Source organism: Podarcis muralis, chromosome 4 (genome assembly GCF_964188315.1).
Source record: "Podarcis muralis chromosome 4, rPodMur119.hap1.1, whole genome shotgun sequence".
Lineage (NCBI taxonomy): Eukaryota > Metazoa > Chordata > Lepidosauria > Squamata > Lacertidae > Podarcis > Podarcis muralis.
In genome coordinates this window covers 54,933,636-55,077,814 of record NC_135658.1, presented here as the reverse complement: position 1 = coordinate 55,077,814, position 144,179 = coordinate 54,933,636, and the positions used below count along the sequence as shown (strand labels likewise).

The 144,179-nt window shown below is 42.3% G+C and overlaps 1 protein-coding gene and 1 non-coding gene across 3 annotated transcripts; both read left to right on the top strand.

The window, feature by feature from the left end:
* The first annotated feature begins 36,675 nt into the window (after positions 1–36,675).
* KCNJ6 (potassium inwardly rectifying channel subfamily J member 6) lies at positions 36,676–138,778 on the top strand. Of its 2 annotated transcripts, XM_028727163.2 has the most exons (4): positions 36,877–36,998; positions 77,952–78,022; positions 119,162–120,079; positions 137,968–138,778. In XM_028727163.2, the coding sequence occupies exons 2-4, from the start codon at positions 77,998–78,000 to the stop codon at positions 138,291–138,293; spliced, it is 1,269 nt and encodes a 422-aa protein (XP_028582996.1). In that variant the 5' UTR covers positions 36,877–36,998; positions 77,952–77,997; the 3' UTR covers positions 138,294–138,778. The 2 variants fall into 2 exon arrangements, with proteins under 2 accessions (XP_028582997.1, XP_028582996.1); XM_028727164.2 differs by lacking the exon at positions 77,952–78,022 and having other exon boundaries at positions 36,676–36,998.
* Positions 83,968–84,043, top strand: TRNAI-GAU (transfer RNA isoleucine (anticodon GAU)). Its single transcript has one exon. It is a non-coding gene; the product is annotated as a tRNA-Ile (tRNA).
* Positions 138,779–144,179: the final 5,401 nt, after the last annotated feature.

Sequence of the window (144,179 nt, the reverse complement as noted above, 5' to 3'; positions counted from 1 at the left end):
CGAAGTGTGAGGACCCTGTGGTCCTCCAGATGTTGCACTCCAACTCCCATCATCCCTGACCACTATGCTGACTGGCGAATCAGATCTCTCCCACGGTGGCAGCCAAGAAGCAGAGAAATGATCAAAGTTCTTACCAAGCAATTTATTCAATAATTCACAGAGAGTGACAAAGGAATGCAGTCTTCCCTAAATAATGGCATTGCTGCAAGTAAAGTCCCACCCCACCTACCGGTATGTCTCTCTTATTCTATGCCATCCCTGCATTGGCTAATCTGAGATTTCTGCCTCTGAGCTCTCTGTTCTATTACCCTGAATGCACGTCTGGTCCTGGGAGAGGGGAGCAGTCAGGAGCAGTGGCGTAGCGTGGGGGGTGCAGGGGGGGGCCGGCCGCACCGGGCGCAACATCTGGGGTTAGGGCAAATCCACAGGTTAGGGGGCGCAAATCCACGGGTTAGGGGGCGCAAATTACTTGCCTTGCCCCGGGTGCTGACAACCCACACTACGCCACTGGTCAGGAGTGCTTTCCCAAGACACTGCGTCTGTCAGCTGTGTCTCCCCTGGTGCTGCTTCTTCCTGCTGTTCCTCTTCCAATATTTCCCAGCTTCTGCCCTCTGCAGCCTCTGAGCTATGCCCTTCTGCAAACCACTGTTCGAAATCTTTACTGTGCTCCTCTTCTTGGGAAGCTTCAGGAGAAGGGGGGGTGGTCCCCACCAGTCCTCCTCAGTCCAACTCCTGACACTGGGGCTGATGGAAGTCAACAACATCTGGAGGCCCATAAATTGCTCATTCCTGCCTTAAATACTACTACTTATATCTACTATATAAGTTCAATGCAAGTATCTACAAATAAATAAAATAACAAGTAAAGGTTTAAGTATGCTCCCCAAAGTATTCAGCTGGGCAGGGCTCAGGTCCTCCAGGCAGTGGCGTAGCGTGGGGGGTGCAGGGGGGGCCGGCCGCACCGGGCGCAACATCTGGGGTTAGGGCAAATCCACGGGTTAGGGGGCCCAAATTACTTGCCTTGCCCCGGGTGCTGACAACCCACGCTACGCCACTGCCTCCAGGCTTCAACGTTTTGTGTATTCTAACTGAACACTTGAAAAGCTTTTAACAAACTTCAGTTCCTTGGGCTCTTTGAGGAAAGCTATGGCTATTTAAGCTGATGTGATACTGCTACAAATATACCGGTACATATGATGCAGTTGGAGCTGCAGAGGCAGGTTGTGGGCCCAGTATGAACCACAGCTCTCTTTTGTTTCTAGTGTCCCTGGTTATATTGATAAATTGGGTATACCTCAAAGTCTGAAAGGCAGTGGTCATCTAATGTCAACCAAGCAGTAGTTCAGTCTCTCCCCCCAACCCCCCAAATTGCTGACTTGGGAGTCTGACATGCCTACAAAAGTTAGAATAGAAATGTTAATGGTGATTACTTAATTAATTAGTATTACACTGAGAATTTGCAGGTGATATGTCTTGCCAGTCATTCTGATTTTGACCCTGATGATTTCCATGTGTACTGATAATATAACAACTAGATAGATGATAGATAGTTTTTGTTCAGCTCTCAAAATTGGGAGGCAGGCAAAAAGTAATGAAGCATAGCAGTTTATTGTTGGTGTTTTATGTGCTGCCTTCTACCCAAAGGTTTTAAGGCAAAATAAATATTTAAAAACAAGCAATAACTCAATGCAAAAATCCCACATGGAGGAAAAATGGACAGAGCCATGTCAGATTTAGTATCGCAATGGGAAATGGTGAGGTTACTTACTTTTAAATTGATAGTGTGTCCCCAATGATGTACACTATAAAATTGATTAGTTGTTAAAGTACTTGATAGATGTGAACTTAATAATGTTTTCCTTCCAGAATTCATTACTGCACAGTGGTCTGCTCCCACTTTATTTCCTTGTATGGAACAGTCACTAAATGAATACCTGACAACTTATCCCATGTTATCATTAGTGGTGAGTCCTGTGAGGGACTTGGGGTCACAGCAGCTGCCTGAAGGTTCTGGGTACTGATGGCTTGCCTGATATTTTCAATGTTTTTTAGCTGCTAATAACTATGGTTTATCAAATGCCATTGCTTTAGAGATCACAGCAAGCAAGCAAGCATCATTCAACATTATGTCTGAACCATATTCATGCCTGTGATCAGCCAGAAATTTTGCATGTATTTGATTTCTAATTAAATGGGGGTGGGAAATGTTAATTGGAGGTGAATTCTCTGACTGCTTAATTATTTCAAAGACTGCCCCTCCCACTCTTTGGCAAGAGAGAAGTGAAACATTCAAGACAAGCCATTGCAATAGATCCATAATCCAACCTTTTCTTTGGGATTCTGCTTGTGTACAAAGACTTGGTTTTATATTGCTTGAATAAGAAAAATGAATATCACAAAAAGTATGATAACCACATTGCATAAATAAATAATACCTGTAAAGGTTGCTACAATATGCCAAGTTCATCTATAGACATCTAGAATAAACTTCACATCCAAAGCACTCCTAAAAGACCCAATTCACCCCTTTCCTCGTAAATAGAACCACACTGCTCTATTCAGAAACATAATTTTACATCTCTGGTTATGTCCACTGGTTCCATAAAATATTTCCTTCCTTTTCTATAATTCATAAGAACATTTGGAGTCAGACATTATAAATGAGCTCAAGCCTACATTTATTCAACGTGTGTAAATGATGGAACCAACTCTTTATGCTACTTTAATAGGAAAATCCTAACCTAACAGCAGTTTTCATAGAACATTAACTTTGCCTATGTATTCATTAATTCTGCCTTCTGTATAGGAAACTGACGTCGGCATCACAGAAAGACCTTCATCAATGCTATGTTAAATCTGGCAAGCTGATATTTTCCTAACTTTCTGGGTTTCTCAAGCTCGGCACTTTATACTACTCTTTCACTCCACCCCCACCTGCTTAATAGAAAACGTTATTCAGGCTAAAAAAAAATGCATTTTGCAGTTGTTCCAACAGCCACATCCCAACACATACATTAACTTGTGCTTCACTAAGTGTAGCTGTGGCTTGGACTGCAGATGCAGCAGAATGAAACTGTAGAGTCCTTTGTTGGAAAAGTGGTCAGTACTGCTACAGATGACAAGTGGAGAATACCATTCTCAATGCTTCCCCCATTTTTTTTCTTGTTTAAATCTATCTCTTCCATTAACAGCAACAAAAACTAGCACACTAGGAAGAAAAGCTCTCATCCTGTTCTTTCCATGTTGTGCTTGTCTTCTACATGCAGGGAGGCTTTTCATTGGAGCTAATTTAGCTAGAGCTCAATTGAGGAGGGCAGTCATAGCTGAGAGGCAGAACTTCTGCTTTGCATGAAGGAAGTCCCCATTTCAATCCCTAACGTATACAAGTTGGGCTGGGAGAGGTGCTTGTCTGAAGCTGGAAGAGCCTGTCAGTGAAAACAATACTGGGTTAGCTGGTCTGACTCATTATGGGGGGGGGGGGAGAAATTTGATTCACATTTAAAGGCAAGCCGATTTAATTCGCACTTTCCAAAACAAGAGGAGAACCAAAACACAGCCATCATTCCAAATCCCCACTTCTCCAAATTGTGCAGTTCTCTAGCCAAGTACTGTGTGCCAAAACACCTCTACTAGGGTGAAGACTGCCCACAAATGCATATATTAATGAAAACTGCTTTGTCAAAATTAAGGGAAATTCCCTACAAACATGCAAAATAGGAGAAATTTGCACTAAAATATTGGTGAATTTCCATGAGGATCCTCCCTCTCTCTCTCTCTCTATATATATATATATATCAAAGTGACATGGAACTGTGGAGAACTGAACTTAAGATTGGGAAATGAGAAACAGGCATTGACAGATTCACCCATTCCTACTTAGTACAATAATACAGCTTCCTGTGTTCCTAAATGCAATCCTACCTACAGTCTGAAATCGATTGTAATCCCAATGGCCTTTCCCTGCAACCCTCCACACTTCCAAGCTGACTGTCTGCAGCAGGAATCCAACTCTTGACTTCTTGTGTGATGTAGAAGATCATGCAGGGTTCTAAATGGTGTGAACCATCAATGCAAGAAGGAGGGGCCATCCGGTGCAGAAGCTCCACTCAAACACGTGGATGGTTACCAGGATGGGCTGTCAGGAGAGCAGTGAGAGTGAGGGGCCAAGGGGTGCACCCTGCTCTCCTCCCTCACATGATTAGAACGGTGTCAGAGGGAACGACCGAATGGGGCTTCATCCTGCTGCTTGTGTCGACCAGGTCTGAATAACTGGTTTTAAATTTTATCATATTGATATCAGTTGTGTGGCCTAGCATGCAAACAACAAGCTTAAGAGCTAAACAAGCCATGAAGAGGTTCTTGTTCTTCTTAAAATGAGGGTTGTAGTTGCAGGTTGATAGGGCAGGATTTAAAAATGTGATGCTGTGGTGCAGGGGGTCAATTTTTCCTCCATACCATGTTCCAGGTTGAAATTACACATGTACAAATCACTATTCCCCTGCTCAGGGAAAAGATGCAGGTATGATACCTGTGGTAAAAAGTGAGCAGTCCATATCACCAGGCAGCTCTTTTATGTGATAGACCAAGGGCACTCAATGTGGTGCCCTGCTGGACTACAGCTCCCATCATTCCTGACTTTTGGTCACATTGGCTGGGGCTGATGGGAGTTGGAGTCCAACAACTTTCGGATGATGGCATGAACACAAAATAAGCAGAAGAAAATTATGTAGCCACTACTGGCATAGAAGATAAAGTTTCACAATATAATAACCGTAAAAATGTGTCTGTGCCTGTTTACAAATCCGATCATCTTTCAGTAAACCAAATTACTTCTCATTCTGCTAGTGGATGACTTATTCATTTCCTTCTTTCATAACCCATGGTTCATTTTTAATAGAATATGATGCAGAAACAGCATGAAAAATCTATATTGGCCTGGACCAACTTTCACAGAAATCCATGGAAAGATGTCCACAGTCTTCATTGATAATTGGATCAGGATATAATTTCTCAAGCCGTATTTGGCCTCGCTATCTGAGCCCCAAATGAAAAGAAATAGCATTCAGAATGCCACACCACAGGATGACTTTACAACGATAACTTGACACAATGTTATTAAAGCAACTGAAGCATACCAGGAATAATCTGTGCTGTTCACGCACAATCCGGACACTGAGGTGATGCACACTCTTCTGACATTAAAGCTCTGGATTGCACACAAAGCTGAGAAGTAGAAAAGCAAACATTCTCTTTTGCTGCTCTTCAAGAAATCTGTGATCCTGCAATGGCTGTGTAAATGATGACAAGCACTTCTAATCTCCCACCTCAGATCTCACCCATCTTCCTTATCACATACATGCCTCAATAGATTTAGCTGCCTGGTCCCAGCTCCTTGAAGCAAACCAAGATACGGCTTACGTCTTGCACAGTGTCTTTCACAAGGGCAAAAGATCCATTGGAGTTGGCTGCTGTGCTATGCTAAGAATGAGGCTCCTTCTAGTTACTCACAAGTTAAAGCTAACTGAGATGGGAAGCAACATGCAGTGGCGTAGCGTGGGTTGTCAGCACCCGGGGCAAGGCAAGTAATTTGCGCCCCCTAACCCGTGGATTTGCGCCCCCTAACCCGTGGATTTGCGCCCCCTAACCTGTGGATTTGCCCTAACCCCAGATGTTGCGCCCGGTGCGGCCGGGCCCCCCTGCACCCCCCACGCTACGCCACTGGCAACATGGGATGCATTTTCCAGGTTAGTTTGTAGAGGATTGCAACCTACAAATATTTATATTTGAGAGCTCTAATTCTCAGAGTTTTTTTAACAGTCAAACTCTCTTCTCAGACAGCTCTGGGAATTGCAGCTCTGGGAGGGGAATAGGGAATCTCCTAACAACTCTCAGCACCCATAACAGACTAGGATTCTTTGGGGGAAACCATATCTATTTAAATCATCCTATTTAAATGAATAGTGCAGATGGGGCCTGAGTAAACATGCACAAAGCTCTGTCACATGTTTCCTTTTACTTGCTCCTCTGCCCTGCAGGAAGGGTTCATTGGAATCAGCTACACAGCTGCAAATAAAACATTTTAAATGTGTTGTAAAGTGCAATATACAAATGTGACACTAGATGTGACACTAAATTCAATGTATTTTTCAAAATATTTTTTAAAGCATTTTCAAGCATTTTTTATATGTATGTAGATTCCACCATTGTCTTGTGCTCTTGCCATTTGAATAATCTGTGTAGAGGGATGCCGTTAAATAAGCAGATATAAAATCCTAGCTATAAAGGGGTGTTAAGAATCTTGAGCTCGCTGTTAAGTGGTCAAAGCCATTCCTTTGTTTTGTCTATTGTAGAATTAATATTCTGCTTAATATGAGATTGTGTTCAGAGAATGGGGAAAGGATTAGTGATAGCAATAACAAAAACAGAACGTGGACATTTAATTTACAGATGAGATCCCATTGCAATAAAGCCCATTCAAAGGAAAAGACAAACAATTATGAGATTAATTTCATTGGGAAGAAGTTGCTGTGTGGTTAAAAAAGATAAGAAGCCAGAATCCAAATCATTCTCTGAGTAAATGGGATTGCAAAGCTGTTTTTATATAGACATCACTTCCAAAACCATATCTGACAGCTTCTTTACCAGGAGAAATAGGTGAGAGGGGTTGCCTTTCTAGGGCAAATATATTCCCTGTCCAACAAATGTTCATCTTTGTGCACAATAAATTCTTGTTTTTGAATGCTTCAATGATATATAGTGGAATATAGCAACATTTTCTGAATAATCATAGCCTAGAGCAGTGTTTCCCAACCTTGTGCCTCCAGCTGTTTTTGGACTACAATTCCCATCATCCCTTGCCACTGGTCTTGCTAGTCAGGGATGATGGGAGTTGTAGTTCAAAAACAGCTGGAGGCACAAGGTTGGGAAACACTGGCCTAGAGGCATTTATATACTCCTGGAATCATGGACAAATTCCTCCTGAACTCATTATTTTGGCTGCTGGGCCCACACAAATAGCATAATGAGGCAGTAGAATAGGCTCAGCCACTTCAGACGACAGGTGGGGTGTACCATTTTTGAATGGTTAGGTTAGGAACTCTAGAACTTTGGGGGTGGGGAGTTCTAGCCCAGCACTTTGCCTGTTTGTTTTCTTTTTTGCAGAGTGTGTATAACATGCAGGAGCCATCAAAACTGTCACACATGCACATCCATTTACAGTCTGAAGCAGCAACTTCATCCGTTTTTAGGAACCCACTCCTGAAATTTTGGATTTTTTTTCTCATGGACCAGCACAATTTCCTTTGCTTTCTGTGTTTTCTGGAGCAATGAGTTGCTTAACCATTCATATCTTAGCTGAGTTCTCACACATGAGTAAGACTTCAATCCAAGACTTGCCTAGGAATAAGTACCTCTGATATCTTAGTTTAGTTCTCCACATGCCCACATCAGTTTGTTATTCTCAAGAAAATTCATCAGTGTTTTAATATGAATTTCTCCTAATATGCATATTTTTGCAAAACAATTTTATCTAACAGGCATGCATTCTTGCATGCTCTTTTCACTAAGGTATTCACTGATAGTCAAACTCTACACTAGCATATACATTTCTGTTTACATTACTTGGCTGAAGAACTGCAAATTTCAAAGTATGGCTGTGTTTTGGTTCACGTCTTGTTTTTGAAAGTGTGAATTGTGTAAACTTGCCTCTAAATGTGAACTGAACTGAACTGCTCCCCCATCCCTCATGTGGGTCAGCTATGCCCACGTTGGCCCTGCCCACCACTGGCAAGCGGCCTCCCCGGAGAGTTGGCCAAGAGAGAATCAGACCCTTGAACCAACAATATTTCCAACACCTCCTTTAAATGCTACAGAAGATGTTTACATTGTCCCTTTTTAGGATTAATAATTCTCTGATATGTTGCTCTCTTGAGCCAAAAGCTTAAACATGAGTTTTGATTGATAGGGAGAAAGGAATCTATACAAGCCAAACCCTCTTAAGTTCCAAAATAAATTTTCCACTTTTTGTATTTTATTAAACTGAAAATAATAGAAACCTTGTGTAGGGTAAGCAGTGATCAATTATGGAGGAGAGACAACTAACAATCAATCAATCTTTAGAAACACAAATGCTTACACAATACTTCTTTATAACACTGGACTAAGGCAGTTAGCACAAACAATTAATTAACAGCTATAAATAATTAGAGAACAGAGAAACAGATGAACCTGACACCTTTTAATTACTTGACAAAAGTATTGTCAAGATTATTCATTACTAATTGGATAGCAGTCAGTCTCTATAGGAGAAAGTGTTTTAATAGATCCTTTTCTCCTGCTCCATGTCCATAGTTCTTATTTCTGATGTCCCTCCTCTCTTGCTCTGTTTTCTTCTCATCACCTTCTCTCACACATTGACAAGGGTTGACAAATTTGGGCTGCCCTTGGTCACCAGAGCTATCTCCCTCCCTCAAGAGGCACACTCTTGTTCCCGAGTTCACAATGTCTCTCCCAACACAGTGTGAATTCAGAGATAGTCCCCTACTAAGCTTGAAGCTGACGAGAGGGGGGCATAGAATTCCCCATAATGCAACACAAAATTCTCTTCTTCCCTGTAGTGCAGGTGTGTGAAAGCTTTGGCCCTCCATATGTTGCTGAACTACATTTCATGTCAGCCTCAGTAAGCCAACAGTCACACATGATGGAATTTGTAGTCCAGCAACATCCATAGGGGGAAAGCATTCCCCATACCTGCTATAGTGAATCAGATCTCATCTCTGCCATCACCTATGCTGGTTCGGCTTGAGCAAGGCTTATCCTTCTATATGCTTAGTTACTTTATCATTCTTCCATGCACAGCTGGCTCTCCTTCCTAAGCCCCACGCCCTGACAGCCCCATATCACTCTGAGCTTCACAACCCAACTTGACCAATACCTGGATTTCACTTGAATCAGCCCTACTAAAAAACTAGATTTAATGCTATCTGTTGAGAATGTATATATTGTAGAGCTCCACATGTGTGCTCTGAACATTGTAACTCTTCAGGATATATTTATATGGCTCAGAATATTCAGGTTGGAATGTGACTCATACTTATAATGACAGCTTTTCCTCTTCCGCTGCTCTGTAATATGAGTGTCAGGTATCCATTCCAGACTAATAATTGTAGCCTTGCAGCAACACATAAAGGAATACAGTGACTTGTGTCTGTGTATCCAAACAATATTGTGTAGTCAGCAAATCCCTATTCTGCAACCTAAGGCTTGAATCCCATGCACTAAGTAACTGTTGGGAATTTGATATAAGATACACATGCAATAGAAGTTGGATCTTGCTTGCAGTACCAGTCATCACACACAAGCAAAAGTTGTAGAAGTAATAGGCTCAGCAAACTGTTGTTGTAGAAGTAATAGGCTCAGCAAACAGCTCTGGATGAAGCTTGTAGGCTTTTCAGATACAGATCTATACGCATATATGCAGATACAAAGTCTCCCTGTTGCTCTAACAGACACCTGCTAACCAAGACACAACACTGAACAACTGAACTAGCTGACATATATTAATCACAAATATAGTCAGGGCTCTGAGCCATTACTACAGCAACTGGCTCCTTTGACCTTGTACCTGTGATTACCTCGTCCATGGGGTGATTTATGCTTATGAAGGAAAACAACCCCTTCCTATGTCCAGCTACTCCAACAGTAACTCATTCCATTAGTGCAAGGATTGGTGCCTCAGCACCCCATGTGCCCCCTAAATCTGCACACACACACACATCTCTCCATCATCCCAACCGGCAAGCCACTGTCCCAGCACAGGGACACATTCCAGGCCAATAACAACCTGTGAAGGGAAAGGGAGGGAGTGGCCTCAAGAGAAGGTGTGGCCTAGAGAGAGTCCTAAGACTTGGAGGAATGCATGGCCTCTGTCAGGCCTGATATTCCACACCCCTTCTTGCCCTTGAAGTTTGAGTCTAAGCTCTGGGTCCTCACAGCCATTGCCTGCAAAGTCTTACTTAATACACAGCAGTAGAATAGAAACAGATGGCAGAACACTCAATAACTGTGATGCACTGAGGTGAACTGAGAAGTGGCATTATTGTGCCAAGATAAAAACTTTATACTATCCAGTTATACTTTGTTCTATTTAGGAGCAAGGCCAATGTGAAATAAATCCACTTCTCATTAAGGATGACACTGGTGCATAATTTTCTGAATAATATACCCAGGAAAGAAGTACAACTTCATTTATTAAGATCATTGTTGTAATGTTGCTTGAGCCAAACCAGGTTAGTTTCCGCCAGAGAAAAGAATTTAGCAGCACATAAAGCCTGTTTAGTGGTAATTGAGAACCTTGATTTATTCTGAACTATGGCTCCTGTTGGGACGCAGGTGGCGCTGTGGGTTAAAGCCTCAGTGCCTAGGACTTGCCGATCGAAAGGTCGGCGGTTCAAATCCCCGCGGCGGGGTGCGCTCCCGTTGCTCGGTCCCAGCGCCTGCCAACCTAGCAGTTTGAAAGCACCTCCGGGTGCAAGTAGATAAATAGGGACCGCTTACTAGCGGGAAGGTAAACGGCGTTCCGTGTGTTGCGCTGGCTCGCCAGATGCAGCTTGTCACGCTGGCCACGTGACCCGGAAGTGTCTGCGGACAGCGCTGGCCCCCGGCCTCTTGAGTGAGATGGGCGCACAACCCTAGAGTCTGTCAAGACTGGCCCGTACGGGCAGGGGTACCTTTACCTTTACCTTTATGGCTCCTGTTCAAAATAAGAAGAAATGGCCAAAAGGCATTGTATGATTGTATGATTATTATTCGTACCATGATAAACATCCACCTTTCAATGCAGAAAAATTCTTATTTGTGTTCTTTGGCCTAAGAGAGGACTTCAAATGAATGCATAAACTTTTTGAAGATATACCACTGAGAGTTTCCTTAAGGTAACTATGGATATATCCTTTGGCATTATTTCCTTATCACACAGCATATGGAGCGTTAATTGCCTCCCCCATGTGAAAAAACTAATAATAATCCTGCATATCACTGACAGGCTAGCTTTCTACAAGCCTGGAGTTTTGGACAAGGAGAAGCAGTCAAGCTTCCAGTGCTGTAGCTGCGATCAGAAGTAGTCTGGCGCTAGAAGTGACATACCACATAATAACCCTCTATTTGTAGCTCAGATCTTATATTGTGGATTCTAAACTAGGCCTCTACCAGTACCAAATTATATATGCACACTGCCCATTGTATACTTCTTTTGTGCGTGTAACTTCAGATGTGTTGTAGTCATAGACAAGCACATTAGAAGATGTGTTTTAGTGAGAACAAGATCTTCTATCTCTTTCTACTACTCTCTTGTATCATTTATCACTAAAAGAGATAAACAACCAGTATGGTTCCTCATCCCATCCAACCTAGACCTTTAGCAGGAAGAAGAGGAAGAGGAAGGAGAAGAATGCTAAAAGTTCCATTTTTGGTACTCAAACTTAGCCAGAGGCTGAGACACAGAATTCTCAAATTGGTTGTCTGCGCTGTGGGTTAAATCACAGAGCCTAGGACTTGCCAATCAGAAGGTTGGTGGTTCGAATCCCTGCGACGGGGTGAGCTCCCATTGCTCAGTCCCTGCTCCTGCAAACCTAGCAGTTCGAAATCATTTCAAAGTGCAAGTAGATAAATAGGTACCGTTCTGGCAGGAAAGTAAACAGTGTTTCCATGTGCTGCTCTGGTTCACCAAAAGCGGCTTAGTCATGCTGGACACATGACCCGGAAGCTGTACACCGGCTCCCTCGGCCAATAAAGCAAGATGAGCGCCGCAACCCCAGAGTCGGTCACTACTGGGGTTTACCCCTTACCTTTATTATCTAAATATCTTTCTTATTAATTACACAATGCTTACACACAAACTACAGTACATACCGTACTTAGCATTAGATTGGTAGTTACAAGAAACTAGAAGCTTCAGTCTCAGAAGAGCAAACCATACATTGTTCACTGGCCCAAGACTGCCAGATAAATCATAAATCATAAGGCACATAAATGCTCATGTCACCCTGTTTGCTTATTTAAGCCCATGTCACATTTGCTGAATCAATAAATTATATTTAAACTATTGGCTATCAAGCACTAGTACCTAGATTTTACAGTTATGTAGCATATCAGCAGCTACTGAATCCCTAAACTATATTCAGAGATGCTTCATACTTTGGGATGTCTTTAAATGATACGGTTCAGATGTCAATTTGTCCATGGCTACTCTGGAGTTATGTAAACAAATGGTCCTTCTTGCACTGAGAGTTACCAGGATTGTCAAATGCAAGTGGTTGTTTATCCTGAAAGGCTATGGTCACGCTGTTCCCATTAAAATAACAACTTGTCGTAAGAAGACTATAGCCACACACTTCCCAGGCAGTCGCTAACACCTTGTCAGCCACTCTATCTGCTGCTTCCAAAAATGGCTTATAACCGGGGAGAAAGAAATCAAATCTTAGGTATTGAGCCCCTTTTGGGACTGTATCATGGTGACTTATTTAATCAAAATATGCCCCACATCGGTGGAGAATAAAATCAAGAATGTGATGCACACTGGCAGGATGATGTGCTGAGACACTGGTGAAAAAGCAGTTCCTTCCAAAGGATAGGCAGTGTAAACCTTGCTACTCCTGAGTTGTGCAACTGAAATGAAAGCCTTCCGAGTGAGGTTTTTATCCTCATTCATGTCCCTGGTTATCACTTCATGCTTGAGATAATCTGCCCATGCAAAGTGTTTCCCCACATCTATGGATGATAGTCAGAGTTTAGTTTAGTTTAGTTTTTAGTTTAGTTTAGTTTAGTTTGGCAAGTGTATTCTGCCACATATAATTCATGCAATAATAGTGGTGGATTTATACTGAACCATCCACACACCATTCCAGTTTATTAGCTGTCCTATGATGCTTCCGCAACTTTATCGCATCCAGGGGTGCACTCTTGCACTCTGGTCAAACAAAAGCAGGGCGAAAATAAATAAACCAAAACATTTAAGGTATAAGTTACTATTATCTCATTACAAACTCATGCTGCTGCATGTGTCAGACAAGCCAATGAATTGCACCCAGAATCTAGGAACTCCTTCTGTTGAGTAAGATTGTGTTTCAGGTGACATGGAAGTTATGACTCTGATGTAGTTTCACACATTCAGGTCATCCCTTGAGGCTGTAATCATATATGTGTGAATTCACCCTCAGTACTTAAAGCACGACAGAGTGATGAGGGGAAAAGGTAGAGCTTGCCAGATTTTGCAGCTGAAAACAATTGACTCTTTGTCTTCCCACCCACCTATTCCCAGTCTCCAAAACTTGAATCAGGGACTTTTGTTCTTTGTACCATCAATCAACAATGCCAGCAGTGATGTAACATTTTTTTTTTGTGATTTCATGTTTGTAGGAGTGGGAACAGAGTGTGGCATCTCCATTTTTAAGGTCTGCATCTGGGATTCAGGTTTCACTACCAACAGTTCTGAACCAACAGCAGGTTTATATAGTACCATAATGGGTACTAAACGAGAAGAAATATGCAAGCCAAGCCAGCGGTAATTAAATCAGGCATATAACATATACAACAGAACCTCACTAATCCCTTTTAATGGGTGGAGGATGAATTGCAAATGGCTTATCTTGTAAATTGCTGAATAAACGGTCAAGAAATAAGCAACTGTAATGCGACACATAATGTACTTTGCTCCTTTCTTGTGACAGCCATTGTTTAGCTTTGCTATTTATGTCACTTATCTAGAAGACTATTCTAAAAAGCACAACATAGCACGTTTCCTTTTTAACTATGTTAAACGATAGACCTCTTGTTGCTATTATGTTTTGTTACATGTGGGGAAAAGTGGCCTGGAGGCCTCCTTAGGTGGTACCACAGGAGATGTTTGGTGCACGTGTGTGTCGCCACCCCACAAGCATCCCATTAAAAGATGTGTAACAAGTTAGCCATGACTACATTGCCCCATTGTTTTCAGTGCTAGCAATACTTATCCAGGTGTAATCCCAATTGAACACAGTGAGACTTACTTCCAATGAAACACCACCAACCATATGCATATTTCCTCAGAAGCAATCCCAGTATGTTAAGTGGGGATTGTACCCCAGCAAGTGATGCATAGAATTGCCACCTTAACCATAACTAACTTAAACTGGATTGGGGCTACCCAGTTCACTAGCTCTGAAAAGTTTCAAAACTAGAAAAACTGCTCTCTGCAGTTAATCTTATACTTACAACACAGCAATAAGCATGAAGGTATTTAGCTGCCACTGTATTCATTTACCAACAGCTTTCATTACCTCACTTTAAGGTAAATGTGTTACAAATTGCTGTAATATTCTGCACCTCCCACACTGTAAACTGAGATACTCTGAAGACTTTGTTTGTTTTTCCACTTCCCACAGCCACATGTTGACCTCAATAAGTTAGCAAAGCAGTATTAAAGTTGGTAAATCATCACTGGCAATAAAGCCACTATGTAATTAGTAATTTTTGACGGTTTGTGAGCAGCAGATGTTTAATCTCCTATGAATTTATCCATTGGCTAAGATTCTCACTTAAGTCTGGCTCTGAGCCAAGGTCTTCATCTCAGCTATTTCACCACTTTGTGGGGATGTGGTGCAACATATCCTAAAGATCAAATTAAATTTCAAGGGAGAGAGGGGTTATTGCCTTTTGAATTCCAGGTAGCCAAGTATTTCCTCCATTTTTTTAAAAAAGGGCTTGACTTCAGTTGGTGGGTTGGCAGGCCTTAGCCATTTGCTGGTGTTCCCAGGACAGAATCCTCATGGGAATTATACTAAGATATGATGCAGCATCATTATAATGTAAGGCATTATTAGAAGCAGGGAAGGGATGGCTTCTCCCACAGGACATATTAAGCTCAGGGCCATTTGGGGCCCCATATCATTCTCTCAAAAAACCATTTTGAGACAGCTGAATTCAGAAAGCATGAACTGTGTAGGCACTGTGCAGACTGGCACTGCCTCCAATGTCGTGCAGTTCTGCTTGAGCTTGGGGCTCACAGGGGAGGGAGAAGCAAGGAAATACAATAAAGAATAAGCAACAGGTCAGCTTGGTCAAGTCCAATCAGACAAACAGGTCAGATCAGATCAGGCAAAACGTATCAAAGTAAGCTCATGCAAAAGGTCAAGGCAAGTATCTCTAAACAGATCAGGACCTTGGAGAGTTCTCTGCTGGCTAAACATTGCTACATGTTGCCTAAGCCAAGAGCTGGGGCCACCTGAAGCCTTATGTAGGCTGGCAAGGCTTTTAATAGGGTTTTATTGGGTCACCAGTAGTTGCTGGGCTATAACCAGGCCTGTGCAGAGCTTGCCTGACACCAGGGATGGAAATCTTGTTCTTAGCATGACAGTATAAATCCAGCAGGGCCCCCCAGCTGGCTTAGCCCTCCAAGGCGTGGGGCAATTGTACCTGGGTGCACCCCCACCCCACACAGGCCTGACTACAATTCTCATTAATCCCAACCAGTTTAGTCAATGGCCAGGGGTTACAAGAACTGTACTCCAGCAGCATCTGAAGAGCCAAGCTGAATAACACTGGCCTATACTACCACATCAGGTCAAGAGGGAGGTCTTGTTGTCTGGGCAGCCCAGAACCTCTATAGACATTGCCCCAGTGAGAACACTTCAGTGCTACTATCACAGTGGTTTGACTTCATCCCCAGAGGCGCACTCCACCATCTCTCGAGACAGATGCCAACAACAATACTACAGTGGACCCCACTTCCTTGAAATGCCAACCGTGCTGACTTGAAAGGACCCTTCCCTGATTCCACAGGCACTGCTTCTGCAGTGGTAATTGATGGGGTCGATATTGAGGTTTGTGTATGAGGCAAGTGGCAGATCTACATCTCCTGGCTAGGAGAGCCCAGGGGGTAGTGCTGATTTTTCCTTCTCATCTGTGTCTTCCCCAGGGTAAGGTACAGTTGTGTGAGTTAGTGGTCACGACAAATGTCCCTGCCTGCTCCACCCCAGCTTTTCCCTGTTGATCTTTAATGGCTGAAGGGGATTTCTAAGTTGCTAATCGTAGTGAGGCTTTTAAGCTTCCAACCGAATGCACTTAGAAGCCCCCTTCAGAGTTTCTTGTTCGGTGGTGGAGGTGGTAGGCATGGAGGCAGTGGGGTCAGAGTGGCATGTGTGCCTCTTACACACTTTGTGGCCTCATGCGTTTGACTGAATGAGTGGGCAGGGCTTATTTCATCAGGAACAAGATGAGACCTGTCCTCAGTCACCTTGCTAGCTGCCCCTTCTCCTGCTGGAATATAGGAACCTGCCTTATATTGAGCCAGACCATTGGTCCATCTAGCTCAATATTGCCTGCACACACTGGCAGTGGCTCTCCCAAGATTTCAGGGAAGGTTCTTCCCCAGCCCTACCTGAAGGTGCCAAGAATTGAACATGGGACCCTTCTCCATACAAGGCAAGATGCTCTACCATTGAACTACAACTGCCACACACACACACCAATAATGGCTGCCTCCAGGATGCAAGCATGTTGCAAAGGGAGAGAGAAGCATGCCAGGATCCTGCCCTGGCTTGAGATGTATCTTTGCACTCTCCAGGCTCCACCTCCCACTCTGCTACCCGTGTCACCATGGCACCAGCATCTCTGCTCTGCTCCTCGTGTTTCTGCTGGCTCTCAATTCCCACCCAAACATATGCTGTGACATTGAAAGATGTGGCAGACAGGACCAAAGAGCCAGCAGAAATGCAAGGAACAGGGGATGGGGAAGAAAGAAAATATAAATATATATCGCTGAAATGAGGAAAAAGCAACGTGCCTATTTAATCTAGTTTTAACCTTGTTAAAAGAGCAGAAAGATTTAACACTGAACACTGAGTCAGACAGCTGGGGGCAGCCAGTTTCTGCAGCTGCTGTTTTCCCTGTCTTGCTGCCTACACACAGATCTGAATTTTAGACATGTGAAACTTTCTGATTTTAATAGTCCAAGTAACAATACTTCGAAAGAAACAATAACCATCAAAAGAAAAACCCATCTTCCCACAGCAGGCTGCTCTTCCTAATTTGAACTTTGTTTACTTTTATTTGTTTGGGATCTCGTTTTTGTTCTAGCTGACAAATGTGTAGCAGGGACACCCATATCTTTTGCTATGTCTTATGCATGAGCTTCATAAATGCTTACTAGAAAACACAATTGTATTGGTACCACTCCAGTCCCAGTTGGAGCTGGATGAGGGCTATGTTTTCAAGCTAATGAGGGTTGGCTTCCTAGAGATATGCCATTATTTTTTCCCTTCCAAACATTTGGAACTCTGTTGTTTATTGCAGTGTGAAATTTTCAGCACTGGAAATCTAATTCATAAAACATCAGCTTTCCAGTAACTTTGTAAAATGTGTGCAATATATGCTCAAAAAAGTACTATGGGTGCCATTTCATGAAAGTGGGGAGGTAAATGCTTCTGCATTGTGCAAGAAAACAAGTTTTTATGAGTTTCCTCCAGGATCCGCAGCCTTTACTTTCCTCACAAGTTTGTTGATAGATCTTCTCAAATCTGTTTCTTGTATTCCAAAGTCAGCCATCGTGATGCTCTCCAACTACAACTGCTATCACCCCTGTCCGCTGGCTAATGCTGCCTGAGCCTGATGGGAGTTGTAGTCAATACCACCTGGCGCACACCACATTGCTTAACTAGGGACACCTCCAGACTGTCAATATTTTGCGAGAGCAATTCAAATATATACTGGGAATTTTTTGTTTGCACAATTAAAGTGGATTAAAGTGGTCTGTCATCTTAGCACAAGAAATCCACTTTAAAGAAGAAACTTCTTGCCATTAGGAAAATGACGGGAAAATGCATTGAAAAGGTTGGAATGATTAATGCGAAGACATTGAAACACCTACAAGCAGATGAATGTAGGATGAATGCTCATTGCCATATAACTGTCCTGTAAACAAATCAGAACAAGTCCTCAAAAAAGAGCAAATATAATCTAACCTCCACAGAGTTGTGCAAGCAAACTGAGTGCTCAGCAAACAGGTCATATGGAGGGGTCCTAAGTCAATCAAGCTTTCACACTATAGTCTCATTTTGGTTGATCCCCAAGAGGATGCTGGTTTCTCTTTGCAATGATAAGACAGGAGTGGTGGATTAACTGGAGAGGTTCAGTTTCCTCCCAGCTTCACAGTGTGCAGCTATCCACACCAAGCAATCATATGCTAAGTCATTCATCAGTCTCAACCCATCCCCCATGGCTCATGCAGGCTGAACCTTTTTTTAAAAAAAACCAACAACACCGCATGAACATTTAGGCATGTGCCCCTTCATACACCAGCAGAGTACTTTCAAGGAGGAAATGTTTTTAAAGTGCAAAACTGCTGCAGGGATTGGTGAGTTCACATCACAAGGACCCACCAACCAGTGCTGCATTGCCAATTTTTGCTTGAAACTTGCAGAGCTCATTGTGGCTGCATTGCTGAGATCCTGCACACATTACTCGTGTGAGTACTGGACTTCACTCCTAGCCCCACTCCAGACATTGGGCATTGACACCTACATTAGAGGCTACTTACTGGGACACCAGCACAATTAGGAAGCTGCTTTAAACTGAGTCAGGCTGTTGGTCCATCAAGCTCAGTATTGTCTACACTGGCAGCATCTCTCCTGGGTTTCAAGCAGAGCTCTCTCCCAGTTCTACCTGGAGATGTTGGGGATTGAATCTAGTACCTTCTGCTTGCAAGGCAGATCTTCTTCCACTGAGCTGTGGCCCTTCCCTATGGAGTTACCTGATTGTGTGCAGCCTACACTTGAACAGCTGTTTGCAGGTAGGTATGTCAGAGAATTCTGATGGAAACGGGAGCAGAAATTGCCACTCTTAGTTTTTTTGATCCGTGTCTGGAATGAAAATCAATCCTATAAATGCAATCAGTATTCACTGTTGATGTTGTTTACAGCCTGCAGACAATACATAATTGATTACTCCCCACCACCACAATGCATTGTGTTTTCCTTTGAATGAATGGTGTGGGGTAGCATAGTGATGAATGGCATCACCTTTGTCAGAAGCCAAACTGCAGCAGAATGGAAACAGCACTTCATGCAAAGAAATCGATTCCTTATTCCATCCCTTGCAGGTGTTTTATTTGCAGGTGGCCACAGAAAAGTGTGTATATCTAGAGGGGCCAGACAGTATGCTAAATACTAGGTGCAGCACCAGGAGTCTGGTCCTGCTAACCAGTACTAGCATGATGTCCCCTTATAACATGTGAAGAGGGCTATTTCCCTTTTTTTTGGGGGGGGGGAGCTCCATGCTGCTGCCACTGTATGAGGAGAGAAGCCTTCCTTATATTGTGGCAGGGGGAAGGAAAGACTTGCATCTGGTTAGCCACTCCGTAAATCCTGCTATGGTTCTTAACCTTTAAAGCTGTTCTTATCTAATTTATTGTATTGGCTCTTTATCCCATTGACTTCTGTTACCGATATGTTATACACTCTCAAAGAGAGAGAGAGAGAGAGAGAGAGAGAGAGAACCTTACTAGAAAAGAGGATGTTTTAAATCTTGGCTGAGGAATGAAAGTTAAATTTTTAATTCTGTGCTCTCTCGCTTTGGGTATTATTTTTATTGCTGCTGTAAAAAAGTTTTCTTCTTTTTCCTGACTAGAGTATATTTCTAAACGTGCTTTACACTGTGCACATTTACAATCAGCAAAATGACATGTTTCCATATAAGCATTTCTTTAATCACAGGCACATTTATGCTGAATATGGATTTCAAGACTTAGAAACCTTAGTGAGCCCTTGCTCAAATGAATCCATAGTAGAGAGCCAGTGTGGTATAGTGGCCATGGTATTGGGAGACCAGGGGTTCAAATCCTCACTCATCAGTGAAGCTCAGTGGGTGACCTTGCAAGAGTCCCTGCCTCTCAGTCTAACCTAGCACACAGGGTTGTGAGGATATGAATAGTGTTCTACTTCCACTGTTGAAGGCAGTAGGCCTCTGAAAGTCATGTTCTGGGAATCACAAGTGAGGAGAGGGCTGATGCACTCAGGTCCTGCTTGTGAGCTTCCCACAGGCATCTGGTTGGTCATAGTGAGAACAGGATGCTGGACTAGGTGGACCATTGGCCTGATCCAGCAGGGCTCTTCTTATGTGGAGAGGGAAGCCCACAAAAACCACCTTGAGCTTCTTGGAGCAATGGTGGGCTAGAAATGTATTAATTAATTAAGGGCAAATGAAAATTGTGGCCTTATTACAGTGGTACCTCAGGTTAAGTACTTAATTCGTTCCGGAGGTCTGTTCTTAACCTGAAACTGTTCTTAACCTGAAGCACCACTTTAGCTAATGGGGCCTCCTGTTGCCGCCGCGCCACCAGAGCATGATTTCTGTTCTCATCCTGAAGCAAAGTTCTTAACCCGAGGTAATATTTCTGGGTTAGCGGAGTCTGTAACCTGAAGCGTGTGTAACCTGAAGCGTATGTAACCCGAGATACCACTGTATTGACATGTTTATAATGATGGTAGTCAGAACTCTACAGCTCTATAGGGAAAGGATAAAGCTTAAAAGCTAAAGGTCTTCAAGAAAATTCCCTTCTGCTGCTGGGGATCAATCTGAAACTGCCAGTCCTTTCTTGCAACAACAAGAAAAACCAGCATATAGAGAAGTTTCTATTTCAAATAACCTTTTTTTTTTTTCAAATTACATTTCTAAAGCCAAAGTGGAACAAACTGTGTTACTGAAACGATCCATAAAGATCTTTGACAAAAGTGGAGCCAATAAACCCTCTATTTTTATGTAAACACACTCTGTGGTTCTGATTCTGCTGTCAATAATGCAGAAGACTTTCAGCACAAGAGTTGCAGAGGGACCACTATAAATCTTTCCTTGTATGATAACAGGAATAAAGGATTAATATATGGGAGGAAAAGAAACCGCCTAATATCATTGTGTAATTTAATTGCTAGGGCTCTATTTACATGAAACACAGCCCTGGAAGCAATCAGATTTAATCAAGCTGAATCACGAGTGGCTCTCATTTTATATGCCAAAGGTAATTAACAGGGGAAATGATATATAGATTCATGCTTTCGGGGAATTCAAAATGTTCAAATATCAAGCTGAGCATTTAGCAGTTTAAATAGGTTTTCTAATCTTCTATTTCAGAACAGGGAATCACATATTTTCAGCCTAATTCAGTTGGAAACCTCATCCTTATGCAATACAATCAATAGCAATGAAATTCTGAGAACTACCTTACCTTCTCTGGACACATTTTGAGATATTATTTACATAAAAACAGAAATATAGATGAGATTTGTGGGATGAGTGCTTTGCAGAACCGCTTCATTTGAAAATATTCCCCATCAACCCTTTTTGTACATATTCACGGTGGTGGTTGTTTTTGTTTAAAAAAGAGAGTCAAAAAGAAATGAACTAAGAATAGCCTTCTCAGTGTTTTGTTCCCATTCTACAGTCTAATTAGCATAACCTTAGTAACAGAAGACCAACACTGATATGAATGCAAAACTCCTGTGGTGATCATTAGGATAAAATCTGGCACTGTCCCTAGCAGTCAGTCACAAACATTTAAAAACTGGTATATTGCTCTCCAATAGGGTGTGAAATGTCTCATACTCAAATCAAGTACAGCAAAATAAAGATGTCAAATAAATGACAATTTGTGTATGAAAGGCTGTGTCATTTGGGGTAATTGGAGCTGGCAAGCAATTCCCCTTGGTATATCCAGTTAACAAAAGGGAAAATAATTCAGTTTTCATTCACTATGTATATGACAGTAAATCCACAAAGACTACATGTTAACATTGCATATGAACATTTATTTATTTCCAACTACAATTTATTTCAAACGACCATTTCAGAAAATAAGAAATAGATTGCATACACATTCTAAGCAATTCAGCATTGTCATTGCGACTCAATATTTGTTATGTAACAATCTTGTATCTTCCATTTTAATGGAATCTCATAGCAGCAAGGGTGGGTAAAACAAATTTTTGCTGTAACTTGAAATTCATTATCTGATGGATATTGTCCCTGGGAGACTCTGCTGGGTGAGTTGTTGGTATCAACCAATCTTAGCAATGATGCAGTGTTGTGTGACCAGGAGTTTGCAGCCAAAGATCTCACTGATTATTCTCAGATAAATATGTGAATGCTAGCCTCCTTCCTTTAGCACCTTGTGATGTCTACCTCTTTACTCTGGCCATTCTCTCTCCCTGTGATGGCCTCAGGCACTGAACTCAAAGGACACCAACTCAAAGGACAAGCAAGCACCATATCCACTTCCCAGCCCATTTGTTGCTGTTTAGTTGTGTCTGACTCTTTGTGACCCCATGGACCAGAGCACACCAGGCACTCCTGTCTTCCACTGCCGCCCACAGTTTGGTCAAACTCATGCTGGTAGCTTCAAGATACCAGGGCTCTAATTTGGAAGGCTCCATGACTGCATTCATATGACAGCTTATTCCATTTCCCCAGTGTTCCCCTGCCTGTTAATTTCTGCATTATATGTGAGCTTTCACGTGACATAAAAGCCACTTCTGGAAATATAGTGCAAATTTAGAGCTCATTTCTGCATTACTTGCCTCCAGAAACTTTCTGTTTGCAAATAACACAGAAATTAATGCCCAATGTGCTATATTCTGTTACATTTCCAGAAGAGATTTTTACATGACATGAAAGCTCATATATAATGGGAAATTAACTGTTAGGGAAACACTGGAGAAATGGAATAAACTGTCATGTGAATGCAGCCTGTCATTCTCGTCTACCTCCACAGTCACAAAAAGGCTTGCTGCTGGGCTGTAACATTTTACCTGTTCATTTGTTTAGTTATTTCCATTCATTAATTGCTTCCCATAAAATATCTCAAAGCAACTGCACAAAAAATGCATAAGCCATAACAACAATTATACTATTTTATAAAAACAATTCTAACAATTTAAAGCAATAAAAAATATTCATATGTGAAAACAATTAAAGGCAATTTTCTTTGTAAGAACAAATTCAAATCCAATATTGATATGGACTGGAATAAAGATCTACACTTCAAAGGCTTGGTGAAGAAGGAAGGTCTTCAACAGACAACAAAAAAACCAACACAGACAGTACCTTTCTGATAAGTATTTGGAGGAAGTTCCAAATGATGGGTGCTATCAGGTTAAAGGCCTGATTCCTGTATGGTATTGAATTAACCTGTTGAGGAGATGGCATCTGCAGGAGAACTTCTTCTGAAGAGCACAGTGATCAGTTGGGCATTTAAGAGGTGAAACAATATTTTAGGTATCCTGGTCCCATTCAAAGAGGGCTGCCATTCAGTTATGGGTGCTTAATGAAGCTTGTTAGAGTTGTAGCCTTAATATTTTTAGTACCATATGTTTGGGTTGTGCTGCTATATTCAACTCTCTACAAGCAGTTCCATTTTTAAAACAGAAGCGCCCAAGTCCATCCCAACAATTGCTTTCGTAATGGAGGCTGCCCCTCTGAATGAATTGCTTGCACATTGTTATCTGGGTAGCAATGAAGTTTGGAAACAGCTCAGGAAAACATTGTTTCTGAATTGAAGCTCCCACCAAACCACAGATTGTAGGCACATTTGAAGTCTGTGAAGGAGGCCAAAGCCATAGCTGGAACAGACACAGCCTCTCCTTAAGAGATGGGGTGAAACGTCAGTGACTAAAAGTTCAACTGTACAGGAAAGGTCAAAGAAACAGATGAGAGCAAGTTAAGCAAAGCAATAAACCCAGCTAAAAAGGAAAGCTGCTTCCCATATTACAGTTTGGAAGGCAAAGATACACTCTCAAGAGTTTTATGTGCCTAAAAAACCATGGCAACCTCATGCCAGACCTGCGAAAGATCTGTCTATTATGTCTGTAAGACAAGACTCCAGAATTAACTCTACATTTTCTCACAGGAGTAATTCTTGAGCACATAGCAGAATCACTTTTGCCAATTTTACACATGGGGCACCAACACATGCACATTTGCCCATTCGTTTCAATGCTCCTTTCAAAGAGCTTTGAAGGCACCACTGATCTACTGCTGAACGGTGCCAGAAACCTCCTTTTTGGCCCATGTATGATGTCATGGGCTGGGCAGGTGGGTGTGGCTTGTCCAAAATGGCCTAGAAGGTCAAATGGAGGATCCAGGTGGGCCTAATTCGGCCTGCCAGCTGGCATTTCTCCAGCCCTGCCCTAGAAGATGATGAGGGAGATAGGACTGTATAGCTATGCAGCCGTATTTAGTCTGCTGCAGCAGAAACAAGAAAGAGCCTTGTGGCACCTTAAAGACTAACAGATTTTATTATGGCAGAAACCTTTCATAGACTATAGCCTTGAGGCATGCATGAGCCCCAAGATTTGCCTTGTATTCATATCTGTATGGGTGCAGGAGGGCTTTAAATTCTCACCTGTTTCTGAGTTGCTCTTAGCAGTCTCCACTTCTATCTGTGTTCTGTGTTCCAAGCCACTTTATGTTTAATGAAGTTCCGTGCTTCCCCATTCACTATAATGAGGAATCTTCAAACTACTATATATACAGTATTTTCCCTTTTGGCCAAACTGGAAAAACTTTACAGGCGCAGGAGTCCCTCCATAGTGGATGAAACCTGCAAGATTGCAGGCAAATAGGTCCGGGGGCTTTTTGCAGGAAAAGAAAACAATCCCTCATGGGGAGGGGTAGGGGGTGTCTCTATTATGTATTCAGTGGTCTGTGTTTGCCTGAGCTTGAGTCTGGACTAAGGAATCTGAGCCCCTGTGTTCTGATTTGATACATGATATCCAATCACAGAATATTTCAGGCCCTTAAACTCTGAGTTATGATTCGCAGCTTGGGAGTTTAGACAGCCAATCACACTGACAGTGGGAGTGGCCCAGGTCTTCAGAAATGTATATAAGCAATTGCTTTGCCCCTGTTGTCCAGTTCTGTTAGTTTAGTAAAGGTTCTTGCTGTTATCACTGTGTCTTGCTTTGAAGGAACCCACCTACACTTCAGTCTCTTTCTTACCTTAGATAGATAATATTTAAGCCCTGGCTGAGTGTTGTGCAGCTCCCATCAGCCTTTCTTTCTGATGTTTGTTGTTACAGGTCTCTTGCAGGCCTTACAAGATGAGGCTGTCTAGAATGCTGCCCAATGAGTTCTTAAGAGCTCTGGGCTTTGCTTTAATTTTGTTAAAGCAGAGCAATGTAGTCTTCTGAAAGCTTTTTAAGAAGCTTAAATGAAGCCTTTGACTTCATTTCAGTGCTTTAGCAACAATGGCAATGACAAATCCAGAGATCTTATGTGCATCAGCAACATTTTGGACAGCCTCACTTCTTCCAAGGCCCACGGGCCTAAATAAACATAGATATATATGAGAAACAGAGTGGTGAGTTGCCCTGGGGCTTGGTGAAGCTCTGATCCATAGATGTTTATTGCCATCATATTTCAACTTGGAAAGGAGGGAGACTCCCTCCTCACCCCAATTCTCCTCATTTAGCCCACATAGAGACCCAATGCACACACCTACTAAAGCCCACTTCATTTGCTATATTTCGTGTGACCACAATCCATGAATGTGATGAAGAGTCCATGGAAGCTCACTACAAGTCCTGTAATTTTCTGCTTCCCCCACCCTCTTACCATTGCTTAGCCTCATGCTGCACAGAAAAGCTCTGCAAAGCGCCCACTAAAGAACTGCAAATGAGAAAAACAACAAAAGCAGCTGCTCGCATCCTTCTGAGCGAATTGCATGATTGAAAAATCAATACGAGGATTGTCTTGGAGGTCTTCTTCATGATGTCTTGGAGGGCCACTCAGGTGCTTTTTGCAGGCCATGGCAAATGAATCAAGCAAACAGAAAGCACAAACCTGAAAAGTTGAAAGCAAGCAAATGGGTTTTGAGAGAGATTGTATTCACCAGCAGCCTGTAGCAGGCATATTGCAGCACTGTGTGGGCGGCTGCCTGGCTGGCTGGCTGCCTCTTTTGCTTTCCTGCCATCCCTCACACACAAGCTGTACAATTCAAAGTCCCCAATACAAGGTACTCATGCTGAGTGACAGAGATTGTTACAGACTTCAAGGAACCTGCACAGCTTCACTGGGCTGGTAGACAGTTTGTGTGTCTCTGTGCTGATTTGGCCTGCATTTTTATATAACCTCATTGATGAGGCTTCTGCTTTTTTTAATAATGGCTTTGCTCAAAGGAAGTAAAAATAGTACTTCATTTCCAGGAGAGAAAGGAACATTGCAATAAGGAAACATTATTTTTTGCAACACTATAGCTTTCTTATACTTGGCACTGGGAGACTAAAGTCTTCCCATTATTAGACATTTGCAGCATTACAGCTCCTCCTACTTAGGTTTTCACAGACACAGAAAGAATGGTATTATGACTAATTCAAACACAATGAACCGAAGAACAGCCCCAATTGGATCAGGCCAAGTTCTATCTAGTCTACCGTTCCATCTCTGATAGTGGCTGGCTCAGTGCTTCTGGACTCTTAGTGAAGTGTGTGTTGGTGGTGGTGGACACTTCTTATTGTTTACTCTCAAGTATGTGATCGGGCAAATCTGCCCCATGAATACATTTGCCAAAAGCCCTTTAAAGGAATGGGTGATAGGAAAGTCCAGCTCCTACCCTAGCTTCTAACATGAAAAGCTATGAGATTTCAGTTCATCCTTATTTTCCCATGGTAAAGCTGTCTTTGGATGTATCTCACATACAGTGAAATCTAATATTTAACACATCTGGGAAAACATCCCTCCCCTACCTGTGATGTTGGGCATAAGAAAGCCCACCTACAGGCTCGGCTCAGTTTACATTTAGCAGACTCTCATGCATGGTAAGGGAGGAAGTAGCAAAGGAGAAAGAAAATGCAGATTCCTCTCTCCAAGGTAGCACTTAGCCCCTGTCTTACACAGTGGACTCTTCCAGCTCTCACCTGGGAGCTTTCCCAATCTCTCATACTGGGAGGTATTCCCTTCCCTGCCTCTCACTCATGGTCCTTCACCAGCCATCCACTACCTTCCTGTGTGTCTGCGTTCACACAGACTGTAGAGCCAGAGGACAGCTGTAGGAGTTCATCATTCTCAGGAGCGCCAGGGAAGGAGTCTAAAACACCAGAATGATCAGTTCTAATACTTTATTAAAGAAGAGAAATAGACTTACAGCAGAAGCAGCCTGTTAGTTACCCTTGCCCTTACAGACATTGGATGGATGCTACAGCAAGTAGGCACCATAGCAAGGAGATGGCTTGTCCCCACTCAGCCCAAAGTGCATACATTCTTTATATGTCACACTGTATAGTGTGACATATAAAAGCAGTATATGTCACACTGCCTAACTAGATGGGAACACAGGTGGCCGATACTCCAAACATTACTGATGTTTCCCGCTTTCTGGGCTCAGAGTCCAGCATCTCAGATCCACAGATTAGGATATCAAAGCATGGATAAACATATACGAACTACTTCCAATTAATTGAAGGGCTATCTTGGGTGCCAAGATGGCATATGCACAGTCTCCAGATCAGTTAACCTTGGGTTGCAACACAGTATGTAATGCTTGGACCCAAAAACAGTCCAAAGCAGGGGACACCAAAAGAAAAGAAATGAAAAGAAAAGAAAAGAAGAAAAATAAAAATGACTTCCAGTTTTCCACCTTCCCACAGTTACATAAAATAAATTACTTAAAATATTCACTCTAGAATGATATCCAACTGATCATTTTGGGCAGGATATACTGTATAACAAGACAAGCCATACCTCATGTGGAGACAGGCACCCAGAAGACAGCTTCAATACCATGGCGCTGGTGCATCAGAGGAGGAGGCAAGTAGCTCACCAGCACCATTGGTGGGCCACTGTAGTTGCTTGACTGAACTGTACTTTTCACCTACAAATTAAAATGGGAAATTTAGCCTGCAATCCTAAGGGTACAACTTGAGAGCTGACTGCATCAAGATGTACAGGACTCACTTCAGAATGTGTGTGAGAGTGTGTGTGCGTTTCAGATTGGAATGTAGATCTATCATGTGGGACAAAGCTTGCTCCCATGCAGAATTTACGCCTCTTGTGTGGCTTTCACCATTATAATTATTTTTCCGGGCACTCCCAGAAAAATGGTGTGGGATTCTTGTGCAAATAGGGTCTTGATCTACAAAAGCCTCTCTTCTGAAGTAGTGCAGAGGGGAAGGAGAGATCCCCTTGAACTCACATTCTGAAGCACAATGAGCACACGAGTTATTTGTACAATGAAGTGTGTGAACTGTTTGATGTGTTTCTTTTTCAGTAAGGCTAAATGAAAGCTTTCCATCACTGGAGCCATCAGTCTCTCCTCCTCTGGAACTCATTTGGAAGCAGAGAAGGCTGCTGATAGCTCTCAGTGATCTTTGACCATGCCGCTTTGAGTCTGTGATACCTACGGAAGGGAGAGTGAGATCATCCTATCCCTCTCAGCTATGGATGGGGAAGAAATTTGGTTCAGTTCACATTTTAAGGCAAATTTGCCCCAATGAATCCTTCCTGAAATGACACAAAATGCAGCCATCCTTCAAAAGGGGCGCTTCTCCAAATTTGGCAGTGCAGTTCTCCAGCCAAAAATTCATATGGTAGGAGAAAGCATGCATAAAAAAAAACGTTCCTTAGTGAAAATAGCGTCCCAAAATGCATTATAGTAGGGGAAATTGCTGGCAAAAACATGCATATTATGCAGAACTGAATTCAAGCTAAATTAAAGCTAAAATAATGAATTTTCCTGAGGTGTTTATATGCGTGTGTATGTGTAAATGTGGAGAACTGAACTTAGGATTGTAAAAATGAGAAACAGGCTGCACACATACATTTAAAGCACATTGCTTCCCCTTCTCATTGTAGGAATTGTAGTTAATAAGGGTGCTGGGAATTGTAGCTCTGTGAGGGGTAAACTACAGTTCCCAGGATTCTTTGGGGAAAGCAATGTGTTTTACGTGTGCTTTCAATGCCTCAAGTGGATGGAACCGTGGAGAGAAACCAAAACTGACAGATTTGCTCACCCCTGCACTCAAGACATATGCACATTGTTAAAGGTTAGAGCAGATGAACCTGTTGTTTCTGAATTGATCTGGTGGCAAAAATAGATTAGGAAGAAGGAACTGGGTAGAATTGCCATAAATCGTAAGGGGGATTTGGAGGTCTAAACTGAAACTCAGTTAGTGTAGCCGTGGCGGTATCCCTGTTATCGATTACCTCGCAATATATGGTCTCTGTTTTTATTTGCAGCTGTTGGAGTTATATTTTAAGCTGATTGTATGGATTTGCCATGGTCTGTGGCAAGCACAATCCATTTATTGATGATGATTACCTGAATTTTGAATTAGCCCTCTCACCAGTCCCTTGGTGGTCTAACTGGGATGTTTAAACCCATTTTCCACTTGCCTCGAACGTTTCATAAGGTTGGCTGGGAGCAATCGCACCATGTGCATTTTTACTGCATTGTGCATAGAAGAGAACTAATCAGCTCTGGCTGCCTCACAGCTGCTTTGGGATGCAGAACCTTTGGAGCTCACAAGCCAGTCTCATTCAGGAATGTTTCCAGGCTGGCTTTCCTTTTGCTTTGCTCAGGACTTATGGACGGGAAAACATCACAATGAAATTACTATAACAAGCGGCAGGAAGAGAGGACATGTAACAAAAGGGTCAAGAGTGAACATCCCCAGCTCCCTAGCTATGCCACCTGCACTGTGTGAGTGGCATGAAACAATGACTCCCCCCCCCTTTCCACCAGAGCAATTTCCCCATTAAAAAAAAATTTAAATCTAAATGCAATTCAGATTTTATGTGGGCTATTTGCTTTAATTGAAATGCCCACATGAAGCCTGAATGCCAAATGGCCCACATAAAACCTGAAAGGAACTGCTGCAAGTTTGCAGAGGGCTCCTCATTCAACACATACCATGCTTGCTGAGTTAGATCAGGAGTCAGCAAACTTTTTCATCAGGGGGCCGGTCCACTGTCCCTCAGACCTTGTGGGGGGCCGGAGTATATTTGGGGTGGGGGGGAATGAACGAATTCCTATGCCCCACAAATAACCCAGAGATTCACTTTAAATAAAAGCACACATTCTGCTCATATAAAAACACCAGGCAGGCCCCACAAATAACCCAGAGATGCATTTTAAATAAAAGGACACATTCTACTCATGTAAAAACATGCTGATTCCCGGACCATCTGCGGGCCAGATTTAGAAGGTGATTGGGCCAGATCTGGCCCCCGGGCCTTAGTTTGCTTACCCATGAGTTAGATGGTTGGGGTGTTTGCAAAGGGAACTGTAATGCGTTTTCTTAAGGTGCAATCACGTGCCTCTGTGTGCCTGTCCTGTTCATGAGTGTGTGGGCACAAGGGTGTGTGGGGTGGCAACACCAACTGAGGTCATGTGGTCCCCAAATGGTTGGCCAAAGGTGAATGTGGCCCTAGGCCTGGGGAGTGGGAGGTTAGCCACCTCTGAGCTAGACACTATATATAGCAGAAGTAATTTCAGGTTTAGGTATGGTTGTTACATTTTTCCAAGGGGGGGTCCCTCACTCTAACCCCAAGGCTTCATCCCGTGTTCCTCCAATAAATTTAGAGTAAAAGGGGTGGCAGGAAAGGAACTAACTATGGGGTTGTCCAGCACCACCCACCAAGAGTGGGTCCAGGAGGGAGATAATTGGCACAGGAAGGAACAACTTTGTTGACTCAGCCCACGTGATCTCCATTTCTAAGTTTACCAGGGAGTGGTGATATTGAGCTAAGGAGGCATTATCTAGCATGCTGGTCTGTGACATAATAACTAGCCCATAGTGACTAGTCAAGCCATTCTGGGCTCTGGTGAAGTCTCTCCCTATAACAGAGAATGCAGCAGGATGCAAGCTGATGGATTCCTTCTGGGTAAGTATTAGCTTATCCTACATAATGTTTCAGATATGTTTGTGAATCAAAGTTGGGGGGTTTTTAAATAAAACACTCAAACCATATCTTCTTACGCCATCTATTATATACTTGGAGCCTCACCAAGAAAAGGAAATAAGTTTCCAAGTTTTATGTGGCAACAGATTAGTGGAAGGGTGAAAGGTAGCTGCTTAAAAGCATAATTATCTGTTTTGACTGCTTTCTAATTGCTACATTTGAGGCACTGTTTATAATTCCTTTCATTATTGATTTCAGACCTCCTGGTGGTTAGAAAAAGAGGCTGTTTCGATAAGGTGTGCCCTATCTGTGGTTTCGCACACATCTGATAACAATAAAAAAGTAGGTGGCGGCCCAATGATCTGCGTGTTTATTTGGAAGCAGATTGCAGTGAGTTTGACAGAGTTTACCACCAAGCTGGGGAAGTTGCCAGTAAGAAGACATGCAGTGCACCAAACAGCCATCTTGGGGGCAAATCACCACCATCATCCAATGAATGCTGTGAGTATTAGTTGTTGTATTTTAATTTTATTCTTCTTTTCAATGTGGCGGGCAGGACCTAAGGCTTTGAGCCTCCACTGTTAATATGCCAGTGCGTGATGAACCACAGAACAAGAAATGAAGTTTGGGGGTCTGAATGTCTGGGAGTCAATAAATTAAAGGTGAATGGATTTTAGGGGTCTAAATGGGAAATTGAATTGGGAGGGTTTGAGTGGAACCTGAATGTTGTGAGGGTTAAACTAGCAGAAAGTGGATAGCCATGGGAGATCTGGTGGGCTCTGAATGTTTTAGATAAAATTTATTGAAAAGAACTTTGTTGGTGGGTTGGGGGAAATATTTGGGAGCGTCTAGATAGGCTTTGAATGGTCTGCTGTAAATTAATTGAAGGGGAATTGATTTTGGAGTTTGGAACTCAGACACAGGATTAAACTTGCCCTCAGTTTATGATTTCGTTTCAAACAAGTAACCAGCAGATGCCTCTAGGACACTGACAATAATGGCATGAAGGCACATTGTATACCCCCCCATTTGGAGATCTACTGCCCCTGATCATGGTTGGCAATATTTTGCTATCATGATGGTGAAGCCAGAGAGAGACATAATGGGGATTTCAACTGAGAAGTTACAGTAAGAACGGGTAAGTTGAGAGAGAAACAGTTAGATAGGGAGAGGCAGAATTAGTACTGAATAGGCTATGACTTGGGACGCGGGTGGCGCTGTGGGTTAAAGCCTCAGCGCCTAGGACTTGCCGATCGAAAGGTCGGCGGTTCGAATCCCTGCGGCGGGGTGCGCTCCCATCGCTCGGTCCCAGCGCCTGCCAACCTAGCAGTTCGAAAGCACCCTTGGGTGCAAGTAGATAAATAGGGATCACTTACTAGCGGGAAGGTAAACGGCGTTCCGTGTGCTGTGCTGGCTCGCCAGATGCAGCTTGTCATGCTGGCCACGTGACTCGGAAGTGTCTGCGGACAGCGCTGGCTCCCGGCCTCTAGAGTGAGATGAGCGCACAACCCTAGAGTCTGGCAAGACTGGCCCGTATGGGCAGGGGTACCTTTACCTTTACCTTTACCTTTAGGCTATGACTTAGTGGACTTCAATATAGTTATAGGGAGGGGGAGACTGCAGTTAGGAATCCAGCTACAGAATAATGAACCAATGCACCCTAAATGTGCACACTCTTCTGGCATTCACATCATCTTTGTAACAATTGGACAAGATGAGATTTTTTATCATTCATTCTGGCTACAAATTCTGATCGACAGGGTTATTTGCTCCCTCCCTCTCCCCCATATAGGTTAATGAGGTTGTAAATTAGGGAGACAACATAATCTGATTATCATATATCATAAAGCAGTCGCATGGCAGAGCAAAGCATAGTGGCAACATTTACAGCTGCCTTTCATGGGAGAGATGAGCCAAGCATCCAGAAAGCGGTGGAAATGGAGGCAGTAAAATCAAAGCAATTTGGCGTTTTCTGTTGAACGATGATAGCCATTGAACACCACAGCCCACAAGCATCTCTTTACATATTGCCAATTCAAATTCATTATTGAACACAAGATCTAAGCCAAACACCTGCCATTTAAAATGAGATGACATGATGCAAGGAAAAGCAACACAAGGGCAGGGGGCTAATGTAAAAGGAACGTTTCATGGTGAAGTTCATACGTAAATATAAGGAAAAAAATATAGGGAAAGTTGTGTACTGGATTTAACAAAGGAGAGAGGGGAAACAAAGAAAGATTTATTATAGACATCAGATTTTGCAGTTGAATTACAGCAATAACTCCACAACCTTTTACACACAGAGAACCTTTAGTTAACCAGTGGGTTTCCCCTCTCCCCTATTATTCCATATATCCAAGTGCAGCAATCCTAAATGTAGATCCTGGCAGCTGTTTAAAAATTGAGGATTTCTGATAATTACATATCTTAATTAATGTCTCAAAGAATAAAAGCTGTAATGCAATTTATTGTTTGCTACATAAGTCATTCTGAGCAGCACCTCCCTGGGATTCCTGACTTAAAACCTCTCGGCCTTGGAAGTCTAGCTGCCAAATACCACAGCAACTGGAAAAGAAATACTGAAGAAAGGACAAGGGGAATTTCCCTCTGGTGTGACTCAAATAACAAAGCTTATTTAGCTAGTTTCCACCCACTGCTGTCTTTGTTCCCCTCCCGTTCTGGGTCTGCAGCATGCTCTGAAAATTTTCCAAACAGATGGTATCTCATCTCCACGAGGCATGAAATATTCTCCACAATAGCAGAATTTGGCCCTTTAAATATCATATGTAAAAGTTGCTTGCCATTTTAATTCCTTGTCAGTTCTGAAAGGGAACTAAACATGGCACTATTAGAGGTACTGATGAATGGCAGCATTAAAAAAAAAACCTGTCACACTTTCTTTCAGTGCAGTGGAACACGAGTATTATTTGCAATCAGAGAAGAATCCTGTTCAAAATCCCGTGCTTTTCATCTGAGCAAAAATAAATAACTTGTGGGTCAAGTCCCAAGGCTAATACAATGTTGTAAGATAATAAAGGCAGTGATCACTCTTCGTTTATCATGAAAAGAGCAGTTCAACATGCAATAGAGCATCTCGGCTAGTCTCTAAGGAGCGTTGGTGGAATATCAATCTTTGGTTGGATTATGTTCATGTTTTCCTATTAAAAGGTCCAGATTTGCTGTTGAAAATCTCCCCTTTGAATGCACAAATCTCAGAGCCAGCTCACTCAGCCAAACAGTTGCTGCATGAAAATGTGGGAAGGTGGATCCGTACAGTGCATGGTGAAATAAAGGTGTGAGCCACTTTGCAGCACACTTTCGTGAGTACGGCAGCCAATGGTGCAACAAATGTAAGTTGTGGCAAGCAGTGTGTGTGTGTGTGTGTGTGTGTGTGTGTGTGTGTGTGCAACAAATTCACTGGACTCACATTTATGTTCTTAACATGCCAGTTGAGTCATGTGAATTGGCTGTTCATATTACTGATATCCAGCTGAGATGCATTTTCCAAACACTCATTTTAACCATCCTTTCAGTGTCAAATATTTTAGCTAGGGACTGTGGTCATATAAGCCAGCATGCACCCTGACCTCCTGACTAACAGAAACTCTGCTTCACTATATTACTAAAACCAGAGAAAAGCATCAGAAGCCTGTAAACAACACTTTTCCAAGTGTCTTTTTTTTAAAAATTGCAGATCTGTTTGGAAATTGCAGATCTGTAGTTCCCAAGCTGCATGCCAGCACTACATGCTGAATGTAATGAAGGCCCAGAAACATCCCACATGGACTATAACATAGATCAAATCCAGGGTTCACTGTACAGATTCATTCACATAAATACTAGACTTAGGCCAAGTTACTCAAATAGGCTGCCATTCTTCCCCATTTTCCCACTAATAAAGTGCAGACCAAGACAGTGGTATTTGTCAGCTGCAAATATACTACACACCACCTTCAGGAAGTGTGGAGTTAATTACATGGAATCATGGGCCAGTTTCCCATCTAGAATTTGCCAGTATTAGACATGTTCAGTTTTCACAGAATGCTATTTTGGTCTTGTTTAAGCAATGGAGAACAATAAGCAGGAATATGAAAGAGCAAGACTGGCAGTGGTCAAGCACTCAAACACACACACACACAGAGAGAGAGAGAGAGAGAGAGAGAGAGAGAGAGAGAGAGAGAGAGAGATGCCTCCACACTAAGAGCAAGATGCCAGCCTGCAATGGTCATCCATTGACCCCTGCAGAGCAACAGCTTTGGCTGATGCAGTCGACGCACCATCAAGAATTGCCTTGCTGAATATAGTGAAGGACCAGCTAGGTCCAGAGTCAAGTGAAGCTTGCCCTACCAGTCACAATGAGCATGAGCCACCTCTGGGCTTGCCTCTCTTCAAGCAAGCTCAGACAGCCACCCTTTGGAATCTCATGAGCATGATGGAGCTCACCAGCCTTGCTTGTTGCTTGTCCCCACCCAGTATCTGGTGATCAGAGATGCACTGTCACCAGGGACATTGTGAGGGGGTGGCTCAGTGGTAGGCTGAGCCCCAGGTCTTTTGCACTGGCCCACAGATCTGCTGCCCCTTGCCCCAAACATTTCATCTTTTAAAAAAAATGCTTGCTGTGTAGTTAGGCCTACTGCAATGTGCTGCACTAGTGAGACCCACCACCACATTAATTTGCCCAGAGGGAAATACACGTCATGGGCTTCCACTCCACATCTGTTAAGTTCCTACCAAGGTCACTAAACATGGGGGGGGCTCTATCTTCATCTGTACCACCCAGATTAGAATCCCAATAGCCGATATCATTAGGGAAAGGGCCATGGCCCAGTGCGTGCCAAAGGCTGCAGGTTCAACACACAGCATCTTGAGGGAGATCTCCCCTGCCTGAAACTCTGGACAGCTGCTGGCAGCCAGCAGAGACAAAACTGAGCTAGAAGGACCGATAGTTTAACTCAGTATAAGGCACCTTCCTATGTTCCTGTCTCATTTTTTAAATCTACACCACTTTACCCTACAAAGTCTCATTACTATCTTCTCCCATTTATAGACAGAAGCTTTCTCTAAGTTCTTGCTTGTTGTTATTCAGTGTGGACCTTGTCAAGCAAAGCTTCAAAATCCTACCACAGCGTGCAACTCGCCACAGCCAATGTGATAATGTCTCTCAATTTCTTTATCCTTGCCAAAAATGTTCCTATTTTCTTCGCCAAAACGGATAATCCACACAGCCTTTTCTAGAAAGAGAGAGAGAGAGAGGAAGGAAGGAAGGAAGGAAGGAAGGAAGGAAGGAAGGAAGGAAGGAAACACTATGAATTCCACATGTCCCCCTCCTACTTCAAGCAATCTAGCGTCTGTCCTCCTTTGCCTCAGCTCAGGAAAAATAAAAACCTGTTCCCAGGAAACGGAGCGGGTTGGTTGCACACGCAGTAAAGTTTCCATTTAGTCTCTTCCAAGCTGAAAAGGAAACAATCTCCCCTCTTAAAAAAAAAAGTGGTCTTGGGGAGAACCTGCCATAGCTTGTACTTCGTCGGTTCTGCACTAGATGGCACTGCGCGAAGTTTTATCTGCTCTTGTTTTGTTCCAGCGACTGGAAACCCAGGCTGGGATCGAGCGGAATTCATTGAAGCTGCGGGCTTTCGTGACGTGTCCCTGAGCGCTCCATTACTTTGCTCGCTGCCAGCGCTTTATTGTTCTTGCTCCCCTCCGATCTTCTTCTTCCGCCTCCCCACCTTCCCTCGTGGTGCCCATTTGATGCCTTCGCCATCCCGCTGAACTCTGCCTGGGCGACCAGCGGGCGCCCGCTCAACTCCAGCCCTCTCGCCCGGCTGCGCTTGTGGAGGAAGCCCAAAGCGATCCAGAGGCAGGTGAGCAGCGCGCAGGATGGGCGCCGCGGAGAGCAGCGCGGGACCGCTGTAGACGCGGGACGCCTCGCCTGCCCTTGCCTTGGAGCCTTGGCTCGAAATCGACCTTCCATCCTCCAGTGAGCGACCAGTCGCCACAAAAAAGCCACCCACCCGCGCCCACCCTGCTCGGTCTCGGAGGGAGGAATCATGATCGAGTGAGCGAAGCCGTGCGCCGAACAGGTAGGGCAATGCAGCTTTCTTCCTTCTCGCCGTGCGCGAAGCCCAGGAGGGATCCAGCCCTCGCTCCTTCCCCCTCCGCCCTCGCCCACCCGAGCAGATCCCGTCCCAAAGTTGTGCTTTTGGGAGACGGAGGTGCCAACAGCATGGCGACAAAGGGACGGTCCGTTTCGCATCCTCTTCTTGGTTCGCCGGTGAAAACCTGGAAAGGCTTGGCGAGGTGGTGGAGGGAGGCTTGAAACGCAGCCGGCCACTTCTTCCAGATCTGTTTCTCTCTCCCTTTGGGTCGGAACTCCGGATATGTTGGTGGAGAAGGCTGTGGGGAAGGCGTGTGTGTGTTGTGTTGTTGAAGGAATCAATTGTTCTCCGATCCTGTTTACCAGAAAGAGAGGGAAGGGGCGGGTATCTTCGTTGGCTTGGTCTCTGTCCATGCAGCCAGATGTGCATCGGGAGGGGAGCAATAATTGGATAGTAAAAGTCACCCAGCCCCGAGATCCTTGAAAGTTGTGGCTCTCTTCTCCCTTCCCTGGCAAAAACCTCTTGGCTGAAATCAGACAAGTTACGAGGCTGTGGTGGATTTTTAAGAATAACCACATCTGGAGAACCTATTTGGACCTATTTGTTTGTTTACTAAGAACAAATGATTGCTAGTTTGTTTCATGAGGATAAGGAGACAAACCATGATCTAATTATGTAACTGAGCAGGGCACTTAATCCCACATTTCAAGCTCTGGGAGGCTGGTGTGGGAAACAGCAGAATGCTCCAAATAAAGACCTGCATGGCAACATTCAGGATATAAGGAGAGAATATTCCCACGAAGCTTGAACAGGGAAAGGCAGGGCTGAGAGTGCCAGCTGAAACCCATGGCAGGATTCTGCCTGATTTCACTGGCGCTGGATGGCACCCTGAATTTGCATCATAGCAGAGCAATGGTTACAATAGAGTGGGGGGTGTCATTAAAAGAACAAGGCATCTGTGGCACTGTGACGCAATGTCACACAGTCATGCAGTGGCACCCATTTCCCTCCTGAATCTTTTGAGGAGCAAGAGAGTTCTGTGATGTGCAAAGCAGCAAGCGAAAGAAGTCTTTAGGCTAATGAGGTGATGCCTAATTTGTCTTGCTCGAAGGAACAGAGCTCACTATCACCATGGCGACCCAGGGAATATTAACTTCAATTCCATAGAACATGTGGGGTGGGGGGGTATCTTTCCCAGTTGTAAGTAGGGGGCGGGGTGGGATAATGAAAGGTTTGCTGCCACTGATTTAGTAGAGAAAGTTTGTGGCTTTGGGATGATGTCTTGCAGCAAGATCAAGTTGCCGTCTCTTAAGCATGGGATGCATAAACCATGCATCAGCACCATGGACAGTGCAACATGGAAAAGCCACTCGATTCAGCCCTATGAACGTGGTGTTGCTTCTTGAAACTTTCCCAACTCTCTTTGGTCAGTTTAAAAGTTAGCATTCTAGTGAAAAGTGTGAAGTGGGGGAAGAGAGGGGTTTATTGTACATATTACAGCATGCAAGTCCCTTTTGCGGGGGGGGGGGGTGTTAATCTGCTTTGTGCATAGCAGTGGTGCAGCATCAGAAGAGTTCTTGGGAATGAAGAGCAGCTCCAGTAGCTGGAAAGTGGGAACAATCAAGCAATTTTAGAAAGTGATAGGAAGAGAAATGGAGTTGTTTTTCCCATGCTGGCTTATCTCTTGAACTTTTCAAGGCCCAAGATAATAGTGAAGAAATAGTTTTGCGGCATGTACTGTGCAGACATAGCGCAGTCTGCATAAAAAGCACAGCTCTGCCCCAGTCTGGAAGATGAAAAGGGTATGTGGGTACCACTTAGTTAAGTTCATGAATGCCCAGAACTGCAAAACTTACATTTTGCTTTTATTTGGTAGTTGTATAGCAATGCCACTAATTGAATGGTGCTAAAATTACAGGTCCACTGGGCTAGGAGGGACTCTTATGTATTCTAGTCTTAAATCAATTCATCTGGGATGGGACAGAAACTCTCTGTCCAATAGACATCACATCAAGGTCACTAGCATTTATATTACACTCTCCCACAGGTAGAAATCTTGAACCGTCAAAAGTGTGCTATAGATGAATTCCTAAAGAAGAAGGATCACAAAAATATATATATGAAGTGTGAAGCACTAATTAGGCTTGCAAAGAGCCTATGTATGGTTCCCCAAGTGTGAAAATGGAATAGAATCATAGAATCTTAGAGTTGGAAGGGACCAAAGGGTCATCTAGTCCAACCCCCTGCAATGCAGGAATCTCAGCTAAAGCATCCATGACAGATGGCCATCCAACCTCTGCTTAAAAACCTCCAAGGAAGGAGAGTCCAGCACCTCTCATGGGAGTCTGTTACACTGCTGAACAGCTCTTCCTGTCAGAAGGTTTTTCCAAATGTTTAGTCGGAATCTCCTTTCTTGTAACTTGAAGCCATTGCCTCAAGTCCTACCTTCCAGAGCTGGAGAAAATAAACATGCTCCCTCCTCCATGTGACAGCCCTTAAGATCTATGAAGATGGCTATCATAGCTCATCTTTTCCAGGCTAGACCTATCTCGTTGTTGTTTGCCCCCTTTAGGAGTTCTAACAGACCTTTTGATGCAATAGACTTCAAAAGCAACAAACCCATTCTCATTCCCGAGGTTTACTTGTTAACAGTTACAGACATAACATCCTAACAGAGCAATCCTCTACTCACCTCACACACAGATCAGAGACACATTGGTGCTATGCTGGCAGACTGGCTTAATGGCATCAAACGCAGACTCAGCCTGAGAGGGAAGATGGGGAAACACACAAGGAGAATTTTTTTAAAAATGCATAAATGTTTCCAGGATCCTGTAGCCACTGCTAAGGGACTGGGCTGGCAATGGAGCCCAAACTGACATCCACACCACATCCAGAGAAAGCTAATGACTCCTGCACACTTTTATAATAATAATAATATCTTTATTGTCACTGCCCCCTCTCGGGGACAACGAAATTACTTGCCTGTGACATAAGGGTGGAGTGAGTAAAACATGGGAGACTTCTGTAGCAGTTAGGCATGACAGCCTGTGTTCCCCCTTCCCTTGCTTAGCCACATGGGATGCTCTGTTCTGGTACTCCCAGAACTTCCCTCTGATATTTGGACAAAGGGTGGTATACAAATGTAATAGATCATCAGCATGAGCATCAGTTGTTGGAGTGGAATTTGGTATTATGTGTTTGTGTGTGGAGGAAGTCAAGAGCAAAGTACCTTTTAGAGATCTAGGCATAGATGTGTTAGCAACAGGCTCAAGTTACCATGCATCTAACGAGGCTAGCCTGCTTTGGGCAGAGTGCTCCCTTTGTGTGCAAGGTGCCCTTTCTCCATAGTTTCTCATCCCCAGAGTTCCCTTTGTGAACCCTTAAGCATGTGCAGTATTGGGCCAGAGAGAGATAATCCCAGACACAGCATCCTATCACCTCAGTTATTGTCTCCCTGTGTGGGGTTTATAGACTGATGGTTGTGTGATTGGGTGCTGAGTGCTTTGTCACTGTGACATGTGTGGGGCCATCAAAAAATCTCACCTCATTGAAATCAGTGGGAGGAGTTGCACTGTCCATGAGTCAAAGAGGTAGAGAGGATGCAGCATAAATGTGCTCCAGCTACGTGCTGCCACCCATGCGCCACCCACAATGGTACCCTGTTTAGCCATTTGACCGGCATGACCTGTCATGGCAGTTGCATATCAGATGTTCCTCCAACATTGCTGTGTCCCTGTCAAATACTTTAGCCCCCTCATTCAAGGATTTGTCAGTACAGAATTGTGCCCTGAATATATTCAAAATGAAACCATCATTTCAGTGGAATAGCCCATGCTAAGTTGGTGTCCTCCAGACAGTGGCAGACCTTGGGGTCTCAAATTTCAGCAGCTCCCCCTGCCACTTGTGCCCTATTCTAAATCATAGTTGCCACGTCCCCTGCAGCACCCCCAAGGCTCCTCACCCAGGGTGACCAAACCGGTCACGCTCTCCTTAATCCACCTCTGCTCCAGACTGGGGCTGATGGGTGTTGTAGTCCCACAAATCTGTTGGAGGGCAACAGATTGGCAAAGCTGCAATAGTATTTTATAGAAATGGAGAAGGTGGGTGGAATGGTGGGCATGTCTGGGGGATTGCAGCTACAGTCTGCAAAGCAATCTCATTCCAGCACCACAGAAATCTAAATAAATCTATGGCCACACCTACTCCAGTCTTGGCATCTTACAGATAAACTAAAGGGCCTTCTGGCACAGATTAAACACTGAATGTCAAACAATTGTCAAATGACATATGCAATTGGATCAAAGATTACAGCCATAATCCTTCGTACACTGAATTTGGAGTAACTTCCAAGTAACTCTGCCCTGGGTCACTCAACAAAACTGTTTGGTTGGTGACTGCTCTCAAGTGGTTACAAGAAGCAGGAGATAATAGGCAAATAAATGCTCTTCATGCTTTTCCGAAGCTCTAGTGCGTAGTCTGTTCTGCATACTATTTGAGAGCCTCCCTAAAATACAGCCGTGTACATAAGTATCATTTCACATTGACATTGCTAGTTCTATTTCTGTTTCTTGCTACCATTATTTCTCTCTATTGTTAGACATACAAGACAATCAAGAACAGAAAGGAAAACAAGAAAATAATAGTGTTCATTTAGGAAAGAAATCTTTCGATGAGTCATTTTGATTCTGTTCCCTGTGCAAATGCATGTGCGTGTTTTGTTTTTTACATTTCACAAACACACTGTCTTTTAGTACTTTACGTAGTCTTCAACAGACAACAAGCAGTAAATACACATTTTTTGTGGAAGGGAAAATAAACTGAAGATTTATATACCTGGAGAAAAATTTAAAATATGTATTTGTAATCAAATGTCTTATTTTTATAGGCATTAAGTTATCTCACCCTGTAACTTAGTGAAAATAATCTAAGGGGCAGGGAGGGAGGGAGAAAGAGATGGGGGCGGCAATCAACCAGGAACTACACATGTCCTTGTCTCTCTGAAGTCTGTAGAAAATAATGAATTCTGTAGAATATTGCAAGTAGAAACTCCAGATTCTATGACCAGATTATAGTGTATATATTAGTTACACATAATGCTGACAACAGAATATGCATTTTTTCAGATCATGGAATTTGGAGGCAATGGTGAGGATTAAGGTGATAGGAGGAAACAGGATTTAAAATGCATTTGGGCAGCAGAATCATAAGGAAGAATTACTGCATCTTCTCACTGTCCGCAAGTGCTTGTCTATCTGTGACTGCTGACCAGCTTTTCCCAATGAACTCTGGTTTTTCTGTGACACCTTATGCAATAGCAGAATGATCGAGCCCGGAGGGATGTTGCTTATGCCCCGTCAGTTCTTCATCCCACACTCTGCCGAGACCAAAGAATGCAAGTCAACCTTTTGATTTCACTAAAATCAATGTCACACAACAGTCCTGATCATCCTCAGAAACAAGCACAATCAACTGGGTCGGTGGGGTGATGAAATGCTCACATCACACACAACAGCACATACCTCAATGCAGTGCAATGTCAGGATTCCTGGGGGTTTTTCCCATTTGTACCCCACTCTTCCTCAAAAAGACTGAGTAGCTTGCAGATGGTTCCCTGGTAGTCTCACATCCAGGCAGTTGCCAAGCCAGGTATGTTCATGCTGTCCAGCACACTTGTGTAAATCCAAGATTCAGTTCCTTACAAAAATATAAATTTCTGCACCAGCATAGCTGGTATAACCAGTGCTTTTTTTCTGGGGGGACGCAGGGATACGCATACCCCTAAACATTTTGTGAATTTAAGTTTGGTCTCATTGAGGGGCAGTATTTCAATATGAATAGGAAAATGAGAATATCCCTAAACATATATTTTTTTGGGGGGGGAGCACTGGGTATAACAAGGGAAGGAGCAGAGGTCAGCAAAGCATTTAGCCACACCAGATCCATACATTGCTTTGGAGGGGGAAATTGGCCAAAACTTAGTTGTGGGGGGTGAGCGGTTAAGGATTCATCTTCTAACACTGTCACGGGTACTAAATCTCTACTGTCCCTCCACATAAACTAGGTTGTTCCCTGCAAGAAATAAAGAACCAACAGAAAATAGCCCCTTAGGCAGATTCTGGGGCCTAAATCTCTCCCCAGTCCAGTCCAACATATGGACCTATACCTGCCAACCAACAGGACTGGGCTGCCCCAAGTTTGAAATCGATATTGCTAGCACAGTTTGTTACTTCCTTTATAGAAAGCTAACAGTTTGCACCTCAAAGGTACTGGGAACATGAAACTGCTGTCTGTAAGCCTAATTATTTGGTACTGAACAGCGTGTCTTCTTGTGTATGAAAGGGGTGGGTGGGAAAGAGATAAGACACAGCAGCTAAAAATATTGGTCTAGAAGATATTGGTTCCCATGGCCTCCCTCTCCATAGAAGCTTGAAAAACGAGAATGAAAAAGAGCCATCATAAGCACTGATAACAAAACTGTTCAGCATATGTGTGAGTGTTTATTGTTACATAAGCTAATAGTCTAATAATAAAATTATTCAAATACAATTTAAATACTATTGAAATGGAGGAAGAGAGGAAAGAAATTGCTATAGTCATCCAACCTCCAAACTAAATGAATTCACTGATACTTTTTTTAAAAAAAGAATGTTTTTGATAAGTCCAGCATTTTAACTTGCCAAGATAGGAATCATATTTTGCCCTCCTACAGATGTTCAATTCTCTTGTCAAAATGAAATCTTTTTACACTGTTCATTCAGTGAGAAATTTGTATTCGTTTCTGGAGACAAATCACTCCAAAGACAAAACAATTAAAATTATGTCTGAGAAATAGATTTCCTCTCGTCTACAACTCTTAAGAATGCCCTCACATCGGATGCTTGGCCAGATGAGAACTAGATGAAAATTATACTCTGTTTCAGCTAACTCTATTAATCATGTCTGTGTAAGGGTCAGATGGCAGAGTGCACCATTAAAACATCACACTTACCCAGGAATTATTTCCATGTTTTGAATGTTAACCATCTGAAATGAGAGGTAAATGTTACTTCCTATTGAAAGTAATAATAATAAAGTAAGCTTTGCTTTGAACAATTTTAGTATCACAAGCATTTGATAGAAGGTGCTTTAATTTTGGTTTTTATTATCAATTGCTTATGTTTTACATCTTTAATTAGCTTTTATTGTTTTATTGTTTGCGTGTATATTTATTTTTCAAAATATAATAATAATAATAAGAAGAAGAAGGTTCTGTTGTTAGCCACCATGGAAATACTCAAAGGAGAAGTATAAGTAAAATAAGAATAAGATAAATAAAATAAACAAACCAATTTATTATGATTGGTGAGTGGTAAGAAGAGCAGGCAAGTTGTGGCCCCTGTAGCAACTTTCTGGACAGTTTATAGACAGTTTCTACCATCTCTTATTATCTCCTGTGAAATGCCGGGGTGGGGGGGATATGCTCTGACCAAAGCTATATGAGCTTCTGTGACATTACATAGCCCATATGTTACTGTTGCTATGGCCTGAATGAATCTGCCTACTGTGATGACAGGAGAAAATAAGTTTCTAGGGGAGCAAGAAACTGTGTCTTGCACACAGGGATTGTTAGGTGTTATGGCAAAAGACTGCTCTGTAGTGAAGGGGCTAAGTGGGAGAGAAATTACCACCTCAGGGAGAAAATACCATACTCTTGTCTCACCACAAAATTGTGGGAGACAAGAGTAGGGTACTTTCCTACAAAATTCCCACAAAATAGGTGGGAGGCTGTGGCACAGCCAGCAAATCAGCATAGCTTTTACTGGGATGGAAATTTATTTCTTACTTATTTAATGCATTTTCATTGTGCAATTCAGGCAAAGAAAGGAGGAGGGGGCATCAGGCCACTTACAAATGTCAAGACAGCCCTCAGGCTCACAATCTAAAAATACCCGACACAAAAGGGAAATGGATTGGGAGGGAGAAGGAAAAAAAACCTCTGGCACTATATTGCAAAGATCAACTGGAATGAAAATATTTCAAGGTGGAGAGAAATCAAAAGTTGCTAGTATTTTGACAGAGCTGACAGACATGCCATACAATTCCGTCTCTGCCCCTCTCCTATATGGAATGGATGCAGTAGAACAGGCATAGGCAAACTCTAGCCCTCCAGATGTTTGGGATTACAATTCCCATCATCCCTGACCACTGGTCCTGCTAGCTAGGGATGATGGGACTTGTAGTCCCAAACATCTGGAGTTTGCCTATGCCTGCAGTAGATGATAACTGAGGAAGGAGCCTGGTGGAGCCAGTGTTTCAGCAGAGCAGATGGAGAGGCCTTGCAATGGGTTTGGGGGGAAAGCAAGTACCAATGGCAGGTCATTCCAGAACAAAAGTGGAAGTAGGTGAATGAGGACATCCAAATCTGGTCCTAAGAGAAAAAACAGCCTGCAGATGCTCAGAACAGAGAATGCCTTTCCTTCTCACCCATAGATGCTGAGTGCCTTCTTTCCTGCTGAATTTCCCATAAGTTTCTTCCTACAGAAACAATGATGTATAGATTGAAAGAAGAAAGCTGAAGGCTGGAAGGAAAAACAAAATGACAAGAAAACGAGCTGCTAATTCAATGGTGTAATCAACTGTGTTCTGCAGTATTTAATCAGAGGATCCCTCCATTCATTTATCCAGCTCAGGCTTCTGCTGCAGCATTGCAGGACACCTTCTGGTCCCGTTCCCCACCCCCCACCCCTCCCCATGAGGAGGATAATTTTTTCAGTCGCATAAGAAAAAGGGAAATTGTGAGGGCCATTTCACACATTACACAGAAGCATACCTGGGTTTGCCGCTGCAGATCCGTGTCACAGGAAGCAGCCGCCAATTATGGCTTAGACTTGCATGATACACGCTTGCTGTTGTCACATTCCCACCTTACGTATTTACATCTACTGCCCTAAAGCTGCTTGTGAAACAGAACTGTGTATCAACCCTTGGTATGTGGTTCTTCCTAGATTTAACCCTATTAAGGGCCCTTTCAGTTCATTGAAATTTAAGGGCCAAAACAGATCTGACAGAGGATATAATTGGTTAGGCTCTCCTGTGGTTCTTACGTTGCTTATGAGCTGCCCTCAGAAGGGCTGCTTTGAAGATCAAGGAGATGGTGCTCTGGGAGACGGTGAGTCACTTTTTCCTTCACTGCCCTTTTCCAGATATGACCTCTACTCCACCAATACCCTAAGCATCTGTCAATGTGTTTTCTCCCTAAGCAGCTCTGGGGAAAGATTTCTATAGGCTCCTTGACTTCTCTCTGACCTAGCTGCTTGGGGGAAAGATCCATTGCTATGATATAATTATGTGTCCCTGTGAGCATTTTGGTTGGGGAGAGCCTGGCTGAAGGGGGACCACCTCAGTCAGAAATAGCAGGTTGCTCCCCTTCCGCATCCTCTATGGAGCTGGCTGAGGCCAGATCCATGCCATGCATCTCCAGCACATGTGTATGACATTCCCCAAAGAATCCTGGGAACTTCCCCCTTACAGAGCTATAGTTCCCAACTCCAAGGGTTCTTTTGTGGGGATTAATATGCTTTGGATGTGATTGGATGTGTTGATTGGCCCTAAGAGGGCTCTGGGGCATTTCCTGCCAGATCCTTTTGTTCCCAGTCTGCAAGGGAGAATCCAGAAAAATGAGGATGGGGTCCAGATGACCTCCTCTGGTCTAGGGTCCTATCATCTGGTGAGCCACAATCTCGTAGCTGTGGTCAATAAGCCAATAAGCCAATGTCTTGATCATTGCAGTTGAGGGTGTTGAATCCAAACTTGTTCTTCTATTTGTGGAAGGAGTTTTTCCCTGAGTAAAAGGGCCCAGTAATCTCATTTGGATCCAGACCTGGACATTTTGTGATCATCCCTTGGTCTCCAGCCATCTGTGGAGGACAATGAAGATTCCAGCTTCTTTCTTGCAGGATTATGTTGGAGAGGTTGTAGTGAGCAAGCATTAAAAATAAGAAAAACCTCATTTAAAATATTATTTCCCTTTTAATCTTGCTGTATTTCGATATCTGAATATAAACTGTTATTCAAGGCTCATGTAGTAACTTTGTTTTGTGCTGAAGTTCTCACTGGACAGAAACTTGGCCCCCCCCAAAAAAAGTCAAAGCTTAAGAGAAAAGATTTTAGGGGCAGTATTTGTCTCTAGGTGTTTTACACTCTATTTTGTGAATAGTTCTCTAATTTGGGCTTTTGCCTGACAGAGAGGAAACCTAGCCTAGCTTTCAGGTTTTACTATCTAGAGAAAAGGTAAAAGGTAAAGGGACCCCTGACCATTAGGTCCAGTCATGACCGACTCTGGGGTTGCGGCACTCATCTCGCTTTATTGGCCAAGGGAGCCAGCGTACTGCTTCCGGGTCATGTGGCCAGCATGACTGAGTCGCTTCTGGCAAACCAGAGCAGCACACGGAAACGCCGTTTACCTTTCCGCCGTAGCGGTACCTATTTATCTACTTGCACTTTGACATGCTTTCGAACTGCTAGGTTGGCAGGAGCAGGGACCGAGCAATGGGAGCTCACCCTGTCGCGGGGATTCTAACTGCTGACCTTCTGATCAGCAAGTCCTAGGCTCTGTGGTTTAACCCACAGTGCTACCCGCGTCCCTTAGAGAAAAGGTACCTGCTTTTAAAAAGCCTTTTAGTTTATATGATAGACAGATGGCAATTAAGATGCAGAAAGTCTTGTTTAGTCGCTACCAAACAGGGCAACTGAATTGCTGTGGAAATGGTCCCTTAATAAAGGCATGAGATCTCCCCCGACTTTAATTTACTAGTGGTCGTTGCACGACAGCTTTCTAAAGAATGGAAATCAGTTCCATCAGCTGTCATCCAGTGTCATTTTGCTGCCGTGTTATAAAGCTTTTCATTGACTTGTACTGACATTGTAGTAGCTCTGCAGGAACTTCTGCTATGTCCAGTCAATCAAAGAGGAGAAGCAATGTCAGGACCTCTACACAGCTCTTGCTAGTTGTCTTTGGCTTCTCCCTGTTCCCTTGCCACAGTAGCCTCTGTCTAGATCACTCTGAAGATGACACTGAGGACCAGCTCAAATTTATACACTTCCTTCTGTATTTCATTGTGCAATCTGTCCTGGATGTCTTTCTCGGCAGCAGAAATGTTGATTCTGCGGCTCTGTCAGTGTCACTAGACTACATTTCCCATCATCCCTGACAGTTAGCCATGTTGGCTGATGGGAACTGAAGGCCAATACCATCTGAGGAGGGACAGATTCCTCATTCTCGGGCTACAAAATTGCCTGGAGATAATTATTATATGCTGTTGTTTCATTATACTACTTTTGTGGCTTGGAAAAGGTGTTATGTTGGTAGTCTTGCATATTATTCAAGGGTGTGTGTTATTTTGTAAATTTTCTTGTGGTGCTGAATTATGGTCCATTGTGTTGTCTTTATTCTATAGTCCTCAGCTTCCTTGACCAGGAAATTAACATGGATCGTAGGTATTGATAAACCTACCTTCGATTAATTTGTCAAATCCCCCTTTTCTCCAACTCAGAAGTCATCATCACATCTTGTGCCAGCAAACCCCACAGTGTTTGATTGACTATTAAGTTAAGCATGCATTCTGTGAAGACATGATTTCTTTTGTCCATCAGTTTCATTAGATAATCCAGAATTCTAGTGTTATGAGAGAAGGAGGTGTTTTCCCCCTCCCTCTACCCACTTTCTACACATCATCATTTTAGAAATATCTTTAGTTGTCTTTTTTCCTACATTAGAGATGCTTTATCCTTCTCCAATCTGAGCATTTTGGCTGCCCCATTTCTGCATCTTTTCCAGTTCTACCATATTTACTGAGATGAGGAAATTAGAGATGTAAAAAGCATAATGGCATTTTTCCACCCCTTTTTTCTGATTACCGAACACCAATTTTGCCTTTGTCACATTCACTGAACACTGAGTTCACATTTTCATTGAGATCTCCACTGTGACCACAATATGGTTGACCCGGTTAGTCACAGTTCAGACACCATCAATTTATATGTTGTATATTCCCCAATTTGCATAGTTTTACACTGAAGTTACACTGGACTGGATCTAACTAGCCATCTTGTTGCCTAGTCAGCCAGTGGAGAAATCCTGTTGCAATTCTTCACTCTCTGCTTGGGTTTTTACCAACCTATTTCCATATAATCTGCAAACCTGGGACCCTACGAGCCATACCATTTTCATCCTGACTGCAGTCCAAATAACATTACTTTAAATAACAAAATACTTTGTTATTTAAAGTAATGCCATCCTGCTCTTCAGCTCAAAATTATTCCCAGAGCAGCTTACAAGGATCCATAATAATACAGTCGCTGATCACAGGTTGACAATGTAAAAGAAATGGCACAAAAGGAAATGGAATTGGGAGAGAAGAAGAAAAGGCAGCGGCAGGTGCTAGGTCTTGGTTACAAGGAGGAGGGAAGTGAGCTCCTTGAGCTGGATGGGGGGGCAGGCTGGCCTCCCCCTTCCCTTTTTGATATTCCCTGGAGGCAAGGGAAGAAACCTAACAGTGATCCTCCTTCTTCCAGCCAGTGGTAGAGGCCAGAGTGTGCTTCCCTTCAGCTTTGCAGTCCCTGGGACAAATTAAATAGCACGAGCTCCAACACAGGGCTTTGGGACAAGGGTGTGTGTGGAATGCTTTTCTGCTTCTGCAAGAACTGTCCATTTAGTCCTGCCCATTCAACCAATATGTGACTCTCGTAAGAGGAGCTGTCACTTAACCCCCTGGCTGTAAACATTGCAGGTGAGGGATTTCATCAGAAGCTTTTTGGAATCCCAAGTATGTAATGTCTTTGGGTTGAGAACATGTTTGTTCCGTATATTACGGACCATCTGGACATGTTGTCCTAACAAGCAATCCAAGGCAGGTGACTGACTCAGGAGGACTCATTTTAATTGCCACACTCCCAAGCTGAATTTGTGTTTGTGAAATGGTGCGAATTGCTTTGGTTCTGCTACTGCCTCCCTCCTCCTCCTCCTCCTCCTCCTCCCCCTCCTCCTCCTCCTCCTCCTTTTCCTCTACATGCTGTGCTGCTGCACCATTATATAACCAGCCATGTGTGGAAGCTGCATGCAAAAGCTTAAGAGCCAAGATTAACTTGTTAGTTCAGTGCAACAGAAGCAGAGCAGGAAGCTTTTCTTTAAAATATAAGGAGGTGGAAGCCAGCAGCCACCCACTGACCTTCACTCACTGTAAAGTAATGATGTTGGCATTCTGTAGGATTGATATCCTGCTGCCTGACATCTTGTGCCAGTATTTACTAGAACCACAATATTCTTAAATCAGAAGAGTATGCTCTGCATGAAATAGAAAAAGTGACAAGACCATGTTCTGACATAATCCCCCTGATTTTGATGGACCATGTGGTGGTCAACAAATCAGTCATAAGGATAAATTAATTTTCTGGCCAATTTAAATGTTTTCCTCAGTTCATTTAAAATAGGATTTCAAACCATCTATACAGTGGTACCTCAGGTTACATACGCTTCAGGTTACATACGCTTCAGGTTACAGACTCTGCTAACCCAGAAATAGTGCTTCAGGTTAAGAGCTTTGCTTCAGGATGAGAACAGAAATCGTGCTCCAGCAGTGCGGTGGCAGCAGGAGGCCCCATTAGCTAACGTGATGCTTCAGGTTAAGAACAGTTTCAGGTTAAGAATGGACCTCCGGAACAAATTAAATACTTAACCCAAGGTACCACTGTATTAACACTGTTGAGGATGGCATTTTCAGACCAGAAGGATGCTTGAGGGGCAAGAATGTTCAAAGTACAGAAATATGTCATTTTTCTGGGACATGGACATTTTATCCCACAATAAAGAACTTCACTCTGATCTACCATGCATGCCCACTCAGAAGTAAAGCCCAATGTCCAACAAGATTTGCTCCCGTGTAAGTGTGTGTAGGACTGCAGCCTGCATTCTTTCAAAGCTTATGGGAGATGTTACCTTTTTAACATCAACCTCTTACTGATAAGGATATATATGTTTCAGAGTGGTAAGCTCCTCTCCATTCCTCATTTTACTATTTTATTAGTTATCCATTTAAAGCATTTTTTTGCTGCATTCATTGCCAAAGGCACCCAAACTAATACATGGTTAAAATGTCATACAAACCTAGTTTACTTTTTTCATACTCATGATTTATTTTCAAACTTGGGTTGCTCGAAGCAAAATCATCTTCCTCCACCCAACTCATATTTATTGTGTTCTCCTGTTTCTTCCCTCAGCTTTTCTTATTTTTGAAATGAATTGGCATTTAGAACATGAATGACATGCAGCACCATTCTACAGTATATATGTCTACCCAGAAGGCCTAGGGATATCAATGGGACTTGGTGCCAAGTACATGTATAGAACAGGATTGGGGAACCTCAGGCCCAGGAGGGCTCTTGAGGCCTCTCTGTTTGGCCCTCAGGATTCTCCCACATTCTTTCTTGGCCACCCACCTTCCCCAGACCATTTCCTTCACTGGACCTGGCCCATGCCATCTTTATGTGCTTTTGTCTGGCTGAAATGATTCTGTGGACTGTGATCATTCCTCTAGCTTGCTTGGATGGAGAAATTTGTGTGCATGCCAAACCTTTGACTTTCATGTTGGGTGGGATGTAGCTTACCCTACAAAGGCGAGAGCACAGGCATTGCTCTGCTCGCTTCGACTCTGATCTTGACCACCACAGGCTTGCAAAGGGCCCTGGAAGGTTGCCCATGAGGGAATTTGGCCTTCAGGCTGAAAAATGTTCTCTACCCTTGGTGAATAGGACTGTTGGCTTGCAGTGCAATTGTATGCATGTTGGCTCAGAATTTAAGTCTGTATAAGATTCCTATGCTTCTAATGTTGCCTACTTCCTAGTAAGCATGTTCAGGATTGCAACCGCCATCGATTACAAATGAGGAAAAGGTTTTGTAGAATATATTGCATGTGCTCTTGATAGCCTTCTCTGCTAGAGTCTGGCCTGAGGCTTGAGTTGAAAGCCCCACCAATTCCCACCATCCTGGGATGTAAATAGACCAGACAGGCACTTGCTCATTAGGACAAGAATGATTTATTCTCTGTATATATTCATGCTTCGCCTCTCTACAGAGCCTTCCAACAAAGCAAGCTCTGCTAGGCTCAGAAGTAGGATGAGATAATTCAACACATTTAACTTAAAATCAATCTTAGGGGGGCTTTAGATATCACAGCCAAGGGAGATTGTGTTCTGTAGAAGCAGTCTGGTTAAATCTAAGCTAAGTGTCTAAAACCATAAATATGGAACTCCTGATTATTTCTGTACCATGCATACTACTGGAACTCAAAAGTCGCAATCTGATTTTCTCTCTACCAAGCTATATAATTTGCTGGCTCAAGTAACTTCATCTGCCCTGCAGGCCACATATTCACCTAATTTGGGAGGATGAGCCATGTCTGCAGTGAATCAAAGCGTTCAAGTAAAGCTTCACACCTCTTATCCTTGCATAACAGCATCACCGATAAAACACACATGCAAACCCAAAGGCACTGTTGACCATATACTGGGAAATGAAGTCTGCTAGGGAGTGTTCTGTTGGCAGTGTTCTTCAGCCTTAGATTCTATTCAGAAATACTCAGAAATAAACCCCAGTAGGTTTAGTGGAACATACTACCAGGTAAGAGAGTATATGACTGCAGACTTTGGGGGGGGGGAGCATTATGCACAGAATCCTCATAAATGGCAGTCAGTGAAGGGTTCTATTCCAGTGGTCACATTGTCTCATCTGCCCCAGTGGCCCAAGAGAGTTGAGCATCCTTCAGTGACAACATGGTGTGGTCCAGGAAGTAAGATTTCCCCTCTCAAACTCTAAAATCCTATTCCCTTATGGGGTCCTTTCCCACCTTGCTCATTTGTTTCCTCTTGTATCATCAGCATTTCTTTTACAAATGCATTTATGAGAGAGTCCAAGCAGAGTCTGGGAAGGCAAAGGAAGTCATTTACGGTAAAGAAAAATAGAAACCTGGTGCCTGTGAATTAAAGCTACAACAGTGAGTGACAAGTTACAGTAGTGTGCGGTGTTATCTGCATCCACAAGCAATATAAAACCAGCAGCCAGTGCAATTTCCTGATTGCAGTGCCTCGGTGTTGTCACTCGTGATTGCTAGATCCTTATAGTTCCCATCGAGGCAAATGGGAAACATGAAGGGTGTAATTGGATTCAATAGGGCCACAGCTTTATTTGGGTGGAATCTGATCTGTCGAAAGCTTCCACAACTACCTCCCATGGCAGATCTGCCATTTCATAGCACTCTCGATCTGAAAGCTCTTGCACCTGCTTTTGACTCTCGTGTCTCGGGGCCTTTCATTTATTAGTTGAAATATGCCACTTTTGAGTTATGCAAGGTTTAGGGAAGTATCCATGTATTTTTGCCTATTTTGCTAGATTTTTTTTTCCAACTTAAAAAGGGGGCTCTTCAGGGATACACCAAGAGTTATCAACTCCTTTCTGGTAGGTTAATGAACATGAAAATCATATGTTCCACAAAAACCTACCATGAACTTAGCCTCTTCATAGAGCTCCCAAAGGGACTGTCAATTGGGCAATGTTCCAGAATGAGACAGGCATGTTCACTTCTTTTGAATATTATAAAAAAAAAAGAGGAGAGGAGAATTTCCCCAGCAACCATTGTAATGTAAAATCTACTTCACAGAAGCTTTATGCAGAGAGATCACAACTTGTTTTGGTAAAATGAATGTTCTAAAGGAAAATAAAAAAGACCAGGGCATGTAACGCACGCTGGGTATATTTTAAGGGTCTGTCTTTCTAAACACCCATGCTGAGCCATAATGGAGGCACAGCTAGTTAAGGGCCCTACCAAGAGCTTCTTGAAATCAGTGGAAAAATCTCCCATTGATTTCAATGAGCTACTCATCTCTTTTTTTAATGCCTATAAAGGGCAATGCACCGGTGAATTAAGCACCACCAGGACTCAAAGAGTGACAGTCCAGGATTTAATAACTAAAGAAATTGTTGCATTGGAAAATAAGCACAAAAGAACAGTCAGGAACAGAATATGTAGGAAGCTTATCAGCAAGAGGCAGGAATTACAGGTAAATAAAAATTAACATAACCATGGCCAATAAATACTATGCATTTGGGAATAAACATCCTAATCCAATGCTATGAAATGAAAACCTTTTTAAAAATACTGTAAAGAAAAAAATGGTCTGTAGCCTCTACAAGTAGAAAGAAAGTGTACACTGCCCAAAACATCAATACAGAATTCTTCACCCAGTTGGTACTTCAGATGCATCTGATGGTAGGGATAGCCAAGCTTATTCACACAAGGCATGCGTACAGCCTTTAAAACCTAAGCACTCTACTTTCTTGTGTAAAAAATAACCCACCAAGAAAGTGAATAAATTCTTTCCAAACTTAAAAAAAATCACAAATCACCAGCAGCTCTTTTAAAAATGCATGTGTTTTAGTCTCACATATGGCTTATGCTGGAAAGTGGGTGAAACCCGGAAACTCAAGGCTGGTGATAGTGCCGAAAGCTGGGCAAGATCCAAAAACCGTGTGGGTGTACAGGCCTATATAGCTGTTCAGCCAGTTTCATGGCACCCTTGCAACTACACCAGGGGTAGCCAACATGGTGATCACTAGATGTTGTTGGACTACAACACCCATCAGTCCAAGCTAGCATGACCAAAGGCCAGGGATGATGGGCATTGTAGTTCAACAGCATCTAGAGGACATTACGTTGGCAACCCCTGACTGAGAGCAAGTCGTTTTATCTCACACTATGTGCAAGCTGAACAAAACGGCTTTATACCAGATAGAAAGATTGTGGATCCTCTTAGACAAATGTCCTGAATGCCAGCAATGCAGAAAAGGGGGGATATGCTAGTTTTTATCCTGAAATGCCCACAAAGTGATCACCTGGAATGGCATTTCTTACTGGCAATGCTAAACAAAAGGAAGAGGGTGGAAGTAAAGCTGTATGAGATGAAGCACATCTATATTAGAGACCTGCAGCAGTGATCAAAATGAATACCATGAACGTCTTTTGTCACACAGGGGAATGAAAGAAGACAGCCTCTTGTCTCCGCTTTTGTGTGCACTCTCTCTGGAGCCCCTAGCAGACACACTTGGAATTAGACATTGTGCTGGCAGTCAAGAGGTTAACGTCAACCAGAAAGGCTCTGCTCATCAGCATGTTTGCATGTGACACTGCACTCATCATATCCAACCCAAATAAGGTGGCCTTGGTGCTATTTTGCAGGTGGGATTCATGCCAGGAAATCCAGGTTGTACAACAAGCTGCTTCCCTTAAAGATACCTGGCTTTTTGAGGAAAGGAAAGTGATGGAGGGAAGCACTGGGTGCTGTGACATCATATAACCTTCCCATGAAAAAAGCAGCTGTCATTGTATCACCTCCATGCAAACAAATGGGCATGAATGTATCTGGAAGAAGCCCAGCAGTCATACATTTAATAGATAACAAACCTGTAAGCATCAAAAGACTTAGTCAGAAAGCAGCAGGCAGTGCATATTAAAATATCTAGGGATGCATTTTCCCAAGAATCCCAGCCCCTGCATCCTTGCTATGAGCCATGTCTGCCTCCATCCCATTCAGGAAAGACATCACAAGTCTCTTAGTATGGGGTCAGCTTTATAAGCCATCCACACCACATCCACTTTACCTAGCTTGGCACGCCACCCCTTTTGCAGAATGGGAATAGCCAGCTGCCATTAGGAGCTGAGTAGGAATTTTTGGGGTGGTCTCCAATTGGCCTTTCGCAACTACTCCATACAACCAATCAAAAATGTCATGGTAGGGAATTTAGTCAGCTTTCTGTCGTAACAGGCATGTTGTGAAGTCAGGAATAGTGGGACTTGTAGTCTAATAACATCTGCAGCACTAAATGTTGCCCGTCCCTGGCTTATACCAGAATTATTATTTTAAAATTTCTATATATGAATTGGTATACTACTTATATGCCAAAATGGCTTCTAATCAATGTGTTGGCTTTGTAAACTTTGTTGTTTTTGCTACAACCTACAAACACAGGCACCCCTTTGGAATTTGTGGCTTTATTGATTCATTTCGCTTGACCGGCAATTCTTCTCTGCTATTGTGCTGTTGTTCTGTTGTTTTAGCCTTCTTATCTCCTGCTCCAACATCCTGGAAATCTCAAGCTTGCTGCAGCATTCTGGCAGGAGAATGAATAGTCTTCATCAAACCTAGGTATGTCATGCTAGTTGGAAAGCAGAAGCAAAAACAATGGCAAATGTATTCAGCATCTTAAATACAGACAGTGCAAACACTCAAACAAATGACACACCGTACAGTATCCTTCCCAGTCATTATTAAAGTAGCTCTCTACAGGAATCGGCCATTAGGAAACAAGGCAGGTAAAGAAACAAAGGCCAGCAATTCAGAATTAGAAATATGCAGATTGCTGTACCTTGGCAAGGGAAAACACAACTCTTCGGTTGAGCAAGCATCAAAAAAGCAAAGCTGTTGTGCTGTTTATTCTCATAGCCCTCTTGCATGTCCTATCTGGATTCAGTGCATGCATTCATGCCTCTCTCTTAGCAACATAGGAAGCTGTCTTATACTCTGTCAGACTACTGGCTCATCTAGAGCCACATTGTCTACACTGAATGGCAGCAGCTCACAGGGGTTTTAGACATTTACAGCCCTACCTGGAGATGCTGCAGACTGAATTTAGGACCAGGCACTCTATCACTGAGCTACAACTCTTCCCCTCATTACTAACAAAGCAAATGTGAGCAAGTGCTGGATGGCTTTTCCTGATTTCCAAATAGAAAAGTTGGAGTTTATTTAAAACATAGTACAGAAGCAAAATCAACAATAGCTCTTTCCTTCAAACGCATCCAATTATTATCACCAAAAAGGGGAGCGGGTAGTCAGGTTACTAGGTCTTCAGGTTACTAGACAATGCATTCATGTTATATAGTAGAGAAAAGGAGAGGAAATGTTTGTTTGATCTATGTTTAGCCAGTCATGTCTAATCTTTACAAGCCTGTCTATATTTGGCAACAAATGAACACATAGGGACATTGGCTCAAAAGCTTTATAGATTGTTTTGTGTGTTCGCTAATTTAGAAGCTAGGAATAGACCCAAGGGAGATGGAGTCTGGGTTTGGTGTTTCTCCTATAGTCTGTAATATAAGCCACTGTGTTGCTTTTCAGCACCATTTACTAATGGTAAACCTACCATGGAGACTTAGGATGAAGGGTGGGCAATTAATAATAACAATAAATATTATCAAATCCCCTAAAGAGACTGGGTGCAGGGCAGCTCATGAATAAAACTCACAGGTCTAATTGTTCTGTCCCAACAGGTACTTCGTTGCTTTTTTAATGAAGTGTTTGTTGACTTTGGGTAAGCTCTTCATTGCTAGAGGCAGTCTATATGCACTAAAGCTGCAATCCCAACCATGTTAGCCGCCCTGAGCCCGGCTTCAGTTGGGGAGGGTGGGATATAAATAAAATTATTATTATTATTATTATTATTAGAAGAAGAAGAAGAAGAAGAAGAAGAAGAAGAAGAAGAAGAGTTTGGATTTGATATCCCGCCTTTCACTCCCCTTCAGGAGTCTCAAAGCGGCTAACAATCTCTTTTTCCCTTCCTCCCCCACAACAAACACTCTGTGAGGTGAGTGGGGCTGAGAGACTTCAAAGAAGTGTGACTGGCCCAAGGTCACCCAGCAGCTGCATGTGGAGGAGCGGGGACGCGAACCCAGTTCCCCAGATTACGTGACTACTGCTCTTAACCACTACACCACACTGGCTTATTATTATTATTATTATTATTATTATTATTATTATTAGTCTACTTAGAAGTAAGTTCCAGTGAATTCATTGGGCCTTACACTTTGGTAACTGGGGTTAGGATTGCACCCTTAATCCACTGTGAATCGTGAAAACCAATGGAACGCATTGTTGCCCCACTCCCAGCCAAATCCCCATTGCTTTCCTCCCACCACCACCGTACCCTGAAATTTTGTTAACTTATGTTGTTCTTTTCTAGAATAGAACACATTGTTCTTTTTCACACAAAAAGAATACATTGGCGCGCACAAAACAGAACTGAAAACTGTCAAACACTAAATCATGTTTACTACAAACATTTAAACATAAATTAGCTTGAGCAAACACACACAGACGACCACTTTCTGAATAAAATAAATGTTTATGAAAGAAAATGTTGCCATGAAAAAAGGACTTTTATGTGCTTAAGTGGCATTACACTGAGTGAAGAGGTACTTCCTGCCATCCAGGACACAAAGAGCAAAATATCAACAGGGTGTCAAACTGTTCCTCCTTGATGCCTGAATGAAGGGTGACAAATTTCTATTGAAATCAACCTGCAGTCATAACCCCACTTACCTGGGACCTAGTCCTGCTAAGGCTTACTTCTGAGTAGACACAGTTAGAACTGCAGTCATAGAGGACTTTGTGATAATGGGACATTAGTCACTTCATTAACTTTGTCATTAAGATGTCACAAGATTATTTGCCATTTTTGCTGCAAAAATCTAACAGGGCTACCCCTCTGGAAATTCATTAACTTTGAAGGCAAACATAAAGAGAAGATAACTGATCTGTAAATGTCTGTTGGTGGGTGAATTAAAAAATATGTATATTTCAACATCAGCAGATGATGAAATGAAAAAAAGACTAGTGCAAAATAAACCCATTGCAGTGGGATGGAAAATACCAGATGAAAGAATGAATGACTGTTGGAAAAGTTCTAGCTTTGACCTCCAAGCTGTCTGTGATCTAGCCCATGGAGAGAAAGTCATGTGCAGTTAGGGTTTGGCTTTTGAAGTTTGTCAAAAACCAGGTTCTGGGTGAAAAGGCCAGTACCTAGGATCTCCAACCCGTCTTTTCCCATGTGTAAACAGGTCAGTGTTCTGTCAAAGGGACTAAACCCAAAGCTTAAACCCAAATTTCAAATTAAACTGGGTTCTGGGCTGGATCTTAAGGTTGTACAACTGCCACCCTGGCCTACAGCAAGTTCTGAATGTGAGGGATGTCAAGCCTTGAACAACCATCTAGAAGAAGCACTTCTATATTAGGGACCCTAAGACCTCCCAATCCATCTCTCTGTGGCATTCTAAGGAAGGGAAATATCATAACTGCTATTCACTGCAGGTCCTGGAGGTATGAAAGCTTCCTGGTCAGATTAGCTTAAAGTAACAAAAAGAGCCTGCTCTGTGTTTTCCACATAGGAGATCACCCTTATCTCTGTCTCCTGCTAGCTGTGGAAGGAAGCCGGTCTGACAAACAGAACCTGAAGCACGAACTCATCTGACGACACTTGCTCCACTCATTAGATTCCAGATTCATCTAGTACACTGCTTGCTTCATTTGCATACACCTCTGCTGGTAGGATGACTCAAAGGAATTACTTTAAAAGAACTTCAAAGTATTGCAAAAATTGACAATTTAGGGAAACAAATTGATACCATGGGATTATACTACAGGTGGAGGAGAGACAGTCTTGCTATCATTTCTCTGTCAGGCATATCAAACAGTCGCAATCAATACTCAGCCTTTTACAGTAACATCTTCATTAGCTGGTGCATTCAAATAGATCAGTTTTGGCACCTCAGCAGAGACGTTCACATCTACAGACTCCAAACTATAACATTTTCGCAACTCTATTATTTTGCAGTGCCAAATTCTGGGTATGCATATACAGTGGTACCTCAGGTTAAGTACTTAATTCGTTCCGGAGGTCCGTTCTTAACCTGAAACTGTTCTTAACTTGAAGCACCACTTTAGCTAATGGGGCCTCCTGCTGCCGCCGCGCCACCAGAACCCAATTTCTGTTCTTATCCTGAAGCAAAGTTCTTAACCTGAAGCACTATTTCTGGGTTAGCAGAGTGTGTAACCTGAAGCATATGTAACATGAAGCGTATGTAACCTGAGGTACCACTGTATTCTGATCCTGAAGGGAGCCTTCGTACCCAGTTGAAGCTTGGTATAATCAGCTGCTACAGCACAGTTCACCTATTGGGAAGGGATAGAAATCTTTATTTTTCATTCACTGTTATTGTATGGCCACCCAACAGAATAAAACACAATATTAAAAATATGATACAAAACAATAAAAGCAGCACCAATATTTTGGGCAGATACGTGTGAAGTCCAGATTTAAAACACTAAGTTGTTAGAAAGCTCTGGGTGAAGAAAAGGATCTTGAGCTGAGGTTGAGAATACCATAAAGATGGTTCCATGCAAGCCACTCTAAGGCTGCTGTTCAATAACTAGGGTGCCACCACCAAAAGGCCCTCTCCTGCGTGTCTCAATTCATTTGGCAGGTGCACTCAGCAGTGGTCCAATGAGGATCCGGCAGATAGGCAATTTTTCATGTAGTTTCAGGCTTTAAAGGTTAAAAGCAGCACTTTAAAGTAGGCCCTGGCTGGGAGAGCATCTGAGTCTCTCTGCTTTTCTTTAGCACCAGTAGAGTACTGCTTCTCTTCAGAATCTCTAAGAGGTACTCTCTCTTCTCTGCCTCCAAATTCCTTATCCGTGCCTTGGTTGTTTCTCACCTTAATTTTTTTTTTTTTTACAAATCGTGTCCTCCCGAAAAGAGGGCACATGTTGCAATGAGACCTGGAGACTGACCTCCTGTGTTGTGGGTGGGTTGGATTGGTTAGCCACAACACCCGATTGGTAGGTCCCTCGATGTTGGGTTCAATCTGGCCAATGGGGCACAGTCCAAACGGATCGAGGGACCTATATATACCCATGCATGTGACCCAGAGCTTCCTCTTTCAGCTCATGCATTCGAAACACCCGCCCACCTCTCCCTATTTTTAGGGCATTGTGCAATTGACCTTGCTATGCCGTCGTGTGTCGTCTGACGTTGGGACAGAGGCATGACAGGAATTTCCCCACTTGGCTGATTGGCTGTTGCCATTTAGGTTTCGTCTGCCGCGTAACAAATCATCACAACTTGTAAGGCTGCGGTTAGGAACTGGTTCAGGTGATAGGGATGGGAGAGAGGTCTCGCTATCCCTATGTGAAGGGTATTCCATTAAAGGAATCCAGGGACTCAACTGGTTTGGTCAACCCCCGAGAGGGGGTTGTGCTCATGCCTGAGTCCAGGGGGGCATCTGGGTGGTGAACATAGTCTGTTCCCGGATTTTCGCCTACCCAGGTGTACACCCTTGGCTGACCTATGCTGATGGCCCTGGGTCAGCGCTGCCTGCAAGGGTGCAGGGAGCTAGTCGAACCAGAGCCTATGCAACCACTCACCTTCTGTAATCAATAAAGCTGTGGCCTAAATTCTGCCAAAAACCAAAACTAAAATCTGAATCAAGTGTGATTTTATTTAGGGGGGAGGTCTCTGGGTCTGAACATGCAAAATACATTTTTGCAAAACATGCACAAATGCCAAATAACAAATTGTCCAAGCAAACATATTTCTTCTAGGGCTGTAAAAAACAGTGATTTAACCAAAAATGCACAAAAGTGACCCACTAATAGAAGGGAGAGATGAATGAAATTGTCCTTGCAGCTTAGTTTAACTGAATCATTTTGCTGATTTATAAGCATATTTATTTGGGAACAAGTCCCATTTAACTCAGTAGTAGCTAGACTCTAATCCTAGCCCCATTTACCTGGAATTAATCTCCACTGAATTCAATAGGATTTATCTCAGAGTAGACATGGTTAGGATTGTGCTGCTACTTCTGATTAGGGCTGAACTGTTAATCTCTGCTTTCCCCTTCACACACACACCAAAAATAGCATGGGATGCATAATAAACCTTTGTGTTTGCTTTTTGAATAAAGCATCTGGGGTTTTGAAAGACTTTTCTTATTTTTAAAATGTAAATATGAAACATTGTAGCATTTCAGATTTAAAAATAGAATTGCATACAACCGCACACTGCTAGTTAATATTTTTTTAGAAGCCTGCTTCAATCACTGGTCTTTCTTTGGACAAGTATTCAACACTGTACCTCTTGAGTATAATGAGCTAATTAAACTACAGTTCGTCCATATAACGAGCTACTTGAGGTACAATTCTTCCATTCTGTAAAAGCACCATATGTATTCAATTGCTGTCCCATAAAATAGTTACCCATCACACACACACACCAGTAAGTGGCAAAGGAGGCAGATTTTTTAAAATGAATTTTCCAAAATTCCAAAAGTACCTAAGAGCTGGGCTTCCTGGCAAAAAAAAGGCAATATGGCAGGTGTTCTGATTCCATTTCCTACAAAACAGTTTTAGCTCATTCACCAAGATACAGCCTAAAACCAAACAACTGATTTCTAGGTGAGTGAAACAGTTGAGAAATGGTCATTCTCTGTTTATTATACTTGTAATTTCCACATATTAAGGCAACATGTGGGAAAATATAACTCTGGTGTCTCCTAGCTCTCCACCTCCTCAAACCACACAATTTACCAAAGATCAAGGCAGGACGCCTTTGGACCTCATAACACAGAGATCACATAAGATTCCATCTATGGTTATAGGAACCTGACAGCTCTGTCTCACTGAACTCTGCCAGGGGTCAGTCTCAGAACACAGAAAGCAGGAAGAGAAGAAACTGTCCCCTGAGCAGGTATCTGGTAGAGGACTGAAAATAAAATGAAAATAAAAGATATAGTTCTTCATGCAGTGCATCATTTAATGGAATCTGCTGCCACAGCATGTGGTAATGGTCAACTTAAGTGACTTTAAAAGTGGGTTGTACCAATTCACTGAGGAGAAGCCTGTCAGGGGCCTCTGAAGTTCAAAGGCCATATGTTACTGTGGCAACTAGAATGGTAGATTTGATAGGTTCTTCATCTGATCAAGCAGGGCTCTTCTTAGAGTGCACTTCGCAGGTAACTATAGTTACAGTCAAACCTCTGTTTTCGAACGTCCCAGCTGCCAAACGTTTAGGAAGCCAAATGCCCAAAACCCGGAAGTGAATGCTTCTATTTCTGAACGCACCTCAGAAGTCAAATGGCTTCTAAGGTGTGTTTCTCCATTTTTTCAGTGGATTTTGCTGCCAGCCCTTTGATCCTTGGTTTCTGAACGTTTCAGAAGTCAAACAGACTTCCGGAACAGATTACATTTGAAAACCGGTACTATAATCTGCACGTATAGGAGATTAAGAAAAAATACTTCTAGATAGGTGACATTTTCTTCAGGCAGCTGAACTCCAGCATTGTTTTTCTAGAAATTAAGCACACTGCTTACATTCCACAACTGAATTCCACATTTATTCAAGGGAAATTCAAGGGCATAATATTTTTAAAGGATAATGATACGCTACGTGGCCTGTAGAGTATACATTACACTTTTCTGAAGTGGTGCTTCGACATGATATATCCATTAGTTTTCTAACTCTACTAATTGTAGATTCTATCATGCTGAAGTGATTATGAGAGCCAATTTTAATAATATCTTCCCCCTTTTATGCATAATAAGCAATTTTAGAAGTCATTAATAACTTGTGAATAAAGTGAAATGAAGCCCATAAACATTAAAAAAGAGTCACTACTGGGCAAAGGACTAAAAATAGTTCCAAGCCACTGGATGTCACAAAGGATTGGTAATGAAATAGAAACCCACTTTTATAGGATCTGGCCAGCTGAACTAAAAGCAATTACAGCTTGACAGCTTGCTAGGTACATAATGAAATGCTGAATTTTTACGGGCAGGTGTCAGTATTAGGAAAACTGTCAGTTCGGCACTAATTGGTACCCTTGGATGGCAGTCTCATTATCGAGAGATAGGAGAGCATGGCCAGGGTGCTGCTAGTGATGAAAACTGCTCACACATTCATTTTAACATGCAGGTTTGATATTTCCCTTTAGGATCTCTAACAGGAGGTAGAGATGACCATGATGAGAGATCATTCCCTGTGAAGGAGAGGCTATTGTTGACTCAAGTTATCTTTGTATAGCTCTGCTCATGTACAGGCTGAAAGGGAATGACACAGCTGCTGCAGCCAGCTCAAGAGTATCTCATCCTTAAGCAGACAGAATCATAATGTGCACCCAGCACCCTTGTTCGCATGTGAGGCCAAGCCAAGCCATAGATTCACACAACTGAGCAAATGTTTTGGCTTCTGGAGAGCAGACTGTGGCTCCTTTGCTCCTCCCTGGCCATTTTGATGCAGTGCTCTGCTAGGCCATCGTTTGCCTTAGGGCAACCATAGGCAAACTCGGCCCTCCTGATGTTTTGGGACTACAACTCCTATCATCCCTAGCTAACAGGACCAGTGGTCAAGGATGATGGGAGTTGTAGTCCCAAAACATCGGGTGGGCTGAGTTTGCCTATGCCTGCCTTAGTGTGTCATCTGAACCTGGGAACCTGATTTGGCTCTCTCTAGACAAACCACAAGCTGTAACACCAAGGGTTGTCCCTATGGTTTACAGGTCATGTGAATGGAGGGGATAACCCATCAACCCAGGTTTGGCCAACACACTAAGCCAATCCATAGCTTAGCAAGATGACCATGGAGGAGCAAAGCAGCTTCTGTCTCCTCTCAGGAAGTCTGCATGTTTGATCATTAGCACTATGCTGTGCTTTAGCTTAGCACTGCATGCAAACCAGATCAATATACAGGTTACCTCAGGTTAAGAACTTAATTCGTTCTGGAGGTCTGTTCTTCACCTGAAACTGTTCTTCACCTGAGGTACCACTTTAGCTAATGGGGCCTCCTGCTGCCGCCGCACCGCCGTCATGCGATTTCTGTTCTCATCCTGAAACAAAGTTCTTAACCCGAAGTACTATTTCTGGGTTAGCAGAGTCTGTAACCTGAAGCATCTGTAACCCGAAGCGTCTGTAACCCGAGGTACCATTGTATGCTAGTATCAGTCCCAGACATGCTCCCCACTGCTAGGACTGATTTGTCCTCCTAAATCTCTATTGTCTGCTCTGACTTGGAGTTCCTCTCCAGAGTCTTAGGCACAGGCCTTTCCCATAACCTGCTTTCTTTGCTGAGGCATTTGTAGTTTGCTAGTTGTCAATACTATGTAAGATGACATAATGGTTCTGTAGTTTTAACCAGTCGGCTTAGTCATATATTTATCTGCTCTCATTTTTATATTATTACGCTTATGCTATTTTTAAACGGAGTTACTATGCCATGCCCTGGAGTCACTTACAGTAAATTGTGGCCTAGCAATATTTTAAAGAAATAAAGAAATTACTTGCTACCTGTTCTGTTTAACAGGATATGACAGGGATTGAAGCTAGGACTTTTTGCAAGCAATGCATTTGCTCTGCCCCTGAGCTACCTGTGATCCCTCTCCTAAGAAGAAAATGCCAAAAACACCAGCCAGGCCAAAACAAAAACAAAAACATGAAAGGTAGTGGTGCAGCGTTTCTGATTCAGCTCCCACCTCTCCACACAATTTGGATGCATGCCAGGAGGCAGTAAGATGGTGGAAAGGGCTTTTGTGGGGCATTCCAACTTGGCACACCCCAGGGCCCCCTCAGCCTCTCTCCCCCACTTCCATAGCTCCAGCACTTTTCAAGTAGGGAAGGGGTGAGAGATTGACAGCATCTCTAAGATGGTCTGGACTCGTAAGCCACCAGCTGCCAAACACTATTCTAGGGTATTATGCAGACTAGATAGGACAATCACATGTTTCTCGATAGTCCTGTCTTAAAGCAGTCCAAACAACAACCCAGATGATTGAATAAATGAGCAGTTTGGTTTTCACATCAACGTGAGATGATTCAAACTGATGCTAATAATAATGGCCCCACGGTACAACCATCAGATGACTAACTACTGTTGCTGGTAAAAATCTGTTATGATATTTAGCATCTGTATCCTTAACCCACAGGAGAAATACTATTTACCAATACAGAGCAGACAAACTCCACCAAGAAGCAAAAGAAGAAGCCAGCAAATTAAAACTCCCTGAGGACAATAGGGACAGTTCTACATAACCAACCAACAACGAACTTCAGTCTTTACTCTAGACTTTGTGCCACAGACTCCCTTGTCAGGAGCCAGTCAGTTGCAGTGCAGCAATTTAAAAAACAACAACATGGTGTCAGTGAATTTAACTCTATTCAAAGAAACCAAAGCAGAGCAGGCCTAGTGATCCCAGCAACTTTTCCCAGTAGGTCTTGCCCCAATGAGGCAGTTGTGAGGACTGAAGGTCCCCAACTTCCCCCACCTGCTTAGTCCACTCCTTTCCCCACGTAGTCATGGAGCTGGTCACAGCAGAAGGGGGAGACTCCCTGGATTCTTCAGCAGCCTGCCTCACCACTGCATCTTGGCCCCACTCCTTTCCAGCCTCCTCTTCTGCCTCTGGTTCTGGACTTCTTCTGCCACAGCCTCGTTCTGCTCACTAAACCCTGTTTCCCCTTCAGCTTCTGACACCTCCTCCCGGTCTTCTCCCTCTTCTGCCTCTGACCACTCATCACCAGTTCCCTAGCTCTGAGCCTTCTTCCCCTGGGGGTTCATGTGGAGGTTCCCAGCTGGTGCCTTCCATCACTCCTCTGCATCCAGCCCGTCCATGGCAACCCTTTTGGTGCTGGCAAGTGGAGATGGAGTTCTACACACAATCAGCATTCCAAGCAAGTTTCAGTTTGATTTATGCCTGTGACAATTTCCCATAGTAGCTGACCGTAGAACCTGAGAATGACGCCTTTAGGGGGAACCAAGGAATGGTATTTGGGACTGCTTGAAAACAATAAATTTTCTCTCATATTTTGTGGAGAATTGTGGACCATGCATGTCTGTTTTTGTAACTTGCATTTTCTAATTGTGTACATCTTGAAACAAGACCCTCCTGGCCAGTCCGATGAGCACAAAGATGCAGAGGATGCCAGTGGCATTTGATGGGCTAGAGCTGGAATAAAATTCTCCATTTTCAGCTCAATTCCAGCATAATCCAAATTCTCTCTTTATGAACAAATAACTATTGGTGTTTTAGTGCCTTGGCAATTAATTGGATGAAATGTGACAGCAGAGACTTGCTTCATGTACTGACCATTTGCCTCTGACCGCTAAGTATAGTATTTCAGAGTACTATCAATCTAATTAATTGAAAGGCTGAACAGCACCCTGTAGACACCTTTGGCCTTCTTTATGAAGTAGACAACCTGGAGCCCTTACTACAAAATGGCACATTTATTTTGTAGCAGCAGCGTGCATGCCTCCTGTTTTGATTCATGTTGGTTCCCACTCTTGAGCTCCCCTGGAAACTCCACTTTATTAATGCCATAAATCTCCATATACAGAGCAACCTGTTTATTACCACAGAATGTAACTGTCTTACAACACCATGAAATGTTGATTTCCTCTAAGTTCAGACTGAAGCTATAAATCCACCTCCATCATTATAAAGATCGGGCTAGGTTTACTGTTATGTCTTCTAGGGTGTCCTCCTATATTGGTCCTCGAGTTATGAGGGATTCATATGATCTCCAGCGAACTAACTCTGACAATAGGAATCCTTGAAGGCATCGTGAGCTTTAGATAGATTTCCTGAACCAGGGTTGTGGGGACCTCTGGATATCATTCCTCTTTGTCAGTCTTTTCTTTTCACCACCACTGGTGCTGAGGACCACACAGGTAGGGGAAAGGAAGGAAGCATGAGAATTTCAGGCTTGGCCTTAAGGGAAGTCATTGCATTAGAAGATTTATCTGTCTGATAGATTTGTATTCTGATACTTCAACTGGTCGTGTTTCCAGGTCAGCAAACAATAAAAACAACAACAGTAAAAATCTTAAAAATACAATAATTAATTACAATAAAAACAACCGAAAAAAATCTCAACAACAAATATAAATCCTGCTGCTCTGTTTTTTGTTTTTGTTTAGGTTGTTTTTAACTGACAGAGATGATAAAAGTAGCAAATCCCAGAGAGAATGAAGACATTTTAACTGGGCATCTAAAAGACATCAGCATAAGTACCAGCAGGTTAGCTGGGGAAAGTATTCCAAAGGCAGAGGCCACCACTGAAAAGGCATTGTCTCTCTATTTTTCTGTTTCTCTTTATCTCATAGCAATTGGTCACCTAAGAAGAGTTTCAGGGATAGAGCTAGATGTGATGTTAAATATGTATTTGCATTTCAAATCCATATTTTTTAATAAAAATGCAGTTAGAAACTGTGTGTAAAGGATAATTACTTAGATCACAGTAGGTAGGGAGTAGGTACAGCTTTCCTCCCCAGCTAACCTGCTGAAAAAGTTGGGGCGGGGTTTGAAGCTACAATTTGGATTGGGTACAAATGAGGCAAGTAGCAGCTTTAGAGATGCAAATTTTGTCAGAACTGAAGCATTGAGAGGGATGGGTTAAACTCCCCTTCTCATCTGCTGCAGTCCTGATATCAGCCCCTGCTGCCCACGCCAGCAGGTGCTGGTTGCCTTTTAAAGTATGTACTGTATGCTAAATGCAAGGACCCATTGAGGGGTCTCTTCTCATTTGATCCTCGGATGGAGATCTCAGTGACTGGGCGAATCGCAGAGTTCATCCCCGTGATTCTTGAGCAATCAAAACACACATATGGCTGGGTATTTTGATAGCAAAGTTGTTATTTTATGTATTTGACAAGAAACAGTTTTATATATGCTATAAGGAAGCAAATTCAAATTGAACATTTTAGAAACAGTTAAAACAAAAAACTTTTGTTAGCTTAAATTGTATCTTTGTTACTAAAGAATGTACAAAACAGCAACTGTTGTTAGTTGTTGGATAATTTCGAAGCTCAGTGAGCTGTACAGATTCATACTAATCTTCTTGCTTCAATCCAGGCTTTTCCATAGCCATCTAGCCTTCCATTAACAAGTGTAGGTGGGGAACTTATAGCCATCCAAATGTTAATAGACTCCATCTCCCATTATCCCTTGGTGATGCTGGCCGAGACTGATGGGAGTTGGAGTCCCATAAAGGATTTGAAAATACTTGAAAGTTGAGGCAAAGGCATATTTTAAACTAAATTATTTCCATGTCCTTTGTTGCTGTTTTTGTAATAATAATAATAATAATAATAATAATAATAATAATAATAATAATTTATTTATACCCCTTCCATCTGGCTGAGTTTCCCCAGCCACTCTGGGCAGCTCCCAATCAAGTGTTAAAAACAGTACAGCATTACATATTAAAAACTTCCCTGAACAGGGCTGCCTTAAGATGTCTTCTGAATGTCAGGTAATTGTTTATCTCTTTGACATCTGATGGGAGGGCGTTCCACAGGGCGGGCGCCACTACCGAGAAGGCCCTCTGTCTGGTTCCCTGTAGCCTCACTTCTCGCAATGAGGGAACCGCCCTCGGCGCTGGATCTCAGTGTCTGGGCTGAACGATGGGGGTGGAGACGCTCCTTCAGGTATACTGGACCGAGGCCGTTTAGGGCTTTAAAGGTCAGCACCAACACTTTGAATCGTGCTCGGAAACGTACTGGGAGCCAATGCAGATCTCTCAGAACCGGTGTTATGTGGTCCCAGCGGCCACTCCCAGTCACCAGTCTAGCTGCCGCATTCTGGATTAATTGCAGTTTCCGGGTCACCTTCAAAGGTAGCCCCACATAGAGCGCGTTGCAGTATTCCAAGCGTGAGATAACTAGAGCATGCACCACTCTGGCGAGACAGTCCGCGGGCAGGTAGGGTCTTAGCCTGCGTACCAGGTGGAGCTGGTAGACAGCTGCCCTGGACACAGAGTTAACCTGCACCTCCATGGACAGCTGTGAGTCCAAAATGACTCCCAGGCTGCGCACCGGGTCCTTCAGGGGCACAGTTACCCCATTCAAGACCAGGGAATCCCCCACACCCACCCACTCCCTGTCCCCCAAAAACAGTACTTCTGTCTTGTCAGGATTCAACCTCAATCTGTTAGCCGCCATCCATCCTCCAACCGCCTCCAGGCACTCACACAGGACCTTAACCGCCTTCACTGGTTCTGATTTAAAGGAGAGGTAGAGTTGGGTGTCATCTGCATACTGATGAACACCCAGTCCAAACCCCCTGATGATCTCTCCCAGCGGCTTGTAAGTTATGTTCATGGTCACATGACCAAAGAATCCATCATATTTTGCCTTTCCAGAATTTTTGAAATCCCTGTAGTAGGAAACCCTGCAAGAAATTATAGAAATGAGAGGCTTCATCTATCAAGGAGCAGAAGCATCTATACTCTTCAACATGGCATTGTCTAGGGAAGAGTGAGATGTTTTCTATGTTTTGACAAGAGCAGATGGGAGCATAGTCACACAACATTACAAGGGCCTTGGGGCTTCAGACTGAAACTCCAGTTGTTACTAGGGCTTTGGGGATAACCAAATAAAAGTTCTCTTTCACAGCAAAGACACAACTAAATGCATCTGTTTTTAAAAAAGGAAAAGACGTGATCATGTATATTTTAAAACTTTGGTTTTTTTTCTCCCTATTCTGCATCATATAACCTCTCAGTCATCTTCCAACAGGTAACCTTGACTATTTCCTTTTCAGTTCTTTTAAATTTGTTGGCTTCAGAATCATGCAGGCTTGTATGTTTACTCAGCAGTCAGTCCAGTTCAATGTGGCTTACTCACTAGTAAATGCATTTAGGGATGCATTCTGCTTTTATCACACCAAATCTCTAATTTTTTGCCCATGAAGGGCATCCCAGTCACCATTCATATACAGCAACCAGTGTGTTGGCTGGGGCTGATGGGCGTTATAGTCCAAAGCATATGGAAGGCATCAGGTTAGAAAGGGCTTATAAACACACATCCAAAGAAAGTTTCTTCCACCATTATTTCCTGTGATATTTCTGGGAAAGTGGGCCATTTTCAGGGTCATAAAAACATTTGCTTTGTACTTTTGCTAGCATACAGGACAGGGAGAACAATATGTACTGAAAATAATAATTACAAACTTTGGTTCAATAAAAGCACACTCAAATCCACCCTCTATGTTGCAGGATCAGAAAATGCTACTGGCAGTAGAAAATGAGTATATTCAAAGGTATCTAGCAATGAAAGAGGATCTATATAAATTGATACAGAAAACAGTTTCAACACAATCACTTAACTCAATGCTAAAGTCAAGAAGACTGCAACTAGCTGTCAAAAGTATTTCTAAATTATATTTTGTCACTTTCTGGACAGTGCACTTGATTCCCCTCTTTAATTTAAAGATAAGAGAAAATCTTCAGGTTTGATTTTTTTAAAAGGGTTTGCAGCTTACTGTAATCGGATCTTGTTTGGAATTATTGCCAACGTCAAGACTTCCAACTTTGTAAATAAATACAGTGGCTTAATCCATATATACAAGATACAGCTATTGCCTCTTATTTGTTTTTTGAGCAGTGCAGTGGTGTCTTCATCATTATCATCTGAAGCCTTGCATGCAATGGACATATCAAGTTGTGTGCACCTTCACTGGCTCTATGCACCAGTGGTGTCTGGTGCCAACTGAGTCTAGTGGGGTGGAAAGCAGATAAGCCAACAGTAGGTGGAGTGTTAGGGGAGGGGTAGTACATCTGCTGGGGGACATGTCGTGCTGCTTCTGGGGTAGTTTGTCCATCTTTGGTCCTCACACTGTACTCAGCTCTCACCTGTGTGCTCCCAGAAGCTGTCAGTATGTGACAGTGGCCACACCCCAGGAAATAGTTTTGATTGGCTGGCTAAACCAGGTGAGGAGAACTGATGGGTCTCAAACCCTTGGTGAGTTAAGGACTTCCCCTGCATGCAAAGACAGGACCCAGCAGATTGAGCGGAATAAACCAATAGTGGATCCAATGGTCAAGAAGGCAGTTTCTGCACATGTTGTAGAGGGACGTGAGGGGCAGATGAGGCTCATCAACCTGGGAAGGTAGCCTATCTAGGAGAAGGAAAACTCTAATCCTAAATCTCCTCTGCCTTGTGGGATTTTTTAGGGAGAATAAAAGGCTAAGGAATAACCCTACACAAATCTGGGGTAGAATCCCTAAGATGGTTGGCTGGTGCCTTGTACACCTCCTTCTGGCAACTCCTGCAGCCCAGCTGGTGCCAAATGTATTGCTCTGCTTCCTTTTGGACCACATCAACAAAGTTGAGAGGGCAGTGGCGTAGCGTGGGTTGTCAGCACCCGGGGCAAGGCAAGTAATTTGCGCCCCCTAACCCATGGATTTGCGCCCCCTAACCCGTGGATTTGCGCCCCCTAACCTGTGGATTTGCCCTAACCCCAGATGTTGCGCCCGGTGCGGCTGGCCCCCCCTGCACCCCCCACGCTACGCCACTGTGAGAGGGGAGTCTTGTTGTCTGGGGAGCCCGGGACCTCCATACACCCTGCCCAGGCTTGCCACCTAGGCAGGTCACTTCAGTGCTCCTAACTCAGTGGTTTGGCTTCACCCCCAGAGGTGCACTCCATTGTCTCTGGTCATATCCAACAAGCCTCTTCTCATAAACGCCCATGGTATTTGGTTTTTCTTTTGCAGTATTCACAGCCATCTAAAAAATGCAATGTTCTCCTATCCTTCCCCACCCCAATGTCCAAATTGGAAAGGAGATATTCTTTGGCAGTATATTAGAAATCATAACTATGGCACCATATGAGGGGGCGGGGAACCTAATAGCCTAGCCAGAATCTTCTCCTACTCAAATAGGGCTTTACTTTCTACAGCTGTGTGTAGGCTATTGCTGAGTAAGACATAATGATGACCGTTGCATTTGCCTACACACCATCACTGAGCATTCTCTATCAAATTTGTTGTAAGTAAAGTGTTTAAGGATATCTTGAGCTTGAAAGCTGCTATATAACGTGAAACTCTATTATTCTCTCCTGATAGCATATCAAGCATAACACCATTCCCATGCAGTTTAAGAAGCAATTTAAAAATCCCAAGACAGTGTTCTGTGCACTAAAATTTCACAGGCGTCTCTCTTCCTGCTACAAACCACATCAAATTAGAAGCTAGTGGTTGAATTCATATTGCCAAAGAGAACATCCATGGAATGACAGGGCATTTGCATTAAAATTCCTTTGGAAAGTAACTAAACTACATACTGATTGTAAAACATATATTCATTCCCACACCTTGAAATTCCCAAACAGTAGTCAGTTGAGGGAATATCGTTCAGAAGCTTTAGGGCTGCATGTTTACAAGGCAACTTCCAGCTGTTTAGAGCATCTCTAGATGCTGGACAAATCCTATCATGACAGATGTATCATTTTATGCATTATCTAACCAATCCTTCTACACAACCTGCATGGCAGTAAATCTCACTGAAATCAACAGGATTGCATGGTGTGGATTGTAGTCACAGTGTCCTAAATTGCTCATTCTGAAGTAAGAAGAAAGCTTTATATTCTTGCAAATAATGTCATTGTTTTACATACTTCAGCTTTACATTGCCGTCACGATGGTAAAGTGGGCTTATGTCATCTTTGCCAGTATAAACAGTGGAGTAATGAGTAGGTGTTAGGAAAAAATTATTTTATCTCTGCATGGCACTAGTTAAATTGTTGCTGGAATAATACATTCTGTATTAGCAAGCACAGTTTGAAAAAGAATGTTGGAATATGGGGCTGAGAAAAGAAAACAGTTGCATGAATAAAATGTTGAAGAAGGCTTGTGCTGAGAGAATGAAGGAGCTTGGTATTTTTAAATGCTGTTAAATATTGTTAAGTGAGCTTACTGGGTAATGCTGAAAAACATAGGAAGGTGCCTTTTACTGTTAGTGCATCTTGCACAGTCTTTTTCACACTGACTGAAAGTGGTTTTTCAGGGTTCCAGAAAGTGGCCTTTGCCAGCACTCCCTGGAAATGCTAGGTATTAAAGTTGGAATTTTCTGTGTGCGAACCATGTGCTTGTCTACTGCAAATACTGTGTGTGAACCATGTGCTTGTCCAGCAAATACTGGACTGGGAATGTTATGCTTGCTGTTAAACAAGGAATTCACCCAGGATAGGCTTAAGAGCTCTGTAGTGGGAAGAAACACCTGCTTCCCATAATCCAATATCAACTGCAATGTGCTTCATTTAGAATGCTACAGTCACATGGATGTAGTCATGCTACTGTGAATAGGATATGCCCAGGCAAGCATTCTGCAAGTGGTTAAGAGCCTGAGCTACAAACCAGGAAATCCCTGGTTAATTCTCACCTCAGCTATAAACTCACTTGGTGAGAGATCCAGCATGCACGTGAAACTCCTGAGCTTGTGCAATCTAGGGAAAGCAGCCTGAAACACTGCCATCAATGTGTGGGACATGTTCACTGAGAGATCTCGGGGTACACTGGACCCAGCCTTTGATCAAACTGACAAAAACTTTATTGCAAGCTTACATAGGGAGCAGTGTTTTATTTCTTTTCATTGATAAGTTGTTGAAATGAAAATATTGAGCGTCTCCAAGTCAGAATCTTCATAAATGATTGTGCAGTTTAAATTTCCAACAGCTGAATGAAATTAAAGATCTGATAGCCAAACAACTTTTATCTGACATTCATTTACTATGCTGGAAAGCTCAATCGCTGCTGTGCTCAAGGATTTATGAAGGAAATCTTAATTATTGCCTGTAAATGTAAGAAACAAGCTTACCACATAAAACATTCCTGAGGAGTGATGAGATTGATATAAATTCCGCAGTAATGTCAGTGTCTCGTGAGTAATGCCCCCTATTCCAGGCAACTCTTTGTAACATTATAATGAAGCTACCCACAATATCGTTGCAGCAAAACATACTTTTTGTCTTCATAAAAACAGTCCACCTTCTAAATCTGTCTGAACATTATCAGGCCCATAACCAGGAGTCAGCACCATAGGGCTCCCAGGAGGACCCACTGCTTGAACCACACAGGCCCTCTGGTCCTTTCAGTACTCGACAAAAGAAAACTAGCAGCCATCCATCAGAGCAAAGAAGAGCATACTGAATCAGGCCAAAGTCTCATCTAGTCCAGCTTCCTGTTTTTTCACTGTGGCAACCAGATGCCTATGGGAAGCCTGACAGCAAGACCTGACAGCAACAGCACTGGAGCCCAGGAGGTCATGGGCGCTGCCTGTCACTTTAATTCCCCCATTATGACTCTGGGAATTAATGTAGCATTGCTACACCATGGCTCTGTTTTGGTGCCCCAGAGGCATTGTGGGGGAATTAAAATGGCAGCTGCTATCAGCAGCACTTGCTAACTAGACCACCTTTTCACTACTGTGCCTTCTGTTGTCTACCTTGAGGGATGTTTACCATCATGAAGGAGCCCCATCAAGTCTCCAGTTAGAAAGATCTATGCCTTTATTTATCACTATTGATGCAGCAATTGAACAAGAATTACAACATACCCATGCCCTTCTGTATTTTCAATACAGAGAATGTCATCGTTTTTTTTAAAAAAAACCAAACACTTTAATAGTTTACATCACTGTTTACTCTGTGTTCTGGACTTTAGCCAAAGCAAGGAGGGTCACCCCATTGTACTGAATCTGAGTCTAGGAATGATAATCCCACTGTATTCACCCACTGCCCCCCGTGGGAAAACTACCACGGAAAAAGAATCACACTGAAGTGCAAAAACCACACTGATGGAAGCAGAAGACTTTTCCTGCTTGGGCAGCAGAGCAAAGAACACTTTAAAAATGTTTCAGACAGACACAGTGCAAATACTTCTTCTGCTCTGTATCCACAGGTCAGACAATCAATACATCCAGCAGTTACTTGATGCTTATAACATGGCAGGAAAAGGTGTGTGCAGTGTATTTCATGCATCATAATGCACACAATTCTTCCTCTCTCTGTAAGAGGCCCTATGTTTTTTGTCCAGTTCTCCTTACATGCATATCTTTCTCAAATCCCTGAAGGTTTTTCCATTCTGAGACAGCATTTTTCAGGTTCATTCCTCCACCAGTATTCCCACACAGTGAGAAAACAATACATCACAACCAAGACTTTGTTTTGTAACAGAGCAAAGGTTTTTTATAAAGTGAATCTCATAATAATGTACAAACATGACTCCCAGAATTCTGACAAGGAAATGGGTTACAAGGAAGGTTTCTGTCTTTGGTGGATATTGCTGAGCTGGTTTTGTTTCCATTCTTTGCTTACAGTGAAACATTTTGCTCCTAAGGGGCCAGGCTTCTCTTCAGCAAACTTTCTGGGGGCATGTGGACAGATGTGTAATGTTGTCTTTCTTTTGAATTGTGATTTTGCATTGAAAGGAAACTTCCCCCTCCCCACAGTGAGGGTGCTGGGGTTTTTTGGGGGGGGCTGTGTACCCACTGCCAAACATCTCCTTGCATAGTGAAAAGGGAACTCCACAAAAATTCAACACAGCCTATTGTACTTCATTTCCACTTTTCTTGGGAATACTTCATTCCTACTCAATTTAGAGATCTTTAAATTTGGAGAATTTGAGACTCCCTGTTTAGTTTTGTAATCTTTACAGTGAAAGGAGCCCATATCCTTATAAACCAAGCACACATTGTCCCGGAAATACTGTCGGCAAATTGCATTTGTTGCTCTGTCCCACCAACAGTGATCTATATGAGAACAATAAAACATGAAAACAATAAACCCAGGTTCCAGGTGTGCATACTTCTTCTTCTTTGTTTCCCAGTTCAAGAGTATTTTAATGCAGCAAACAAATGAGCAAAAGAGAAGAAAGGTTGGGTGCAGTGAATGTTCTATTGTGTACCACTTTTTTTAAAAAAAAAAATGATTCGTCACTTTCAGTACTTTGGTTATGTTTTCAGATAATAAGCCACCCACGCAAGCTGCCATATTAATTGAATTGCCCTTATAAACAAAGCACTGTCATGGGGAGTGCCTTTCAAGAGGAGAAAGGCTTTCTCCCCCAACATAAACCTGACAGAACAGTATAATTACTGAAGCTAAACTAATATCCATATCTGCTCGGCTTCTGTGTTAAAAGATAAGAGCAAACCAGAGATTAGGGAATGAGATCCCAAAAGGAAAGCTGGTTAACAGGAAGGGGGAAAAACCCTAGACCCTTCTGAAAAGGTTTTACTGTTTTTAAAGATGCAGGCAATGCCATTTGTTTCTCCTGACTCACAAAATGGTCTGGAGACACCTGGTGTAATTCAAAGTGGTTCTGGCCCTGCAAGCTTCCTGCATAACATGATGTTAGTGGGGGGGGGGTTTAAAAAGCAGTATCCGTATCATACATTTAAATCCCTTTTATTCCACTTTTAACAGTCATGACTTTCAGGCCAACAAATCCTGGGAACTGTATTTATCACCGAGGTACTGCTCCAAACACCCCCAAAAAATCAAAGTTCCCATGGTTCTTGAAAGGGGTAGGAGGAGCCATGACTGTGAAAGTGATATAAAAGTAATTTAAATATATGGAATGGATGTGAAAATAGAGCATGGTACAAGTGTAATAAATAAATGTAAAAAGGTAGATGACAGAGTAAAATACACCACAGCCTTAGACCACAATCACACCATACATTTAAAGCACACTTCAAAAACGATTTTCTATCCCCCAAGAATTCTGGGAGCTGTCGTTTCTTAACGGTGCTGAGACCTGTTGAGAGACCCCTATTCCCCTCCCAGAGCCACAAATACCAGAGAATTTGACCATCAATTCCTCTTCACAGGGAACTCTAGGAATTGTAGCTCTCGGAGGAGAATAGGAGTCTCCTAACAACTCTCAGCACCCTTTAGAAACTGCAGCTCCCAGGATTTGGGGGGCGAGAGCCGGGAGTGCTCACAAAGGTGTCATGGTGCTTTAAATGTATGGTGTGAATGTGGCCTTACTTCCATTCACTGTGACAAAGATTGTTTAGAAAAGGGATTATAACCCAGTGGCATAGTTCTTTTTTAGCATGCAAAAAGCCCACATTCAATCCTTGGCATCTCCAGGCAGGGCAGGGCAAGGCATGTCCGCTGTCTGAAGTCCTGGAGAGTTATGTTGCCGGTTAGTGCAGATGATACTGAGCCAGATGGACCAAGGGTCTAACTCAGTATAAGGCAGCTTCCGGTATGCATATATTATTTTTTATTATTTTGTTTCTTTCTCTAGGAGAAGCTCGAGAGAGAGAGGGAGAGAGAGAGACAGAGACAGAGAGATGGCCAAATTGACAGAGTCAATGAGTGAGTACAAATAGGAAGTTCAACTTCTTGGCTTTTTCTGCCCATTATTATTATTATTATTATTTAGAAAAGATTCCTTCCTGCAGGCAGTCTTCATCCAGCTTCTACTTCACTCTCACTTCCATTAAATGAATCAAGCCTCCCCTCACAAAGGCTGGCATCCTCTCAGTTATATGTGTGCTGTGACTAAATTCTATAATGATAAAAAGTTCTGGAGTTCAAAGATATGTGGGAGTCACATCTCCTCATCCAAAATGGCTGTAGCTACAAAATAGTTAGCAGTGAAGTCACTCTGACACATTCACAGAATACCTACCAGTATCTGTACTGGGGATGCAACATTGTGCAATCAAATAGGATGGGATTCCCTTTCCTCTACTCACCAAGCAGTCTCTGTGCACCCCATATCTTCTCAGGAGGGGGTGCACAGGGATTTCAGGGGGAGTCCTGCTTCTTCAAGTGGAAGTCCATTGTGCAATTGGGTCACCACAATTTGATATCATCCACTGTAATGAATCTGCAGTACCAGAGCAAAACAGTCACAATACATGTTCTGGGACTTCTTTTTTCTGGGACCTGGTTCAAATTCACTATAAATGACCTTGGTTTATATTATTTTTTATTACTTTAATGCATGTGTCATTCTAAGGATGGGGAAGAAATTCCATTCAAGTCTCATTTGAAGGCAAACCTATCAAATTCACACTTGCTGAAGCAATATGTGAACTGAAACACATCTAACTTTCAAAATTCACACTTACCTGAATTTTGTTGTTCAGTTCTCCAACCAAACAGTATTTACAAAAATGCATAATTAGGGGGAGGGATGCATAAAAGTGATTATATTGGTGTAAATAACACAAAAATGCATTATATTAGGGGAGGGTGCTTGCAAAAATGTGTACTTTAGTTAAAACAGCATATTAAAATGGGTTTGAGAAATTCACACTAAAGGATGCTGATTATTTTCAAGAGGATTTTCGCAAATTGATGCAAAATGTAGAGAACTGAGAAACAGAGAGAGCTGAAATTGACAGATTCTTCCAACCCTTTTCACCACACTGCAGTGAAACATAGAGCTATTAGCGTCACAGACAAAAAAAAAAAGATGTTTCACAGTTGATGGGTGCCTTAGTGAGAACTTCTTTGTCTTCATTCCATCCTGAAAATTTCAGGATGACTGATAGAACTCACAGAGCTGTGCGTCTCTATTGTATGAAACAAGAAGAGCAAAATCTCAAATGAGAAGTGTTTTGAATTAAGTTAAAGCCAATTTGCAATGACGGGATGTGTGAGAGAACTGCGGAATGACTGAAGCTAGACAAGCATTCATATCATTCATATCGGCAAGGTGCTGCTTCAAAGATAGCAACACAGGCAAAATGGGGGAAACAGATCCCAAAGACAGGACTTAACAAAGGTTTTTTGTTTTTCTTTGCAAGGCAAGAGCAGTCCTAAAACCACTTAAGCCATTGAAGCTGCACAGAAGTTAATGCAGCTCCACTGATGCACACAGTCTCAGAATCACTCTCTAAATTGTGGCATTTAGAAGGTAATTCAGTTGAAACATTAGCTTTTGCCTGAACACGTTGAGCTCTTGCTTTCAGCATGTTATGTTCAAGCTGTTAACTTCTCTTTGGAACTGAGCTAGAACACAGAGTGATTTTTAACAATCATTTTTACTCCTTGCAAAAAGCACCCTCCCCTTCTTGAAGATTCCTCCCCCCCCCAAAAAAAAAAGACTGTAAAGAGCGGGGAGGAAAGTAGTCACAGCATGGCAGCCCTTCCTAACAATCACCATTCAGAGTGAAGCAAAGCTGTTCCTTTATTCTGAATTGACTTTGCAATGTCACCATGCAACCAAATCTGACAAGCTAAGTCTATGTGGTGCCACAGCAAACTTTCATGCAATATTCTGAATGTATTACAATTTTCCCAACTTTATTACTTTTACAGGGACATCAAAAATATTGGATTTTGGTCACAGAAGATAAATGAAGCAAGACAAATTATATGGTAACTTGGTGAAAGTTTCAGGAGGAATGATTTTGAAAGAAGCCTTTTTGATATGCAGAACAGCTGCTCACTGTGGATTAGTGCAGAAGTATAATCATTATGCAAGCTCTGACTCGGAGATAATATGAGCTGAAAGATACTCGTGAATCGATAGCAGCAAAAATTTTCCTCATAAGAACTGGTGACTAAAGAGCAGTTTTCCCACTGCACTTTAAATACATATAGAAAACTTGTCTGCGTGATTTAATACTCCTGGCAAGAACAAACAAGCATCACGGCAATTTATTACAGATTTTATAAAAATGATAAACCATATTCACTTTAATAACCTGAATTGGAATAACACTTTTCCCCATCACAAGATTCTACCTTGCTATGTTGCTTCTGTCATGCCAGTTCAAGTTAGGAGTATATTCGGCTGGTTGGCATGTTTCAGTGCTAAGAGTGATATTGAAAGCATATCAAGATCATTAAAACGGCAGCTGATGAGTTGGATGCAGAGCTAGTCATGCTTAGATTCATTTATTGCAATGGTCTAAGCATGATTAAGTCTAGATCCAACCCAACGTGTATATTTGAATTCTATCTGCATAACATTTTCATGTCAATGCCCATGACTAATTGAGAAAAATTAAGGGTTGGATCCAGTGCTGCTCAAATGGTGTTCTACTCCCATGATGCAATTTCCCCTTCCTCTCCTCTGCCCACATTCCCCCAAAATCTTCTCCAGTCCCCTAACTCTCTGAAATACATCTTGAGGGGACGCAGGGGAGAGCAGAGAAGAAGGAAATTCTGTTGTGCGTCGAGGTCTCCAAGACACCCCAAATAAGAACACAATGACACTTGATTTTTGTTTAAGGTTTTTGGCATAATTTTGGCCAGAACTTTATTAAAAATACAGCAATGTGAGTAGTTGCTTAGGCATTGGTAGCGACTAACTGACCCCGCAGGGGACAGCTCTGACATTCGCACTCCCTGCGAAGTCAGCAAGGGTAAGTCACCTGGGGAGAGAGACGGGACTGGGAACCATGCCTCACCTCTCCACAGAATGCTCCCAGGGGCTTGCGTGGCCCTAGCCCCTTGCCAGGGGGTTCAGACAAAAGCATGGTGAGCCCCTGGGTTCCTTTAATGGAAAACCCTTGCAGCAGCATTTTGGAGGGGCAGGCACAGCCAAATCCATACCCCTCCACCAACCAATTCCCAAACCAATGCCTAACCACAACCTTACAAGTTGTGACGATTTGCTACGCAGTAGGCAAAAACCAAATGGCACCAGCCAATCAGCCAAATGGACAAAATTCCTACCAGGCCCCTGCCCCAAAGCAGACGACCCCATGACAGGCATAGCAAGGCCAAGCAAACAGCCTAACATTAGGGAGGGAGGGCGGGTGATCCGAAGCACGCAGCGAAAGAGGAAGCTTGTCACTGTGTGCAGTGTATTTAACAAACAGGGCTGTCAATCAATAAATGGCAACATATAAATCCCCCCAGTAACAGCCCGCCCCTGCTTAAAGATGGCCAAACTCTTTTGCCCAGCAACAGTGAGGTGTCTTGTCAGCCCCCACCGCAACACGTGCTCTCCATGAGAGAGAACACGCTTTGTAAAAGTGGGAATGTGTTGTGTCAGCAGGGTGGCAGCGCTGGATACAACCCCGACTTTATACATAGAATCAAATATAAGAGTTGATGGAAATCAAATTAAAATATCAGGAGTCTCATCTTCAATTTTATCACAAGCAGATACCAATATGTACAACATTGTGCCTCCAGGTGTTATTGGTACAACTGCCATAATTCCTGACCATTGACCATGCTAGCTGGACCAACACAAAACTAGATGTGATTCACCCAGCCTAATTATCTCTGTCTGGCTGCTGCTGTTGTTGTTGTTACTGTTGTTGTTGTTTGCTTGGATATATAGATAGACAGATATTGATATATTTAAGATATTTTAAAAATCTCTTTAACTTTTCATAATCCAAACTGGCGACAGCAGATCATTGAAATCTTGACAGATTTCAAGATTTAAATTTACTGTTTTCAGGTTATGAAATAATAACAGCAACAACAACAACAATTTAAATCTCACCCTTCCTCCCAAAAAGCCCAAATAAGTGTGATAATTTAAATTATTGGTTTGATAATTCAAGCAGAATAATGACTTTGCCAGCAAGTGATATATGCAGAATTTATGCAACCCAAGTTTCAAATTCAAAGGAAGCAGCTATTAAAATAGCTGATGTGATGGAAGCACAAGTCTCAATTAAGCACAGTTTAATTCTCTCCCCTCCCTGCCCCCTTGAATTACTGTATTATTTATTGGATTTTTTTTAGAAGGTCAGAATGTCATTCTAATGGGGCAAAGTTTTGCAATGTGGTCAAATCTTTTTTTATATATTAAAAAATCACATTTTGGTGGCTAAAAACCTTGTGTAAAGATTACAGTTTTAAATTAAGCCAGTATCCCGTGTTACTATAGAAACCCCCATTTATGACATGTTTGCAGGCAAAAAGTCAAACGATGCATTTTAATGAGGGAATCGGGAGAACATTCCTTCTATGGAGAAATTTATTTTTTAAAAAGCAACACAGAATTTCTTAATGATGTGGGAAAAGCAACCTAATTAATAGTCCTGTAAAAGTGACATTAAATCCTGAAATGACATGTGCCATGTTAATTTTAAACAGTAGTCTCCACCTTGCAGATTATGTCTTAGGTACTGCAGGAGGTTGATGGATTGAGAAACATGTTTCCATGGAGATATATGCTGCTTTGCTGGTATTCCCTACAGAAAGTAAAGGGTTTCTTTGCCCCCTTCTCAGTTAGACAAATTAGCTATATATAGCAAGAGATGTTAGAAAACTGAAAACAGCAGTCTGCTGGGGGGGGGGGGGAGTGGAAAACTAGCATTTATGAGTCAAAAGAAGCACCACGTAACAGACTTGTTCAGGAGGATGGAGCAAGGAAAGAAGTATATATCATTTATTTATAAGCCATTTCTTCCTTCTTGAATGAAGAACAGCAGCAGAGGAAAGGCAGCTTTGCCTAAGAGAGCATTGCAGCTGCCAGTGGTTTATTCTGCATGAGCTGGTTTATAGCTGGAAGCAACGCTAACAGCTAAAAACTTCTCAAGTGGGTAAAGAAACAATGGAATGGCCTGGGGAGCAGAATTATCCATGTAAATCACAGCTTAAGTTCGAAATGCAAGCACAGCCTCCGCCCCGCCCCCCTCATCCTGGAATTTTTGTTTCCAGCATTCTATGAACAATGGGTTGCAATCCTAAACCAACTTATTAGGAAATCTCTTCATGAACACAGTGGGGCTTATTCCTGAGCATTTGTCGGTTTTACTTGTTACATTCATACCCCCCCCCTTTTTTTTGTCCAAGAAGCTCGAGGTAGCATACATATTTCTCTTCCTCTCCATCTTATCCTCACAACAACCCTGTGAGGTAGATCAGGCTGAGAGGCAGTGCCTGGCCCAAGGTCACCCAGTGAGTTTCATGGCTAAGTGGGGATTTGAACTCGGATCTCTCCTAGTCTGACACTCTAACCACTACACCACACTGGCTGCTAGCTGCATCTAAGTCCCATGACTAATTCATGGCTAAGATGCCCCAATGATTTCAAAGGGACCTGACTTAGACTGAATTCAATACAGCACCACCACCACCCCAGCATCCTTTTTAGTGTGCACTAGCAGGGAATGCCTAGCACTGCCTGGGAATTAAAAGAAAACCCCTATAATTGTGTTTTAAAACAGATAATGTAGTGTGTGCGCACCATTCCCAAGACTTTGTGTGCTGGGGGGAGATGGGCTTTAAATGTATAGTGCGTACACAGCCTTAGAAACATGAGAAGGAAATGGCCTTATACCAAATCAGACTGTCAATCTCTTGAGTTCAGTATTCTCTGGATTGGACTGGCAGCACCTCTCAGCTCAGTTGGTTAGAGCATGGTGCTGATAACGCCAAGGTTGCAGGTTCGATTCCTGTCTTGGTACAGACACATATTCCTACATTGCAGGCAGTTGGATTAGATGACCCTTGTGGGCCCTTCCAACACTACAATTCTATGTTTCTATGATTCTGCAGGGTCTCAGACAAAGGCCTTTCCTAGTCCTGTCTGGAGATGTCAGCAGTTGAACCACAGACCTTATGCACAAAAAGCATGTGCTGTACAACTGAGCGAAAAGAGTGAGGGAGAAACTGTGAGGCTGCCTCCTTAGTGGGTATTTCAGGTCAGCAATAGTCACTGTAGGAGAAGCAATGGAGATTAGTGGGAGGGATAAAGGTACCATGAGTCTCCCTTTCTCACTCTCATCCAAAGGAAAGGATGCAAATAACAACGACACAGATTTTTTTATCTAGACTTTTCTTATGTCCAGGTACAACAGGTAACATATATTCAAAATGTCCCGTTGTTTTATATAGTCTCTTGTTGTTTCAAACATTAAAAAATATTCCTATACTTCCTTGTAGAAAGTAATGTTCTGCTCAGAGGGAAGATCACAAAATGAGGTTACCACACACACACACACACACACACACACACACACACACACACACTTTTCAGTAAGACACTTTTGAAGAAACCCTTAAATTTGGCTGTTTCCAAAGAGATAGACAGAGCCGAAATCCAAATGTACACAATAAGAGGAAAAGCACTGCATCTGCATAAAAATAGCAGCAGTTTGCATAATGTGACATGTTGGCATCATCTTGGCACAGAATTTAAGCTTTCTCGAGGCAGAGAACTACCAGCCCTTGTGTCGGGTTGTGGAAGTGGGAATTATGAGGTCTGCCAGTTGAACAAATACTTGATCAGGGAAATCATCATCAATTATTTGATCAGGAGCTGTTCCAGAGGAGTAAATTGGCTGAAAGCAAAGGTTTTACAGCAATAGCAGTAGATGGGGGGGGGGAGGGAGGGAGAGAGAGAGAGAGAGAGAGAGAGAGAGAGAGAGAGAGAGAGAGAGCGCTGAGGGATTTAAGGTCGGGCTTTTTTCTGATAAGAAAATGTTTGAGTATTTAACTGTGCCATGAACCCATCTGGGACCCAGGACTTTAAAAACAGGCACGCCGAATTGCAAGACACCACTGAGAAAAATCACAGCATTTCCATTCCCAGAATCAGCTGTTAGGCAACGTGCTATATTAGGCTCTGTCCGTTTGGTAAAGGAGACATATCAGTATGTCCCCACAGTGTCACTTCCCAGGAAAGAGTCAAAAGAAAATAAATATATCACCAGCCCGAATCTGGATGTGATGTGTGATGCCCGCCCCCCTCAAACCAATGAGCATCCTCCATGAATGATCAACAGGAGGTAGAGAAGATTGCTTTTCTTTAAAGCAAAGGAGTTCTAAAACCAGCTCAGATGCCTATGGATTCTTGCAATGCCACTTGGGAGCTGTAGTGCCGGGGCTGGTGAGCTGGCAGTGGCACCTTGCCTAAACATCTGTGCAACAATCCTGTGTGTCATGAATCCTGGCAGCCCAGCTTGTGACTGCCTGGTGGAACCTGGAGGAAGAGATGCCCGCAACTCCAGCAGCATTGGCAGAAGCAGCCATCTCACCCACCAGGCATCAGATGGCAGCTTCCCACACTCACCCCAGATAAAATGTGCGTGCGCCACTCATTCCCCCAGTTACGAACCAAGTAAGAGTGACAAAATTTGTTTGCAAATTTCACCAGCCTCTCCAGTTAATTCATGGCTCAAGAAGCACTCATACAGCAGGCATCCACGGTGTAGAAACGAAAGAAGGACTGCCATCCCGATGTCTTTTCCCCACTACAAGCCCAGAGAAAGTTATTAGAAGGGTGACCTTTATTGAACTCTCATAATTAGGAATCAATTTTGAGTTCTTGCCTATTTGGGGTCATTAGAATTTGTAATCTGTCATGTAGATTGTTCTTTGGATGTGAAGTATTGACTGGCTAGATAAAGAGAATAGACAGAAGTGTGGGCAGTTCCCGCTTCAAAATCATTGTTCGTGGGCAGTAGCCACTTTCCAATTGTTTCAAGGTTTAATTTATCTTCCTTATAAAATCCAGAAAGCTAATCTTTGGCAGAGGCGATAAAATGCGTGAACCATTTATTTTCTGTGTAAAGGTATCTGGAAACAAAGGGGGAGAGATGCATGCATTTGTGTTTGGTGTGTTCCTAAGACTTCTTGTGCTGGTTATAGGTTTTAGTGGGGAAATAACAGTGTGTTTAAGAGCTGAGCGAAATGGGCAGTTTCTTGGGCAGCGAAGAAAGAAACTAGCTGGGCACAATAAACCTATTTGTAAATAGTCTGTTAAGAACCCATACATTTAAGAGTTCCTGTTGTATCCTTCCAGTAGGGATTGTATTATGCTTCCTATCCTAGGAAGTGAGTTTAGGATGGGGCACACCACAACACCACAAACCATATTAGTTTAGTGTTGATTTTCAATCATCTTTTTGAGCTACCAACATACTTGGTGCTATGTATGCCATGCTGAGCTGCATGCATTGAGAAAATAAAAAAATTAGGCCTTAGTTACAGCCTGGGGGCCAACCAACTAACTACAGTGTGCAGAGCAGTTTCCCCAAAGCTTGTTGACTAGAACCCCTCTAGGTATATGCTTGTTGACACTCTCAAAGGACAAAAAATAATGTTGCAAGCCTTAGTGATCAGGTTTTACATAATTCCTATCCGGATATATATCTACTAGTTCCTGCTTACATTGTGTTTTCAATTCTGAGCTTTTGGGCAAGAGCAGTATTGCACAAAACCTCAATATTATTTTTTTTAAAAAAAAAACTTTTAAGAATGAAAAGGCTGATATACGTACAGCAAATATGCCTCCAGCATACAGGAGTTAGTGGAAACTTACACACCGTCATCATTTGGACCACCAAAAACAAAATGTCCGGGTGGTGCTCAGGCAAGGAGCAAACAGGAGGGTATGTGGCCATAGAGAACACTGATCGAGAACAACACCATATATATATATATGGTGTACACTGATCGAGAACATCACCATATATATATGATGTTCTCGATCAGTGTTCTCTATGGCCACATACCCTCCTGTTTGCTCCTTGCCTGAGCACAACCCGGACATTTTGTTTTTGGTCACACACACACACACACACCACTTAAAATATTTTAAAATCTCTCAGCAGTTTACATTAAAATAATAAGAAATAGAATAACATTTAATCAGTACTTTTTTCTGGGGGGATGCAGGGGTATGCATACCAACATTTTGTGAATCTAAGTTTGGCCTCATTGAGGGGCAGTATTTCATTATGAGTAGGAGAATGAGAGTAACCCTAAACTTTTTTGGGGGGGGAGGACTGCATTTAAAAAACTTTCCTAAATATTTGATAAAAATGAAGAAGAAATAATTATCACAAATAAAACGGACAAAAAAGGAAGAGTTAGCATCCAGAATAGCTTGGGTAAACATAGAAGTTTTAAAGAGGTGTAATTACTGTTTCCATCTCCTGAATTACCCGAGGGAGGACATTCCAGAGTCTGGGTGCTATAACTGAGAAGGCCCACCTCTGTGTTGTCACCAAGTGACAGTGAAGAACCACCCACCAAAACATTGTGTGACACTGTGCCCACACTTGCGCTGCCTGCAATTTGAAATTGGGTTTATTTTCCTTATTGGATTAGAACATGAACTTCTGGATTAAATGGGGGGTGGGTGGTTTGGACTGGCATTTTGATGAGGTAGATAATATGCGGACACAAAAAAAAAGAATAAACACATGAGTAGCAGAGAATCCACAATAAAGCTCAGCGTGGACAAGCCCTAAATGTTGCAAATAAAGCCCTTACTGTGATGCATCCTTCCATTGCCTAGAAGTAGACACCAGTGCCAGAGCTGACAGATCTCACCCTAGCCAAATCACTAAAGGAACACCCATTAACTTGCCAGTCCAGGGACTCCAGCCATTTGCCATGCTAAATGTGGTGCCTGCCCTGTTCTTCAAAAGAAAGGTTGGTTCATCATCCTGGCTCGTACTTACCGACGGCTTTTGCCTCTCATGCACCCATTGATTCCTGTGACCCCTGACTTGCCTTGTGTACCAATCTGATCTAAAATTAAAAGTCTTGTGGGAAACTGAAGTTGGGAGTTCCAGTTCATCACTTGCTGGGGGGAGCCAGGGCAGGAGGGGAAAAACTGGATCTACCAGTATTTTTACATAATCTTCCATGTCACACTTAAAAGGAATGATTCTAGTTCTAATCACTTCTGGGCTTTTTAAAAAAATAAAAAAGACAAGAAAAAATAATTCAGGGGCAACATGTTTAATATGACATTTTGGGACTTCAATAGCACTGATATTCTAGAAAGACTAAAGTGATACAACTTTCATCTAGAGAAAAGCAATTCAAAGCCTATAATGCATATTTGATTTTCTTTTTAACTCTGTAGCATTTCTGACAATATTGAATATCCACCCAAACTATCTATGGGGCCTAGTAGGATCATTTCAGCTGTAATGTGGCATGTTATTTGATGCTGCTGTGATGAGCATTTGATCTGTCCAATCTAGTAACTGCCGGTGGGGTGGGGTGGAGCTGCAGAGCTGCTGTTCTAACACTGGTGTTTCTGCAGCTTCCCTGAATGGCACTGGAGTGGCACAGAGGGCTGGTAAGGTCAGGTCTGCAGGGACACATCGGTGGAAGTGCCAGATTGGCTCCACCCATGTGCTCACGCAGCCCCAATTTCACCATTGCCCTAACCCCAGCCACACGTTCACTTGCAAAACTGCTTGCAGGTTGCGACCAAATGACCAAATCCTGTGTGCATTTGCTTAAAAGCTAATTTAGGAACCTTGCTTCCCAAAAATGTGCTTGGGATCAAGGGATTGCTGCCTTCGGATTGGTTTACGCTGTTGTCCCATGCTGAATCTAATTTTGAATTTTCCCTTTATTCTTCCTGTGATGCTCTTTGTTCTAGTGCTGCACCTTCTGTGACACACACAAAACAGTACAGGAATAATTAAGGGGAAAGAGTTATAAGAATTGGAGAGAGTAGGCTGGAATGCCATTTTTCACATGTAAATTTCCCCTGGATAAAGGCTCCAGCCTGATTCTTGAAATGAGAGTCTAAGGTCCTTATTCATGAGCTTGCGTCCAATAAAATGTTCTCATGCTGCTATTTCAAGTGGACAAGACAGCAGAGGCCACGATGTGCCTCACAATGCCTGTGCAGGTGACACAATATTGCTGCAAAATTAATGTGTAGTTGATATGATATTGAACTAGAACTTGGAGATAGAACATTCACCATAGGGCCAGGTGCAGATTGTACTAGCATGTCAGTGAATCCTAAACTTAGATGTATTTACAGTGCAATCCTGCGCACGTTTACTCACAAGAAATGGGGTCAACAGAGCCTGCTCCCAAGCCAGCGTGCACAGGATTGTATCTTTGACTTTGTGCCCTTCTGTTTAAACAAGAGTCCTCTTGTGGTGGCTAGCTGAATCGATTGCAAAATGTAATATTTGACTGCTGCCACATCAATGTAAGAAGCTGCTCAGAGAGAACATGGCATTAGTGATCACCAAAGACAGACACGTTTGCCTCCAAGGTCATGCCATGCGCATTTCTTTCTGTATACTCTTTTTAAAGAGCAGCTAAATTACTTCCTGAGAGTTTTTCTAGTGTTCTGCCTTGGTCTATCATTAGCCATTAGGCTTGGCTGCCTACTTTAAACAAAGTATTTGTCACAAAATCTTAGTGGCTCTAGCCGCTCTCAAGAAAAGAATGTAACACGACATTCCTTGCTAACTTTTATCATACCAAGACATTGCTGTCACGGCGCATATAACAGAGGACAGGTTTTTCATAAGGAGGGGTTATCTGTGGTGCAGTGGAGAGTGAATGTGGGGAAGCAGCTCTTGAGAAAGCAGGAATGATGATGTGATCTGTTGACACACCAGGGTAATTGATGGACTTTTAGTGCTCCGGCTAGTCAATGAGGCACTCATATTTTTCCATTCTTTGCAATAGATGGGCATAGAGAATAAGGGGAATGAGCAGGGGTTGGATACATCTTTTCTTTTCTTTGATTGCATTCCAATCTCAGATTAGCTGTTTAAACTGTAACTTTTTTGTAAGGTTTTTTCCCCCGTTTTGTTTTGGTTTTGCATTCCCAATGAGAAACTAAAGAGGTTGCATTTTAACTGACAAGAAACCTTTTGTTAAGGCTCAAGGTGTTTTAAAAGTTGCACCTATGCAATCAGAAGAATGTAGCAACAAGTTCAAAGGACCTTATTCCCAAGAACTATGGATAGCACTGCAGTCATACAATCCTAGTCAACTATGCATAGAATGACCTGATAAACTGGTCATTCTGCTATGTGCCGCTTCTATTTGTGGTGTGTGTTTCGGGGGGGGCAGGGGGAAGGGGAGATGTCAATACAGCTGCTTGCTTTTTTGGACTCCTCTTAGAGTGTAGCTATAGGGCTGTCATGATAAGCTACTGGGAACTTTAAAACACACGCACACACCTCTACAACACTGTAAGTTATATAACAAGCGGAAAAGGAGATCACAGTTCAGTGAGAATCTTTGAGAGGTACGTCAAGTAAAGCACCATACATTTTGACGGGATATATTTTGCAATCAGATATGTTTGTTATATACCCATGGCACCTTAAACTTGGGTAATTTGGACAAAGTAACTGCTTTTGGGTTGCTGGGAAATCTGGTTCATCCTGTGGGGGAGGGTGAAATATTTCAATAAAGTCAAATATTCCAGATAACAGGAAGTTAAAATTCTGGCAGTGTGAGCACATGAACTAATCTGGGCTCCATGTGAGCCGCTGTGTTCCCTTTGGCAGCGCAAGTGCCTAAGAGCATTAAAGGTAATACATTGTTGTAACTGACGTCCAAGCCTGCAGGAGCATTTGTTTAATTAGGCAGGAGAATGAGCAAAGCCAGAGAGATAGAGGCTGCTCTCTTAGATGGCTTGCCTGCTGGGTCTTGATATTTAGAATTGATTTTTCTCCTTTAATGAAAAGTTAAGCATTTTGTGAAAGGGGGAGAGCAGGGAGGGGAGGAAATTATATCCCCTCTCCCCTTGATTCCACAGCAGGCCATCAGTGGGCAGAGTGCTTATTCATATGCTTAGGGGGAAGCATTCATAGGCTGGTTCCTTCAGGAATTGCCTGCTTCTACATGCATCTCGTTGTATAATTTGAATGTAGATATGTGCCTTACAAAACCTAATAGCGGGACTAGGTCCATTGTGGTGCTGAATATTCTACATAACATGTGGTAGCTGGTTAAGCAGAGTTATTCAAGATCACATCTACCTAGAGAAAAGTCCCTCTGTGACTGCCTCTTTAGGGTTGGGTGCAGACCAAGGAATGTACAAATTCCAGAGGTAAAGAACATGGTTCTGCATATAATGTAGCATTGCTTGTTTCTGTGTTTTTTATATCCAGGTGTTTTATAGTCTAATAAGACTTATTAATTGATTGTCCAAATTATCTTCCGTGGAGAGGACACAGGGAACCTATGGAGAGATAGGCAGTCATACACACCTGCCAAACTCCATTTCAACTACAGGAAAAGCAACTGATGTATTTGACTTGTGCTGAGATCAGCTCATGCCAAAATGTTTTTCTAAATATACTCACACCCTTATTCCCTTTTGCTGGGGTGAAAATTACTATAGGGAACGTTGTTCTAAGGTTCAACAATGCATATAAGCCAGTGGTTCCCAATTAGCTAAGTACTGTGGACCCCTTTGTTTTTCAAAAGCCAACCCACAGAACCCCTACTTCGGAAAATTCTAATAGTTTCTATGGTCATTTTTGTTAGGCGAATGGTGTTGCAGACCCCCTGGGTGGGTTACCACCTGGGGTCCACTGTCCACCAGTTGGGAACCACTGAATTGTAATCAAACACATTTGTCCCTCCTTATAAGAAAAGGCAGCTTCAGAGTGGGAGAATTGAAACAGAGAAATGGTGGGAGAAAACAGGTCCTTTCATCCTATGCCTGTCTACCAATTCCCTGCTGCAGTTCCCTTCCCTCAGCTGTTGCTTTTTAAGTTTTTGCGAGATTCCAGGCTCACTTGTGGAACCCAGCAGCGAGGGGACCAGCTTGTGACATGCAGCACAGAGTGGAGGGTTGGGAAAGGGTCAAGCATCTCTCTGCTTCCCACTGCCCCCTCCCACTGCTGCTACCCCTTTGGAGAAGAGTCTGTCTCAGGGCTTTGCCACGTGTAGTCTATATATCATGTAGTTCCGACTTGCCCTTCAACAAGCACATATTGCAGCACAGGCTTAACCCTGGAAAGATGCATCTGGAAAGAAAACGAATCACCCTCCCTCTGGTGGAGTCTTCTTTCTGTGTAGCCTTTGAAATTAAACATATACATCATGTTGTGTTAGTGGTTCTGAAACACAAGGCATTAGTAGAATGGCTTTATTTGAATAAATTGCTACCTTGCCTTCCTTCCTCACTCGCCTCATTATACTCTTCCCTGAGACCAATGACTCTCTAATTTCATTGGTCATGGATGATGGAGTAGGGCAACCGTTCTGCTAATTTTCCGAGCGTAAGAATACTACTTGCATTCCTTTTAAGTTTCAGAACTTCACTATGTGGCTGCTTCTGTGCAGTTCCAGACACATAATGGATTGATAAATAAATTGGCTTTAGCTTATTTGCCGTAGTGTTAAATTAGGCCAAATATGCTTTGCAAAAGTACCCATGAAAATGGACTCGCAGGATGTTCAAGGTTTGCTTTCTAATTGGAGGCTCAGTAATCCACATGACTGGCCACCACAGGAGACCCTCTCGCTCCAGGCTGATACCTTCCCACATTCCAATTAATATTTACACAGACACATGTAGAGAAATCAAGAGGCTATGAGATGGAACACTTATTTAATTTCCATAGTTTGAGAGGCTAGGGAAAATGAGTCTTGTATTCTGTTCATACAATTCAAAATTACTCTGTTCGTTTATACACCATACATATGCACAAATTACTATTCTGAATTCTATGGTTGAAACTAATCATGAAATTGTAGTTCAGTTTATTATGTTAAATGCATCTACTTTGAAAACCATTATATAGCCTATTATTTTACAGAGCAACAGACGTAGCCTCCGGATATTACACTATGTATTTATTTTGCTACCACAAAACATCTTATAAAAAAGGGGTTTGGAATGTGCTCTCACATCTCAGATGCCTTCTGGTGTTTTCGGTTTTTAGATGGAGTATTTCGTTAAAATCTCATTTCTCACATACTTTTATGGCTGCTGTACTATGAGTGTAAAAAGAAAAAAGTCTGATTTGGTATAAAATTAAGGGTCCAATCCAACAGCGTTTTTTAACATGTAAAAAGGCGACTATTTTTTATCCTTCTCATGTCAAGAATATGTAAAGTTCTAGATGCTTTAATAGAAACAAAGAGCAAATGAATCTGAACTTGACTACACATTGCACTCATTATGAGAACTGGCATCTTTGTAGTAAATTCTTGGAAACTATTGAAGCATCTCTTTACTGGCTGCAGCCAGCAAAAATTTTGCAAGGATCTTAGCAAACAGTCTCCTAACTATATCCGAGGCTACCCTTCCTGAATCTCAAAATGGTTTTCGACCTTCTAGGGGGACAGTGGACATGATTTTCACTGCTCGACAGCTTCAAGAAAAATGCAGAGAGCAAAACCAACCCCTGTATATGGCGTTTATTGACCTGCCTAAGGCCTTTGACACTGTAAATCGTAATGCCCTGTGGACTGCCCTTCTGAAAATTGACTGCCCAGATAAAGTTGTCAACATCCTTCAGCTCCTCCATGATAATATGTCAACAACAATTGCAGATAACAATGGCTCTCAAAGTGAACCATTCACAGTGGGATCAGTTGTTAAACAGGGTTGTGTTATTGCCCCAACTCTTTTTGTTATCTTCATTGCCATGATCCTACACATTGGCAAAGGGAAACTCCCCACTGGAGTAGCAATCACATATGGAACAGATGGAAAGCTCTTTAATCTGAGTAGGCTGAAAGCAACGATTTGGGTTACCATAAATTCCGCCATAGAGCTTCAGTATACTGAGGACAATGTAATGTGTGCACACTCAGAGGATGTCCTCCAAACCATCCTAAATATCTCCGCATAAGCTTATGAAGAGCTTGGCCTATCGCTCAACATCCAAAAAAACAACAAAGTGCTGCACCAACAAGTACAAAATAACCCCTCTACAGCGCCACAAATTCAACACAGTGGTGTAATGTTGGAAAGTGTCAATAATTTCTCCTACCTAGGCAGTTATCTTTCCACAAGAGCCGACATTGATGCTGAAATCCATCATCGCCTGAGCTTTGCGAGTGCAGCTTTCTCCCGACTGAAGTGCAGAGTATTTGAGAACTGGGACATTCGCAGGGAAACCAAAATGCTTGTTAACAAAGCTATTGTACTACCAACCTTACTTGTGAAACATTGACCACTTATAAATGCCATCTCCAACTGCTCGAAAGATTCCATCAACAGTGTCTTGGGAAGAGAGGCAAACTAATGCAAGTGTACTGGAAGAAGCAAAAATCACCAGTGTTGAAGCAATGATTCTTCAACATCAACTTCGTTGGATTGGTCATGTTGTTTGGATGCCTGATTATCATCTTCCAAAGCAGCTACTCTATTCCGAACTGAAAAATGGAAAGCGTAATGCTGGTGGTCAACAAAAGAGGTTTAAAGACTCTCTCAAGGCAAATCTTTAAAAATGTAGTATAAACGCCGACAATTGGGAAACACTGGCCTGCGAGCACTCCAATTGGTGTCATGGACTTTGAAAATGCTCAAACTCAGGACGAATGGGAGAAACGTGCTGTGATCAATTCCCACCCAGAAACCTATGTCCCCACTGTGGAAGGGCATGTGGATCCAGAATTGGCCTCCAAAGTCACCTATCAACACACCGTTAAGTCCGTGTTCATGGAAGGCAATCTTACTCAGCTACAAATGGCCCCCAAAGAAGAAGAGTAAGTTCTCTGCCACCCTGCTGTATCATTATTGCAAAAGGTCACCATGGAAATCCTGCCCATCATATACCACATTTCCACATTGCAGCCAGTATTAATAGTAGCCACTGACAGGGAAAATCACTATGTGATGGGCAGGAGTCATGCGGTGAAATTAGCCACAAGGATGCCAATTCCTGCTGAACATGAAACATCTAGACAGCTATTATTTTCATTAATACATTAGAAATTCTCCAGAGCTACACATTCTCTCTCTCATACAATATCATGACATTTTTTATAGAGGACAGCATCATTAGTTCATACGTTTGCCTGTTATTACAGTCATAAATAATGTGGTCTGCCAAACACAGAGGAAACAATGAATTGAATTATATTTTGATTATCACACTACTGAGCAGTTATATAAAATAATGACAAGAAAGGTCGGCACAAAGGGGATAAAATACAATGCAGATTTTATTATTTAACTCACTTGTTCATCTCTTGATGAACAACTTTTCAATTGACCAACCATCCAGCTAGTCTACAAAATCTGATACAAATTTTATCTTCATGGTCTCTTGCTACCTACCAAGCAAAATTGCCCCCTTTCTTGCAGTTCCCTTATTGCACCAACTTTTTATTAGTGACTACATGTTTCAGAGAATGGATTCTTGATCGTGGGCTGGTGTTTAGTGATTTGATAAATGGCATTAACTTATTGTGAAGAAGGGTCTACAGCTGCGGTGAGAAACTTGTGGCCTTCAAGGTGTTCTTGGACTCTGATGCCCATCAGCACTGCCCAGCATGGCCAATGGTCAAGAATGATAGGAGTTGTAGTCCAAAAAACATCAGGAAGGCAGTGGCGGAGGAAGGGGTACGAGGATGCAGTCCTACCCGGGTGCCATCATTGAGGGGGGTGACAAAATGACAAAAATATGAGTTTAAAAAAATAAAAATAAAAAATTGGGCTCACGAAATGTTTTAGTTCAGTCAACAAACATAACGAAAGGCGGCTGGTACTGGGCACCACACCACAGGGGCCAGCACTTACCACAGACCTGCAGCATGCCTGAGCCATGCATCTCTCCTGGGAGTGACGTGGTGGCTTGGGTGCCTGCAGGCTCCACGCTGCCTGAAACAGCAGTGTGAGACTTGTGTCTGCCCTCCGCCTCTCCCTCAGCCACCCTACAGCTGAGGGAGAGGCGACGGAGAGGCTCCACGCAGTGCACCCCACCACCATGGGCAGCTCACCCCGCCCCTGGCTGCAGGACGCACACACCGCACCTGACACCCAAGCAGCTAGCTGCAGGAAGCTCACAGGTTCCTCATCCCTAGCCTACAGAAAGTGTCTTTATAGAATCATCCTCAATAGGATGGCCCAAGATTTATGGAGACCTCTTATCCCAGCTACAGTGTAATTAGGTATATGAATTAAAAACTTGTTAAGATTTTTATGTTACATTTTAATTTGATCCTTAATTTGATCCTTGCACTTAGTCCAGCAGTCAGTGCACAAAGAGCACAAAGAGTTCAGGCGAGACCTGGATCCCAGTGTTACTCAGACACAAAATCTCCTAGTAAAATAAAAATTAAAGAACACTATGGTGCTTGTCTGAGAACATATGCTATATAGCATTTGGCACATTAAATGCCACACAAAACAACATTTTGCATCCAGTGACAGAGGGCTTCATTATTATATCACTGAGATAGAGGTTACTTTGAAAGGAAATGCTGCAAAGCTCATCTTCACTTTAACAGCCAAGTATGTCAACTAAATGTAGCTCGGTTTTTTGTGTCATTTGGAATTGTTTGCTTCAGAGGCACATATCCAAGATTCATGTTCTCTCTCAATGTGGCACATGGCAATCTATACTGGGCAGGTCGCTCCTTAAGGGAATATTGAATTAATTTTTTGCCTCGAAGTGCCTTTAGTTTAGGGGGCACAAGATTCTGCCCCAGCTGCAGTCCTCTGAGCTATCTTCAAGGACAGCCTACCAGGGATATGGGGGGGGGGGCAGAGAGATGACTCCCTTCGTCAGTACATGGGGGCAGCCTCTGCAGAACTACCCAGAGAGGGACTGAATGTCATGGCATATCACTGCTTCCAGGGACATTTTCAGATGCATTTTTCAATGCAATGAGAGGTGGATGCAATACTTTATAACTTCTCCAAGTGGCTAAAAGGAAAAGAAGGCAGGGTGAATTAAAGGCAGTACTTGGACCACCTCATAAGCTATAAGAATTGAAGTGTGTGGCAAAAAGATCCATAAACTGTGGGCCAATTCACATAGCTACAATCTGTGCACTGCTCCAGAAAGTATGGATCAGATACATCTGATCTAAAATTAGGAATGAACAAAATCAGCAAGTGTCCATTTTGTCAGGTGTGGCTACCTTGTGCCCCTGCAGATGTTTCTGGACCACAACTCCCATCCTTCTAGGCCACTGGCTATGCTTGCTGGGGCTGATGGGAGTTGTGATTCAGCAACATCTACAGGGACACAGCTTAGCCCATACAGACTTATGCCTTGAACCAGATCAGGTCACAGATACTTTAAATGATTCCTACAGAGCTATTCACAAGCTGGCAGCTTTATAATATCTGTCTGATCAACATGATGTCTTACCTTAATAAAGATCTATCAATCTTTATTACACAAGCCTTAAAAAGGAACAGAGTCAGAACTATTTGTGTGACTCTTGCAACATATAAAACAAATTTCAGGCATTTATCTTTTTCTGTTAAAAATCCCCAGTCTCTAAAGGGGGGAGTGCTTTTCTTAAGAAAAAAAAGTCAGACATAGGGTTTAAACTGATGAGGACTTGAGCACAGAAATTCTGGCCACTTTCCTACTCCATCCTCCTTTAGATGGGTATTGATTACACTCTTATGATTTATTGCTTTGTACTGGAATGTTTTCATTAGGACAAATTGCAGCTCATTCAGAATTCAGAAATTGTCTTACTGATCCTGTCTTAAAACTAGGAACGAGTTTTTCCAATCTTAAGTTCAGCTCTCCACATTTCCACATGAACATTCATCAGCATTTTAGTGCAAATTTCTCCTCCTGTACACATTTTTGTATAGCATTTTTTTCCTGATATACCAATTTTTGAAAGACAATTTCCCTAATGTAACACATTATTGCATGTTATTTTCACTATATGCATTTTAATGCACACTTCACCCCAGTACATGCAATTTTCTACACATTACTTGGTTGGAGAACTGCATCGCAAAATTCAGAGAAGTGAGAATTTTGAAGGCTGTCTGTGTTTCAGTTCGGGTATTGCTTTGGAGAGTGCAAACCAGGAAGGTCCACCTTTAAATGTGATCTGCATCAAATTTCCATAGCTGTCAACTCTTCCCTTTTCTTGCGAGGAATCCTATTCGGAATAAGGGAATTTCCCTTAAAAATAGGGAAAAGTTGACAGCTATGTAAATTTCTCCCCTATCCCCACTTAAAACTTGCCTGTTCACCCAGTAATTTGCTGGCTGCTAAAGCATAGCTTTGTTATAATGTTTTATGAGCTGCAAAATCGTTGTGTTTGAAATCTTTAATACGTGGATTCTTCTCTAGTATATTTCTACAGTGTGAAATACTCTGGTGTTATTCAAACAAAGGGTATCATAAATAATATTCTAGATAAATAAGCAAATACTAACACAGTGAACCTTGTCCTGACTCTGTATAACTATTTATTCTAGCTTTGCCTCTCATCTGTGTTGTTATTTTTACAGTGGTACCTTGTTTTGCGACTGGGATCAGTTCCGGAGCCCCAGTCGCTGGCTGAAAAGGATGCTGGACAAAGCGCCACATCTGTGCACGCGCATGGAGCATTTTGTGCTTCTGCACATGCGCTTCTGCACGCTTTAGTGCTTCTGCACATGCACAAGTGGCGAACCCGGAAGTAACCCATTCCAGTACTTCCAGGTTTGTCACAGACATTCAAAGGAATGGGCGCTCGACGAGGCAGACACTAGACAAGGTACCACTGTACAGATCAGCTTCACTACATGGTTGTTTTCTTTCCTTTTTTATTTCACATGATATCATGAGTTGGGGGGGGGGAGCACTATTGCATAGACACTTGGCTGCCACCAAATTTGCTGCCTGTTTGGCACCAAGGGAGGACAATTTTAGTCTCCTGAGCTTTTAAGTGGATAATTTAATTTCTGCAGTTTCTGGTTTTATTGCTGGTTCTACTTCTGATTTTAGCTGTTGTTTGTACTGTTGCATGAATTTCAATGAGCTTGACACTAATTTGCTGGATTTTTTTAAAAAAATGTATTGCTTGATACCCTGAAGTGTTAGCTGAAAAGCAGCCCAGATACCTTTTTAATGAATATGAAATAAATAAATAATGTAATGTAAAACCATGCACACCTGAAAAGCAGACACGGCCATCTTTAAAAACTTAGCTTCACATACACTCAATTGCAAACCCATCAAATAGATCAGGGGAAAGGGAACATTTCTTAGGAAGAGGAACACATTTCCTGTTCAGCAAGCTTTCCAAGGAGAAGTAAAACTGGGCAAAGCAACTAATGTGAATTTTATCTTTGCACAGTAGGCTAGTTTCTGCACATACCCTATCTATCCAGGCAAGCAAGAAGCATTACCTGAATTCAAGGACACATTTCAACCAGGCAAAAATACTCAAAGTGGGAGCAGGACCAGTAAAGAGCATGGCCTGGGAAGACAGGTCCTGGCTGTGAAGTGTGTAATCTCAGGAGAGTCCCACAAGGTCAGTCTGGAGGGCTGCATTTGACACTCGCCCCCCAGGCCTGCACCCTGCTTTCCCTGAAATAGAAGTTATTGGGAAACATTGTTGTTGTTTTGCTGATAGGATTGAGATAATACAAAGTGCTTGTTTTACAATCAAGAACATGGAATTCACTCTTAAAAAAAGAAATCTGGCCAGGATCCAGGTTAATATCCATAAATTGATCTGCATTAGCAAACCTACCTAAGGGAATACTTGTATTCACTCATTTTTGTAATCGTACAAGAGGCTCATCTGGAATGCTAATATAATGCAAATATTCCATTTGAGAGCTCAACAATCTTGCCTGGGATTAAATATATGGGGAAGGGGGGAGATCACTTTGGAAGCCAATTTGGACAGAATTGCAGGAAATATTTATAAAGTCTAGGTGAATTCTACTTTTTGACATTCAGCAGGAACACTGTCTGGGAGATTCTCCCCTTCATCTATAGCAGCATTTAGAATAAATACAAAGGGGGGGGGGAGTGTTACACAGAACCATACATCTGAAAATACGCAGATCACTCTATTTATGTCTCCATCCATGTAGTAAGGGTAAAAAAAAAATATTGTGTCCATTATGCCCCTAACAGATCAACCCATATAATGCAGTCTATTACTGAACCAAGTTATATTCTGATGAAGTGTTGGGGTATTTTTAAGGATCAAAATGTATTGATGCCTGTGGGCATAGTTGCAAACATTCAAAACTGCAGAAGAATTAATACTCTTAATGGAGCCTGACAAAGCCATAGTAACCAAACCATAAAGAGTTTGTCTGGCATATTTTGTGGCCTTTAAGGGGCTTGACAAAGCACCTGGCTTCCTTTGTTTTGAACTCCTTAGTTCAGCTTTTCACTCCTTTGGGCCAGAAAAGGTTTGCTTAAGTGTGGAGAGAATACGAGATTGCGCTCTTCCTGAACTTGTCTCAATAGGAAGCATAGAATCATTGTTGGCACTGCCATACATTAATTCAGCTGCAGAGTGTTACATTATAATCGTTTTTCTCCTGAAATGAGTGAAAAATCTCTTTTGGCTTTACTGCAATATGTCCGCACAAGGTATTAATCTCTGTAAGATGAAAATCAATGTTGTCACCAAACTGTCCATTCCATTTATTATTTTAAACTGCAGTTTGCTTTTATAATGTACCCTGAATCACAAGCAGTACAAGCAATAAAGTATTGTCATTTAATTTCAGGAGTTAAACCAGCTTATAGTTTTTTTTAGTTTCTACAAAGAGAAAGAGGCCCAGACTGAAGGAACATGCCCAGCAGCAAATGGAGGGCTGGAGCTGTGCCGCTCACCTCACCTCCATCTTGCTTAATCACTGCACTCTACTGGAATAGAGAGGGGAAAGAGCATGGCAGTCAGGTCAGCAAGGTGCAAACACACCAGCGGAGCCAATCCCGTGTCCTGCCAGCACATTTACAACATGCTAACCTCGCCTCCACCACAACCATCGTGGCATCCTGCAGCTATTTAGTCATATACAGGTCAGGTGAGCAGAGCAACCCCACCCCACCATCCATTCCTGAATGGGCCATAACTTTATTTAAAGCAACACTTCAGTAGAAAACATTAGACACACAGGACTAAGTATGCAAAAATACACTGTGAAAACAGGAGATTCCAGATTGACAGCTGACCAGCAGTGTTAATTTGAAACCATTATATTTCATAAGTAGAGTGCAACCTTGGTTCCCGAACATAATCCATTCCAGGAGTCTGTTCGATTCCCGAAACAGTTTGGGAACCAAGGCAATCCTGCAGCCAATCAGAAGCCATGGAAGCCGTGCCAGGTGTTCAGCTTCCAAAGAACGTTAGAAAACTGGAACAATTACTTCCGGTTTCCATTCATTTAGTAGCCAGAACGTTCGACTCCCAAGGCATTCAGGAACTGAGGTTCCACTGTAAAAAGAAGGTGCTTGCTAGACAGGAACACTTATTTAAGCTTTTCCACATGATCAAACAAAGCACTCCCCAATTACATTTTATTCACCCACATGCCCTTATTATTAATAATAATAATTTGTTACTTGCCCTACAGCATGAGGTACCATATTATAGTGGCCTGACTGCACAGGTTAGGAAGGAGGGGACATAACCTTGATGTTGGGAGATCGACATTTTTGTCCACTTCTCCATCTAATGATGCTGAGCCGTGGAAGGTTCAGAGCAGACAAAAGCAAGTACTTCACATGCTGTAGGTTTCTTATGTTCTTATAAAACTTGCTAGATATGCAGCTTAGCAGGGGGGAAGGGAAAATCTCCAAAGAGCTTTTTTGAAAAGAAAAGATCCACAAAATGACAGGGAACAGGGAACTTGCTACTCTTTTCTAAAAACAAATTTTCCTGGATGAACACTCTAGCATGGGAGTTGCACAATAGGGGAATACAAACCACAGAAGTTGGGGGAGGGAGTATTTTGTTTTTATGCTTTCAAAGCGATGCTTGCAGAAAAGAGGGTTCCATTACTCATCACTTTATGCATCAGTGACATTCACCTTGCTTGCCATAATGTGTTGATTACACTGTAAACTGACCACACAAAGCATTTCTAGCTCCACCTCTATGACCTAAGAGAACTGAGAGTAGAAAGAAACTGCCTAGGTTTCTTTGCAATTTTATGGCGCACGTCGGAACGGGTGAAGAGTAACACCTGACAAATGCTCAGGATAAAGCATGAAATCCCCTAAAGACCTGGAAGGATATTAAATTCTGATTTAATACCCAATATCTCAGGTCCTTGGTGCACACAAGGCAATGGGAAGGTTTGCAGATTAAAGTGCTTAGCAAAAGCCACTTTTTAGTAGTTCAGTTCCCCCACTCTGCCACATCAGTAGGCATGAGATGAGCAGTTATAAGATTAATAATACCTCAGTTATGATCAGGAAATGTTTATAGAGAAGAACAATAACGGAGAAGAGCAGAGAAGGCTAGATAATATTGTTTGGGGAAGTCAAAGTTTTCCTTATAAGGCTATATCACCTGAGCTGAAGTTTTTAACAGCATCAATAATATTGCATTACCAACCTCCACAGACTGAATGTATCACACCCAGTCCCTAAACTAATTTTCCATTGAGGCATATTCAAAAGGCACAACAAGATCATCTGCCTATAAATATGCCCTAATTCTGGTTCTTTTCTGTCCTGGCAATCTCTTGATTTTCTGCAGTTTTTAAATGTACAGCTTCTGAAGCAAGTGGCCTTGCTATTATAGTAGTATGGGCTCCCCATTTGCCCAAAGACATGTTTGCAATATCTGCACTTACAGATAAACAACTACACAATGGCACCAACTCCAGGGGACTCTGGGGGCCCGGACACCCACAAATTATTTTTTTGCTATGGGTGCCCGGCCGCCACCACTGCTGCCACTGGAGCGTGCACCCCGCACTGCACCGCCATTACGTCACGACGTCATGACAGTGTGGTGTGGCGTGCATGCGCTAGACACCCACAATCTGGGGCCCAAGTCAGCACCACTGCAACTAGAGCATAAGTGAGCATAAGTAGAGGCAAGTGGCATTCACACTCCTACCAGGCAGCCAATCTGCTGCCTTGCATCAGATCCCCAGAGGGATGCACTCTAGAATATCTCCAGCTTTCAGCTAGTTCTTAGCCTGATCAATCTGCCTTTGCTCCCACAGTATAAACCACAGTATTGTTGCACATCACCCCAATCTCCAAGCAGTGTGATATTCCAGGGGTTCCAGATGCTTACCCAGGGTTTGTGTTTCCTTTGGAAATAGGCACAGCAAAGACTGTAGTGTCTTTATGATCTATGGTTTATTTACACATAGATACAACCTGAGCCTATGATGGAGGGGCTCACAGTTTAACATCCCCAAAGAGTCTTGTTTCTGCCATAGCCGGAACCTTGGATTTAAACAGACATCGAACATTGTTCTTGAAGTGTAGGTGGGTGCCCACGAGGCAAGACACAGCGATAAAAGCAAGAACCTTTATTGAATTAACAGAACTATACAACAGGGGCAAGGTAACTGCTTATATACATTTCTGAAGGCCTGGGCCACTCCCACTCCCAACATGATTGGCTGTCTAAACTTCCAAGCTGTGAATCATAACTCAGAGTTTGAGAGCCAATGGCAGAGGCCCAAATCCTGAAATATTCTGTGATTGGATATCATGTATCTAATCAGAACACAGGGGCTCAGAATCCTTAATCCAGACTCAAGCTCAGGCAAACAGAGACCACTGAATGCATAACAGTTCTGTCTCTCTGTCTTCTCCCAGCTTGCTGCTTTACATCTGGCCCACATCACAGCAAATTCTGCTCTTCACTCTGGCTTTGTTTATTGAGGGAGGGGACCACAGCCATTTGCCACCTCTCACCAAATCCCTAACCCCCCCCCCTCGCTTCACCAGGAAGCTGTTTTGGCTATTCCAGGAATTAGGGCTTGATTAGCTTTTAACACTTGCTGGATCGAGGCAAATGTTAAAAAGTTTCTGGCATACAGCTAAACACACACACCCCAAACTCACAACAGTATTAACCACACCAGCATGTAAGCAGCAGTGACTTAGCTGCTGGGAGGTAAGATGAGTGGTACCCCACCATCAGCTACTGTCAGTTTCATGGATAGTTCCCAGAGTTCCATGCTGATTTTCAGAAATCATTTGTGAACTCTAAGTTTATCTGCTGCCCCCTAAATCTTACTGGGATTCTTGTTCTTCCCTTTCACTCATGCAATTATTCCTCTTCAAACTGTGCTCTGCTCTTTGAATAAATCTTCCTTATACTCTGCTTTCAGTAGAATGTTTTGTTTTCTGCAGCGAAGTACCTTTAACTGTGTAACAGAAGAAGCACGGTAGATAATAATATGACATAAAAATGCACTGACCGGAAAAGCAGGCACTGATATCCTTCACTGAATGAAAACCTTTCATTTGTCCAGTTATGATTGGCCTGAAGCCCATCAAGAGGGACAGAAATCATTTGTTTCATCTCTCTAAATATTATATTCAAAGTGGCTTGCAACCAGTTAAAACAGCATGAATATTAAAACCAATACAAATCATCCTTTAAAAAACAAAACTTTGTGGCAACAGCATTCAGATTGCACCATTAATATAGCACAGCAAACAGAAATCGCAACCTGCTGAAACAAATAAATATATGTCCAAATGCAAGTAGAAAATGCCAGGCAGATTTGCCAGGGAGGATGTTCCATAATCTTTGTGCCATCATGGAGGAGGCCATGCCTCTCATATCCACCAGACATGTATTTAATGGCAACAGGACAATAGATCAAAGCCTCTGAAGCTGACCTTAACACTCAGAGCAGGTTCTCACAAGAGAGAGCAGTTCTTAATGTGTCCTTGTCCTAGCTATAGAAGAAAAGCCATTGGGTTTTGCCACTAGGGGAAAAGGGAGGCATGCTACAAGCTTAAATAGGATACAGTAGGTATTGGTTCTCTCCAAGAGCCCATGAAAGGTGGCCTCTTCTCAGTCGGTCACATTGCTGCAATTTCTAGGACTCTTTGGGGGAAACCATGACAATTATACTTCTATTCAACCAATGTAGGTTTGTAGTGTAGAGCTGTCTCAGTTCAAAAGCACTGAATAATTCTTTACCAGAGGGCTTTTAGCACAGCCACCCTTTTAAAAAGTTAATTCAATAATTTCATTTTGAAGAACCGTTTCATCTTGATTTTAACCCTTTCTTTTTGCAAATCTTTCATCTTTGTTGCTATAGAACCCTGTTAATGTTCTCTACTCTGGAATGTTCGTGTTTATTTTAGGCTTGATGAAATCATTTCACTGCTGACTGTTCATCTCAGTCCATGAAGCTGCTAAATATCTGATCTGAAAGGAAGGCTGACAGAATTCATACAGCATGCAAAAATAAAATTACGAACCTAACAATTCTAAGTCCTAATTCCAGACAAGACTTTATGGCACACTTGGAGAAACAAAAACAAAATAGAATCCCAGGTTTCACCTCAGTTGAATCTCCCCTTAAGTTATTGCTCATTTTCTCCTGCAAGCTGTTCTCTGCCTGTGATTAAAAGTGTGTATAACAGAGATTTAAGAACCTTTCACAGTTTTGCTTATCTATTAAGGCACAAAGGTGCCTTACCAATAGTTGCTCAGGTTTTGTTTGTTGTTTTTAAGCATTTGAGCAGAACAGTTTAACTCCTTAGCAGCCAAAAAGGCATATCAGGGAACAGAAACCAAATGAATTGTATTTTTTGTAGAAAAGCTTTCTGAAGCATGGAAGTAATGTTTAGACCTTGATTAATGAGATTACCAAAGGAAAGAGAAGGAGAGAGGGCATGTGTGTCACATTTATTCTGTCTCTTTTTATATCAAACATGCTGTAAAGACCAAAAGTAGGTACAAACATATAAAGAGAAATGTTCAGTTTTAGTCCATTATTCAAAGGACAGTAAAGAAACCAATAGGGTATAAAAATGAATTATGATTTCTTTCACTTCAGAGTTACTGAATGTTCAAATCTAGTAAAAAGCATTTTTTTTAAAAAAAATCCTATCATTTAATAAAATGGTGTGGGTGATCCAGTCTTTTTCTTCTTCGGATTTTCCTATACTGTCTGGTTCATGAATACATTAAAAACCAGGATGGCAGGTGCAAAGGAAGGCTTTCACACATTTGCCATTTCAGTAGAAGAGGGGATTCTTGCCAGTTTGTCATGCAAAGAGGTGAAAAGCTGCTCCAGCTGATTTGCCCTCTTCTATCATAATATTAAAGGTCCAGAACACCTGTCCAGTTTGCATCTGGTCACTTTACTGAAATATCATTATGTTGCTTGTGAAAGGAAGTCAGTTACTTCATTACCAAAATGATATCTTTTCTGAACAGAAAGTTTCCCAGTTTAATTCTTGTCTAAACAGATAGTCTCAAGCATACTGGTTGGATTTATGTTAGCAGTTGCCAGGTTACTTGTAGCAAAAGGGTGTGAACAACTGTTCACTGTAAGCATGGCATCAAAAATTATGGTGCTTAGAAGTGACAGAAAAGCTTTCCTCATTATCATATGAGACTAATCAGGAAAACCAGAACCAGACACATTTTTTCCTTTACTATTTGGCATAGTTTTGTGCAACTGAAAAGGAGGGAGGTTGCCACCATCATATCTCCACAGTACATTTACCTTACAAAGGGTACATATGTTCAAGAACCTTTGGCACAACCTTCCCCAACCTGGAGCCCTCAGATGGACTACAATGATGGCTGGGGCTGATGGAGGTTGTAGTCCAAAGTATCTGAAGGGCATCTGGGTGGGGAAGGTTGTGCTAAACGTTCTTGAACAGGTCTACTCTTTGTAAGGTAAATTGACTGTGCTTTCCAATAAAAGCAATAAGATGTCTGCTGATTTTGCTTGTGTATTTGTGTTCTGTAAAACAACCAAAAACAATGATCTGAAGAATTTTTCATCTGTGTTTATAATACTGTTTATGAAATGAGTGTTCCTTGCATAAAACATGGCCTTACTAGGAGAAGCTACACAAGCCCCTCCATCAATCTCAGCCCTTACAGAAATGCTGAGTATTTATTATGAGGTTTAGAACTTCTCAAGTTCATTTTGTGTGCATCTTATTTAAACATGATGTCAGGTTCTGCAGTGTACAATTCACAAGTGTACCCTCTGCCATGACTAATCTACAGTTAAAGACTTGCTGTTCCAAAATCTCATTGCTGTAGATTGAAATGTACTAGCATTTTGTGTAAGTATTTTCCATAGATCCTTCAGTGCTTTATTAACTGACACTGAAAAAAATGAAAGGAAATTTTTGCTGGAGAGTTTCCAGAGAATCATTTATAGTCGAGTCAACAAGAAGTCAGTAAATACCATAAGATTAGAGTTTATGCATTTTGCACATAGCAGAATTAATACTGGATCCATGGCAAACACTTTAAAAGTACTATGAACTTATCATGGAAGCTGTAATACAATATAAGGATATAGGTGGTATCTCAGGTGTAGGATAGACTGCCAAGGTGCAACCTAGAGATTCACTCTGTCCCTTTAAGCTATTTTAGGCCCAATATTTCCCTGGTCCTTTTTGTCCATTTTCTATCTCTGTCTTTCTCATTAGTTGTACAGACAGGATGAAAGTCATCTCCTGCATAATTGTTAATTTTAAAGGGACAGAGTAAATCTCCAGGTTGCTTCTGGCAAACCTATCAACAGGACCCAAAAGAGATCACACTGGGTTTGGTATTTTCCATACACAGACATACGCCTCTCTGGGGAAATGAAACCCCAACTCAGGAGCTGAGTCTCTAAACATTAGCTGACCTTGAGGAACAGTGGACCATGGAGCTGGGCAGGAGAGGATTCCAGGGCAGAGAGAGGTGGCCATGTCCACTCACTTTCTTTGGAGGCAGGAACAGGCTGGCGAAAGGTAAAGTAGTCTCATGATGGCCAAGAACAGCTCCTGGTCATCGTGAACCTTTGGGGCAAAGATCTTGGGATGGTTCAGGCTGCTCTCAGCCATCATGATTTTGAAATGCCTGGCTATTTATTTATTGTATGCCTTAGTCATCCAACAATTAATGTTCTCTGGGCAACGTACAGCACAATAAAAAGGATTAAACTATAAAATACAGTTCTAAAAAAACAGCAATAAAGAAGTCAATATGAAACAGAAAGAAAACTCAAATAATACTAGCATTGAACAACCATTGTATCAAAGGGTCAGCTTTAAAAGGCCTGTAAGAATTTTTTTTAAAACTGGCACCAGAAGGACTATCATAAGACTTGGCTAGATGTTGGGTTATACCAGGCTTCACTCCCCTTAAAGGACCAGGAAGGTATGTGTTTTCTTTCATGCTGTCTAGAGATCAAGATTGCCTCCCCCAAAACTGATCCCACATGATCATTTAATGATTGTAAATAAGAAGGTTATGACCAAATTTAACCTCAGCCTCAGTGACCCCTTCTTTCTTGCTAGCTGCAAGAACTCTGTTGCCACAAACCTTATCCAAAGGAACAAGATACAGCCTTGTGGTTTGTCATGATGTTTTGAAGAACCCACATATCTCTTGCTTAAAATAATGAGAGCCAGTCTGAAAAAGTTCAGACTGTATGAATTGCCATGTTAGATCATCAGCCCAATTGTCCAGGTCATCCAGCACATTCACAAACAAGCAGGTCAGTTTGTAAATCAGTCATCCCCACCCTTGTTTCTTTCCAGTGTTTGGTCATCAGAGATAGCCTACCTGTGAATGTGGAAGTTCTAGTCTAAGCTAATGCCACTGAGAGATCTCTCAAACCCATTATTAAAGCCACATATGTCCCCGTCAGATACATTCTAGCCAGATTAAATGTATAAAAAATAACCCACCCCCTTTTAAAAAAATTCAGAAGGAAAGCAATCAAGCATAGCAATATTGTTACAACTGATCGCATAGATTAAAAGCAAAAGGTTGCTCATTTAACTACAGTGCTACTTCAACATGAACTTGTCTGAAATTTCCATGTGAATGAGATTGAGAGTTTGATTGCCCAATATCAGGTCAACCATGTAATGCTAAAGTCAGTTGCAGCTAATAGAAATTTATCACAGTCAGCTGTTCTATTAATGGCTTGCCAGATGTTGTTTGCAGAGCTCTCTCTCTCTCTCTCTCTCTCTCACACACACACACACACACACACACACACACTGCAACCAAGGTGTGCCAAATGACATTTTGCTGAGAACACCATCTGCTCTATCTTCCTGCCCTCTCTCTTTGTCTTTCAGAAGGCAAAGACTGGTGGCAGATTGCATTTTCTTGGGATTGTAGCACCAGATTGATACTTAATATCTGGAGAATAAGTGGGGCAAAGGTGAAAAGAAATGCAAGAAAAACATAAATAGGTACTATTTTCTGAACCTCACTGCAAACACCAGGTTCTACATTTATACACCTTCAGTTGGGGATGGGAATCTGAACACATTGTTCCTTCAAATTTAAACAGCACATATATTTTTTGCAAGTCCCTTGACCCCAAGCAAAGTACTGAGAAACTTTTAAAAAGTAAAACTAGTATTTCCTATCTAGAATTCATAAAGCTGTGGAAGCTTTGAATTATTTGTGCCCCTGCTGAGCTGCACTAGATATCTCTTAAGATGTATTGGCTAAGCAGGTTTTTTAAAAACCATGCATCAATATGAAATGAAGATGATTCCCAAATATATCAGTTCACCCAGTTCTCCTGTGTGTGAAAAAGTTGATTCACTCCCAGGGGAAAGGGACTATTTTTAGAAAAACCAAGAGATGGGCCCTTTTAGTTTGGGCACATATTATAACTGTTTGACTCCTTTTGTCTCCCTGGGCTATTTTTACGCTAAGCCTGCTAGTGTGGTGAAGTGGTTAGTCAGGGGTTCCCATCCTTTTAGGACCAGGAGGCACATTTTGACTTCTGAGGGGGGATTCTAGCCACAAAATGGGTGCCATAGGGTGTGGCATAACACAAAATGGCTGCCATCAGGGGCATGGTGTACCATTAGAGCTTTTTTTTAAGCTGGAACTCACCAGAACTCAGTCCCAGCACCTCTCATGTGCTCTGCCTGCACCTCTTTTTCTAGAAAAATAACACTGCATAACACATTATAGAAAATACCATCTTGGTAAACTTCCCCCCTCACCATAACTGTATTTCTATATAAGATAAGACAACCTGTCAAAGTTGTTGTTGTTGTTGTTGTTTTGTTGTTTACACCCCACCCACCTGTCTGGGTTTCCCCAGTCACTCTGGGCAGCTTACAGCATATATAAAACTTAGTAAAACATCAAACATTAAAAAACAGAGCAGGAAAGGTGCTTTGAAAGGGGCGGGGAAAACAGCAGCAATTGAAACTCTATCACTTGGTGTCAAAACAACTCACTTATCCATCACAGCTCTGACTTCAATAATCACTGGCTAAAAACACTGACAGGCAGAAGTAGCCAGGCTGGCTCATTTCACAGAAATTACTCAGAAAGCTACCTACACATTTTGCTTTGTAACTTTATTTGTAGGAGGCATAACAACTTACCGATACTTTAAAAAATATGTACACTCAGAGTCTGGGGCTCCTGCCTGCAGGTATCAACAAAGGCCTTTGCAGGTGTCATGATGCTGACAAGCACTGGGTTGGTGACCTCTGGAAAGTTGGACTAGGGTTTACAGACCAGAATGCAGATCCCTGCTCAGCCATGAAGCTCATTAGATGGGCTTGGGCCAGTCACAGTCTCTCAGCTTAACCTACTTCAGAGAGTAGTTGTGACAATAAAAGGGAGAAGGGAAGGACTGATACTTACTTTTCCTTATTAAGAGAGGATAAGTAAGTGCAAATTCAGAAAATCCCCGTGGAACAGTTCTCTTGAGACTACATCAGCTCAAAATGCTGATAGGACGCTGTATCCCTTGAGTTACTCTTCCATGGCCAAAATGTCATGCCAATGTCCTGCTGGCATGTCAAGAAGATGAATTCTAACCTAGCTTTCTTCCTAATGAGCTCCTTTTCTATGTGGAGGATTTTCCTGAACAAGTATTCAGAACTGAGGTTCCACCTGCATCTAAATGGTACAATCCAAGTAGAAGCACGGGGTTGCTGAACACGTAGCTTGGCTGTTGCATTACTGCTTATGCATTCATAGCGGATCATAATACTGTAAATTATATTTCATTTCTCTACTGATTTTCATAGCAAGAAACAAACAAACACAACAGCATCCTTCCAAAGATAAATGTATTTCAGACTTGAAAAAAAGAGTTTGCTTTCCCTGCATCTTTAGAACGCTGGGGAAATAATAAATGCACACTACTTTCTCTTACTTTTCATTGTACACAGAAAGCAGATAAGCTCCTGTAGACATATGCAATATGCATTAGCAACCTTTACACACTGAGAGATAATTGGTATTGTTCTTATTAAACAAATCCAGTTGGTAGGCATGGTTCTCCACCCAGCCCAGCAACTTCCTAGATTGGCTTTAAAGAAGCACAAGGCATATCTGCCTTCTTCTCATATCCAGCTGAGACCAATGAGCATTTTGCTGTGCTCCTGAGAATGAGATTCATTAGCAGCTCATAGTCGCTTCTCCCCAAACTGGATGTAAATGCTGGTGCTGAATCACAAAGCAATTGTTGTCAGAATAAACTTGTGGGTAAGGATTCTGTGACTTGATTGTGGGGTTTTGTGGTTGTTGTTGTTTTTCACTTGTTAAGATTGGATTCCTGTTGAGCTTCCTCTGGAGCAACAGAAAACAAATTTCTGTCACATTTCAGATACCTGATGATGGTTATTATATTGCCTCTTTGTCATCTCTTCTTCTCCAGGCTAAACATACCTAGTTCCTCATAGGACTCGGTCTTCAAGCTTTTTGATGCCTTTGACACCCTTCTCTGGAGATGTTACAGTTTGTTAATAACCTTCTTAAAGTGCAGTACCTAGCACTTATGAGTTTTCTGGGGACATCTAGCTGGTCACTGCGGAGACAGAATACAGAACTAGATAAGCATTTGTTGTTTGATCCAAGAGGACAGTTTTTATGTTCACCCGTGTCTAGTTCATTTTACATATTTTTTGTGAAATATATTGTTGATCCAAAGCTTTGTGGATAGGCTGGATAACATTTCCCATGCAGTACAGAAGATTATTAAAGTTCAGTTAATCTTATCTATGGATAATTTCACCACTTTGATATGTTGTTGATTCCTATTTTCTTTTTCTGCACAAGTCCACAAGACTAAGTTAGCAAATCATTGCTATGATGAAATAGGACTAAATCCCTAATAGACATATTTTGTGTTTATCCATTCTTATAAATCAAATGAGTGAAAAATGAGAACATCTCTTCAGCCTGCTAGTGATTAAAAGTGATATAATTCACTGGCACATGATTCATTAAACAGAATACATCTAGGAGTCTTGGATTTAGGTATGCTTTGATCTGGTACAAATCAAGTCCACCAAATTAGACTGAAAATAATTGGAAGGTTAAATATTTAAGCACTCTTATCAGGTGTTTTTTTAAAGGGAGTAAAACTGGCTTCCACATGAGACAGTAGGCATTAAACTCCTATTTCCAAAAAATGTACAATATTCATTACAGGAACATAAGAAGCTGCTTTATACTATCCAGCTCAGTAATGTTTGTACAAACTGGCAGAGACTGGCTACCCAAACTGCCTTCAGACTTCAAAGTCTTTCCCAGCTCCACCAAGAGATGCCAGAGACCAAACCTGGCATCTTTTGCAAGCAAAGCAGAGACTCTACCATGAGCCTCACCTTCCCCATTTCTCAAAGCTGAAGCAGCTGAAATGAGATGGAATGTCATAAGCCAATCCATTTGCTAAATGGTGAGTTAACAAGCCAGTAATTAAAACTTTAAAATAAATACATACTGTATTTGGTGCTTTATGCCAAAATGCAGGATAAGAGTAGGTTATAAATAAATAAAAACTTAATTGGCGGGTCCTCAGCTATCAAGAGATTGAAAGAGAGGGCCATGTAAGATTATTACCTTGAAACCTTAATTTTTGTAATTGTTTTGCTGGCAAACTACAGATATAGAGCTCATGGGTCGCTCATTTATGGATTTGGCCCAAGTTAATTTTGAAGGAGAGACCCAGAGGAGAAAGAGATCTTCTTAACTGGCTGCGTTGATTGTCTGGAGCACAGACAACATGAGGCGGCTTAACTGGTTTGGTTCAACTGCTGTCCAGGAAACATCAACCCCAAACAAGTGACCTTTAAAAGCTTGAGGCAGGTTATCCTATGACATTCAATCGCTTTGTAGCAGGTGGCCTAGTGTGGTGGCATCACTCACCTGGCCTCCAGTCAGTTGTGTCACTGCTGGTTACCAGGCAGTAAAGGGGGAGGTGTGAGGCAGTAGCGAGGTGGGTGTGGTGAAAACCCACTGGCAGAGTCAATGTGCCACTTCTGCTAGTGCTTTTGCAGCTCCGCAACAGCCTCACCCCTCCCTTCTACTTCCTGAGGAGCAGCATCAACATGAGCAACCAGAGGATGAAGTGAGTGAAAGAGCCCCACCAAGTCCTCAGCATTAGTACTAGAAGTGGTAGTACTACCTGCATTACAGTAGATAGGTTTTTTACATTGTTTTAATTCCATAGTTAATTTAATTACTTTTACACAATAATCTTTTATATGTTTTTAACTATGTGTGTTTTATTTGTATTTGTTTTAATTTTTGTGAGCCACCTTGAAAAGGTGGGACTTAATGAAATCATGTGCTAAAAATCACCTGGAGCTATTGTTCTACAAAAACACCTGTCTCTGCTTATGACCTATTGTGATGGGGATTTCTCAGGTTGACATTGGGACAAAGTTAATGTGTAGATTAAAGGTAAAGGGACCCCTGACCATTAGGTCCAATCGTGACCGACTCTGGGGTTGCGGCACTCATCTCACTTTATTGGCCAAGGGAGCTGGCGTACAGCTTCCAGGTCATGTGGCCAGCATGACTAAGCCACTTCTGGCGAACCAGAGCAGAGCACGGAAACGCCGTTTACCTTCCCACTGGAGCAGTACCTATTTCTCTACTTGCACTTTGACGTGCTTTCGAACTGCTAGGTTGGCAGGAGCAGGGACTGAGCAACAGGAGCTCACCCCATCGCGGGGATTCGAACCGCCAACCTTCTGATCGGCAAGTCCTAGGCTCTGTGGTTTAACCCACAGTGCCACCCACATCCAAATGTGTAGATTGCTTTGCTGCAAAGTGAGGACTTTGGTTGCAAATCCACCTGGGAATTGCTATTATTCATCATTCTCTCCTTCTCCCATTCATTCCCAGTCCTGCTTCTGTGGATGAGGGGCAAATCCAACTGAAAAATCATACACTTGCACATTCATTCGTTATGGAGTTTCACATAATTAATGGCCACTTATAAAAACACTCCCACACACACTGCTTTTCACAGTGTGGCAAGGATTCATATTTGAGATTCCCAAATTAAATCTACCATACTAATGCTGCAAATTAGCCTTGGAAATACCAGTTCTAAAGCAAACATTACATCTTACAAAGTAGGCTTCAGCAGTACCCTAATTTTGTCTCTGGAGCATTCAGTTCAAAAACTCAAAGGTAATTCCCTAGCAAAATTGTAGTCTACAGATTTAGACCCCCTGTAGATCCTCGTCCCCCTTAATTATTTGTCTCATTTCTAGTCATCCTCAGTCTCATCAGAGAGACTGGGCTGAAATGGACTGATAAATAATAATAATAAATTTTATTTATATCCCGCCCTCCCCAGCCTTAGCCGGGCTCAGGGCGGCTAACAACAATAAAACAGTACAAAAGTACAGCATAAACAAAACTCTAAAATCATTCATTCTAAAATTAATTAATTCAAGCCACTGGCAGCCATTGGGCCAGAGCTCCGCGAAGATTGCCGAAGGAGGGAGTCAGGCTGTGCCCTTGCCAAAGGCCTGGTGGAACAGCTCTGTCTTGCAGGCCCTGCGGAAAGATGTCAAGTCCCGCAGGGCCCTTGTCTCTTGTGACAGAGTGTTCCACCAGATCGGAGCCACAGCCGAAAAAGCCCTGGCTCTCGTTGAGGCCAGCCTAACTTCTCTGTGGCCTGGGACCTTCAAGATGTTTTTATTTGAAGACCGTAAGTTTCTCTGTGGGGCATACCAGGAGAGGCGGTCTTTGAATCAAAAAATGTCTCTTTACATATCACTAAGGCCTGACTAGGAGGGGTGTGCTAGTGGTGGGTGGAACTGCGAAGGAATTTCAGCATAATCATCCTCACTAAACTAACCACAAAGAGCAAAATTAAAAGCTATGTAGTCAGAGGTATCAAAGCCCAAATGTTTCAGAAGATTGTTACATCTGCTTCTGCTTCTTTTTAAAAACTCCTTTCTGCATTCACTAAAGTTGACAAGTTTGGACTTGTGCGTAGCTCTAAACCCACCTGTAACAGGTGCACCACCCTAATACAAGCCCAGCTGAGGAACTCCTGCCAAGCTAGCATGTGCCTTTGGGATCTGAGACTGCCCTGGGGAACTGTCAAGAGGCCCCACATTGCTAATACATCGTGCATCTGGAAGCCCATCTTGCTGCATCAGAGTAACCACTGATTGGCGATGGAGGAAATACTCCTGGACTATGTTATTAGAAGATTTTCTTTTTCTTTTTAAGGAGCTTTTCTCAAGGGGGATGCTAGGAAACAGCTCAATTTTGTCTATCTCAAGATACCTTTGTTTCCTGATTCTAGCTCCTCATAATTGGGGGGGGGGAGCAAATGTGGCCCGCTAGGTGCCTCGGACATCTGGCCTCCTGCACTCTCCCAAAGCCCCTTCCCTCTCCATCCCTGCTCTGGGCATCAGGCTGATAGAGCAGAGTGAACCATCCCTGCTCTGCATGCCCCATTGGCTTCCATACTGGCCACATAGGAAGTGAATATACTACCTTAGGGCACACTATGCCCACTGACTGCACTAGTAAAGCAGACTGTGACTTCGGAAGAAAGGCCGTCTTTTGGGGTTTGTTTTCCCCCCCCAAAAAAATGTGAATTTGGTTAAATGCAAAAAAAAAAAAAAGAATTTTGCTCCCATCCCTACCAGAGAAAAAGCTAGAAGGATTTTATTTTTTATTTTTTTAGGGCAGAGACTAAGAGAGGGAGAGAAAGCTTTGAGTTAGTGAAGCATCTTGGGGAATTGCTCTCTTCGGGAATCTAATACAGGATTAGTAGTTCTGCTTTAGAAGCTGGTCATTCTTGTGTTCTTAGTATGCAGTACCTATTCTGATAATCTTTGTACAATTTTAGATAGAAATTATGTAGCAGGAAATGTAATTGGGGGACCTGCAACAGGAGGTAGTAGAGACATAACAGATAAATTCCTGAGTTATTTCAGAGCCATTATAGCTCCACATTTTAATCCCCATGCCCTGCTATTTTGTTATATTGGGGAAAGACAGAGATGTGCATTCATTATTCCATTTCATTATCCAATGTGGAGTAATCCAGGGAGGCAGCTTTGTTACCAAATGTAGTAAAGACCTCACTGTAAGGGCACTTCTGTTTGTCCCATGATTTATCCTGTTTTCCCCTAATTTCTAGGCATGGATCTGATAGTTATTTGTTTTTTGTTTTTGTCCCACTCCTTTCCCCAGGAAAACCCAGTGCTTACTGCTGAATTGGAACAAGCATCAGTCTGCCAAAAAAATACCCAATTTACATTTGTTCCAGTTCAGCAGTAAACATTAGCGGCAGGATGAGGAAAGAAACCTCTTGGACCCATGGTGAGAAATTAAGGGACAGGAGGAAGTGTGGGTGAACCCTCAGAGCTGCTTTGCCAAACCTAATAGCCCCTCATGAAATAGGCAGATTTTTTTTGAAAGTGTCCTATAAGTTGATAGACCCAAACACAGAAATATTACTGCATTCTGAGGTGTTAGACCTTACTTTGAAATAAACAACTGATTGGGAAAGGAAGTACATGCTTGATAGCTAGAAAAGTTCTGAGACAATGGAAAGCTGAGAGTGTGTTCTTTTGGAAGTAGTTTGCCTCCATCTAGACATTTTAACAAGTCTACTACAAAGAAACAAAAGTCTCAAAAGAAAAACAACATTCAGACATCTGTCCGCTTAGTATCCAACATGGTGTAGAGAACAGAGTACTGATATTTCATATGTTTACTACAGAACAAACACACCTTTTATGTTTTTTCTGTCCTTTCAAACCTATATGATTCATCCATGTTTTATCTATTTTAAAAGAGAGATTTTAAAAAGGCTGCTGTTGAAATCTGAAGCAGCAGCACTTTTAGAGCCAGACTACCAGCACACAGGACCTGGCCCTACAGTCCAAAAGGAACCAACATGACTGGGCCACACCAGCAGTTGCCGAAACATCTTTTCTATTTTTTAAAAAATCTTCATACAGAGCTGATGAACTTCAGACAGCTCTGCCTCCCATCTTCATTTTCCCAGAGTGCCCCATGTGCAGCATTCCTACTTAGTTTTAACTTAGGTTGGGGGGGTTTCGACATTGTGGAGGTTGTCACCACCAGTACCAGGAGACAGGGTGAAAGGCTGGACCAGGGAGCTGGAAAGGAATGAATGTCTTCCTCTTTTCCCTTTCCCAAATGTTTTTGCAGAGGTTGCCATACACACTGGCAATCTTCATAAAACATTTTGGGAAGATTTTTTAGAAAGAGATCCAACTATTTCTTTCTCACTGTCTAGTAAGTCGGAGAGGGGGGAGGAACAGTAAGTGACCAGGCATCACATACCATGATGAGAAGGGAATGGGTTCCTTTTTTTATCTCCCACACACCAACGAAACTTTTCACAGAAGTTGGAAGAGAAAAAGAAACCTATTTGTTCCCTATCCAATACCAATGCCTGTTGAACAGAGAGAAGTGTCCAGAGTAATCTGGGAGGAAAAAGGAACATTAGTGGGCTCAAGTCTCAAGGGCTGTGTTCCTAGGAGCTTGGCATTGTGGAGCTCAATCATGGCAGCAGAAAAGGCTTGGCTGCACAACCGCAAAATTCTTTATTGGCCATAAAAGTGGTACCCTAACTACCAGACCTCCATGCCTATTTCAGTAATTAGTGTTTGTGAGCTTTTCACCTCTACCCTGGAGTGGTACATTTCAGGTTTACCAACCCACGTGGAATTTATGAGGACTAGGTATGTTTATATATACAGTGGTACCTCGGTTTAAGAACAGTCCTGTTTAAGAACGATTCAGTTTATGAACTCCACAAAACCTGAAGTAGTGTCCCGGTTTGCAAACTTTACCTCAGTCTAAGAACAGAATCCAAACGGTGGAAGGGCACCGGCGGTGGGAGGCCTCCTTAGGGAAAGCATGCCTCAGTTTAAGAATGGTTTCGGTTTAAGAACAGACTTCTGGAACAGATTAAGTTCGTAAACCGAGGTACCACTGTATGAATGCCTGTACATAGGATGCATTCATGAAGAAACTGACAACATATATATGATTGAGTATAGAAAACAGAATAAGGAAATGGGAGAAAGAAGCGATTCCCATATATGTAGGTGGTAAGCATGTTTATTAATTTTTTTGACCGTCTGTGATGCAGGTGCAATAAAAAAAAAGGGCTAACGCAATTTCAGACAGGATTTCAGCAGGAAGTCACTGACTGAAAACAAAGTAATAAGGCCACCTCATAACTTTTGCAGGTGCAAACAGTATGGAAAGTGGGTTCAAGTATAACCGCCCTGATGCTATTATGAGCACAAATCATCTTGAATGCACAATTAAATGGATGCATGGAAGGATCCTTCGTTATCAATGACAAAAGCATTGGTTGTTTCATGCATGGGGTATTGTGAATATCAAGGTGCTGATTAATCAAGTTTATATATGCACATCAGTATTTATGCTCTCTTTTTTCTTTCCTGTCAGCTAATGTGCTGGAAGGAGACTCAATGGAGCAGGACGTGGAGAGCCCTGTTACAATCCATCCACCTAAGTTGCCCAAACAAGCCAGGGAAGATCTGCCGAAGCACTTAAAAGAATGTACCAAGAGGAAAATCCAGAGGTATGTTAGGAAAGATGGAAAATGCAACGTCCACCACGGAAATGTGAGAGAGACTTATCGTTACCTGACTGACATCTTCACAACCTTGGTTGACCTCAAATGGAGATTCAACCTTTTTATTTTTGTCATGGTTTATACTGTGACGTGGCTTTTCTTTGGATTCATCTGGTGGCTAATTGCTTACATCCGAGGAGATTTGGAGCATATAGGGGACAAGAAATGGACCCCATGTGTCAGTAACCTCAATGGGTTTGTTTCCGCCTTTTTATTCTCCATAGAGACAGAAACCACCATTGGGTATGGTTTTCGGGTCATCACAGACAAATGTCCTGAAGGAATTATCCTGCTTTTAGTTCAGTCTGTTTTAGGATCTATAGTCAATGCTTTCATGGTTGGCTGCATGTTTGTGAAAATATCCCAGCCCAAGAAGAGGGCGGAAACCTTGGTGTTTTCTACCAATGCCGTAATTTCCATGAGAGACGGAAAGCTGTGTCTGATGTTCCGTGTTGGGGACCTTAGAAATTCACACATTGTGGAAGCATCAATACGAGCCAAGTTGATCAAGTCAAAACAGACAAAGGAGGGGGAATTTATACCACTCAACCAGACAGATATTAATGTAGGTTATTATACAGGGGATGATCGTCTGTTTTTGGTTTCACCGCTGATCATCAGCCATGAAATAAATCAACAGAGTCCATTCTGGGAGATTTCCAAAGCTCAACTGCCCAAAGAGGAATTAGAAATTGTGGTCATCCTAGAAGGAATGGTGGAAGCAACAGGTAATGTTTTCTCAGGTTCAACTTTTTCATAACATGTTATTTTTAAAAGGTGCATAAGCATTATGAAAGAGGTAAGATATAATCAGAGAGAAAATACAAGATGCTAATCTTCTCCAGTTTTGTCCCAGTGAGTGTCTTCCAGCCTCCAAAAAAATGTAGGTTGAGCAAAAGGTTCATTCTTGAAAGGTGATGATGCAAGCAGGAAAAATAACAACTCGGAGTAGGCTTTAGAGGGCACTGGATCTTTTTGAAGTTCTAAAGTAAATGGAGTGTGTGGTGGGGGAGAGAAAAAAGTTGCTTCTTTCTTCCCCAAGACCTGCAATCCACCCATCACTGTTTGATGCTCTGACTCATTGCCCGGTGAGGATAAATTCTAGGTGAGATTCAGGGCAGCAAATTAGCTTTCTTTGAGAACTGTTGTGCTAAATTATTTGCTGATGCCCAGCTGGTGGTTCATTCTGCCAGGAAAAGAAAAGCATTGCTTTAACTTCACTTCATCACAGGAATCAGATACTCTTTTGCTACAGACTATGCATTATTGGGTTTAGAATCCAAAGCACGCTCTGGTTAATTGCAAGCTCAGGTCAATTCAATATTTACATTTGGTTTCATCTCGGTTCAAAGAGAGAATCACATTTTCGGACATTTCCACATTTAGCTAGCCCCCCAAACACATATGGAAATCCCTAAACAGTAGATCCCAGATCCAGTTTCCAGCATGTCAAAGATGAAATATTTCCCATAGTATGCCTGAGAAGGAGTTTGTTTGTTTAACATGATTGTAAAGGTAATAATAATAATAATAATATATAATATATAACATATAATATATAACATATAATATATAACATATAAAATATAATATATAAAATATATAATATATAATATATAATATTTATACTCCACCCATCTGGCTGGGTTTCCCCTGCCACTCCGGGTGGTTCCAATAATAATAATAATAATAATAATAATAATAATAATAATAATAATAGAAGATTAAAAACATCAAACATTAAAAACTTCCCTAAACAGAGCTGCCTTCAGTTGTCTTCTAAAAGTGAGATAGTTGTTTATTTCCTTGAAATCTGATGGTAGGACATTCCACAGGGTGGGCACCTCAAAATGAAGCCTCAGATATCTGCTACCACTCAGAGTAGCAAGTGGTTCTGGGCTAGATGGAAAATTCATATATTCATATTCTTCTGTAAGACAGTCTTCCATGTACATGCCCTCAAACTGTGGCACCCTGTGCTTTGGATTCCATAGGCCAGCAGGTAGATGGACTGTATGGCCTGATGGCTCCTTTTGAGTCTTGGCCCCATAGGAGCAGAAACCACAGTTGCAGTGGGGGGTGCTGACTGAAAGCCCAGAGCATATTTCTAAGCCATAGCCCTTCTCTTGCTCCCCAGATAGCCACCACATGTAGTTCATGTCATGCTTCCATTTCATGGCATTAAGAAAACACACGGGTGCCATAGCAATGAGAATGCTTCTTCTATTATTATTATTATTATTATTATTATTATTATTATTATTATTATTACTATTGTTGTTGCTACAGAATCACAACTGCCATCTTCAGGAAGAACTAGGCTAACTTTACCCCCTAGGGAAACTCAATTTGATGAGCCATACAGCCTACTGATTATGTCAGAGAAACAGGCGCATTCACAAACAAGAAAGAAAACCAAGTGACCAAAGTCATATAGGGAGAGGCTGGTCTGAATAGGCTGATGGATCTGACACTGCAAAAACAGGAGGCACAGCCAGGGCCACTGCAAACTGTTCTCTCCAAATAAAAGACGGTAATAGGCATTGGGAACCCAGAAGTGCATTTCATCAAAAATTCATCAAGGCAGAGTGCAGGAGAATAATGGCACAAACCAGGTGTGTGCACAGTAAAAGGAAAGGCAGCTACAAACAAGCCCTGCTAAATGTCAAGGCAAAGGCACAGGTGACCAGTCAAGATAGGCATATTGCAAATCCATGTTGCTTTGAGAACATTGGCAACAAGAAATAAAACACAATCCTAAACCTGTAGCTCAGAAATGTTGATGGTGATTACCATGAACTATAATGATGAATTGGAAATAATTCTTTGATGGCTTACATAACATAAGACCTATAATAAAACTGGGAAGGCGTGAATAATAATCAAGTTTACAACAAGATGTCTTATCCATTTAAATCATGCACAATTGGAGCAGATTAAGCAGACTAACAACCCAACCCCAACACCTTCACAAGTTATCCTGTGAAGTGGAATATTACTACAGTTGTCTGCTTCTCTGTCTGTCTGTCTGTCTGTCTGTCTGTCTGTCTGTCTGTCCGTCTGTCAAAGGAAGGTTGTCTTCCAGGCCCTGCTGGTACTACTTACAAATAGTCCCATTTTTCAAAAAAATAAAAATGCAAACTTTAAAAGAACACATTTATCTTTTGGACTGGCAACCTCACAGAGAAGTTCAGCTGGACAGAGCTGGGTCTATCCTCCAAACTGTCTGGTTCAGTAAGGTTTGGCAGACTTTATTAGAGAGTAGTCTACCTTGAATATAACTGAAAGCCAAACTTTGGCTTAGCATGAATGAGCGAGCATGCACTGCTGGTGCACAGTGGGACAATCCTGGCCACTTTGTTCCTTTCCCACTCCTGTTGTTGCCATGCTACCAGGAGCTCAGTCATAGTTTGGGGTTCATGGTTTGTCTCATTCCAAACAAGCCACAAGCTGTAACCAAGGCTTCACAGCTCATGGTTTGGTTAGAATGAGACAAACCATGAGTTCAGACACAATGCTAAGTCAGACCATGGCTTAGCTCCCTGGCACACATGGCTTCAGTGAGAGGACTGCTTAGCATGTTCACACTTGTGTGTTGCTTGTAACGAAATCAGCCCAATCAAGTAATCCAAGAGTGTAGTTTTTGTCATCAACAACGGAACTGGAAGCTGGTGTGTGTGCCTGCCATCCACCAACTAAAGCAATCAAGTTTCGTTGTGGTTCCACATGTGAGAATTTGAACCATGTGTAACCACAGGGGGTTACGGACACTCTTTCCACCCTGCTTTCCGTACTATGTCAAAAACATTTTTGTTTGCTTAAAAATAAGATAATTACATGTGAGATATTTTTTTTTAAAGGCTCAAATTACTCTTTAAAAAAACCTGTATAAAAGTAATTTCTTTATAGCTAATCATCTAAATCTGTTTGAAATTTCATTTATGTTTCTGACAGATGAACAGCTCTAGCGTAATGTTTGTAGAAGGGTTTGCGCTTACATAAAAAGCATGCTCACCAGCTGTGGAAAATGTGTTTGGAAAGCAGTAAACTGTGCACACAGACCGTTATTTAGATACCAAATGAGGCCATCAAATAGATTGCCACCTTACAAAGCTGGCTCGACTCTTAACTATCACCCTGTTGACTGACGGATTATTGTCCCTTTAACAGTGTGCTAATGAATGACTTCAGTTGTTCTCTACCATCAGAGCTATGTGTCCTCTGTACTTTAAAAAGCCATAAGTTTCACATCAAGGTAACTCAAATTCTATAATCTGTATGCGGTTAAGCACAATTTCACATTTGCGATATTCTGGTGAAAGCATATGAATTAGAAATAGAAAGAAGAAAAGCTTCTACAATATATCCAGAGCAGCAGAATTTTCCACTGATTTAAGTATCAGAGTATTTAAACACTGCATATCTGAAACCCAAAAAGTGCAAGTGGAGTGAATTAATGTGAAAAGATTCAGGTCACTTTTTCAGAGGAACATTTTAAAGAAAGAAAATAAACTGTCATTTCAGAAGTGTGTGTTGATTATAACTCCCCAAAAAAATTGACCTATGAAATTGCTAAGCAGAACACTGCTTCCCATCTGCTAAGAACTGGTCAGGTGGCTTGAATGCAGCCATCTGCACCTACAAATGAGCTTACTCAGGTATACCAAGCATCTGGAAGGGTGGACATCCATTAATACGAACACTCCCCTACAGTAGCTTAAGAGAGCTGGTAGCACCCAGAACAGAACGTTTGGTGAGCTGAAGTGGACCTCCCTGGGAAAGGCAAGAGACCCACCATTTTGCCTATTACCAGCAGAGGAAAACAAAGCCCTGGAAGGAGAGGCAGAAGTAGACTCCTAGCTCTGAAGACTGGAAAGACATTCTTAGAATCTGACAGGGCATGGGCTGAAGAAAAGGTCTTTCCTGTAATGGAACAAGGGGGCTCATCCCTCCCCCCAGCACCCATGAGATTAATCTCCCACTGCTATTTTGCCTGAGAGGCCAGCCCCGCTCTGAGAGTATTTCCAAGGACATGGGGGCAGTTAATGTCGCTGTCCCACCATTGTTGTATTTTCTTCCTATCTATCTTCCCTTCCCCAGCTAAGCTGATTTAGGATTCTGCAGCCATTCCACCAGCATAACAGCAGCAATGCCGGGCGCCATCAACAACATCTTTCTGGCACAAAGTTAAAACGTATCTCTTCTCCCAGGCATTTGACAGATCATGACAAGTTGGTTGATAGCCCGCTGGATGAAATGTTCTTGCTGCTGAGGTCTTAGTTGTTTTTCTGCTGGGTTTGTTTGTGGCTCTTTGGAAAAGCTTTATTGAAATGTGTTGCTTTTTAGCTTTTAACGTTTTTGCAAATCACTTAAAGGCCTTTTTGATGTAAGCAACAAATAAGTCGAATAAATCATCATCACCATGTCCAGACCTAGTATACATTAAGCATAGGATTGCTTGGCCCAAGCAGAATACCTCAAAACACACACAAATTGTAGGTAGCCATGAAATAAAACAAAAAAGTAACAATATGATAAAACCTCATTGAAATGCACTAGAATTTTATTCTGACTTAATGCCATCAGGAATTGTTTTCCCCCTCCGCAAAACAAGGGCAGTGCACTCTGTGTTTCAAACATATTTTGTTTCAGAGGTGAGCAGAACCTACTTTGTTTGACAATTTCTTTCAAAAAGCTTTTACTGCACGTAAAAGATAATTGAGGTGTTTAAGAGCTAGAGCAAGACACTAAGTTCTGATTGATTGTGACAGAGATTTGGCTCTGAGCTTTTCCTGATAGGCAGTGATGGATGCCAAAGTCCCATTAAGTTTATAGAAAAGAAAAACTTTATGTTTATATTTTATTTTGTTTTTCATAATCAAATTTAAATCTTATGGTCCATTTATACCCTGTAGATTTCCTTGGATTTGAAATGCAAATAATCAAATCAAATAACAAATCTGCCACTAATGTCAATGATAACATTTTCAGTACCACTGCATCATAGCTATGGGTCCCCCTCTAAATTAAAAATAAAATTCAGGGATTTCAGATTTTTCACACTGCTACTTGCAAACAATTATATTGTTGCACACTACCTCAATCTCTGAGTAGTACAAAATTCCAGAGGTTCCAGGCGCTTACCCAGGGTTTGTGTTTCCTTTGGAATGAAGGATAGCAGAGACTGGGGCGTCTTTATGCTATGTGGTTTATTTACACATATATACAACTTGAGCCTACGATGGAGAGGTTCACAGCATTAATACCCCGAGAGGATCTTGCTTCTCCCAAAGCCACAGCCTTTGATTCCAGCAGAAATCAAGCCCAGCCTGCAGCCTTGCTTCTATCTTCTAGTTCACATAACTCAAACTCTCAACTCTGGCCTTTCTTTTTCTAACTACCAGCAAATTGAAGGAGGGAGACTCATCCATTTGCTGTCATTTCCTTGGTTACTTAATGCTCCATAGTTAGAGGACCATTACCTCACCAGAAAGCTAGCCTGGCTATTCTAGGAATTGAATCCATTAAAAGGGGGCTCAATCATACAACCTATCCCTCCCCAAAACTCACAGCAGTGTGTGTGTGTGTGTGTGTGTGTGTGTGTGTGTGTGTCTGTGTGTGTGTGTCTGTGTCTGTGTCTTCGTCTTCGTCTTCTTGACGAAGGTGGCTAGAATTTAAGTAAATCACAATCTAAGGAAGAGGAAGAAGAAACTTTTTCAGTGGATTATTGTCCAGCTGACTTAAGACATCTCAACTGCCTCATGGTCATGCTAGATAGAAATGTGTCCCTTTGCAGAACAAGTGGAGTGTGTGTGTGTGTGTGTGTGTGTGTGTGTGTGAGAGAGAGAGAGAGAGAGAGAGAGAGAGAGAGAGAGAGAGAGAGAGAGATGGAGAGGGAGAGGAGAGAGAGAGAGAGAGATGTATTCATTCTCATTTTATAGCTTCTGGGCACCATTTTTATTTAGCCTAGCTGTAACTAGGCTCCCAGACTGTAGTGTGACAATGAATTAAGGCCTAGATTCATAGTTGGCAATACCTTCATAATAAGAACTCCAGACGTTCTGGAAGAGAATATTAAACGTGTTAGAAGCACAATCTAAAAAAAATAAAAAAAAATTATAGTATTCCTTTTCCACCTACACAACATCCACCTTAATCATCTTACACCCACATAACTGGCTCGACTTCAATGACACTGTCTCCTCTGCTAGCTTAAGAAACTGTTATATATTTCCATGATAGCTGAAAATGAACAATTTTCAAGTCAAGTTGTTAAATTCTACATGCTTGGAACAGTGTGTGGGTGTTGTATGGATTGGCATAGAGGACTGAAGAAATCACCCCCCTCCTGGGTGTGTGTGCGCACACACACACACACACACACACACACACACACACACACTTCTGATGACAAGCTGCTTGTTTACTTATAGACTTGAATAAAGGCTTTTACTGCATAGCAGTCTTTAGCTAAGAAAATTGTATGTAACATCAAGATCAATAGTTTCAAATGAAATTTAAAAGTTTAGTGGGATCAATAGGATGCCACTGTCCCTGTGGATCCCTAGACAAAGATAAGCAAATGTGCCAAAGTTGGAACTCAGGCTCAGGAGTCCTGTTAACTTATGCCAGCTATGTTTGAAACTTAGAAGCAATCGGATGTGTTGGGCCAACAAAATGGTGACTTGACTTCCATTGACAAGTGTTTCTTTCCAGGCCACTTCCATGTAGTTAATCTCTTTTGAACATTATCAGCACTGGGGTGGGAGTAACCACACTATGGTTACCAGAGTGTGAGGGGTATTTTAATGACTCCCAATCTGTTAACTTTAGTGGCTTGGATGCTGGGTTGCCCGTCCATGAAGAGCTCCTTCTGTTTACAGAAGGGTTCTAATACACCGGAGGCTCCTATCTGTGGCATGGGAAAAGTGGTTTTTGCTAATTTCTCCTCTGTAACACCACCACCATCCATGCTGTTCTGGAGGGTTCCCTGGCCCTCTGGAGCAGATCTGCAGAAGAGAAAGGGGAAAGTGGTAAATAGCACCTCCCCTCATTTGAACCAGAGCATAATTCCAGTCATAGAAATCTGGATTCCAAGTCATTGTCTTAATACCACCTGCCGCTGTTCTAATTGTGTTTGTTTTTATTACACTGCTTAGAGTCTATTGTTAGCTAACTTGAAACATTCATCAAAAGGCAGAATATAAACCCTTAAATAAATAAATAGGCATTGAAGGTACAGTGGTACCTTGGCTCCCAAACAAATCGGCTCCTGAATGCCACAAACCCGGAAGTAAGTGTTCCAGTTTGCAAACGTTTTTCAGAAGCCGAATGTCCGACTTGGCTTCCGCGGCTTCCGATTGAGTGCAGGAAGCTCCTGCAGCCAATCAGAAGCCGTGCCTTGGTTTTCAAACTGTTTCAGGAGTCGTACGGACTCCCGGAATGGATTAAGTTCGAGAACCAAGGTTCCACTGTTGGTGAGAGCCAATTGGTACCCGCTTGCTTGCAGAGTAAACCCAATAGTGTATTACTAAACAGTATGAAATGAAACTGATGTTCTGATTATTTCTGCACCAGAACTCATGACACAACTGACTAGAGTGATGTGTAAAGGTAAAGGTAAAGGTAAAGGGACCCCTGACCATTAGGTCCAGTCGTGGCCAACTCTGGGGTTGCGGCACTCATCTCGCTTTATTGGCCGAGGGAGCCAGCGTACAGCTTCCGGGTCATGTGGCCAGCATGACTAAGCCACTTCTGGCGAACCAGAGCAGCACACTTGCACTTTGATGTGCTTTTGAACTGCTAGGTTGGCAGGAGCAGGGACCGAGCAACAGGAGCTCACGCCGTCGCAGGGATTCGAACCGCCGACCTTCTAATCGGCAAGTCAACGCTCTGTGGTTTAACCCACAGCACCACCCGCGTCCCAGAGTGATGTGTAGTATGGAGCAAATCAATAGCACGCTATCATGTTGGAGTTTTTGTCCCTGATTTCCCACCGATATGCTCTGTAAGTGGCATTAAAGCAACACATGAAACCTTGCTACAATACTCAAAATTCACACAATTTGCTAATAAATGTTGAGCACACAACAATAACTGGAACATATGCAAAAACAATTCTTTGCAATCAAAAGTATGGGTGACTGTATCCATCATCTCAAGGAGGAGATCTTATAAGGCTGGTATTAAACCTTTCTCACTGCTTTGTTCACATAATCTCAGCAGACAGCACATCAGCATCTCATGGTAATTTGTTGTTCAGTTTCACCATATGCTTATTATAGCCTGATCTGATCTATCCATCATTTCCTACTTATTCTCTTGCAACCACGTCTTAACTGTCCCACTGCTTCTCTGAAGTCTGCTAATTGTCTCCTCCCTGCTGACAGTTAAATTTCCTTTACCACCCCTCAGATGACAAAGGTAATTTTCACGTTATGATAATCAGTCCATGTCAATAACTACGGGCAAAGACCAAATAAGTTCTATGGTATAGTTCAGATTATGTTTTTGTTGTTGATTAGTTGTTTAGTTGTGTCCGACTCTTCATGACCCCATGGACCAGAGCACACCAGGCACTCCTGTCTTCCACTGCCTCCCGCAGTTTGGTCAAACTCATGCTGGTAGTTTGAGAACACTGTCCAACCATCTCGTCCTCTGTCGTCCCCTTCTCCTTGTGCCCTCAATCTTTCCCAACATCAGGGTCTTTTCCAGGGAGTCTTCTCTTCTCATGAGGTGGCCAAAGTATTGGAGTCTCAGCTTCAGGATCTGTCCTTCCAGTGAGCACTCAGGGCTGATTTCCTTAAGAATGGATAGATTTGATCTTCTTGCAGTCCATGGGACTCTCAAGAGTCTCCTCCAGCACCATAATTCAAAAGCATCAATTCTTCGGCGATCAGCCTTCTTTATGGTCCAGCTCTCACTTCCATACATCACTACTGTACTGGGAAAACCGTAGCTTTAACTATATGGACCTTTGTTGGCAAGGTGATGTCTCTGCTTTAGGAAGTCATTATTTTAGCTAAACTGAAGTTCCAAAAATTCTAGGTCTTTTTGTCCACTGAGGATTCCTGAAGTCCTGAAAGCACAGTATCAGTAGCAATGGAATCCAGTGCCAAAGTTCAATGAAATTACATGGGCTACAGAAACCTCTTCTATCTGTCTACATGCATCCATTAGCTATTTACTGTGACAACAGAAAATGTCTGTAATTATTCTAACTGCTAAGAGAGGAAACAGTTGACAATAGGATCATCCTGTGAAACTGATTGGCAGTTTCCTCTCATAAAGTGCAGATCCTCCTCCTCGTCTTCTTCTTCTTCTTCTTCTTGAATCACACTGAGGAATTTTTAATCAAAGAACAACACTTTAATCAATTAACCACACCAATCAATTCATTAAATCTTGCAGCCCTTTTATTTTCACATAGTACTGACAGGATAATGTCAGGATAATGAAAAATAGACAAGTTCAGCCATGGGTTCAGAATGCCAACCCCTATATCAACACTTCCCAAATTAGCATTGCTTTGGCAATGATAATAAAAGCACAGAGAAAGATACTATGCAATTGCTTGACTTCTGTTGTCATTAAGAACAATGCTGTCTGGAGTTGGGTTGCGATGCGCTCTCTTTCTTCAGAAAACAGAGGAATAGCATGAAAAGCACAATAAATACTAGTTAGCACCAAAAAAGGGGAAGATGTTTTCTCTTATGCCTTCTCCGTTAAGTACCACTAATAACCATCAAGTTCACTCTCCCAAGCCCTGCTCAGTTTGAGTGAGTGTTGCAGGTGGAAGTGCTGTCTAGTATACTCACCATTGCATACATACATACATACATACATACATACATACATCATGTTATTTGTATGCAGCCTTTCCATAGGTACAACCAGTGCTTTTTTCTTGGGGGCGGTGCAAGGATACGCATACCCCTAAACATTTTGCGAATCTTTGTACTTTTGTCCATTTACTGTATTTATTTTTCCCAATTTGAACTATAAAATGGTTATTTTCTTGAGTCAAAATGAGAGTACCCCTAAACATTTTTTTTAGAAAAAAAAGCACTGGGCACAACCATGCACAAGGCGGCTTACAGCATGAAAAGATTTGCATTACAAATATAATAAAAGTAGTCATAACAATAAGCACATCAAAAAGCACACAACCAAATTGAACAATTTCCACATAAATAATAAGATCTGAAATAAAGATGCCAAAGATTATTTTAGTAACATCAACAACCCCGTCTCACCCACTCCGCCCCCCAACAATTAAAAAACAACCTAACCAACACCTCAGCCCAATAGTCTGTTCTGCAGCCTCATCTCTTGTAGCTGGAGTCAGTCAGGGCCCTCCTCTCCCAGGCCAGGTGGGCAAAAGGCCTGAAGGGCAGGAAGAAGCAGGTGCTCCAGGACTCACAGCCAAGATGGTATTGCCAATTGAACTCAAGAGGTCTTATGTTTAAGTAGCCATATCTAGGATTGTGCTGTTAGTAATTTTCACTGTCTACAACACCCATGTAGACAAGGTGGCTATGGCAACTTGAACCCTGGCTTTAAGTAGCCATATCTAGGATTGTGCTGTTAGTAATTTTCACTGTCTACAACACCCATGTAGACAAGGTGGCTATGGCAACTTGAACCCTGGCTTTAAGTAGCCATATCTAGGATTGTGCTGTTAGTAATTTTCACTGTCTACAACACCCATGTAGACAAGGTGGCTATGGCAACTTGAACCCTGGCTTTAAGTAGCCATATCTAGGATTGTGCTGTTAGTAATTTTCACTGTCTACAACACCCATGTAGACAAGGTGGCTATGGCAACTTGAACCCTTGGTGGCCAATCTGACTGGCCACCAAGGGTTCAAGTAATCAAAGGGATGGGGTGGGGGGAGTTAATGTCAGAAAGGTTGGTTGCTCCTCCCTTCACTCTTCTCTAGAACCATTTATTAAGTGACTAGGAAAGCTTGTGACAGACTCAGCCGGTCAACCCCCTAGAAATATGTAAGGTGGCCAATCAAGCATTGCCAGGTGTCAGAACCCTTATGCTGTCATTATTGGGCCTGTGAACATACTGCTGATTTGGTCTGATTCATCATTCTGAAGATATTGCCTTGCATTTAGAAGCGCCAAGTCCTTAAGACTGTGAAGACTGGCTTGAAAGTGTGCGAGCAATTGGTGATGAAATCTCAGGAAGGCAGGGGAAGTGGGAAAAGGCAAGCAAGACTAGCAGTAACGTTTTCCCCTGCTGCATCCTACCTGATTCTATTCATTTTTGGTGGCTAAACTGAAACTAGTGATAGGATGAAGTTTCTCAAATTGCTTTTGACTCATTTGGGGGGGGGGTGGCGGAGTTTGGGTCCCCAAAGGGAAGGTGGTGGGGAAAGCAAATTTCTTAAAGGATTCATAAAGGGCAGCTTTACCATTGCCAACAACGCAAGGGTGAGTTCTTCCTCTCCCCACTCCACCCTCCCCCCCAAAAATTCACACAACACTCTCTAGCACCTTCAGGTTGTAGGGGCAGTTGTCTTTCAGAGAAGCTTTCCTTCCATTACTGCTCTGCTCAGTGAGCAGAGCCTAGAGATCCTCAAGTTTCTGAGGATTCCGCTAGACACTTTTTGAAAACCAACGTACCAGATAGTTCCCTTTCCTTCATTCTCTTCCTTTGTTTATGCCTCTCCTTGCTCCACCTCCCTGGGGAATGCCGGCTGCTCCCTGCGATCATTTCTGAGCACACACCTCTTTGTCATTCATTTCCCTCACTTTAAAGCTGCAGTGTTGCCTCTGCGCTGCCTGACTGACCCTACTAAATGGCAAATTTCACCGCTTGCCATGTATCCAAACGATCTAGGGCGGAAGAGCACGTCTTTGCTTTATGCTACATTTCCAGACATCATGTCTCATTAACATCTGTCTGGTTGAACAAAGCACTTCGCTCCGCGGAATTGATGAAAGCCAGGCAGGGGCTCCAGTAACGTCCTGAACCACAAACAGAAGAGGAAGCAGCCATGATGTGACACTGAGCTGAGGGCGCGTCTCTGGCTATTGATCTACAGTGGCCTCTTTAAACTAAGCACTCCCAGTTCCTGCATACAGATTTATACATGATGTGGAATCCACCTGTATGATATAATGAATTTGACATCTTGTCAACCCTCTCAGTTACCAAGTGTGCCACAAATGTAAAAATGTTATTTAAAATAAAGGCAGCTGCAGCTACATACCATTTATTTATTTAGTTAGGGTTTTTTAAATAATAATAATAATAACAATAATAATAATAATAATAACAACAACAAAAAACAACACCCTACACCTTTCATAGGTGTCAGTACAAAACATATTATATATCTCATCATTTCCCCCTAACAAAATATTCAACCATTTTCCCAGACCCTTTTTGTAAACTCATGCTGATCTGTTTTATAGAGTTGCTGGTTTTAGTTCTATTTTTTTTAAGTATTCATTACTTAGTTGTGTTTTTAAGTTTATTGCAAGCAGTTCTGATAATGTTTTATTTGAATTATGAAGTAGGAATCTAAATACAAAATAAATAACTGTGCCAAGATTACATCAAATAGCTTTAAAGTGCTATTTAAAGTGCCCCCTTCTCCAAGGTTTATTAACTCAGTTGTTGTGGGTTTTTTTAAAAAAAAAGATTAATTTAATCTAGAAATAACAGGGCAATATGACAATCTCTAAAGAGTGACAAAAGTTACAGCTGAGTTGAAACAACTCATCTATGTTTGTGTCCAGTCTTACCAAGTGCAACCATTGTAGCAGAGCTCACTATGTGTCCTACTTTACAAAGGGCAGGCCTCCATTTTAGAGGGCTGCGTCAGAGGACAATCCTCTCTTTGTAGGAGTCCTCTGGTTAGGGTTGTCCAGTCCAAGGCCAGTTTAAAGAATCAGAAGAAGGGAGACAAGGGCCTTGAATCTGCCTGTCAAGAAACTGAAGAGAGAACATGGCACCCAGTCACAGTCTTCTCCACTCAGGGGAGAGGTAATCTACAGCAATCATTTCTAAATGTGCATCTTAATATATAAGTCACCTAATGCAGAACTGGTCCATCTTTGTTGGCGGTGGATAAGTAGCCACCCCAATTGTGGCTCCTATTTTGGACACATCTCAAAATGTCCATCTGTTTATGGTGGTGAAATCCAGCGACATTATATGTGTTTACATGATCACACAGAGATCTCTGTATTCTCTGATTCATTGTCTTGGACCACTTGACTTTGTTCACTCCACAACAATGATAGGAACATAGGAAGCTGCTTTATACCGAGTCCGACTATTGGTCCATCTACCTTGGTATTGTCTACAGTAGCTGCTGGTGGCTCCTCCAAGGTTGCAGGGAAGGGACATTCCTAGCCCTGCCCAGAGATGCTGGGAGCTGACTCCCTGCAAATAAGTTGCTCTACCGCTGAGGTACGGCCCTTCCCCATGTAACTATGATAGTTGTCATCAGGTCACATCACAGCACATTCAGCATTGAGTATTGTTGGCTGCATACCCTGCATACAGGAAATTGTTTAGAGAAGTCATTGTCAGTCATGGAGTTCAGAGGTGATGGCAGCAGCCGTTCTTTGACACCAGTTTGGCATTAGCTCCTCCATGACCTCATCACCAACTATAGACAGATGCAGCCATGTTAGACGCGAAGGTGGATTTTAAGGGGACACTGGACATTTACCCTCTCCCCCCTTAAAAAAACTAGAATCTTTGATTTGAAAGAGGAGACACAAAAAATACCTGTGCTGGTCCCGGGGGGAAGGTTACCGTTGACGTAGTCGAAGTCCGGTCCTGGGTCACTAGCCTGGAAACAGTTCGCAAGGAGCGGGGCGAGGTCCGAAGCAGGAAGCCGAGCGGGGACAGGAACACTGGAGGGTCAGGTCTGGGTCCGGACAGGAGCAAGTACTCAACGACGACGTTGCTCCCGCAACCTGGAACTAGGCTGACTGGCCTTTATCTTCTCTGAGGCCAGGGGCGGTCCCGGCCCCCAGGAGACCTGCCTCTCCTGGCCTTAAGGCGAGCACTCCTCCTGGGCGAAACCAGTTCCCTTCGCCTCTCTGCCCTGAGCCTCTGCAGTTCAGGAGAGGCTGAAGGGTTACTGGGCCCAGGGGGAGACTCACCTGTAGGCACTGAGTCCTCAACTACTTCTGGAGCCAGAATGGATTCACCTGGTGCCTGCTCCTGAGGATCCGGCACAGGTGCAGGCGCCTCCGAATCAAGGCCCTGCCCCAGTTCAGCTGGCCCTGGAGGCGGGGACTCCTGTGCCGGCTGGGATTCCTCCGGTTCATCCTCTGAATCGGATTCCCAGGCCATCACAATACCATAGTACTAATAGAAATACATCATTTAGTAATATTATTCTTCCTGGCATCTCTAGCTGAATATTTCCTCTTCTGCATCTGGGGCTTTGAAAGGACAGTTAACTCACCACATGTTGCCTTTTGTATTTTCTTCTTCTTTGGAGTTCTTCAAAATGACTCCAGATCTCCTCCTGAATACATGAACCTGAAGTCCCGTTTGTTTGTTTCTCCCCACTGCTTTTCATTCCAAATGAGTTGGTTCAAAGGAAAAGATATCTTTGTTTATTCTCCAGGCCTTTTCCTTGCAAGGCAACATTTTTTTCTTCCACGGGATCACGTTAGGAGGAATACACACAAGGGATGATGTGTCAGGACTCAAAATCCACATGGATTTTTCGGGGGGGGGGAGCAGATGCAACTTACCTGAGGAACGTTCCACTTTGCAGGTGACAATGTATCTGAGATCTTATCTTGATCTCTTTTCCTGGTATCATGCTCCTTTAGGTTTTAGAAATAGCAAGGCAGGAGTAATATACTGCTGATCACACCCATTAAAACATTAAAACGATTTTTTATATATATATATATATATATATATATATATATATATATATATATATAATGTAAGGAGCAATCTGTTTATACATGCCACAAAGGCAACACCCTCCCCACCGCTACCTGTAGCCTATTGGTTTCAATAGCCTTTCTCAGACACTTGTCAGGCTGCGTACCCGCCATATATTTAAAGTGCATTGAAAGCACATTTCCTCCCCAAATAATCCTGGGAACTGTAGTTTGCCCCTCACAGAGCTACGGTTTCCAGAGTTTTCTGCATGCATATCCAGGCATACTCGGTTCCAGGATACATTCCATTCAGGCAAAACCACTCGAGGGTGCACAGTGCAGCCAGCTAGGGACATGATTTAATGATTTAGGAAGGAGCATGGTTTGAGGAGAAGCCAAAGGCTGGCTAGACAGGCCTGGGTCTGGCTCCTGGCAAAGAACAATGACAGATGTACTGTCTTGTCAGTAAGGAAGCCAAGTTTTAGTCTAGCAAAGTGACAGCATATAATCAGCAACGGGAGAAGAGCAGAAATTAGTCCAGTTACCCGAGGAGCCCATAATGAAGGAAGAATCAAGCCAACTCCAGAGAGGGGCTTCAGGAGTTCCTGAAATGTTTATCGGGGAGAAGGCCTGGGCTCAGGATTCTGGGATCAGGAGCAGCAATCTAAAACTGCACATGAGCATGAAATTGTTCCAACAGTTGGCCCTGCCTACCCACCCACCCACCCGCCTGCCCACCCTCCTGCCTGCCTGCCTGCCTGTGTTTAAATGCTGGGCTCCATTTTCACTTCTATGATAATTCTTTTGAAGACATTACTTGAGAGTCCTTTTCAGGCCAAGACCAAGACACCAGAATGGTTGTTTTGGGACCCATTAGGAATCCTGTGTTAAAATTTTGGATGCTAATGTGTTATAATAATAATAATAATAATAATAATAATAATAATAATAATAATAATAATTTATTATTTATACCCCGCCCATCTGGCTGGGCTTCCCCAGCCACTCTGGGCAGCTTCCAAAAAAATATTAAAATACTATAATACATCAAACATTAAAAGCTTCCCTAAACAGGGCTGCCTTCAGATGTCTTCTAAAAGTCTGATAGTTGTTGTTCTCTTTGACATCTGATGGGAGGGCATTCCACAGGGAGGGCACCACCACCGAGAAGGCCCTCTGCCTGGTTTCCTGTAACTTGGCTTCTCGCAGTGAGGGAACCGCCAGAAGGCCCTCTGTGCTGGACCTCAGTGTCCTCAAGATTTTCTTATGTCCTCAAGATTTTCTAGAGCAACCTTCAAAGCTGTCTGATTCTGTAACTATAAGGTTGCCTTTCCATTGACAGGCCTTTTGAAACAATGACAGGTGAGAGGAAATGATGCATGCTATACTTAGAATAAAAGTATTAATTTTTATACTTTTAAAGAAGTACAGTATTTTACGCTTCCAGGCTTATGCAGAAATTGAGAAAGAATGTTATGTGATAGTTTGCTGATGATCTATCATTTTTATTTTTTACATGATTTCTATTATAAATATGTATAGTTGAAAAATGCTTTGCATTTTTAAATGAAATTGTGGTATTTTTATAAATGTATAAATATTTGTCCAGAGACCTCAGGATGGGATAAAAACTAGATCCATGCCTTAAAAAATGAAGCATTGTGGATAATTTTCTCATCTTTAGATGAAAGCGATGGTAGATGGTAGACTCAGGGAGTTAAACACTGTGAGTAGAAGCCTGGTGATGCCCTTGTGCTCACAGAAGGGTTTTTGATGGAGCAGAATCTTCCATTAAGTGGGGCAGGGCATGGGCCCTACCTGAAAAAAATTGCTCCAGAAAATTCAGGGACCCTCTAGGCCACTGTGGATGCAGGAGCAGGGCAAGGGGGAATAGATGAATCTTATGGTTCAGGGACGTCCAGCTCCCAAGAGACTGCAATCTGCTCCCAGAATTAAAAAAAACTGGCAGTGATCTACCCATAGGGGGAGGACCCAAAGCTGTTGAGCTTTTTTAGGGGGCCAGGGCAAAGCTGTTGAGCTAATTTTAGGGGGGGTGGCACCAGAGTTCTTGAGCTCCTTGGGGGGGGGGGGCATAAATCACTCACCAAACAATAAACCGGGCAGCAATAGCACCGTCTTCCATTTTTGCAATCGTGTGCAAATGAAGGACAGAGCGAGGGGCGGGGCAGATATCACCCGGGATCCACCTGTCAATCATGGTCAAGCGGTTGGACATCCCTGTTATAGCTCAATTCTTTTAGCAAAGGCATCCACTAAAACCATTTGCCTGAGGGCACCAAGTAGATTCTACTTCTTCATTGGTAAATTAGCATAATGATAAATAAGGTGTTTTGGGTTTTTTGTTTTTTAAAGGTCTCAAACATTTTGCTAGCCATTTTCCAATGGGAAAATATTTGTTGAGTTCAACTGGGGGAGGGGGAGAGAATTGCACTGAAGAGAGAATTTTGAACTGATATCATAATACAGTAATGGAAAAAGGGGAAGGGATAAGATAAAATTGGCCTGCTAAACTCACTATTACTATTATATCATTATTATCACTATTATATCATTATTTTCACATACTAATAGATAGTTAGTGCAGCAAATTTAGTGTTGCATATCTAGCACGACGTTCCTGTCCATCATAGCTATGTGTGCACTGTAGCTTTAACATACAACAGACCTGCTAGGAGCCATGTTGCTTCTGATTTCTCTTTCCTTTCTTCCCCAGGGATGACGTGTCAAGCCCGAAGTTCTTATGTTACCAGTGAGATCCTGTGGGGTTACCGTTTTACACCTGTTCTCACGCTAGAGGACGGATTTTATGAAGTTGATTACAATAGCTTTCATGATACATATGAGACCAATACACCATCTTACAGTGCCAAAGAACTGGCAGAGATGGCCAGCCGTGCAGAATTACCCCTCACTTGGTCTGTGTCCAGCCAATTAGACCAGCGTGCCGAAATGGATACTGAAGAGGAGACCAAGAACCACGAAGAACAAACTGAAAGGAATGGTGATGTGGCCAACTTAGAGAACGAGTCCAAAGTTTAGAACTTAAACAGTGGGGACAGAGAACCACTAATCTTCCTTTAAAGGGGGAAAGAGGGAGGACCGATTAAGGTGTGACAAGCCTCCCTGCCCCTAAGGCAAGCAAAGATTTGGGTTAAAGCTGCAATATCCCTGCAATGTTGCCATGTAATCTCTTATCCTTGTTCTATTTTTTCAGCTGGAGAGCTCAGTGTTCACACATGCAGGTGTGTGGTTTGGGGCTGGTTTCTAAGATAAAGGGCAGAAGTTTGTTAACCTGGGCCAAAAGCAAAACACAGTGACTGTAAGTGAAGTCCATTCACGTCCTGAGCTTTAACTCCAGTTTTTATATACTGTATTCTAAGACAGTTTTGAATGAGATGCCTGCATTGCAGCTTTTAGACCCAAGGAGGTGAAGAGAAAGGTCTGAAATTCAATGAGATACTGTACATATGCCTTATGTATTTTCTTTCTCTTTCAGTTTAGTAATAAACCCAGCATGTACAAAAGTACTGTAGTAAAGAACCTCTAAATAATGTACATACGTGTGTAATTAATGTAGGTTTAGAGATATAATTTAGAAAATAATGGGATGCAAAAAACAAAACAAAAACCCAACCACCTATCATGAGGAAGGCAGTTCTCTTCTAACACCAGACGTTTATTAGAGTTTGGCACCCATTTATAACTGCCCCATGAATGCATGTCTATTTCCTCATTGTACCAGACTGGCAGCTGTTTAGAGTACCTCACTGTTTTCTTAAGCGATGATTTAGCTGACTCTAAAAAGCCATAGGTCTGGGGTGGGGGGATAAGGGCAGAAAAATTACAACACGATTCCTGATAAACTGTGAAACTGTTTACAAAACAATCGCTTTCTTTGTAATGTTATATGGTTAAAAAAAAAACCACTTCTGGCTACTTGGGCAGGACAGCTAGAATTTAACTGTGGCAGATTCTTGTCCAAGGCAAGGATTCCTTTTGTATGACATTTGTCTATCAGAGATTTTGTGTCGGGCTATTAACCCTTTAAGTGCAATACCTTGGGAAACTTTGGTTTTCAAAACCATTCAGCTAAAAAAAACAAAAAGCACCTGTGTAATTTGCTATATCTATAGCTATATAACCTATATAAGCCATGAAAAAGTTTTGAATGTTATACCATAGTTCAGCAGAGAACATTTCCAGCTGATGTTCTATCTGAAAGAAACAACTGGACTTCAGCTGGATTTCATTATCGTAATAGGTACTTCATATGTCTTGAATACTCCCTGCAAAGATCTGCCAGCATGTCAGCCTTGCACATGTGTCGTTTCTGTGATGTCAATGAGCACAATCTGTAGGTCTCATTCTGCCATCTTTACTTATAATGAGTAGTGCCTTAAGTGCTTTCCAGTGTTACATTCTCCCAGTGGTTGACAACTGCAAATGAGTAGATACAACAGCTATTCAGCATCCCTGACCCAACTGCCACCAGTTCATGCATTCAAAGCTGAATTATCTCCTGAAGAAATAGGTTTGGGATTGTTTGGGTCCTCATCACTTACTTACTTACTTACTTACTTACTTACTTACTTACTTACTTATTTGCTGCCCATCTGACTGGGTTGCGCCAGCCACTCTGGGCAGTTCCCAACAAAAAACGAGTAAAAACACCAGTGTAAGGCATAGCAAGCAGTATCATACAGTACTGTGTTCATCCTCATGGCTCAGATCAGCATTTTAGCTATGACAAAAACAAAACAACAAAACAGAAGAGGTCTTTATTCTGTTCCCATAGTATTTTCTTGAAGAATAAAAATGTGCAAAGATTTTCCACCAAAAAGCTTTCAGGCTATCATGTAGGGAATAGACCTAATAAAATGTTTAGCTACTTATCCATGGATTCATGGCTAAGAGAGCAATCCGCTGTGGCAAGCCATTAATATACTACCAGATAAGAACATTGTAACATAGACATAGACATTGATTTAATCATTGGGCAGCCCCACCCCCAAAGTTCTTTATTATTGTTTGGTCATTAAGAAAACTTAAAAGGTAAAGGTACCCCTGCCCATACGGGCCAGTCTTGACAGACTCTAGGGTTGTGTGCCCATCTCACTCAAGAGGCCGGGGGCCAGCGCTGTCCGGAGACACTTCCGGGTCACGTGGCCAGCGTGACATCGCTGCTCTGGCGAGCCAGAGCCGCACATGGAAACGCCATTTATCTTCCCACTAGTAAGCGGTCCCTATTTATCTACTTGCACCCGGGGGTGCTTTCGAACTGCTAGGTTGGCAGGCGCTGGGACCGAACAACGGGAGCGCACCCCGCCGCGGGGATTCGAACTGCTGACCTTTCGATCGGCAAGCCCTAGGCGCTGAGGCTTTTACCCACAGTGCCACCCACGTCCCTTAAGAAAACTTACCAAGTACTATATTGGCACCCAAATCCCAATTAAATATGGATAGCCATAGCATCACACACCAACATTATCAGAACGGCATGTTCAGGAAACTACTTCAAACGCTTACATGGCAAGTGTGTTACATCAAATCCATATGTATGTCAGGTGGAATTAGCCTTTTACATTTATTATGCATTCATGCATTAATACTAATCCTATTCTAACCATTTATGCATTGCCCTCACCATAAGTAGACCTTGAGCACTGCAGGGTTGCTGAGCATTTTTGCATGACAACTTAACGGCCAGGTCCACACATCACAGTAAACCATAGTCTGAACCAAACAACGACTTGCCATGAATAAATAGTGTAATAATCACACCTCTCTGTTCCTCACTTTGCTAAGCCAGGATGAGGCCAACCCTAGAGCTGGCTTAGTACCGCATGAGAACCATCACTAGTGGTTTGCTTCTCTTCAAACCAATCAAGAAGGCAAAATTTGTTCTTGGCAGTTCTTGGCTCACTACTTGTGATTTGTTTGGAGAGAAACAACGGACCACTCCTGCTTCAAGTATAATGCTAAACTAGACATATAGTTCGTTCCCCTCCCAGCTCGGTGGGGTGGGCACAGGATAGCAGCAATGTAAACATGCTGCTCATTCACTGTAAGCCGTGGTTTGTTTCAGACCATGGTGTACCATGATCTATGAATCTATGAATGGGGCTAAAGCAGCATTTGCTAATGGTCATGTCTGCTGGTGGCATAATGGTACATTGACATAACTTGCTGCATGGTACACATTTAGTTGCTAAGGCAGTGAGACTAGGATAGATTTTTGTCGAGGATAGATTACAGCTCCCAAAGGAACCCACATTGTGTAATTTGTGCATGTGGAAATCTCTCTGTAGAAATAAAGTAGTGCAATTCAAATCAAAACCATTTATCCTGAACTGACTCTGTTGAGTTTGGTAGCATCCAGAGTATATTACTGCTCAGTTAGAGTAAGGTTGGCAGAAGGTTGGCAGTGTAAATAGAGGACAATGGTTGTAACTCCGTAGTACAAATGCCCTTTCAAACAAAACAAACAAACAAACAAACGACAGCCTTAATTTTGTGTTTATGCCTGCCTAATCTGAAAATTAAAAGTACATTGAGAAGAAGTTCAATTATTTTTTGTATGAAAATATATATAATCATGTTTTAAAATACATGACTCAGGAGAAATCTAGTAGGCAGGTAGAAATTTTGCACTGTGATAGATTTTTCACATTTAGTTTGCATCAATGTGCTGATTTTCTCTTAATGCCATTCCAGTTATTTAATTTTTATGGAGTTATGACAAATATGTCATTTACACTTCCCAGGAGCTGTGTTCACTTCTAGCCGAAGATGTTGTGCCACTGAGCTGGACTGATAAAACCAGCTGCACTTATGCTTATTAGAATTGGAAAAATATTTCCTGGTCACTTGCACAAAAGAAGTGACCTCCATATGGTTTTCACTGCCCTGGCCATTCCCCAAAAGGTGGGGGTGGGTGGGTGTGTCAGGTTGACAAGTTTCACCAGGAAGATATAGAATTCTTACTTCCTTTCATTTCCACTTTTGGAAGTTAGTTTTATTGTAGATAATGTTAATATGTAGTCATAAGTCCTTTGTATGCCGTCACCATGTTGGAATGTGCCAGTTATTTATGTTTATATAGCTCACCCAGATCCCAACACAACTCTAGTAGCACTTTGCTATGTGCAACCTGGAGCCCCAGGTGCAGGCATATATCCCAGGTGATGCATCCATGTTGGGTTCAATGGAATAGATGAACATCCCAATCACAGCCACACACCTTGTGGGTCTCCCTGTCTGGATGAAGCACCTGTCTATAAGGCTGAGTTTGCATGACAGAAGAAGTTACTGGCTAAGTTCACATAAACCATCCACCTTGGTAGCTCACCCAGTAGAGCATAAGACTCTTAATCTCAAGGTTGTGGGTTCAAGCCCCATGTTGGGCCAAAGATTCCTGCATTGCAGGGGGTTGGACTAGATGACCCTTCCAACTCTACAATTCTAGAATTCTATGAAACCACCCTGTGGACGTTTGATGAAGAATGGTATAGAAATTTAATTATTAGATTAATAATAATAATAATAATAATAGGATTGTTATAGCCGCCACCATGCCCCCAAACTATGGGGAGAGAGCCCAGAGCAGCGGTCACAAACTTTTTCAGCAGGGGGCCAGTCCACTGTCCCTCAGACTGGGAGTGGGGGGCGGACTATATTGGGGACAAATTCCTATGCCCCACAAATATCCCAGAGACACATTTTAAATAAAAGGACACATTCTATTCATGTAAAAACACGCTGATTCCCGGACTGTCTGCAGGCCGGAATTAGAAGGTGATTGGGCTAGATCTGGCCCCCGGACCTTAATTTGCCTACCCATGGACCAGAGTGTAGAAAAAGAGGACATTTTTGTTTGTCTTAAATATTTTTTGACAAGGGTGGCTTGGTTTAGCCCTCTCCTTCCAGTCACAACTCTGAGGACTAAGAGTGACATTTCCATAAAATTTTGTGGTGGTGCATTAACATACATCAGAGTTGGCCTTATAACAGAGAATCTACAGGAGAAAGAACTGTGGAAAGCTCCAACAAGGTTCTACTAAAGATCCAACTTACTCTACTAATGAGAATGCATGCGAAAGAATTAAAAAAAAAAAACAACCAAAAAAGTGAGCTTATTTGGGAAAAGAAGCTTTTTGCTCTTGTGATTTTGGGGTCCTTTCTGTAATCAATTGTGGCAGGTTTAGTAAGGTTTGTTTTGTTTGAAAAAAGATTAAAAGCGTGCCATATGAAAATTCGGTCTGAAGGTCCTCTTAGAGCTTTCTTTGCAATCCTTAGCACATAAAGTGAAGCTGCATCATTCTGACACATGCATGTGTGAGCTGTAATGTTGTGAGTAGGGCACAAAGCTTAAAAGTCTCTCTCAAATTGTCTCTGTTATTATCAATGACGCATCCAATGTAAAGTTTACGGAATCTCGTTTTTGTAATATAAGCTTAAAACTCAAAGCTTCCGATGCTTTCAAGGGGGAGGCATCACCAAAATTTTGTACTAAGAATGTCCCACACACTTCTATTTTTCTACAATGACTGATTAAGAAGTTTAACAATGTATTTTGTGTCAATTATTTCCACTGAAATGTTGAAAAGCAGAGAAGAATGGAATGCTGTTAATTAACAATGGATTTTCAAAGCCAATCAACAATGAGTAGTGTTTTTCATTCTTTCAGTACATACATACTTTTGGCCCCACATCTTCCCTCACACAAGGGGCTCACAACATAAATGAAAAGCAATATACAATTCCCCCCCCCCAAAAAAAAAAACCAAGCTAAAAACCAGAAACCAGATATTAAAATCACATAAATGGAGGGGGAGAGAATTAATCCATACCAAAGTGTGGGAGAACAAAAAGTGTTTGGCAGTCTTTGGTTATTAAATAATGGGGTGGATTTTCTGACCAATAACA

What these genes read in the sequence shown, in the direction of transcription:
- KCNJ6 (XM_028727163.2), top strand. Translation starts at nt 77,998, where the DNA reads ATGGCCAAATTGACAGAGTCAATGA. An exon ending in CAAATTGACAGAGTCAATGA is followed by an intron (nt 78,023 to 119,161) that starts GTGAGTACAAAT and finishes CTTTCCTGTCAG; the next exon opens with CTAATGTGCTGGAAGGAGAC. An exon ending in AGGAATGGTGGAAGCAACAG is followed by an intron (nt 120,080 to 137,967) that starts GTAATGTTTTCT and finishes TTTCTTCCCCAG; the next exon opens with GGATGACGTGTCAAGCCCGA.